General features: G+C 38.8%; 1 protein-coding gene across 3 annotated transcripts; it reads right to left on the bottom strand.

Moving 5' to 3' along the window:
* Window positions 1–804: 804 nt before the first annotated feature.
* Window positions 805–80247, bottom strand: SEC22A (SEC22 homolog A, vesicle trafficking protein). 3 transcript variants are annotated; one of them, XM_030942104.1, is made up of 10 exons: window positions 80202–80247; window positions 77364–77461; window positions 72821–73021; window positions 58470–58633; window positions 56918–57112; window positions 40539–40564; window positions 39675–39771; window positions 35677–35792; window positions 21980–22045; window positions 805–3512 (listed from the first exon to the last, which is right to left on the bottom strand). In XM_030942104.1, exons 3-10 carry the CDS (start codon window positions 73000–73002, stop codon window positions 3312–3314), a joined length of 1047 nt encoding a protein of 348 aa, XP_030797964.1. In that variant the 5' UTR covers window positions 73003–73021; window positions 77364–77461; window positions 80202–80247; the 3' UTR covers window positions 805–3311. The 3 variants fall into 3 exon arrangements, with proteins under 3 accessions (XP_030797964.1, XP_030797968.1, XP_010369086.1); XM_030942108.1 differs by lacking the exon at window positions 80202–80247 and adding an exon at window positions 79920–79941; XM_010370784.2 differs by lacking the exons at window positions 39675–39771; window positions 40539–40564.
* Window positions 80248–103290: the final 23043 nt, after the last annotated feature.

Below are 103290 nucleotides of genomic sequence, written 5' to 3'. Positions count from 1 at the left end.
ATTAAAATGCACCTCTTAGGATAAAATATCCCAGCAGCAGGCCTGTACTCACCAATTTCAGAACCCCTCAATTCCTTGCCTTTACCAAGAACAGTCATATTCCCTGAATATAACACTGGTCACCTTCATTAGTTCCATGCTAGTGCAAAGAGCCCTGCACTAGATAGATCAGGGTTGTGTGTGCTTAGCTATGTGAACTGGGTAAGTCATTACCATCTCATCACCTCTGTGTCCTCTCCCTTAGAATGAGGGCAGCTACTACTGTAGCTCCTATGCTACAAAACTCACTATGAGGAGGTAAACTCAGGCTTGTTCTTAGAAGTAAAAGTGCAATATAAAACATAAGATCATACACCGTGGAGGCCTAATGTGATTCTTTCTAAAGAGCCTAAGGACTTTTTTTTGAGACAGTCTCACTCCGTCACCCAGGCTGGAGTACAATGGTGCGATCTCAGCTCACTGCAACCTCTGCCTCCCGGATTCAAGCGATTCTCCTACCACAGCCTCCCAAGTAGCTGGTACTACAGGTGCCCGCCACCACACCCAGCTTATTTTTTTGGTATTTTTAGTAGAGATGGGGTTTCACTATGTTGGCCAGACTGGTCTCGAACTCCTAACCTCATGATCCACCCACCTCGAGCTCCCAAAGTGCTGGGATTACAGGCACGAGCCACCGTGCCTGGCCAGGACTTCTTTACACCAATTTCTTTTTCTAAATTCAGTTCTTTTTTGGCAACATGATCCAGGTGGGGAAATGATAGAAACATGGAGATACAGCCACCAAATAATGAAAGAAAACATTTCTATACATAAAACATTTATACCTGTTTTCATTTTTTTACATTAAGATGTAAACATCCTCTTATTCAAAATAGCCAGTGAAAAAATAAAAACAAAAACAAAGTAAGCCTTTAAAAATAGTTGGTGAGTAGTTTTCAAGTGTGCTTGCTGAATGTATCTGAATACCAAACATTGTAACTGGTCAATTCAATGACAAGGAGGTAGCTCCTGAACCAAACCAGTGTGAGCTGTGTCAATACAGAGCCAAATCTCAACCAGAATCTCCAACTTCCCTATTTACAAGAAAACTCTGTTTTAACCTCAGTTTAGAAAACCTTTTTTTTTTTTTTTGAGACAAAGTCTCGCTCTGTTGGCCAGGCTGGAGTGCAGTGGTATGATCTTGGCTCACTGCAACTTCTACCTCCTGGGTTCAAGCGATTCTCCTGCCTCAGCCTCCCAAGTAGCTGGGACTAAAGGGACGCGCCACTGTGCCCAGTTAATTTTTGTATTTTTAGTAGAGATGAGGTTTCACCATGTTGGCCGGGCTGGTTCTCAAACTCCCAGACTCAAGTGATCTGCCTGCCTAAGCCTCCCAACGTGCTGGGATTACAGGCGTGAGCCACCGTGCCTGGCTTGAAAACCTTTCTAAATTGAACCACTTCACTTTCCTGGCTACAAAATGCCCAACACAATTCAATGGTGTTCTGATGATTCAGGATATTGTGATGCCTTGGGGTATCTCTCAGAATATGCATAGTTTTGCTAGAGCAGAAAACTGGAGCAAACTATAGTTTCCTGTTTTACATGAATCCCTGATATCATAAGCTTACTGTCTTCTTTTACCTCATTCTCCTAAAAGGAGGGTGCAGACTAAGGTTCTAGTTAAGCAAGATTTTACAGTTCTAGACATATTCACAAATACTGGTTCACGCAAACAAGACAGTTCACTAACTTTACCCTCTGGACTATTTCTTCTACTTAATAAATATGCCCAGTAACAACAATTACAATGTAATGGGATCTGTTTTTCTGGATGATATCCAATTTCAGCATCCTTTAAATTCCTTGTTTGAAATATTTTCTTTAAAAAACAAAGGAAAATCACTCATGAAGATGACTTCCAAAACCATGAGAGTTATAGATTTTGCTAATGGAATCAAACTGTGCTTCCTATATTATTAATTCATAACTGCTTAAACAATCTTTAAAACGTTATCAAAACGCAAGTAAGTTATCTCAGATACTAGGGGCTTAATTCCTCAAAGCCATAAAATAATAGGTTGCTAGGAAAGCTACCTTCTGATTCTTAGTACAGTTAAGCATTTCCATAGTGCAGGACCCACGCTACCGGTGGCACACAAGATGTCTTTAAGTGGTGCACAACACAGAATAATGCTGAATCACAGTGAGAATGTCATTCCCTTTACAGTTTCCTTTCATCCTCTGACTATTCCAGAGACAGTGCCTCATGCTGGTGCTGGTAACATCTCCCTCACTGCCACAAAGAAAGAGCCTAAGATTCGGAGCCTTTCTAGGCATTAGTTTCTAGCTAGAACTGAAAAACATTCTTTGTGTTCGTCTTATTTATTTTGTGGTTACCTTTTATTTACGGCAAACTGATACTGGTTTTCCACTTGTAGCAGGATTCGTTTTTTAAAAAAACTTTAAAATTTAAAAGATAAATATTAAGAAAATAATACAAGTAGTACTCAAGAGACTGAAGTTTGGGAAACAACGGCTATAGTCTAATGAGTCATAGTTTTTAGACGTGATTTCAAAAGAAACAATAAATGTGGATTAGAAAGGAAACATCCATTACTGTATTTTCAATACTTGTGATGTTCCAGAGACGAGCTCATCACAGCCTTCTTCTACATCAGGTGATTTCCAGAGTTAAGATTCAAGCAAAAATATAAAAGTAAAAAGAACCAATTTCACACCATCTTGGACTTTATAAACTCTTAGTATCATAAATGTGCAAATCTGATGTCTATATTGATACCAGATAAATATCAAAATATTTCAAAGCAAAGAAAATATTTGCACATTGCAACAATGTAAAATCTGATATTTATCACAGTCATTTATTTAAAACATAAACTTTCCAATTTCTGCAGTTTTTTATTTGGTCTATACTAATGCCTCACAAAGGCAAACTCAGATTGTAGAGTTCCTCCTGCCTGGTCCTCAGAGCAATACCACATCTATTTTCTGAACTCTTCAGGAAGGATTCAGGACGGCTGGCCAAGTCTTCCAATGGCATACGACTGTTCTTCCACTGTTACGGCCTTGAAGAGAGAAATCTTCTCCTCTGAATGATAATCTCATGGCCAACATTCTTCTGAGAGGACTTTTCCTAGAAGGTCTTCCATGCTCACAGGCACGCCATGCTGATTTTAAAAAAGGAAAGCTGGAGAGAAAGAAAGCAGAGCTTCTCCTCTGTGGGGAACAGCTTCTTCATCACAGTGGCAGTTATGATATGTTCCCTCCTTTTCCCCCTGAAGCCAAGGCAATAGATCTGAAGGATGGTGTCAGACATCATAATCGGGAGCCTTGCCCTGGGCTTGCCTTAGCCAGATCTGTAGTGTAACAAATGCTCCCACAGTCACATGAAAGAAAAGCTGCCAGAGGTTGCGCAGTTCATAGAGATACATGTTGCATAGACAGATTAAGCCAAAAGTCAAAAAAGATTTGACATTCCTCCAGCCGGTGTAGTAGACAAGTAAATAACACTGTTCAAAATATAAAAATGAAAGATGATTAGGGTTACAGGAAAAGAAACAGGTATTTCTAATATAAAATTGTAACAGTCCAGAGAGTAAAATATAAGAATGGATGGGGGGCGGAGCAAGATGGCCGAATAGGAACAGCTCCAGTCTCCAACTCCCAGCGCGAGCAACACAGAAGACCGGTGATTTCTGCATTTTCAACTGAGGTACTGGGGACATCTCACTAGGGAGTGCCAGACAATTGGTGCTGGTCAGCTGCTGCAGCCTGACCAGCGAGAGCTGAAGCAGGGCGAGGCATTGCCTCACCTGGGAAGTGCAAGGGGGAAGGGAATCCCTTTTCCTAGCCAGGGGAACTGAGACACACAACACCTGGAAAATCGGGTAACTCCCACCCCAATACCGCGCTTTAAGCAACGGGCACACCAGAAGAATATATCCCTCACCTGGTCGGGAAGGTCCCACGCCCACGGAGCCTCCCTCATTGTTAACACAGCAGTCTGCGGCGATCTAACCGCGAGGCAGCAGCGAGGCTGGGGGAGGGGCGCCCGCCATTGCTGAGGCTTAAGTAGGTAAACAAAGCCACTGGGAAGCTCGAACTGGGTGGAGCTCACAGCAGCTCAAGGAAACCTGCCTGTCTCTATAGACTCCACCTCTGGGGGCAGGGCTCAGCTAAAAAACAACAGGGGAAACAGCAGAGGCCTTAGCAGACGCGAACGACTCTGTCTGACAGCTTTGAAGAGAGCAGTGGATCTCCCAACATGGAGGTTGAGACCTGAGAACGGACAGACTGCCTGCTCAAGTGGGTCACTGACCACTGAGTAGCCTAACTGGGAGACATCCCCCACTAGGGGCAGTCTGACACCCCACACCTCACAGGGTGGAGTACACCCCTGAGAGGAAGCTTCCAAAGTAAGAATCAGACAGGTACACTTGCTGTTCAGCAATATTCTATCTTCTGCAACCTCTGCTGCTGATACCCAGGCAAACAGGGTCTGGAGTGGACCTCAAGCAATCTCCAACAGACCTATAGCTGAGGGTCCTGACTGTCAGAAGGAAAACTATCAAACAGGAAGGACACCTATACCAAATCCCCATCAGTACGTCACCATCATCAAAGACCAGAGACAGATAAAACCACAAAGATGGGGAAAAAGCAGGGCAGAAAAGCTGGAAATTCAAAAAATAAGAGCGCATCTCCCCATGCAAAGGAGCGCAGCCCATCGCCAGCAACGGATCGAAGCTGGTCAGAGAATGACTTTGACGAGATGAGAGAAGAAGGCTTCAGTCCATCAAACTTCTCAGAGCTAAAGGAGGAATTACGTACCCAGCGCAAAGAAACTAAAAATCTTGAAAAAAGAGTGGAAGAATTGACAGCTAGACTAATTAATGCAGAGAAGGTCATAAACGAAATGACAGAGATGAAAACCATGACACGAGAAATACGTGACAAATGCACAAGCTTCAGTAACCGACTCGATCAACTGGAAGAAAGAGTATCAGCGATTGAGGATCAAATGAATGAAATGAAGCGAGAAGAGAAACCAAAAGAAAAAAGAAGAAAAAGAAATGAACAAAGCCTGCAAGAAGTATGGGATTATGTAAAAATACCAAATCTACGTCTGATTGGGGTGCCTGAAAGTGAGGGGGAAAATGGAACCAAGTTGGAAAACACTCTTCAGGATATCATCCAGGAGAACTTCCCCAACCTAGTAGGGCAGGCCAACATTCAAATTCAGGAAATACAGAGAACACCACAAAGATACTCCTCAAGAAGAGCAACTCCAAGACACATAATTGCCAGATTCACCAAAGTTGAAATGAAGGAAAAAATCTTAAGGGCAGCCAGAGAGAAAGGTCGGGTTACCCACAAAGGGAAGCCCATCAGACTAACAGCAGATCTCTCGGCAGAAACTCTACAAGCCAGAAGAGAGTGGGGGCCAATATTCAACGTTCTTAAAGAAAAGAATTTTCAACCCAGAATTTCATATCCAGCCAAACTAAGTTTCATAAGTGAAGGAGAAATAAAATCCTTTACAGATAAGCAAATGCTTAGAGATTTTGTCACCACCAGGCCTGCCTTACAAGAGACCCTGAAGGAAGCCCTAAACATGGAAAGGAACAACCGGTACCAGCCATTGCAAAAACATGCCAAAATGTAAAGACCATCGAGGCTAGGAGGAAACTGGATCAACCAACGAGCAAAATAACCAGTTAATATCATAATGGCAGGATCAAGTTCACACATAACAATATTAACCTTAAATGTTAATGGACTAAATGCTCCAATTAAAAGACACAGACTGGCAAACTGGATAAAGAGTCAAGACCCATCAGTCTGCTGTATTCAGGAGACCCATCTCACATGCAGAGACATACATAGGCTCAAAATAAAGGGATGGAGGAAGATCTACCAAGCAAATGGAGAACAAAAAAAAGCAGGGGTTGCAATCCTAGTCTCTGATAAAACAGACTTTAAACCATCAAAGATCAAAAGAGACAAAGAAGGCCATTACATAATGGTAAAGGGATCAATTCAACAGGAAGAGCTAACTATTCCAAATATATATGCACCCAATACAGGAGCACCCAGATTCATAAAGCAAGTCCTTAGAGACTTACAAAGAGACTTAGACTCCCATACAATAATAATGGGAGACTTCAACACTCCACTGTCAAACATTAGACAGATCAACGAGACAGAAAGTTAACAAGGATATCCAGGAATTGAACTCATCTCTGCACCAAGCGGACCTAATAGACATCTATAGAACTCTCCACCCCAAATCAACAGAATATACATTCTTCTCAGCACCACATCCCACTTATTCCAAAATTGACCACATAATTGGAAGTAAAGCACTCCTTAGCAAATGTAAAAGAACAGAAATTATAACAAACTGTCTCTCAGACCACAGTGCAATCAAACTAGAACTCAGGACTAAGAAACTCAATCAAAACCACTCAACTACATGGAAACTGAACAACCTGCTCCTGAATGACTACTGGGTACATAACGAAATGAAGGCAGAAATAAAGATGTTCTTTGAAACCAATGAGAACAAAGATACAACATACCAGAATCTCTGGGACACATTTAAAGCAGTGTGTAGAGGGAAATTTATAGCACTAAATGCCCACAAGAGAAAGCAGGAAAGATCTAAAATTGACACTCTAACATCACAATTAAAAGAACTAGAGAGGCAAGAGCAAACACATTCAAAAGCTAGCAGAAGGCAAGAAATAACTAAGATCAGAGCAGAACTGAAGGAGATAGAGACACAAGCCTCCAAAAAATCAATGAATCCAGGAGTTGGTTTTTTGAAAAGATCAACAAAATTGACAGACTGCTAGCAAGACTAATAAAGAAGAAAAGAGAGAGGAATCAAATAGATGCAATAAAAAATGATAAAGGGGATATCACCACCGACCCCACAGAAATACAAACTACCATCAGAGAATACTATAAACACCTCTACGCAAATCAACTAGAAAATCTAGAAGAAATGGATAATTTCCTGGACACTTACACTCTCCCAAGACTAAACCAGGAAGAAGTTGAATCACTGAATAGACCAATAGCAGGCTCTGAAATTGAGGCAACAATTAATAGCCTACCCACCAAAAAAAGTCCAGGACCAGATGGATTCACAGCTGAATTCTACCAGAGGTACAAGGAGGAGCTGGTACCATTCCTTCTGAAACTATTCCAATCAATAGAAAAAGAGGGAATCCTCCCTAACTCATTTTATGAGGCCAACATCATCCTGATACCAAAGCCTCGCAGAGACACAACAAAAAAAGAGAATTTTAGACCAATATCCCTGATGAACATCGATGCAAAAATCCTCAATAAAATACTGGCAAACCGGATTCAGCAGCACATCAAAAAGCTTATCCACCATGATCAAGTGGGCTTCATCCCTGGGATGCAAGGCTGGTTCAACATTCGCAAATCAATAAACATAATCCAGCATATAAACAGAACCAAAGTCAAGAACCACATGATTATCTCAATAGATGCAGAAAAGGCTTTTGACAAAATTCAACAGCCCTTCATGCTAAAAACGCTCAAGAAATTCGGTATTGATGGAACGTACCTCAAAATAATAAGAGCTATTTATGACAAACCCACAGCTAATATCATACTGAATGGGCAAAAACTGGAAAAATTCCCTTTGAAAACTGGTACAAGACAGGGATGCCCTCTCTCACCACTCCTATTCAACATAGTGTTGGAAGTTCTGGCTAGGGCAATCAGGCAAGAGAAAGAAATCAAGGGTATTCAGTTAGGAAAAGAAGAAGTCAAATTGTCCCTGTTTGCAGATGACATGATTGTATATTTAGAAAACCCCATTGTCTCAGCCCAAAATCTCCTTAAGCTGATAAGCAACTTCAGCAAAGTCTCAGGATACAAAATTAATGTGCAAAAATCACAAGCATTCTTATACACCAGTAACAGATAAGCAGAGAGCCAATTCAGGAATGAACTTCCATTCACAATTGCTTCAAAAAGAATAAAATACCTAGGAATCCAACTTACAAGGGATGTAAAGGACCTCTTCAAGGAGAACTACAAACCACTGCTCAGTGAAATCAAAGAGGACACAAACAAATGGAAGAACATACCATGCTCATGGATAGGAAGAATCAATATCGTGAAAATGGCCATACTGTCCAAGGTTATTTATAGATTCAATGCCATCCCCATCAAGCTACCAATGAGTTTCTTCACAGAATTGGAAAAAACTGCTTTAAAGTTCATATGGAACCAAAAAAGAGCCCGCATTGCCAAGACAATCCTAAGTCAAAAGGACAAAGCTGGAGGCGTCACGCTACCTGACTTCAAACTATACTACAAGGCTACAGTAACCAAAACAGCATGGTACTGGTACCAAAACAGAGCTATAGACCAATGGAACAGAACAGAGTCCTCAGAAATAATACCACACATCTACAGCCATCTGATCTTTGACAAACCTGAGAGAAACAAGAAATGGGGAAAGGATTCCCTATTTAATAAATGGTGCTGGGAAAATTGGCTAGCCATAAGTAGAAAGCTGAAACTGGATCCTTTCCTTACTCCTTATACGAAGATTAATTCAAGATGGATTAGAGACTTAAATGTTAGACCTAATACCATAAAAACCCTAGAAGAAAATCTAGGTAGTACCATTCAGGACATAGGCATGGGCAAGTACTTCATGTCTAAAACACCAAAAGCAACGGCAGCAAAAGCCAAAATTGACAAATGGGATCTCATTAAACTAAAGAGCTTCTGCACAGCAAAAGAAACTACCATCAGAGTGAACAGGCAACCTACAGAATGGGAGAACATTTTTGCAATCTACTCATCTGACAAAGGGCTAATATCCAGAATCTACAAAGAACTCAAACAAGTATACAAGAAAAAAACAAACAACCCCATCCAAAAGTGGGCAAAGGATATGAACAGACATTTCTCAAAAGAAGACATTCATACAGCCAACAGACACATGAAAAAATGCTCATCATCACTTGCCATCAGAGAAATGCAAATCAAAACCACAATGAGATACCATCTCACACCAGTTAGAATGGCAATCATTAAAAAATCAGGAAACAACAGTTGTTGGAGAGGATGTGGAGAAATAGGAACACTTTTACACTGTTGGTGGGATTGTAAACTAGTTCAACCATTATGGAAAACAGTATGGCAATTCCTCAAGGATCTAGAACTAGATGTACCATATGACCCAGCCATCCCACTACTGGGTATATACCCAAAGGATTATAAATTATTCTACTACAAAGACACATGCACACGTATGTTTATTGCGGCACTATTCACAATAGCAAAGACTTGGAATCAACCCAAATGTCCATCTGTGACAGACTGGATTAAGAAAATGTGGCACATATACACCATGGAATACTATGCAGCCATAAAAAAGGATGAGTTTGCATCCTTTGTAGGGACATGGATGCAGCTGGAAACCATCATTCTTAGCAAACTATCACAAGAAGAGAAAACCAAACACCGCATGTTCTCACTCATAGGTGGGAACTGAACAATGAGATCACTTGGACGCGGGAAGGGGAACATCACACACTGGGGCCTATCATGGGGAGTGGGGAGGGGGGAGGAGGGAGGGATTGCATTGGGGGAGTTATACATGATATAAATGATGAATTGATGGGTGCTGACGAGTTGATGGGTGCAGCACACCAACATGGCACAAATATACATATGTAACAAACCTGCACGTTATGCACATGTACCCTAGAACTTAAAGTATAATTTAAAAAAATGAAAAAAAAAAAAAAAAAAAAGAATGGATAAGGTTATTTTTTTATCTAGGGATAAGATAATGTAGCATATATCTAAGACATTCAGCTATGAAAGTTCCACAGTTTGAAAGGGACATAGACTTTTCCTCTTATGTTTTTCATTTTCCAGAAGAAAAGCATTTTGTATCATATTTTAAATGGAAGTGCAATGGAATGACTCCCTTGTAAACAGGCTGGGCAAATTTCCCATGGTGACAGGCAACTAAGAAGCATTCCCAGGGTCTGCAGCGGTTCCATTCTTACCCAGGAAAATACAGAAAGTTATTTACATACAAGCTATTCTACAAAATGGACTCTTATATAACCCGAGTCTGAGTATTAATGAAATCCACATTTTACTAGTACCCCAGTGAATACAAGGAACTATGCTAGGTACAGCATCTGACTGAACATTTGAGGGAGAATTCACTCAACAAGTATTTACTGAGGGCCTGCTACAAGTCAGGCATTGTTCTTCAGTTGTGAGTAAAACAAAGCCCTTGCTCATATAGATATTAAATTTTAATGGAGAAAAATTATACATGTATTTTAAATATGTAATATCAAATAGTTATGTCTTGAAAAAGAGATAGCAGGAAAAAGGGATAGAGAATGATAAGAATGATAGTGGGTGCTATTTTAGATGAAACAGTAAAGTACTCCCTCTCACCGCCCCTGCTTATCCTCACATTCACCCTCTACTGCTTTATTTTTCTCCACAACATACTATAAACATACTTGAGAAATGTGCTTATTTTGTTTGTCATCCACAGGCTTTCAATAGAATCTATGTTTCACGAGGGGTGAGATTTTTTACTGTTATTTCCTCATTTATCTCCAGTGCCCAGAACAGTGCCTGGGACACAGTAAGTGCTCAATGTGTTGAGTGAATAAACTGTTTTCTAGAAGATGTCTAAAACTCACAACCTGGTAAGTGTAGGAATCACAAAGTCTAAGGAGAGAGGCCCAGGTCTCTCTGGGGAACTGTATCCAGGCTTCAGAATGGGAAGGACATTCCAGTGTCTGTTATAATGCAGAAAGAATGTGGAAATGTTCTGTTAAATATGTTTAGTTCTTATATAAATTTGGACTGTTTACTTAAGAAGAAGACTGCTATCCAAGCAAAATGAATTGGAAGTACTTATCAGTGATTTTCATCATATAAGATTGAAGAAATAGAAAAAAATAGCTTTTTCTTTTGAAATAATTTTAGACTTATAGATGCAAAAATAGTTTCTGTATACTCTTCACCCTGTTCCCAGTTATTCTCTTATTTAATCATAGTATAATCATCATGTAATCATGTAATTATCATGTAATCATAGTATCCTCATCAAACCAGAAAATGAACATTGATTCAATACTCTTAGCTAATCTACAGACTTTATTCAGATTTTGCCAACTGTCCCACTAGATTTCTGGTCCAGAATCTAATCTGGGATTCTGTATTGCATTAGTTGTCATGTCTATTCCAATCTGTAACAGCTCCTCCATCTTTTTTAAACAAAAAAAATTTCATGTCCTTGACAGTCTTGAAGAGTAGTCATCAGTTATGTTGTAGGAATGTCCCTCAACTTGGGTGTGTCTGATGTTTTGTCAAGATTGAAATGAGGTTATACAATACTGGCAAGAATACCGCAGAGGTGATATGCAATACATGTTACTACATGTTAAATTAGATCACTTCATAAGGTGGTATCTATTCCCTTTGCAATTATTGTCTTTGGGGCAGGGAGTTGAGATTATGTGAATATCTTATCTCATCATACTTTTGCCCACTAATTTTAGTATCCATTAATGATTCTTGCCTGCAACAATGATTACTGTGGTGTTCGCTTAATGGTGATTTTATGTTTCCAGTTTTTACCTATACTTATTGCTTGGAATGCTACTGTAAAAATGAGCTAGCTTTTCCAGTAATTAAAAAAAAAATATGTGTGTGTGTGTGTGTGTTTATATATATATATATATATATATATATTTTTTTTTTTTAATTCATGGTTTTCCAGGGCTTTTTAAAATAATGGGTCTCTACCCCACATATTACTTATTACAAAGAAGAAAAAGATGTATTTGCAATGGGGATCTGGTAGACACCATCTTAACCAAATGATTAAACTTATCACGTTTCCTGACTGAAGCAACAAGAGATATTCAACCCATATAGCACTGTTGCCAGAATATTTCACCTTAATCTAATCACGAGGAACAGAGACTAATCCAGATTGTGGGTCATTCTATATGGTACTTGCCTGAACTCTTAGAAAAGTCAGTGTTATGAAAGACAAAACCAAAATAAAACAGAACAACAACAAAAAGGCTGGGAGACTATCACAGACCAAAAACTACACGACAATCAAATGAAATGCATAATCCTGGATCGGGGAAATACAACCACAGAAAACATTTTGGAGACAACTGAAATAATCTGAATAGGAATCCTATATTAGATAACATTGTATCAATGTTAAATTCTTAGATGTGATATGAAGTCCTGGCTATGTAGAAAGATGTCTGTGTTCTCAGAAGATACATCATGAAGTATTTTAAGGTAAAAAATATCATGTCTGTATCTTACTTTAAAAACAACTGCTCAGGGACTTCTGTTTCTGGGAAGATGGAGCAGACACACTTTTCCCTATTTCTCCCACTAAGTACAAATAAAAACACTGGACATTATATGTAAAACAAGCATAACAAGACTGTACTGTGGAGGAAAAGCAGACAAATAAAGGATCTTGAGATCCAAGAATGACACAGTGGTAGGTCCTCTGAGTTTTCTTTTTTGCTTCATATATCCCAGACTTGGAGCTGAAGAAGCTGGCAACTAGAAACGCCAATGCATGCATATCAAAACAACCAACCAACAACAACAAAAAACCCTCAGTAACTCAGTAAGATCTTGCTCTCTCTGGTAAAATACTAGGAAAGAGGCACCTTAGCAAGACAGAAAACTTTTAAACGGTAACTATTATACTCTAGCCAAACATCACACAAAAAAACCCGTGACCAACCCATACCCACACCATCAAATGCTGAGAGCCTAGAACATTGTAAGCAGATGCTCTAACCCTTCAGCGTGGCTTCAGAGAAGGCAGGTAGAAGTCAGGACTTTCATTCTCACTAGATGGCAATGAATCCCTCCTCTACCCACTTATTGTGGTATCAGTGGAGAACACGTGGGACTCTGGACATCTATCTTCACTTGACAGTCATAAGATAATTCATTTCTCATCAGTAACAAGACGGTGGGATTCTCATCAGAAACCACAGAGGCCAGAAAAAAAGTAGAACATTTCTCAAGGGCTGAAAGAAAAAAATGCTGCCAAATTCAGAATTCTGTATTCAACAAAAATATCCTTCAGGAATAAAAGGAAAGTAAAAACATTTATCAGATGAAAGATTAAGATAATTTGTTGCTAGCAGATCTACCATAAAAGAATGGTTAGAGGAAGCTCTCTAAATAGAAAGAAAACTATAAGATGGAATCTTGAAATGTGGGGAAAGAAAAAAGGACATGGTATGCAAAAACATGGGTAAATACAATAGGCTTTCATTTTCCTCGAGTTTTCCAAATTATGTTTGATGGTTAAAACAAAAATCATTATAACACTGGCTACATGTGGTTCTAAATATATGTGGAGGAAATATCTGAGCCAATTATAAATAGGGGAGAGCAAAAACACATCTAGGGAGATAAGGTGTCTTGAACTAGTAAAATGTTGACACCAGAAGACCATAAAGAGTTAAGTATGTATTACATGATGCCTAGAGCAATCATTTAAAAAGATACACAAATAGATATACTAAAAAATACCACAGATAAACTGAAATGGAATTCTTTTAAAATGTTAAAGTAATCCACAGGAAAATAAAGAAAAAAAAAGAAAAATGAAAAAAACAAAACAAAAAATAAGCCCTAACATATCCATAATTACATTAACTATAAATGACTTAAGTACAGCAATGAAAAGACACAGATTGGCAGGGTGGATTAAAAAACATGAATCAACTCTGTGCTGTCTGTCAGAAACTCTCTTTAAATAACATAGGAAAGTAAAGGATGGAAAAGGATATATCACATAAACAGTAATCAAAAGAAAGCAAAAGTGTCTATATTGATACCAGATAAATATCAAAATATTTCCAAGCAAAGAAAATAACCAGGGACAGAGAGGAACATATATAATGATAAATGGGCCCATCCACCAAGAAGACACAGCAATCCTAAATGTGTACGAACAAAACAACATAGCTACAAAATACATGAAGCAATAGAACTGAAGTACAAAATGGAAAAATCTATAATCCAATACTCCTTTCTAGCCAACTGGTATAACACTAGACAGAAAATCAGCAAGAATATAGAACTTGACAATACCAAGCAACACGATCTAAACATTTACAGAACACACTCACCCAATAACAGCAGAATACACATTCTGTTCAAGTGGCTATGGAACATATTAACAAGACAGACTATACTTTGGGGCCATAAAAGAAACCTCAACAAATTTAAAAGAAGTGAAATCACACAATGTGTGTTCTCTGATCACAATGGAATCAAACTAGAAATCAGTAATGGTAAGATAACAAGAAAATCTTCAAACATTTAGAAGTGAAACGATGCAATTCTAAATAATCCACAGGTCAAAGAGGAAGTCTTAAGGAAATTTTAAAAATTATTAAGAGAAAATGAAAATAAAACATACCAAATTTATGGAATACAGCTAAAGAAGTGCTAAGATGGAAATCTTTAGGAATTAGTGCATACATTATAAAAAAGAAAATTCTCAAACCAATCATGTAAGCGCCTACTTCAAGAACCTAGAAAAAGAACAAAATAAATGCAAAGCAGGCATATGGAAGAAAATAGTAAAGATAAAAGCAGAAATCAATAAAATTGAAACCAGAAAAACAGCAAGAAAAAACAAAGAAACAAAGATCTGGCTCATGAAAAGATCAATAAAACTAACAAGACTGACAAAGAAAAAGAGAGAACATGCAAATTACCATTATCAGGAATGAAACAGGGGGTATCACTACAGACCCTGAAGACATCAAAAGGCCAATAAGAGAATACTGCAACCAACTCTAAACACATAAATTTGATAACTTAGATAACATGGACCATTTCCTCAAAAAACACAAACTACCATAAATTCACTCAACATGAAACATAATTTGAATAGTTCTATAACTACTAAGAAAATTTATGACGAGTTATACTGCTACAGTAATCAACACTATGTTGTGGTACTGGTGGAAGGATAGACCAAAAAATCAATGCAACAAAATACAGAACCCGGAAATAATCTCACACAAGTATGTCCAGCTGATTTTTTACGAAGGTGCAAAAGCAATTTAATGGAGGAAAAAAAATTGCCTTTGCCATAGATGGTGCTGGAACAATATAGACAAAGGAACCTTGGTTTAAGCTATCTAACTCTCACATCTCATACAAAAATTAACTCAAAATGGATCACAAATGTAAAATATAAAACTGTATTAAAGGTCTAGAAAAAACATAGTAGAGAAACTAAGGGTAGGCAAAGAGCTCTTAGACTTGACCACCACAAGCATGACCAATAAAAGGAAAAATTGATCAACTGAACTTTATCAAAATTAAAAACTTTTGTTCTGTGAAGAACCCTGTTAAGAGGATGAAAAGACAAGATACAGACTGATCTGAAACTATTTTTTTTTAAACATAGACTGGGAAAGGATATCTGCACACTTCCTTTCTGACAAAGGATTAGTATCTAGAATATACAGCTGTCCCTCAGTATCCATAGGTTTCAGGACCTCCCTCAGATATCAACATTTGTGGATGTTCAAGTCTCTGATATAAAATGGCACAATATTTGCATTTAACCCTTATGCACATCCTATTGTATACTTTAAATAATCTCTAGATTACTTATAATACCTAATACAATGTAAATGCTATTATACTATATTCTTTAGGGAATGACAAAAAATAAAAGTCTGTACATGTTTAGTATGGATGCAATATTTTTCCAAGTATTTTCAATTCATGGTTGGTTTAATCCACGAACGCAGAACCCACAAATATAAAGGGTCAATTGTATGAAAAACTCTAAGAAAAACAGTGAAAAAACAAATAATCCAATTAGAAAACAAGCAAGGCCAGGCACGGTGGCTCACGCCTATAATCCTAGCACTTTGGGAGGCCGAGGTGGGTGGATCACCTGAGGTTAGGAGTTCAAGACCAGCCTGGTCAACATGGTGAAATCCCATCTCTACAAAAAAAAAAACCAAAAAACAAAAAACAAAAATTAGCTGGGCATGATGGTGGGTGCCTGTAATCCTAGCTATTCAGGAAGCTAAGGCAGAAGAATCGCTTAAACCCGGGAGGCAGAGGTTGCAGTGAGCCAAGAGCATGCCATTGCACTTCAGCCTGGGTGACAGAGCGAGACTGTCTCAAAAAAAAAAAAAAAAAAAAAAAATCAAAACATGTAGACATTTCAACTGAAGATAGTATACAAATGAAAAACACATGAAACAATGTTTAGCATCATTAGCTAATGATGTTAAACAATGCAAGTTAAAACCACAATGAGCTATCTCCACACAAGAGTGGCTAAAATAAAAAATAGCGACAATACCAAATGTTGGTGAGGATGCAGAGAAACTAGATCACTCACACATTGCTGGAGGGAATGTAAAATGGTACAGTTACTCTGGAAAACAGTTTTTCAGTTTCTTAATAAAACTACCACATAACCTGGCAATTGTACTCCTAGGCATTTATCCCAAAGAAGTGAAGACTTATGTCCGCACAAAAACCTGCACATAAATGTCTATAGCAGCTTTATAATAGCCAACATTTTAAAACAACTCAGATATCCTTCAATAAGTAAATGAAGCTGGATGTTGTGGCTCACACCTGTAACCCTAGAGCTTTGTGGGGGCCGAGGTGGGAGGATTGCTTAAGGCCAGGAGTCCAAGACCAGCCTGGGCAACATCGCAAGACCCCATCTCTACAAAAATAAATTAGAGAATTAGCTGGGTGTGGTGGCACACACCTATAGTCCTATCTACTCAGGAGTTTGAGCCCAGTTCAAAGCTGCAGTAAGGCTATGATTACACTACTGCACTCTAGCCTAGGTGACAGAGCAAGACCCTGTCTTTAAAAAAACAAAAAGGAACAAATCATTGATACATATCATGGAATACTACTCAGCAATAAAAAGCAACAAATAATTGATTATGCAACAACTTGGCTCAATCTCCAGAGAATTATGCTGAGTAAAAAAAATGCCTATCTGGCTCATGTCTGTAATCCCAGCACTTTGGGAGGCTGAGGTGGGTGGATCACAAGGTCAGAAGTTCAAGACCAGCCTGACCAACATGGTGAAACCCCATCGCTACTAAAAATACAAAAATTAGCCAAGCATAGTGGCACATGCCTGTAATCCCAGCTACTCAGGATGCTGAGGCAGGAGAACTGCTTGAACCCAGGAGGCGGAGGTTGCAGTGAGCCAAGATTGTGCCACTGCACTCCAGCTTGGGTGACAGAGCAAGACTCCATCCCCCAAACAAATAAACAAATAAACAAACAACAACAACAACAAAATGCCTATCACAAAAGGTTACTGTTACGGACTAAATGTTTGTGTCTTCTCTAAATTCAAATGTTGAAGCCCTTAATCCTTAATGTGATGGTATTAGGAGCTGGGGCCTTTGGGAGGTAATTAGGTTTAGACAAAGTCATGAGGGCAGAGCCCCCATAATGGAATCAATGACCATGTAAAAGGAGGAAGAGCTTTCAGCACTTTCTCTGTGTGAGGATATACTAAGAAGGCAGCCTTCTGCAAGCCAGGAAAAGGGCCCTCAGCAAGAACGTGATCTGCCAGCATCTGGAATTTGGACTTCCCAGATTCCAGAACCATGAGAAAGAAACGTCTGTTGTTTAAGCCACCCAATCTATGGTATTTTCTTATAGCATTCTGAACTATGCCAGTTATATACTATATAATTCCAATTATATAATGTCCTTAAAATGAGAAAATTCTAGAAATGGAGAACTCGTTAGTAATTGCCAGAGATTAAGGAGGAGTTAGATTAAGGAAGTGGATATGGCTATAAAAAGGCACCATGAGGGATCCCTGTGGGGAAAGGAATGTTCTGTATCTTGACTATATCAGTATCAATACTCTGGTTGTGATACTGTTTTACATAGTTTTGCAAGATGGTAACATTGGGGGAAACCAGGTAAACAGTACATAAGATCTCTCTTGCAACGCCATGTAAATCTGCAATCATCCCAAAATAAAAAGTTTAATTAGAAAAACTTTACCCATACATATATGTCTGAAACTTACTTTATAAATAACAACAGAAGCTCCTTGGCTTATGATAGGGTCACATCCTGATATAGTCATTATAAGCTGAAAATATCCTAAGTTAAAAATGTATTTAATACAATTAACCTACCAAACATCATAGCTTAGCCTAGCTTACCTTAAACACGCTCAAAACTTTGGCCTACAGTTGAGCAAAATCATCTAATACAAAGTCTGTTTTATTAAAATATGTTCATTGTCTCCTATAATTTATTGAATAGTGTGCTGAAACCAGTATGGTCATGTGAGTACCTGAAACATAGCTTCTACTGAATGCATATCACTTTTGCATCATTATAAAGTTAAAAAAGTTCCAAGTCGGGCATGGTCTGTTTATACACGCCATGCGCACACACATATAAAGAGGGAGTGAGATGAAGGTGTTGCAAGATGTTAACAACTGATGACTCTAAGTATACTGGTTTTTCAACTTTTCGGTAAGTTTCAAGTTTTCAAAGTAAAACACTGAGGGAACAGGAATAGTCTCTAGTTTCTTCACTGATCCTTTGCTCTATGTGAAATGTTCCATATCAAGATTAATCCTATCAGGCTGAGCTTCGGGCTTCCATAAGCACCTGCATCCTGATGAAAAAGGTGACAAACAATGTAGGCTTTTCAGATCTGATCTAAAGAGGATTTAAAAATATCCTGACAACTGAAGACAGAGCATGTTATATGGTAAAACATAATTACTTAAGTCTTACTGTGGGGGGGAAAAACAGCATTATTATCACCCTGCTCATATTTAGAAAGCAGCAAGTTTCATGCCTTTCAATGTGAAGGAAATTAGTTTTCTTCTTTTCTTTTTCAAAACATGAATTTATTTAATTTTCTCAAGTAAAAGAACACCTGAGTGATACCACTCTACCATGAGGCAACTCTCAGAACTACGTGAGGCTGTTCTGGCAAATGTAACAGAGGTGTGCATATCTATAGCCTGGTAGTCAAGTGCTCTGAAGTCACAGAGATCTGGGTTCAAGTCACTAACAAGCTATAAGAACTGTCTATACCTCAGTGAGGAGGATATAATGGTATATCCTCCTTTTTGTGAGGATTTAATGGTACAATGAATATAAAATGCTTAACACAAAATAAGAGCTCAATACATTCTGCCATTATTACTAAGAATTTACAATTACTTAAGACAAAGCAACCAAAACTTGTATTTTATAAGAATGATTATTCATAAAATTATATTAAAGCTAATACCTCAGTTTTAGATAAAAATCAAATGAGATCATGTGTATAGTTATAAAATTGAGTTTATTACATTATAAAAATTATGCAAATTAGGAATTTTGCCTAGAGACAGTATGATATAGTAGACAGAACACAATACTCAAAATCAGAGACCCAGAGTTAAGTCCTGACTCTACTGCTTTCTGACTATGTGATCTCAGAACAGTACTAAAACTGCCTCAGTTTTCTCACTTTAAAAAATGAGATATTAGCCAGGCGCAGTGGCTCACGCCTGTAATCCCAGCAGTTTTTGGGAGGTGGAGGCGGGCAAATCATGAGGTCAGGAGACCGAGACCATCTTGGCTAACATGGTGAAACTCCATCTCTACTAAAAATATAAAATATTAGCTGGGCATGGTGGCGGGCACCTGTAGTCCCAGCTACTCGCGAGGCTAAGGCAGGAGAATGGTGTGAACCCGGGAGGCAGAGCTTGCAGTGAGCCAAGATTGCGGCACTGCACTCCAGCCTGGGCAACACAGCAAGACTCTGTCTCAAAAAAAAAAAAAAAAAAGAAAAGAAAAGAGATACTATTTTTTTGTGACAGGATAGAAATTAAAATAGAAAATACAAGAGGCCGGGCATGGTGGCTCACGCCTGTAATCCCAGCACTTTGGGAGGCCGAGGCGGGTGGATCTTGAGGTCAGGAGATCAAGACCATCCTGGCTAACACGGTGAAACCCCGTCTCTACTAAAAATACAAAAAAAAAAAAAAAAATAGCTGGGCGTGGTGATGGGCGCCTGTAGTCCCAGCTACTTGGGAGGCCGATGCAGGAGAATGGCCTGAACCCGGGAGGTGGAGCTTGCAGTGAGCCGAGATTGCACCACTGCACTCCAGCCTGGGTGACATAGCAAGACTCCGTCTCAGAAAAAAAAAAAAAGAAAAGAAAAAATATATACAAGAATATTTCATAAAATTAAAGCACTATGTGACATTAACAAATGTAAGTTTTCACATTTCCTGCATGAAATGTCATTCATCATTATTAAATGTCAGATTTGACAGAAAATTTCTGAAGATAATATAAGTGGTTAAGAAAATCAAGCAATTTTTTGACTGGGCGCGGTGGCTCATGCCTATAATCCTAGCACTTTGGGAGGCCAAGGAGGGCAGATCATGAGGTCAGGATATCGAGACCATCCTGGCTAACATGGTGAAATCCCATCTCTACTAAAAATCGAAAAAACTAGCTGGGCGTGGTGGCAGGTGCCTGTAGTCCTGGCTACTCGGGAGGGTGAGGCAGGAGAATGGTGTGAACCCGGGAGGCAGAGCTTGCAGTGAGCCAAGACTGCGCCACTGCACTCCAGATTTCGTTTCAAAAAAAAAAACAAGCAGTTTTAAAAAATGGGGCCACTGGAACTAAAATGTCTACCGTCTTTACGTAAAAGTCAAATACATATATTCAAAATATGTCCCTAAAGACGTCCACTGAACTTTAGGTAGTCTTATATTTGCAGTTCTGACTCTTAACATTAATTTTTTTTTTATTCAAGCTACAAAAATGTGTAATTTATAAAAAAAGTTAGGTCAAAATGCCTTGCTTGCTGTAACATGTTTTAACAAAGACATTCTTGCATTTGGGTAACCGGTAACTTCCTTTCCTACAAATGTGTGCCTCCTCTGGCCTTGGAAATGTGACTATCAGTCTCCACGTCACTCAGGTGCAAAATCTCTTCCCTCCTTAAGTTTCATAGTCTTCAAGTCCCAGTGAGTCTTCCTTCTCAATGTCTATTTTTTTCTATCCTCACTGCCATTACGATATGTTAGCTTGCATTACTTTCTACCTGTAGTAATAATTTCAAACCATTTCCTTGCTTCCAGTCTCTCTGCTCTTATAGTCCATTCTATTCATTACTGCTAAATTGAATCCGAAAATCCTGCTTTTGCTGTGCCACTCTCTATTCAAAAACTTCCCCCCAAATACAAAATCCTCAGCCTAGAGTATAAGCAGAACCTGGAAGCTGAATGATCAAACACCAGAAAATCTGGTAGTCTTCCTTTTTTTTTTTTTTGAGATGTAGTCTTGCCCCGTTGCCCAGACTGGAGTGCAGTGGCGTGATCTCGGCTCACTGCAACCTCTACCTCCTGGGTTCAAGCAATTCTCCTGTCTCAGCCTCCCAAGTAGCTGGGACTACAGGCATCCATCACCACGCCTGGCTAATTTTTGTACTTTTAGTAGAGGCAAGGTTTTACCATGTCGGCCAGCTGGCCTTGAACTCCTGACCTCAAGTGATCCGCCCAGCTCAGCCTCCCAAACTACTGGGATTACAGGCATGAGTCACCACACCCAGCCTAGGAGTGGTCTTTACTACCACAGGCAGATGACATACCACCACTGAAGCCTCAGCACACAAAAAAGGTTAACATCAGGTTCACTGGGATCTATGTCCACTCAAAATGGAGATGTAAGTCACAAAGTTAAAACAGGCTCAAATTAAAAGAGAAGCAAAGAACTCAGAGTTTTAATAATTTATTTAAAATGCACAATCAATTGTTAGAATTGATACCTGAAATAAACAATAATGGAAAGTGTTTCTTTAAAATGGAAGAAAACCTACCTGGTAAAGGCAGGCTGCTGTTCCAAGGAAAAATGCAATGATGTAATTAAAATCATCACCATCACTCTGCAAAAGCAAAATAAAAGATTATTTTTGTTTCTGGTGGGAGCCCATTTCCAGAAACAATCCATCAAGATAGGCTATAACAATGTTTACACACAGTCAAAATTGTTACACACTGGTATATAAAAATTCTCAAGAGTCCTAAAATGAAAACATAAAGCACATTCTAAGGCCTAAAGAGTGTGAGGTAGAGGTACAAGTGTTCCTCTACATTTTGGCCACCCCCATCAATTCCATTCCACTCAAAAAAGGAAAACCACTGGGGAAAAGTTCTGACATACTATTAAAAGCCTCTCATCCTACTACTAAAAAAATCACGTACAAATGTACAACGCCCCAGTGGCTGACAAAGTTACTCTGGCTCACTAGGGTCATGACTTGACTCAAATACTGACAAACTTTACTACTAGTAAGTATATCACCGAATTGTCCAATAAAGTAATTTGATACGATTTTCTAAAAAACTTTGAAAACTGAAAAGCTACTATCCACTAGAGTGTGCTAAATCCCAATGAGAAAAATTAAGACTAATCAGTCTTGCATGCTATGCTTGAAAAACAGCCACCCAGAGGAAAAACAGATACCTCATGCAGACAATGTCTCTGAAAACTAATGGAGACAGGTAACAACTCATGCTTTCCTATTCCTTTCTGGTTCTTCTTAAATATCTACATTATCAACTTCTTTCAATGTTTTTATACAGCAAAACATAAAGTCCGGACAGGAGCATCACATTTTTTTTTTTCTTCCAGGCAGGAGCATTAATTTGGCCCTTTTCTTATATTAGAGAGAAAAAAATCTCTTTATACAATGAAAATTTCTACAAGACACAGAAGAGTATCTCATTATCATTTCTTCATAAAATAGTATAAAGGGAAAATTCCTTTTGCACTGGTTATTGGGCAACAGAACTGACTGTAAGGCAGAGGAAAGCTGGCTTATCCTAGTGAGAAGATCTTAAAATAGGAACCACTCATCTGTCTGGGATGCTCAGGCCTGCTGCACCCCAGAGACAAGGAAGGTCAACACGAAACCTTTCCAGTGTAATAATTCTAAAACCTTACATAAGTTCTGCTTATTTTTTCTTTAGTCCTTTAGTTTTTAAATGACCTTTTTTCTGATTATAAAAGTTCATGTTCATTGTAAAGAATCTGGAAAATACAGCCTATACAAAAAAGAAATTAATATAACCTATAAATGCTACAACTCTGGGAAAATTACTTCTAACCTTTTCATGTATTTCCTTCCAGTCTTTTCTGTGTATGTAGACACACTTTAAAAAAATAGATGGATACTTTCTTATACTACTTTTTAGTACTTCACATTACATCATAAACACTTTCCCAAGACAGTAAATATTCCTCAACCACACAATTTGTAATGATTATATAACCTTTAATTGTGGGGATATACCATAATTTATTGTCCTACAATTGGATATTGTATTTTTTCTCTAAATTTAGACTTTCTAACTCTCTTAATCACCCCTTTTCTCTTTCTCCTTTCCTTCATTTTTTTTTTTTTTTTTAATTTATGAGATGGAGTATTGCTCTGTCACCCAGGCTGGAGTGCAGTGGCGTGATCTTGGCTCACTGCAACCTCCGCCTCCCAGGTTCAAGTGATTCTCCTGCCTCAGACTCCCAAGTAGTTGGGACTACAGGGGCGTGCCACCATGCTTGGCTAAGTTTTTTTTGTATTTTTAGTAGAGATGGGGTTTCACTGTGTTAGCCAGGATGGTCTCGATCTCCTGACCTTGTGATCTGCCTGCCTCAGCCTCCGAAAGTGCTGAGACTACAGGCGTGAACCAACACGCCCAGCCTTTGTTTATTTTGAGACTGAGTCTCGTTCTATCACCCAGGCTAGAGTGCAGTGGCACGATCTCGGCTCACTGCAACCTCTGCTTCCCACATTCACACAATTCTCCTGCTTCAGCCTCCCAAGTATCTGGGATTACAGGCACCCACCACTATGCCTGGCCAATTTTTGTATTTTTTAGTAGAGTGCAGGGTTTCACCATGTTGACCAGGCTGGTCTTGAACTCCTGACCTCAAGTGATCTGCCTGCCTCGGCCCCCGAAAATGTTGGGATTACAGGCGTGAGCCACTGCATCTAGCCTTAAATGCCTTTAAAACACTTAGGAGCATATTTCTACAGTCAGTCAGACTTGGGTTCGAATCTTTACTTACAATCTGGGGCAGCTACTTAACTTTAATTTCTTCTTTTGAAAACTAAAGGTTGTAGAGATTAAGTGAAATAACATTTGCAAATACAAAATACAAAGAAAAGTAACTGGTACACAGTAAATACTCAGAAACATTCACTAACTCCTCTCTCCCTGGGGTTACTGTCTGCGTCATTTGAAAAATCTTTAATTGATAAAGAGAAGACTGCCTATTAGCATATTCTTCCATTTAATAAATATTTATTAAGCATTTACAAGCCAGGTACTTTGTTACTATCCCTAGTACAGAAAAGAGTTAAGTCCGGCCAGCACAGTGGCTCAAGCCTGTAATCCCAGCACTTTGGGAGGCTGAGGCGGGCGGATCACGAGGTCAGGAGATGGAAACCATCCTGGCTAACACGGTGAAACCCCATCTCTACTAAAAATACAAAAAAATTAGCTGGGCATGGTGGCAGGTGCCTGTAGTCCCAGCTACTCAGGGAGGCTGAGGCAGGAGAATGACATGAACCCGGGAGATGGAGCTTGCAGTGAGCCAAGGTTGCGCCACTGCACTCCAGCCTGGGTGACAGAGCGAGACTCTGTCTCAAAAAAAAAAAAAGAAAAGAGTTAAGTCCACATCAACTTAAGGAGGTCACTCTAATTAAGAAGGCAGATACATAAATCAATAATTACCATCCAAAGTAATAACTGATGGCACAGGTGTGTGTAGAGGATACTTAAGGGAGCCCAATGGAGACACATCTAATTCTGCATAGAGAAAAAAGAAAGGCCAGGGAAGGCTTCCTAAAGGGAGTAAAGCTTAAAGGCTGGGTCTTAAAGGCTGGTCTTAAAGGCTGAACCAGGTAGACAAGGTAGGAAGAGAATCAAAGGCAAAGGAATTAACGTGTACTGTGTCAAAGAGGGAGGAGATTAAGATGACTCAGAGGCTTCTGGTTTAGGCAACGCTTGAATGATACCATGCACTAAGTTGAGCGTATAGGAAGAAAAGTAATTCAAGAGCAGAAAATATTGAGCTCACTGTGGACATGCTATTCTGGAGTTGCTAGTGGGACATCCAAATAATTATATTTAGCAGATATTTCAGTCTGCTTCAGGAAAGAGTTTGATCCAGAGATCTAACTTGGCAGTCTTCTATTTTAATAGTAGTTAGTTAAATGAAAGGCCTATGATAATCAAGTAAAAATCTCAATTCTTGATTAGCTCCTAGATTAGAGAGAGGAACAAAACACTATATAGAACATTCTGGGGGCAACTGTGGAAATCTGAATACAGATTTTCTATTAGGTAATACTATACCAATGTTAAATTTCTTTGGTGTGATTAAGAGGATTATGATTACGTAAAAGAATATCTTAGCCCTTAAGACATACATATTGAATTCAATTTTGGAATAAACTGAGATGATACCTACAATGTTAACTTTCAAATGACTCAGTAAAAAAAAAAAAAAAAAAGAAAGGAGGAAAATGGTAGGTAGGTATATGGGGTGGATGTTAATTCTACTGTTCTTTAAACTTTTCTATAAGTTTGAATTATTTCAAAATAAGATGTTATGTGGTGCAGGGAAAGGAAAACACAAATATTTAATACAAAGTCAAGCAGCCACTAAAAAGAATAGAATAGGTCTCTGTGTACTGTGAAATAATCTCCTATATATTTTTAGACTTAAAAAGACGCAAGTTAGTATTGAGTATGCTATCATTTCTATAAAAACTTTTTAAAGAATTGCATAAGTAAATACATAAATACCTATATACTAGCATATGCACATAATCTCCCTAGAAGGATGACTCTGAGGAAGAAAATTGGGAGAGAATTACTTTTCCGTAAAAATATCAACTCTTACAGGCTTTGAAATTTTTCAAGTGCATATTTTACTGCATGTGTGTGTGTGTTTATGTATATATATGTGTATTTTTTCAAAAAGGCCATTATGAAAGTAACCAAGAAGAAGGCATGGAGTTGGAAGAATACAAAGCCAACGACAGAATACTGGAGAATGCCACTATATAAAGGACAGGTGGAGGAAGAAAGTCTATCAAATAAACTGAGGAATAGGAAGAGAAACAAGGAAACAAAACAAAACAAAATGGGAGAAAAGGGTTTCATAAAAATGAACGGATAAGAGATTTGTCAAGAAGAAAAATGTAAACACATTAAACTATTAACAGTGATTTGTGTCTATGTTTCCTGAAATAAAATTTACTTTTTGAAATTAAACAAGGAAATGTTTAAAAGGAAGAACATAATGATAGATGAGGCAGAGAGGGTACATAAGATAAGACTCTAAAGAGTAGCTGCTGTATTTGGCAATTGAAAGGACACTGGTGAGCTTAATGGTGGATATCTAAGAGAATTACAGGAGTAGAAAAGTCATCATAGTAGACTAAGAAATAGAGGGCAAAGGAACAAGACAACAAACATATTCTACTCTCTCAAAAAATTAGAAGAGAGCATATGTAAAGAGGCTTTTTTGGTTTTGTTATTTTTTTTTGTTTTTTAAAGAACAGCAGGGCTGAGGGAAACAAGCCAGTAGGGAAGTGCAGATGAAACATAGGTGAAGGAATAGCCAGAGGTTGGAAGGTGGGCAGAGGACAGGAACAGGGACAAAAGTGGGAGTGGATAGTGGTGGGGAAACAGAGACAGGGAGGAAGGCAGAGGACGGGAAGAAGAGGGCAGAGGTAAGGAGTTCCAATACAAATCTTTATGAATGTCACTATTCACCTTTAGGGGATACTAGAGTACCAATGTATTGCTCTGAAAAGAAATAAAGTAAATTTTCTTTTATAAAGATGAGGATGGGGCCAGGGGCAGTGGCTCATGCTATAATCTTAGCACTTTGGGAGGCCAAGATGGGAGAACTGTTTGAGGCCAGGAGTTTAAGACCAACCTGGCGAATATAGCGAGACCCTGTCTCTTTAAGAAAAAAAAAGATGAGGATGAAGGTCAACAAAAGCCTCATATAGTAGCCACACAATGTATTAGGAGGATACTATTAAAATGTTTATAATAATTAGGGAACATTTACTTTTTAATAGTAAGTGAAAAAAAGGACATAATGGATATATGTACCTATATGAAAATTTGGGGATAATTTTTATTTTATTCTTTATACATTTCACCCAATTCTTTTTTATGTTATTTTTATTTTATTTACTTATAACTTTTTTATTTTCTTTCTCCATTTTTTAATGTTATTTAATCTTTATTATCTTCTATTTCACGGCACTGTCCTGTATGATCCCCTAATTCTTTAACAATGAATTAGCATATAATCAGAAAAAATACTTTTATTTCTTTTGAATGAAAGTAGACACCACATCTTAGCAGAGACATGTCACTAAATAAATGAAAAAGTTCTGTTAAGTATTAGCAGGGACATAATTTGTTTTCTTTTTTTTTGAGATGGAGTCTTGCTCTGTCGCCCAAGCTGGAGTGCAATGGCGTGATCTTCGGCTCACTACAACCTCCGCCTCTCGGGTTCAAGCAATTCTCCTGGCTCAGCCTCCCAAGTAACTGGGATTACAGGCCCCTGCCACCGCGCCCAGTTAATTTTTATATTTTTAGTAGAGATGGGGTTTCACCATATTGGCCAGGCTGGTCTCGAACTCCTGACCTCGCGATCCACCTGCCTCGGCCTCCCAAAGTGCTGGGATTACAAGCGTGAGCCACCGTGCCTGGCCAGCAGGGACATAATTTCTTTAAAAGGTATTAACAAGTCTATAGGAAAGAAGATAATAAATAAAAGCAAGTTGATGACTTCTGCTTTGTAGAAGCTTTTACAAAGAATTTTAGAATCCGAGAAATCTTAGACTGTCTTCCTAAGACCTAAGAAATGGTCCCTGGGCTTATGTAGTCTAAAACTTTCATTTTGCAGAATTGCAAGATGAGATACAAGAAGGTAAAATAACCTATGTAGGGTCACAAAGTTAGTTACTGGCAGATGGGACCCAGGTATTTTAACTTCCAGGCCAGAATTTCTACTGAGATATCAGAAGATTCCATTTGTTTTCTAATGTACCATATGCAAATTACTTTCAGGTTGGTATTAGCCTAATTAATGTAATCATTTCAAGGTTGATCCTTAAAGAAATACATGTAATATAAGCCAATATCATAAAAGTTTATGCTTTCATAAGGTATCAATTCACAAGAAACTTATTACCATCTCTAAACTCAGCAAAGTTAGGAAGTGAAAATACTCTAATTTATATATTACTGTGGACACCAAAATAAACTTATGAACTTAAAAATACTGTATCTGCCCAGGCGCGGTGGCCCAAGCCTGTAATCCCAGCACTTTGGGAGGCCGAGACGGGTGGATCACGAGGTCAGGAGATCGAGACCATCCTGGCTAACACGGTGAAACCCCGTCTCTACTAAAAAATACAAAAAACTAGCCGGGCGAGGTGGCGGGCGCCTGTAGTCCCAGCTACTCGGGAGGCTGAGGCAGAATAGCGTAAACCCGGGAGGCGGAGCTTGCAGTGAGCTGAGATCCGGCCCCTGCACTCCAGCCTGGGAGACAGAGCGAGACTCCGTCTCAAAAAAACAAACAAACAAACAAACAAAAAAACAACAAAAAAAAACTATATCCATCCTAAGCCTCCCCAGTCTAAACTTAGATACTAAGAAGAACTTCAGTGCTACATATTTGAATAAATCCCTTGCTATCACCCTATGAGGCAGTTAATAATCTGGAAGAAACAAACTTGTGCTGAATCTTCAAACACCACTAATAATATATAAGAATGTTGATTCATGTGGGTCCTCAAATTTAAATGAGCCTCAAGATACTAGAGATAAATGTAGCAGCCATTTCTAGCATTCAAAAAGAGTGTTTAGAATTCATGGCTTTAAAAAAGTAAGCTTTAATGTCTATATATTACTCACACTCAGGAAATACATGACATATTTTCAGTCAGATCTAAAATTATAATTCCCAAATAAGTCCTTTGCTCTTAAATCAAGTATCAGAGAAGCAGTAAGCCCACTCAATCTCGGGTACTGCCCTTCCCCCTCCCCTATCACCATTGTGATACGAGTAACACCACTGTAGGTAACTTCAAAATAGATAAAACTTTAAGTCCTGAGTCCTGGGATTTACACTCAAGTCTTCAGAGCAGACCACCTCAGAAAGTTCTACCTTTACTAACCAAAAATTATCTAGAGTGACATTTGAGATTATTCCTAATGAAAACGTAATGATCAACCAGAAAGAAGGCTAAGAGTATGTCTTAAGACTAATGGCTTTAGTGAAGATAAAAAGGATCTTTTATCCAATATAAGTTGTGAACAAGGATAAAACAGACTTCAATAAGGGAAAATTAAAAGTAAGAGACCTCTGGTTCCCAATTTTGTATGTATTTTCTTTCAGGTTAAGTCGCGCTAAGGATGTACTTGGAAAATTACTCTAGTTTGCACTCCTGAACCTATCCGGTTTAAAGCTCTTAAGTTTATCATTGTATCCATTTACATTCTGACATTTCATTTTCTCCTTTTGTTCACTTATCATCCATTCCATCTTTTAGGACACAGAATCTTTACAAGGCAGATAATTCTAACACTAATATAGTGCTCCTTCATTTATCTTCACAGCGGGAAAAGGAAAGGAAAAATATTTCCAAACACCCGTCACTTACCACAACATCGTACTCAATGCAGATATAAAGTCTTCAATAACTGGAACAATGGGAGTTTCTACTTTTGGTCAAGTGGATTTGCAAAGGTACTGATTTTCATTTAGGTGAGAGGATCAGAATTTGCTTGAAAATCTTTTAAAACTACCTATGAGTGACAAACTACTTGTGGACTACACTATCCCCAACTTTGTATTCTGTTGTTTCCTTGCTCCTCTGAGAATCACTCTCAGGAACCTCAACTACTAAATGAGCGTATGTGGAATACTTCAGGTGGGTTATGGCTGAACAGACTTTAAATGCTAAGGGAACACAGAGGCAGGTACCAATGTCCTCATTTTCCAGATAGCTAAGAATCCCATATGAACCAATTCACAGTTCCCTGAATCAGGTAAGTAAGAAATGTTAGAGTAATTTAGTCTAACACAAAAGAAAGGATTCTGTATCCACCATCAGAAACATACAAGCCTATACACAGAGTTCCCAAATTATAAACGACCTACTAATAAAGACCACTCTAACCTTTTCCCCATTCATAATTTATACCCCATGCTTCTTTCACACTCCACCACCATAGTTGTGACGAACTGTTTTAAATAAAAAACAACAACAACAAAAATCTCTTTAAGTTTCTAGGGAAACTGAAATCTAACATGGGGCAGGAAGAAGTTGCAATGCCCTGCAAAATGTTCAGGCTCCCCCACAAACATATTTACCTTTACTTTGCTTGAAATGTTTGTTGCTTAAAAATCTACTAATTAAGTTAACAAGAGTTGTCTTTTTTTTCTGCTTACATAACAGGTGCTAATAAATATTATTTAAAATGTGAAATATTCATGATTCAAAAATTAAAAATAATATATAAAAGATACATATAAATATATACCAGCAAAAGTCTCATTCCCACCAATTTTCCATCTGTCCAGTTCCCAACATGTTTATTAGTCTCTTATCTTTCTCCAGTTTCCTTATGCAAACTAAAATATATTGTTGTTCCACCAAGCTATCCTAGGTGAGGAGACTTGGGCTGAGCTGGCAGGGACTGGTCGGTGCTAGGCCAGAGGACCTGGTATGGCTGTCTCTCACTGGCTTTCTCAAAATGGCCATTGTTCTGAGAGGGCATAAATTTGTACATGTAACCTTGAAACATGAATTCCTGATTTCAGGCTCCATTATGGTGGGAACTCTAATATCCTCACCTGGCCTGTGTGCAGGGGAAGGCTCAGTCCCTCCACAGGAAGAGAAGGCCCAATCCACTGCTTCCTAAGAATGGGCTGGGCAAAACAGGTTCTACTGTAACTGCCAAGTGGAGCAACACCTAACTAAAGAATATCAAAGCCCAGAGGGAGAACATTCCTCCCTTTCCAGTTTTCCTCCAATTTCTTCTTCTTTTTTTTTTTCTTTTTAATTGAGACAGAGTCTCACTTTGTCATCAGGCTGAGTGCAGTGGCGTGATCTCAGCTCACTGCAACTTCGCCTTCCACGTTCAAGCAATTCTCCTGCCTCAGCCTCCCAAATAGCTGGGACTATAGGCGCGCGCCACCAGACCCAGCTAATTTTTGTATTTTCAGTAGAGATGGGGTTTCACCATGTTGGCCAGGATGGTTTCAATCTCTTGACCTTGTGATCCACCTGCCTCAGCCTCCCAAAGTGCTGGGATTATAGGGGTGAGCCACTGCGCCCGGCCCCTCCAACTTCTTATTATGGAGAAAGTCTATGCTTTAATGATAGATTTTTAAAATAGACTTTTTAAGAGCAGTTTTAGGTCTACAGAAAATTAAGCAGAGAGTTCCACATATTTTTCTTCTCTCCTCTGCCCCTGATTTCTGACAAAGAGCTCCTAAAACCCTTGTAAATAAAGATGCTAGGAGACTCGTTTCCATATCTGATCTTTTTTGTTTTGTTTCTTATATTTGGTCATTGACCCTGGTGTTGACACAGGGTCCTTTGTAATTTCTTGAGTGATAAGAACATGTGAGGCTGGACAAGGTGGCTCACACCTGTAATCCCAGCACTTTGGGAGGTCAAGGCAGGTGGATCACTGGAGGTCAGGAGTTCGAGACCAGCCTGACCAACATGGTGAAACCCCATCTCTACTAAAAATACAAAATCAGCCGGGCATGGTGCTGCACATCTGTAATCCCAGTTACTCAGGAGGCTGAGGCAGGAGAATCGCTTGAACCTGGGAGGCAGAGGCTGCAGTGAGCCGAGATCGTGCCATTGCCCTCCAGCCTGGGCAACAGGACTAGACTCCATCTCCATTCATTCATTCATTCATATATATTATACACACACACACACAAACACACACACACACACACACACACACACACACACACAGCATCTGACACAGAACTCCTAAATTCCTTGGAATTTCCCAGGTAATAGGAACATCTTTTATTCTAATCAGGTAATTCTTGGTGGGATCCTAGATGGGGGCTGGTTACCACAAAGACCAAGCCATGATTAGAAGCTAATAACTTTAAGTCCTACCCCCACCCTCTGGGGAGGGGAGAGAAACTAGAGATTGAATTAATAATCAATCATGCCTACATGAAGAACCCTCCATAAAAATCCCAAAAGATGGGGTTCACAGAACTTCTGGGTGGGTACCATGTGCCAGGAAGGTGACAAGCCCCAACTCCATGAGGATAGAAGTTCCTGTGCTCAGGACTCTTTCAGACCTTCCCCTATGTACCTCTTCATGGCTATTCACCTTTATTCTTTGTAATTTCCTTTATAATAAACCAGTAAACATATTTCCCTGAGTTCTGTGAACCACTCTAGTAGATTACTGAATCCAAGGAGGGGGTTGTGGGAACTTCCAATTGGTGACAACCTGAACTTGCAACTAGCATCTGAGGTGGGAGCATTCTCGTGGGACTGAACTCTTTACCTGTGATGTCTGGGTTAACTCCAGGCAGATAGTATCAAAAGTGATGCGAATTAAGGGACACCTAGCGGGTACTGGGGAATTTGTTGATATGAGAAAACCTCCCACACATCTCGTGTCAAAAATGAAGTTCTGGAAGTATTGAGATTCATGAGAGTACAGAAGCAAACAGTCTGTTTTTCCCTATACACCAGGTGCTTGCTTTTCCACATGAACTTTAGAATCACTATTAATATCCATAAAATAACTTGTTGAAATTTTGATTGGGATTGTACTGAATCCACAGGCCAAGTTGGGAAGAAATGACACCTAAACAATATTGAGTCTCCCTGTTTATAAATATGGAATATCTCTCCATTTATTTAGATCTTTGATTTATTTGATCAGAGTTTTATCATTTTTCTCATAAAGATCTTGTACATACATTGTTAGATTTATTCTGAAGTGTCTCTTTTTGTTTGGTGTCACTATACATGGTATTGTATTTTTAATTTCAAATTTTAATTCTTTGTAGGTACATAGGAAAGCAATTGAGTTTTGTCTATTAACTTCATATCCTGCAGTCTTGCTATAATTACTTATTAATTCCAGGCTTTGGTTATTGTTGTTGATTTAGGGCATATTCTACATAGAAAAAGAATCAACAATATTCTACATAGTCATGTCATCTGTGAACAAAGACAGCTTTATTTTTCCCTTCCTAATCTTTATATCTTTTATTTCCTATTTTCATCTTATTGCATCAACTAGAACTTCCAGTATGACATTGGACAGAGTGGTAAGTAGGGACATCCTTGCCCTATTCCTAGTCTTAGGGGGAAGCATCAGTTTGTCACCATTAAAGATGATGTTAGCTGTAGGTTCTTTCAATAGATGCTGTTTACCAAATTGAGGATGTTTCCCTCTATTCCTAGTTTGCTCCAAGATTTTATGATGTATGGGGTTTGGATTTTGTCAAATGCTTTTTCTGTACCTACTGATATGATCAGGTGATTTTTCTTCTTTAGCCTGTTGATGTGATGGATTAATTGGCTTCTAAGAGTGACTAGCCCTGCATACCTGGGATAAATTCTACTTGGTTGTGGTGTTATTTTTGCACATTGTTGGATACAATTTGATAGTATTTTGTTGGGGATTTTCTATCTATATTCATGGTCTGTAAAGTCGTCTTTTTAAAATGTATAATAGGCTGAGAAATCTCAGAGCTGTCAGTCAGTTACACTTAAGTGGTAATTAATCAGATTATTGTTCTTCCGAAACCTAAAACTCTATCAATTGCAATGGGCCAGAGACATTACTGATCAGAGGGAAGACAAGGAACAATAAAGAAACAAGGTAGGCTTTAGTCCGTTGCAGTATCTCAAAAGCATAAAAGCTGTAATTTATACTACTTTCCTCAGTTTTTAAGTTTTAAATCAGAGGAGAAAAAAAGAAATCAGCCCAAGAGAAGGGATATAATATCTGAGTGGCTGAAATAAATTATTGTTCCCTTAAACTGGTTTTGTGAAATACAATAGCCTTGTCTGAATTTTAACTTAAAGGTAATGTAGTCTAAGCCCCAGGTTCCATAACTTGTATACTGTTTTATAAGTCAAAGATAGTGAGGCTCTGCGGTGGTCAATATTTTCTCTACCCAAGCCCAAGCCTGCTTCGCCAACAACTCTTCACACCCCTATACTACTGTTATTTCTACTATGTTGAGTACAAAAAGAAAAAAAAAGAGTATCTTATTTATAAGCTTTTTCTATCAGCAATCTCCAAATTGCCTTTGTTTCTTCTTTTTGTTAGGTAATCTAAACAGCTGAAAACCAAACTCCTTCTGCTGGAATAAATCTGATCTGGCATGTGGATAGGAAATAGGCCAAGGGAAGGCAGCCGGCTGTCCTGTGCCTAAAAGGGGAGAGGAGCTTTAACCTGCGGGCAAAGGGTGTTTGGAAGAGGAATGAGGAAGTCATAACATATCCTTTAGGAACAAGCTCTGCTGCTGAAACCTGTGATGTCATCTGCTGTTGGCTTTACATGGCTAAATAGATGCAGAAAGATACCCTCTGAGGGTTCCCCAAAGTAACAGCAATTTAAAAACAGAATATAAAGTATGCTGAGTGGATTTTTACAAATGGTATTCTGTACTTAATGCTGAGCAACGAAAGAGGACTGATTCATAATGTGGGAGTGTCAAGAGTCCTTCAGAGTAAGTGAATAGAAATACAGGAAAGGAAAGCTGTGCAGTCTCAAATGTGCTAAACTTGAAGAAAATTTCAAAAAGTTTACAAAAAGTGTAAGAGAAAAAATTAGTATATTCTGATAGCTATAGTTTCTGAAAAGAACTCCACTTGAAAATGAAATAGCTAGAAATATCTGAATAAATTTGTGGTTTTCCAGGAAGCTCAAGTTTTAAGAAACCACTAACAAAAAAAGAAAAAGGAGCAGATGAACTAAGTAGTGAATACGCAGAAGTGGAACAAACACAGCCCACGTGTGCTCTCTTCATTCTTCCACTGCTGTCTGTCTGGTCAGATCTTCCAGGGCCTGCTCAACTCTCCTCCACAAAACCTTCCTTCTCTAATCCTGATTATACTGACCTCTCCCCCTTCCCAACTCTGTGTATTTGGCAATTACTTCCTTGCCTCCCCAGTTCAACTTTCAGTTATGAGACTGCAAGGCCTATGTCACACACATCTTGGGGTCCCCAGAGTGCCTATAGTGCCTGCTAAAGAGCAGATGATAAATAAACATGTGACGATGGAATCAAAGAAGCCAACAGTGCTTTTAGAAGAAAGGAGGCTAAAGCAGCTATAAAAAAAAACACAGATTTTGAGCTTGCACTGTAAATTATACTAATACCCAATCCAATTCAAATCAATTATGTAACAAGTAGAATGAACAGGGACAGTCACCTGAAATTGCAAAAATAGCACAGTACCTGCAGGAGACTTTCTATAGCATGAAAGCCTCGAATTAAATTCAGAGCTCCACATAAAAGACTAAGGATGAATCCTACAATCCCTGACAGAGTTGCTGGTTCCAGTCGCTGGTGAGCTGGAAAATAAAATAAATAGTTAGAAAGGAACACCAATACCTCACAAAGATGAACTTAGGTAAAACAGAAATTCACTGCTCAACTTAAATGGGTCAAACAGATACTTCACAGAATTATTTAACAACATATATTCACAATTAAATACTGTTATAAAATGAAAAATGCTTGACAACATAAAAGCTTCATTTCCCTAAAAAGTTAACTTTTCTTTTTTTTTTTTTTTTGAGACAGGGTCACGATCACAGCCCCTTACAAGCCTCAAACTCCAGGACTCACACGACCCTCGTGCCTCAGATTCCTGACTCTCTATGATTACAGACATGTGCCTCCGTGCCTGGCTAATTTTTTCTTTTTTTTATTATTATACTTTAAGTTCTAGGTTACATGTGCACAACATGCAGGTTACATATGCATACATGTGCCATGTTGGTATGCTGCACCCATTAACTTGTCATTTACATTAGGTATATCTCCTAACGCTATCCCTCCCCCCTCCCCACAATAGGACCCGGTGTGTGATGTTCCCCTTCCTGTGTCCAAGTGATCTCATTGTTCAATTCCCACCTATGAGTGAGAACATGCGGTATTTGGTTTTCTGTTCTTGTGATAGTTTGCTGAGAATGATGGTTTCCAGCTGCATCCATGTCCCTAAAAAGGACACAAAGTCATCCTTTTTTTATGACTGCATAGTATTCCATGGTGTATATGTGCCACATTTTCTTAATCCAGTCTGTCACTGATGGACATTTGGGTTGATTCCAAGTCTTTGCTATTGTGAATAGTGCCACAATAAACATACGTGTGCATGTGTCTATTTTTGTAGAGACAGGGCCTCACTATGTTGCCCAGACTGGTCTTCAACTCCCAGCCTCACGTGATCCTCTGGCCTTGGCCTCCCAAAGTGCTGGTATTACAGGCATGAGACACTGCATCTGGCCTTTCTCTACATTTTTAACAAAGACACGTAACTTGCATTTGGGATAGACAGTGCTAAGGAATGCTCACAACTGGCAGCAAATCATTTAGAAAAAACTTTACTGCATAAATATGTCTACTATTTGCAAGTAGGTGCAACTATTTGTAAAGGTGACTTTGCTTGGAAATTCATTGAATAATCCTACTTTTGCTGAAAATGCTTAGGAAACATTTTTAAGTACAAACATAGCTTACTTTTAAAGAAAACTTTCCCTTATCTGGGTTCTAGGGCTATATCACTGGATATGTGTGAAAGCTCATATATAATCAGCAATCTGAACTCCAAAACAGAATAAAGTCTTATAGCTATGAAGTTCCTGGTCCTCTGAATAACACTGGAAGGTAAAAATGATAAAACACCAGCTGAAGAAGTGACCATTTTATTTTCATAAATACATTCCGTTATCTTCCAGGGCTTCTGCAGCATAAGAGTTATACAATAGCTTCCCTTCGTCATCATCTTACGCCTAATAGAATTAACAATAGGGTCTACATGAAAACACAAAACTAAATACATAATCATCTAGACCTCAAACGGGAGACAGAGGGAAAGAGAAGACAACAGAATCACATTTAGAGTATTTTATTTAAATCACTGAAGTGTAAACGCCCTAACAATTAAGTTAATGAGGTGGAACATTAATATAAGGGCGGGCTTAAATCTCTGCAACTTATATTCAGCCATTACAGCAGAACATCTTCCCTAAACGGTTACAAAAACACAAGAATCCACATATCACAAAAAAGTATTTATTCCCCAAGTTCAGCAGAAAGTCCTTATATAACATTTTCTTAAACTTCTTTGGTGCCCAAGCTGCCTGCTCTCAATTTCCTTGAGATTTTACTATGACAATAGAAAATTAAATGTCTCTATTCAACATTGCTTCCAAGTGTTATATCAGTAAAGAAAAAAAAAATTTCACAATTTAAAAATCTATCTAATTGATCTATACATTAATTATGTTTTGCAGCCTCCCTCCCTACCCCTTTTCAGTAGTGAGTAAGGGAGAACTGGCCTGTACTAAAAAAGGAAATTCTTAATATAGGTCTCAAGAATAAAACCACCTGGCAACTGAATAGGTTATATAAATCATACTCCAAAGTATATAAAACAAGTTTACCTTACCAAAAACCTCAAATAATATTCTGTATTATAACTAAAAAACCTTAGCTTTTTCAGTCAAGTAAGGTGTAGCCATTACTCAATGGAAAAATACTACCATTTTAGTGCATTGATGAATACCTATTTAAGAAATAAAAAATACATATATGTAAATTAAATATTTCTTAAATTTCTAACATTTGCCTCTTAGCCTTAGAACACTCTTTATAATGATAGTATACCACTTATAAATTATTTCAAAATGACCAAAAATATTTAAAGGCATAAAAGCCTTTAAAAATCATAAGCCTCCTTTAACAAGAACACAGTACACCTTTGATGAAGGACAGGCTGGCGCTGTGCCAAATCACTGCGGGAAAGAAATTCTAGAGATTCCCCCACTTCCACCCCCACCCACTTCCCAGGTTCTGTGGCTTGTACCTTGAGAAGTTATCAAGAGAATACTTCATCTGCCCACAATATAAGAAGGTGACACTCCTTAAGAATAATTTCTCATTTTAACAAACTGAACTAGATATTAACCACATTTTAATGTATTAGCTATTTATGCTATTTTTTTTTACTTCAGTAAAACAGATTTTAGATCCACTATTATCCAAAAATGCTTAATTTGACACTATTCTAGGTACTATAATATTTGGTGTACAGTATTTGTAACAATAACAAATGACAGCCAGTGTAGAAAAACAATAATTTTGCTGAATCCAAAGCAGTGTCACCTGGTCAGTTTTTGTTTTGTTTTGCTTTTGTTATTATTGCCTTCTGCTACAATGTCTTTTCTTTAGTCTTCTTGAACCCAAGGATGGCATGTTGATAACAAAATTAAATGTTTCTGAAAATGTACCAATGGTTTATGGAGACTCTGCAAAAGTTCCTAAAGAAGTAAGAATAAATCCCTTGGAAACAAAGGGCTATTGGTTTCAGTAAATTAATATATTTATTCAGTAAATACTTTCTGGCCTGGTTCTGTGTAAGATGCTATGCTTTAGAAGATACAAAAATTGAATTACATGTTCCGCCCTCAAGGCACTTCTAGTCTTTTATAAAAGAGATAAAACAGAAAAGTATATGAAAGTAATAAGCATTCTAAGCTAAAAGAGGCAAGGAATGATGAAGTCGAAAGACAAAGTAAGGGGAGGGTGGTGACTAGAACCAGGAAAGATCTTTGAAGATAGATAAAATGTAGTCAGGTACAAAGGAGAAGAAATGCATTCCATGCAGAGAAAAGAACGTGAATGTGATGGAGATGAAAATGGGAGAAACAAATAACAAAAGCATCAACTACTACTACTACTACTACCAACAGTGACTGCTCTCAACACGCCAGGCACCAAGTGCTTTATATACTTGGTCTCACTTTATCCTTTCAACAACCCAATGCAGTAGGCACTATAATTATCCTGCTCCCCTCCCCCAGAATAGGAAAGGTTTAGGGACATTAAATAATTTGCTCAAGGGCACAAAGTAAGTACGTGAACTGGATTTAGATGCTTCTGGAATTCATGTTCTCAGCCATTCTGCTATAGGACATTGCTAGTGGTTTGGTTTGGTTTGGCTCAAAGCGATGTTTGTGAAAAGTGGGGAGAAATAAAGTCAGAAAGGGAGGTGGACACAAAATGATACATAGTATACAATTCTAGGCTAAGGTTATACTTAAAGAAAATTAATCTATTAATGGGTTGTAAAGAGATCAAAAGTAATCAATCAATTAATCAAAAGTAAGGGAGGGAGAAATAATATTTTTCTGAGTACCTTCTCACTAAGCATACATTGTCCCACTTACCCTTCAGAACTGCATACTTCATTGATGAGGTAGAAATGACTAACTTCTCTGTGACTGAACTGGAATGACTAATTTTTCTGTGCCTAAACTTCCTCATCTGTAAAGTAAGATTAAATAAGTTTCTGTAAGTCAGACAGCCAGAAGGACCATCTTCACAATTAGCACTTAGGTCTATCTGACTGCAGAGCCCATGCTCTTTCTACAATTCTACATTAGGAAGTTTGTGGGAGAGTCACTGCAAAAGACTGACTGAAATCAGGGCCTGAATCAGAATAGTCACAGTAGAAATGGGAATCTGAGCGCTTCGGAGTTCATTAAATAATAAAGCTAAAATTAAATAATAAAAAAAAGAAATGGGGGAAAAAGAAAGAAGTGAGATGTCATGGCGGTTAAAATTATTAGACTTGGCAACTAATTAGATATGGCAAACAGAAGGGGAAAAAATTCAAAGAAATGTTGAGGTTTTACCTCTAGGTGATCGGAGAGATGAGGGTACTTAGCAACAGATCTACAGGAAGAAACTTAAGTTCGATAAAAAATGGGGACATTTTAAACATCATATTTGAGGTGATGGTGGGCCACGTTTAACAAGCAACTGAAGAATGGAATAGCAGTAGAGCTGGAAAAGCAGAAGAGGTCTGCAGCTGAAGGGAAAGGTTTAAATGAGGATCAAGGAAAGAAGCAGGCCAAGGGAAATCCTTGGTAAACACTGTCAGAAGGGATGGAAGAAGAGTCAGGGAAGGCAGATGCAGGAGAATCAAGAGAAACCTAGGAAGGAGAGACATCAAGAAGAAACACGTGGCTAACAGTGCCTATAGATAGGCCACAAAAATCTGACCTTAAAGTAAAAAGTCTTAGACTTACTGACCAGGAGATGCTCGTTGATTCTCCTTAAAAAAAAAAAAAAAAAAAAAAAAAAAAAAAAAAATTCAGAAAAGTGGTTGTGGGCTTTTTAGAGCTCACAAATAAGTGACAACATGCAATGTTTGTCTTTCTGTGCCTGGCTTATTTCACTTAAAGATCTCCAGTTCCCTCTATGCTGTTGCAAATGACTGGATCTCATCTTTTTTACGGCTGAGTAGTACTCCATTGTGTATATGAACCACATTTTCCTTACCAAATTCAGATTGCAAGAGATTGAACAACTGGTGATGTTAAGAGGTGGAAGCATTAAGTAAATACTACTTAAAGGAGTATATACTAGTTAAAGGAGATACTAGTTAAAGGAGAGAAAAACAGGATGAAAGCTTAACAGAGATAACAGGATTGAGAAAATAATTCTTTTTTCCCCTACAATGTCAGAGGGAGGGAGGCAGACTTGAATACATACATAGGTGGAATGAAAGAATTTAGTGAAGATGAAATAGAAGAATCAAGAAAAAGGAAAAATAATTGATGAAGCAAAGTCCCAGAATAGTCCTACGAGGATTCAAAGAGATAGTACCTTTAGAAATCTCAAAGATGCCCAAAATGCCTAGGGAAACAGTCTGTGGAAGATAAGAGAGAAATTTCAGGTCAGTTCCATCTAAATGAGCCTAATTTATTACTGAAGTATGACTGAATGAGACTAACAGTCTGGCACAAAAACACACTATTCTTTTCATCAGTGAAGCCCTTCTTTATCATCACCATCTATAAAAATCATGCATATCCTTCAAGGCTCCAAGATCTGAAAGTGTCTTCCTTCTTACCTCTTTTGGAGCATGTATCACATTCTACTATGTGTTTTACTTATTGGATTGTATTTCCCTTTCCCATTCTGAGTACAGTTAATGGGTTTACTATATTTCTAAAAAATGCTTCCACAAAATTTAGCATAATACTTTAGAGAAAAAAAATGATAAATACCTGTTGGATTATGAGGGGTGGGTGTGTGTGTGTGTGTAAGAAAGAGAGATTAGTAAATCTATTTGGCTTGTGGGCACTAGTCAAAATAGAGCAGCATTTTCAGGCAACTGACAAATTATCTAGAAAATGATAAAAGAGATTAAAAATATACAAGTGTCAGAGAAACTGACAGAAGTGTTTCTATCAGTTTAAGCCCTAAATTTAGGGTTTTATGAAGTTTTCTTTTTTAAAGCACAACATAAAAGTAAAAAGACTAACAACACTAAATATTGGTGAAGATGTGGAGTAATCAAAATGCTTATAAATTGCTTGTTGGGAATAAAATGGTACAACTACTTCAGAAAACTGGCAGTTTCTTAAGAGTTAAACAGGCAACCTTTTGACCTATCAATTCCACTCCTAATATTTACTCAAGGGAAATGAAAATACATGTCAACAAAAGGATGAATGCTCATAGTAGCTTTATGTACAATAATAAAAACTGAAGTTTATGTCCATCAGCAAGAGAATAAACAAATTGTGGTACATTCATACAATGGAATACTGCTCAGGAATAAAAAGGAACAAATTACTGAGACAGGCAACATGTATGTATAACATTTTGCTGTGCAAAAGAAGCTGAACACAATGGTCACATAATGTAGTCTTTTTTTACATAAAGTTCTGGAACAAAACAAAGTTCCAGTGAAAAAAACAAAAACAGTGGTTGTCTAGAGGATGGTGGAAATTGACTGTAAAGGGACACAAAGAAACTTTATGGGGGAGATGGAAATGTCCTTTATTGTGATAAGGGCGTTTATTAATCATGCCTTTTTATTCTGTATTTTTGATGCTTTGACCTCTTGTGCCTTGCTAGCCCTGGAAGAACTGCCTCTCCCAAGGATAGCTAATTCCTAGGGATGGCAAACAACTCGCCTGAGTCCGCCTTTCATATGCATTCCAATCAATCCAGACTCACGCTACCAACCAACTCTTCTACAAGGCTCTCATCACACTCAGGGCCATTTCCCTATCCCAATCATCCCAGGGCCAGGTATCAGACAATTAGAGATAGAACCTATGCCCCAGAGTCCATTGAAATTATTCAAACTAGCCAATCTTAAAACCTCCTTACCCTGCCTCACCCATTCCTTACCACCAAAGCCACAATAAAAGTTCTTGCCCACATTTTCCTCCTGACCCACATTGGTACAACCTTGTGTGCTCCCTTCTCTAGGGATCAGTGAGTATAACAAACTATCTTTTTTATGACAGTCATCTCTTCCTCACCATACCTGAGTAATAATGAAACATATACTTTAAAATGGGGTGGACATAGCAAAGATTTGTGCATTTTAATATATGTGAATCTCCCTTAAAAAAATGTAGAAATAAATTCCTGAGTGGATGAGTGGGGAGTAGGTAGAAGTACAGATGAAAGAAGAATGGCAAAATGTTGATATAGTTGGTATAGTTGGGTACATGAGAGTTAATCATACCATTCCATTTATTTATACTATTCTGTTTACTTTGAAATTTTCCATAATAAACAGTTTTAAAAGAAGTAAAAGCAGAACACAGTACCCTTCATTTCACATTTTAAAACCATGAACATCTGTAGACTTCAGAACAGGATAAGTATGGCAAGATAAAAACACTCATGCCAGACTGTAGGGAGAGGATCAAAAGACCGGAAAGAGAAAAAGTCAAGAAATACAAAAAAGATATTGAGAGTAAGGTACTGTAACAGAGGGAGGAAAAACCTGAAAAATGATGTTTATCAAGTAACTATTAACCAGATTCTAAAATAAACTGAATAGTTTTATTTAGAAATTCCAAAACATAAACATATATTTTAACTTGGGGACTATAAAAAATATTATGTAGGCTTGGTCTGAATTAAAAGTAAATTTAAAGTTATATTAAAAAAAGTTCTAGGCTGGGCGCGGTGGTGCACGCCTGCAATCCTAGCACTTTGAGAGGCCAAGGTTGGCAGATCATGAGGTCAGGAGTTAGAGACCAGACGTGGCCAACATGGTGAAACCCTGTCTCTACTAAAAATACAAAAATTAGCCAGGCATGGTGGCATGCTCCTGTAATCCCAGCTACTCGGGAGGCTGAGGCAGAAGAACTGCTTGAACCTGGGAGGTGGAGGTTGCAGCGGGCCAAGATTGTGCCACTGCACTCAAGCCTGCTGGGCAACAGAGCATGACTCCATCTCAAAAATAAAACTAAAGTAAGTTCTACTTGTGAGTTTCTTTTAAAACTTTTTTTTTTTTGAGACAAGGTCTCACTCTGTCACCCAGGCTGGAGTATAGTGGCTTGATCAAGGCTCACTGCAGCCTCAACCTCTCAGGCTCAAGCAATCCTCCTGCCTTAGCCTTTCTAGTAGCTGGGACTACAGTCATGTGCCACCACACCTAGCTAATCTTTTAATTTTTTGTAGAAACAGGGTCTTGCTTTGTTATCCAGGCTGGTCTCAAACTCTTAAGTTCAAGCCATCCTCCCACCCTGACCTCCTCAAGTGCTGGGATTACAGGCATGAACTACTGCACCTGGCCCCTCTTCCTTAAAACAGTAACAAATACCGACTCTCCCCATTTTCCAAGTGTCTAATGTTTGGTGATCCAGGATGTCACTGCAGGTCAGGGTGGGGACTTACGGAAGTCAGGTGATACATGGAGTTTCTAACAAGAGTCCACGTCCTGGTGAGTCAGGTTGGACCCCCACCCCTAATTTAGGTTATATTCCTGAATCCTTAGTGTATATTAATGAACAGATACTTTTGCAATACTGACTCCCAGACCCATGGAATTAGAGAAGGAAGGGCCAATGGAAGTTTTGGAGTTCCCCCAACCCAAATATCAACAAGGTAATTACAGCGATCAGTGCCACCATCCAAGGCTTAAAAGACATATAGGTAGTAATTCCTATTATATTCCCATTTAACTCTCCAGTATGTCTCCCAAATGGATGTGTCTTGGAGGACGACTGTAGGTTTCAACTGCATGTGCTTTTCCAAATGCAGTCTTCTTACAGAACAAAACAATTCATTCTCTGATCTGTAGGTACTCATTTGGTAACATATTTTTCTCTATCCTGATAAACAGAGAAAAATCAGAAGCATTTTACTTTTATCTGATAAAGATATCAGTATATTTACCATACTGTCACAAGGTTATGTCAACTCTGTGCCAGAGATTAGCAGACAGCACAGGTTGGCAAATTATGACCCACAGACTAAATTTAGCTCACCACCTATTTTTGTAAATAAAGTTTTATTGCCTCACAGCCTCACTCATTCTTTTATATAACACCTATGGCTACTCATGTCTTACACCAGCAGAGACCATATGACCAGCAAAACCTAGAGACTGAATGTTTTCGCTGCTAATATCAGGATCAGGAAAAATACACAGATATCTATTCTTGCCACTGCATTCTTTGAGGATTATTTTTGTAAAGCACAGAATTCTACATTTGCAGTTACTTTCTTTCATCCTTTCAAAGTTATTAAGTTGTCTTCTGGCTTCCATTGTTTCTATCAGACCGTGCGTGTGTGCGTGTGTGTGTGTGCGCGTGTGTGTGTGTGTGCGTGTGCGCGTGTGCGCATTTCTGATGATCTTTGTTCATGTAGTGTAGTCTCTTAAGGTGCTTAATTATCTATGATTGTTTGCCAAACATTTTATTTTCAAAATCTTGTTGTAGACATAATTTGAAGCTTATGACACTATCTTCTTCCAAGAAAGATATTTGATTGCTTCTGCCAGGACCTTGGGAGAATTAGCACAGTGGAATCACCTCACTCCAATTTTAGAGAAGAGTATGATTCAAAACTAAGCTCACCCATATTCCTAGGGTGCAAAAAATCTGAGGTCATAAACCAAAGCTGGAGAGATGCTCATAAGGTTCACCATCTTGGCAGACCCTGTTCTCTAATCTGTCAACTGCTCTCTCCAAAATGGGTAAAAGCACCAAAGGAAAAAGTAGCTCCGAACACTGAGCTCATCTCCCTGGGCCTCCATCCTACTCTGCATCCCACTAATTCTCAGAAATCTTGTTGGATCTCCAGAGATATCAGGAAGATTATATAGGATTAAATTCTATATTAGATTAAACACATATTCTATAGAATATATACATTTCATTGAACTTTTCTACATGTACTCAGTGGGACTGGTGATCTGAATTACCTACTCCATCACTACTAGAACTGGAAGTCTTCAAAGTAATAAATGAATTTATTAGTGATTTTAAAAATTGAAATATAATCCACATTCAATAAAATTCATACTTTTAAAACACACAATTCAGGAGTTTTTCGTATACTCACAGAGTTTACAACAATCATAAATACCTAATTCCATATTTTCGTCACCCCCAAAAGAAACCTTGTACCTATTAGTAGTAGTCACTGTCTATTTCCCTCCATTCCTCTAGCTCCTGTCAATCATTAATCTACTTCCTGTCTCTCTGGATTTGCCTATTCTGGACATTTCATATAAACAGAATGATTAATATGTGACCTTTTTATGATTGACTTCTTTCATTTAGCATAATGTTTTTAAGGTTCACAGACGTTGTTTTATATATATCTGTACTTTATTCCCTTTTATGGCTGAATAATAATACACTATATGGATATACCACATTTTATTTATCCACTCATCAGTTGATGGACAGTTGGGTGTCCACACTTTTTGGCTTTGAATAATGCTGCTATTCATGAATTATTTTGCATAATGCTATATTCATACACACATTTTTGTGAGGACATATGTTTGCATTTCTCTGGGGTATAACTAAGAGTAGAATTGCTGGACTATACGGTAACTCTTTTTAACTTTTTGAGGAACTTCCAAACTGTTTTCCAAAGTGACTGCATAATTTTACAACCCCACTGGCAAAGTATGGGGGTTCCAATTTCTCTATATCCTCTTCCACGCTTGTTACTGTCTATCTTTTTAATTTTAGCTATCCTAATAGGTATGAAGTGGCATCTCCTTGTAACGTGGCTTTGTATTTCCCTAATGACTATGACGTAACAATTTCATGTGTTAATTGTCCAGTTGTACAAATTCTTCACAAAAATGCCTAGTCCAATCCTTTCTCCATTTTTAAACTGGACTATGTCTTTTTATTGTTTAGTTGTAAGAGGTACTTACATATTTTAGACACTAGTTCCTCCTCAGACATATGATTTACAAGTATTTTCTCCCATTCTGTGGGCTGCCTTTTCACTTTCTTAATAGTGTTGTTTGAAGAACAAAGTTTTTAATTTTGAATTGGGTGAAGTAGTACACACCTGTAATCCAGACTACTCTAGAGGCTGAGGTGGGAGGACTGTTTGGAGCCCACAAGCGATAGACCAGCCTGGGCAACACTGTAAGAACTTATCTCCAAAAAAGTTTTTAGTTTTGATGATGTCCACCTTACCCTTTTTTTCTTTTCTTTTGTTTTTTGAGACAAAGTCTGGCTGTTGCCCAGGCTGGACTGCATTGGTGCGATCTCAGCTCACTGCAACTTCCACCTCCTAGGCTCAAGCCGTCCTCCGACCTCAGCCTCCTAAGTAGCTGGGACTACAGGCGTGCACCACCATGCCTGGATAATTTTTGTATTTTTTGTAGAGACGAGGTTTCGCCATGTTGCCCATGCTGGTCTTGAACTCATGGGCCCAACTGATCTGCCCACCTTGGCCTCCCAAAGTGCTGGAATTACAGGTGTGAGCCACTGTGCCTGGTGTATTTTTTCTTTTTTCATTGTGATTTTGGTGTCAAGTCTTAAAAACCTAATACAAGATTATACAAAGATTTATATGTATGTTTTCTCCTAAGAGTTGTATAGTTTTGTTGTTAATTTTAAGGATACATTTTATTTATATATTTTTTTGAGGTAGGGCTCCAACTTCATTCTTTTGCATGTGGCTACCTAGTTGTCCTAAGACCATTTGTCTAAAAGACTATTATTTCACCACTGTCCTGGCATCACTGTTGAAAATTAAATAACCATAATGCGTTTACTTCTGTACTCTCAATTCTACTCCATTGATCTATGTATCTATCCTTAAACTAGAACCACACAGTCATGATAATTGCAGATTGGTAGTATGTTTGAAAGTGTGAGTCCTCCAACTTTGTACTTTTCCAAGATTTTCCAAGATTATTTTGGCTATGCTCCACCCTTTGCATTTCCATATGAATTCTAGGATCATCTTGTCAATTTCTACAAAAAAAAAGCTGGGATTTTTATAAAGAATGTGCTGAATCTCTCTATCAATTTGGAAAGTACAACCATTTAAACAATACTGTTTTTCAATCCATGAACATGAGACTACTTGTCATTAATTTAGGTTTTGTTTAATTTCTTTCAATGATGTTTTATAGTTTTCAGTATATAGGATTTTCTTAATTTCATTTTCAGATTGTTCATTGCTAGTATATAGAATACAATTGTTTTGGCCGGGCGCGGTGGCTCAAGCCTGTAATCCCAGCACTTTGGGAGGCTGAGGCGGGTGGATGACGAGGTCAGGAGATCGAGACCATCCTGGCTAACACGGTGAAACCCCGTCTCTACTAAAAAAGACAAAAAACTAGCCGGGCGAGGTGGCGGGTGCCTGTAGTCCCAGCTACTCGGGAGGCTGAGGCAGGAGAATGGCGTAAACCCGGGAGGCGGAGCTTGCAGTGAGCTGAGAACCGGCCACTGCACTCCAGCCCGGGCGACAGAGCGAGACTCCGTCTAAAAAAAAAAAAAAAAGAATACAATTGTTTTTATATTAATCTTGTATCCCACAACCTCACTGAACTCATTTATTAGTTCTCATAGTTTTTCAATGGATTCCTTAGAATGTTCTATATGAAAGATTATGTCATATGTGAATAGAGTTATTTTATTTCTTCCTTTGCAATCTACATGCCTTTTCATTTATTGTCCTTGTCCAACGGCTAGCTGTGGCTTGAACTTCCAGTATAATGTTGAGTAGAAGTAGTGTAAGCAGATATCTTTGTCTTCTCCCTGGATCTTAGGAAAAAGCATCCTGTGTTTCACCATCAGATACAATGTTAGTTGTGGGTTTTCCATAAGTGACCTTTATCAAGTTGAGGAAGTTCCCTTCTATTCTTTTTTTTTTTTTTTTTGCCATGAAAGGCTGTTGAATTTTGTCAAATGCTTTCTCTGCATGTATTGAGATAATCACGTTTTTTTATTTCTTATCAATATATTACATTAACTGATTTTTGGATGTTAAAGCAAACTTGCACACCTGGGATAAATCCCACTTGGTCAGGGTGTACAGTCATGCATCCTTAAACAATGGGGATACATTTGGAACAATGTGTCATTAGGTGATATTGCTGTGCAAACATCATAGAATGTACTTACACAAACCTAGATAGTACACCCTAATACATACCTAGGCTATATGGTATAGCCTACTGCTCCTGGGTTACAAACCTGTGCATGTTATTGTAGTGACTACTGTAGACTACTGTAACACAATGGTATTTGTGTATCTAAACATAGAAAAGGTGCAGTAAAAATATGCTATTATAATCTTTTGAAATCACCACCATATATTCAGTCTATCATTAACAAAATGTTTTTATGTAGCACATAACTATAATTTTTTCTTTTAGAGACAGGGTCTTGCTCTGTCACCCAGGCTGGAGTGCAGTGGTGTCATCATCACTCACTGTAGCCTCAAACTCCTGGGCTCAAGTGATTCTCCCACCTCAGCCTCCTAGTTGCTGGGACTACACATGCATACCACCAGGCTAATTTTTAAAACTTTTTTGTAGAGATGGGGTCTGCCTATGTTATCCAGGCTGGTCTCAAACTCCTGGGCACAAGTGATCCTCCTGCCTCAGTTTCCCAAAGTGCTGGGATTATAGGCATGAACCACAGTGCCTGTTCTAATTTTTAAAATACATTGCTGGATTGGGTTTGCTTGTATTTTGTTGAGGACTTTTGTGTCTATATTCGTAAGATATGTTGGTCTGCATTTTACTTTCTTTGTGATGACTTCGCCTGGTTTTGGTATTAGGATGATACTGGCGTCACAGAATACGGAAGTATTTTTTGTAGAGACAGTGTTGCACCACATTGCCCAGGCTGGTCTTGAACTCCTGAGCTCAAGCCATCTGCCTGCCTTGGCCTCCCAAAGTGGCGGGATTACACGTGTGAGCCACAGCACCTGGCCCTTTACTAATTTTTTGGAACTGTTTGTAAATAATTGTTTATTAACTTTTCATTAACTGGTAAAAATCACTAGTAAATGTATCTGGGTCTGGAGTTTTCTTTGTGGGTAGTTTTTATTACTAATTGAATCTTTTTGCTTTTATAGATCTATTCAGATTATCTTCTTGCATCATTACTAGTAGTTTGTGTTTTTCTAGGAATTTGTCCATTTCATCAAAGTTATTGAATTTAATGGGATACAGTTGTTTATAGTATTTCTTTACAATCCTTTTTATTTCTAGAAGGTCAGGAGAAATGCCCTCCTTTTCATTTCTTTTTTCTTTTAGACAGAGTCTCGCTCTATTGCCCAGGGTGGAGTGCAGTGGTGTGATCTCAGCTCACTGCAACCTCCACCTCCCAGGTTTTAAGCAATTCTCATGCCTCAGCTTCCTGAGCAGCTGGGATTACGGGCATGTGCCACCATGCGCCCAGCTAATTTTTTGTATTTTTAGGAGAAATGGGGTTTTGCTATGTTGGCCAGAGTGGTCTTGAACTCCTGGCCTCAAGTGATGCACCCACCTCAGCCTTCCAAAGCGTTGGGGTTGCAGGCGTGAGCCACTGTGCCTGGCCCCTTCGTTTCTAATTTGAGTAATTATTTTCTGGGTCAATCTAGCTAAGGGTTTGTCAGTTTTTTCAAAGAACCAACTTTTGGTTTTGTTGATTTTTCTCTGTTTTCCTATCCTCTATTTCATTTGTTTCAGTTCTAATCGTTATTTCCTTCCTTCTGTTTGCTTTAGGTTTAATTTGCTTTTCTTTGTCCATTATCTTTAAGTGGAAAGTTGTCTTCAAATCTATTTTTTTAAACATAGGCATTTACAGCTATAAATTTTCCTCTAAATATAGCTTTTGCTACATTCTGTAAGTTTTGGTATGCTGAGTCTTCATTTTCATTCATCTCAAAGTACACATTTCCCTTTTGATTTATTCTCTGACCCATTCACTATTTAGGAATGTACTTTCTAACTTCCACGTATTTGTGAGTTTCCCAAATTTCTGTTTTCACTTCTAATTTCATTCTAATGTGGCTGAAGAACATACTTCATACTATTTCTACCCTTTTAAATTCATGAAGGTTTTGTTTTTCTTTTTGTTCTGTTTAGCTTAGCATAAAGTCTATCCTGGAGAATAGTTCACATGCACTTGAGAAGAACATAAATTCTGTTGTTAAATGGAGTATCCTAATAGATGCCTGTTATGTCTCACTGGCATATGGTGGTGCAGGTGTTCAAGTTTTGTATTTTCTTATTTTCTGCCTAATTGTTCTATCCATTATTGAAAATTGTGTATTTAAGTTTTCAACTATTATTGTTCAATTGTCTGTTTCTGTATTCACTTCTGGCAGGTTTTACTTAATGTACTTTGGGGCTCTGTTGTTAAATGCATATACATTTATAGCTCTATCTTAATTGATTCATCCTTTTATCATTATAAAATGTCATGCTTTACCTCTCATAACAATGTTTGTCATAAAGTCCATTTTGTCTAATATTAGTATTGCTACTCCAGCTCTCTTTTGCTCTTTATGTATCTTTTTTTATCCTTTGCCTGTCAATCTATTTATATATTTGAATCTAAGGAAGACAGCATATAGTTGCATCTTGCTTTTTAATTTTTACTCCAATCTTACAATCTCCATCTTTTGACTGGATTATTTAATATATTAACACTTTTAAAATCCAGTCACATATAATATTATTATTGATACAGATTTACATCTGCCATTTTTTCCTTTTGTCTTATCCATCTGATGCTTTTTTTGGCTTTATCCCTCCTTCACTTTTTTTTTTTTTTTGTAAATTTGCATTCAGTGAATATTTGGTAGTACGGTATTTTACTTTAATAATTTTTTACTACTTTTTATTTGCTTTGTGGTTGCTCTAAGCTTACCATATGCATCTTAACTGCAAGAATTTTTACTAAATTCTAATGAGCCACAGAAACATTACTCCTATTTAGCTCTATTCCCTTTATCTCCTTTTTGTGGTATTGCTGTTATACATATCAATAAACATCACAAACTCCAAAATACATTGTTATAAATGATAACTTTATAGAATTTTATGTCTTCTAAAAAGGCTAACAAAGGATAGTAATTTTATGTTTGTAGCTCTTGTTAGTATTTATCTTATCTTTCTGGCTTTCTTCATTAGTTCCTGTTGATTTGAATTACCATCTGGAGTAATCTCTTTAGCCCAGTACAACTTAACTACCGCCCATGTCCTTTTTGCTGTATTGGAAAATATATTACATTTCTTTATGTTATAGGCCCAAATGATATTATATATGCACTGTTTTATATGATCACTTTTTAAATCAGTTAAGAGAGCAGAAGAAAAATGCATTAACGTATTTTTACGAGTCAGAGTCTTGCTCTATTGCCCAGGCTGGAGGGCAGCCTAGCTCACTGCAATCTCAAACTCCTGGGCTCATGGGATCTTCCCACTTTGGCCTCCCAAAGTACTAGGATTACAGGCATGAGCCACCACACCTGGCCTTTACTGTCTTTTTAAATTATTTAATTACCTTTACCCTTGTTCTTCGTTTTTTTTCAAATGGATTCAAATCATTTTCTAGGGTCACTTGTTTTCATCCTAAAGAATTTCCATTATTATTATTATTATTATTATTATTATTATTACTACTATTATTATTTTTGAGATGAAGTCTTGCTCTGTTGCCCAGGCTGGAGCATAGTGGTGCAATCTCAGCTCACTGCAACTTCCACCTCCCAGGTTCAAGCAATTCTCCTGCCTCAGCCTCCTGAGTAGCTGGGATTACAGGCGTATGGCACCACACCCAGTTAATTTTTGTATTTTTAGTATAGACGGGGAGTTCATCATGTTGGCAGGGCTGGTCTCAAACTCCTGACCTTGTGATCTGTCGGCCTCGGCCTCCCAAAGTGCTGGGATTACAGGCATAAGCCACCATGCCCAGCCAAGAATTTCCTCTATTATTTCTTATAAGGTGATTCTGCTAGCAACAAATGTCTTAAAAGAACTTTTGCCTTCATTTCAAAAGATAACTTTGCTGGATATAAGATAATTGGTTACTAATAGTTTTTATTTTTTTCTTTCAGCACTTTGTATGTCATTTCATTGCCTACTAGTCTCTATTGGTTCTGCTAAAAAGTCAGCTGTTAATCTTATTGAGGTTCACTGTAAGTGATGAGTTTTGGTTTTCTTTTAACTTATATTTTAGGTTCAGGGATAGATGTGTGCGGGTTTGTTATACAGGTAAACTCATTAAGTGACAAGTTCTTCTTTTCTTGCTAATTTCAAGATTTTCTTCTTGTCTTTGGATTTCAGCATTTTACTATGATTCATCTATTTGTGGATCTCCTGTGTGTATCCCATTTGGAGTTCACTGAGCTTCCTGGAAGAGCAGATTAATGTTCTTCAATAAATCTGGGAACTTTTCAGCCATTATTTCCTCAAATATTTTTTCTGCTTTTTCTCTCCCTTCTTCTTCAGTATCCTGTCACACCTATGGTGGCATGCCCCCTATTTTTCTGAGGTTCTGTTCATTTTTCTTCATTCTTTTTTTCTGTTTTTCGGATTAAATAATCTCTATCAATCTATCTTCAAATTGCTAACTCTTCTGCCAGTTCAAATCTGTTGTTAAGCCCTTCTAATGAATTTTTCATTTTAGTAATTTTACTTAATTCCAGAATTTCCACTTTTTAAAAAATAATTTCTCTTTATTGGTATTGTCTATTTGATGCACATTATCATACCTCCCCCTTTACTCCTTTAATAGTTTCCTTTAGTTTTTGAATACAATTATAATGGCTTCTTTCAAGTCTTTGTTAAATCTGACACCTGACTGCTCTGAGAGGCAGTTTCTGTTACCTATATTCTATCCCCCTCCCCGGCCCACAGCGCATGGGTCATATTTTCCTGTTTCCTTTTTTTTTTTTTTTTTTTTTGAGATGGAGTTTCGCTCTCATTGCCCAGACTAGAGTGCAATGGTATAATCTCGGCTCACCGCAACCTCCGCCTCCTGGGTTCAAGCAATTCCCCCGCTTCAGCCTCTCCTGTAGCTGGGATTACAGACATGTGCCACCATCCCTGGCTAATTTTTTTTTTTTTTTTTTCCAGTAGAGATGTGTTTCTCCACGTTGGTCAGGCTGGTCTTGAACTTCCAACCCCAGGTGATCCACCCACCTAGGCCTCCCAAAGTGCTGGAATTATAGGTGTGAGCCACCATGCCTGGCCACATTTTCCTCTTTCTTTGCATGTCTTATAATTTATTGGAAATTGGACATTTTAGGTAACATATTATAACAATATGGGTACTGGTCCACCCTCCCCCTACCACCCCTGACCAACTGGGCTTGTTATTGTTATCTGCTTGTTTACTAACTGACTGGATTATTTTTATAAAATTTGTTACCCTCTTCTCCCACATTTGTATGTGAAGTATTGTATTCAGTCCAAATTTAAAGAACATTAACAAACTAAAGCATGTCTAGAGGAAGCTTTTAGGATAGGGAGAATTTTAAATGTCATAAATGAAAAGGCTAAGTTAACTGGAGGTTTTTTGTTTTGTTTTGTTTTTGAGACGGAGTCTCGCTCTGTCACCCAGGCTGGAGTACAGTGGTGCGATCTCAGCTCACTGCAACCTCCACCTCCTGGATTCAAGCAATTCTCTGCCTTAGTCTCCCAAGTAACTGGGATTACAGGCACCTGCCACCACACCCAGCTAACTTTTGTATTTTTAGTAGACAGGGTTTCACCATCTTGGCCAGGCTGGTCTTGAACTCCTGACCTCGTGATTCAAAATGGTGCACATTTGTTACAGTTTAATTGAAAATTTCACCCTTTGTCAATACACAATGATAAATGTGTTTGTTTTGTATTCTAATATTGCCTTGCATTTTTATTTCTTTTTTTATTATACTTTAAGTTCTGGAATACATGTGCAGAACATGCAGGTTTGTTACATAGGTATACAAGTGCCATGGTGGTTTGCTGCACCCATCAACCCATCATCTACATTAGGTATTTCTCCTAATGCTACCCCTCCCCTTGCTCCTCACCCCTTGACAGGCCCCCGTGTGTGATGTTCCCCTCCCTGTGTCCATGTGTTCTCACTGGTGAACTGGCGATATTTATATGAAGTAGACTAGACTAAGAGGATGGAAAGGACACACAGTTGCTGACTTAACTGCTACTCTGGTTCTGCTGAAGGAAGGGAGAAAGAGATCACAAAACAAACTGGTAGACATAGGGAAGCCGACTTTAGCTCAATTATATAAGGAAGATTTTTTTTTTCCCCTAAAGGCTTAGGTTGGAATAATTTTTTTAAACAAATAGTCTGACAATGTCATATGCTACCTTATAAAACAATGAGGTGTTCATTTTAAGCAAAAGTTTATATCCTTTCACAATTGTTGAAGATAGTATTCCTTCTTTGGGATGCAAGATTTGAGACAGATGATCACTAAAGTATTTACACCAGTGACAGTCAAGCACTCTGGCCTTAAATGTAGCCATTTTGACAAAATGTAAAGCACTTTACATGCCTATAAATAGGCAGTACAAATAACCTATTTTTCATTTCTAGAAAAATGTTTACAAAGAAACCTTAAATGTTTTCCTAGTCATATATGAAGATCAAATCAAATGGATTAGACTTAAATCTTAGACCTCAAACTATGAAGCTACTAAAGATAACATTGGGGAAATGCTCCAGGACATCTCTTGAGTAATACTCCACAAGCACAGACCTCCAAGGCAAAAGTGGACAAATTGCATTATATTGAGTTAAAAAGTTTCTGCACAGCAAAAGAAACAACAAAGTGAAGAGACAACCCACAGAATGATAGAAAATATTTGCAAACTGACAAGGGAATGTGAATCCCTATATCCATCTGACAAGGGGTTAATAACCAGAATATATGATGAGCTCAAACAACTCTATATGAAAAAATCTAATAAGCCTATTAAAAAATGGGCAAAAGAGCTGAACAGACATTTTTAAAAAGAGACATACAAATGGTAAACAGGTATATGAAAAGGTGGTCAACATCACCAATCATCAGAGAAATGCAAAACAAAACTACAATAAGACATCATCTCATCCCAGTTAAAATGGCTTTTATCCAAAAGACAGGCAATAATGAATGCTGGTGAGGATGTGGAAAAAAGCGAACACTGTTGGTGGGGATGTAAATCAGTACAACCACTAGGGAAAACAGTAGTAGTTTTGAGGTTCCTCAAAAACTAAAAAGAGAACTATCATATAATCCAGCAATCCCACTACTAGGTACATACCCAAAAGAAAGGAAATCAGCATATCAAAGAGACATCTGTGTTCTCACGTTTACTGCAGTCTATTCACAACAGGTAAGACTTGGAAGCAACCTAAGTGCCCATCACCAGACAAATGCATAAAATGTGGCACACATACACAACAGAATATTATTCAGCCATAAAAAAAGAATGAGATCCTACCATTTGCAACAGCATGGATGAACTGGGGGACATTTTATTAAGTTAAATAAACTAGGCACAGAAAGGAAAAGTTTACATATTTCTCATTCATTTGTGGGAGCTAAAGTTTAAAACAACTGAACTCATGGAGACAGAGAGTAGAATTTTGGTTACCGGAGGATGGGAAGGGTAGTGGGGGTGGGAGAAAGGGGGATGATTAATGGGTACATAATACAGTTAGCTAAGATGAATAAGATTTAGTACTTGATACTACAATAGGGTGACTACAGTCAACAATAATTTTAATTTATTGTACATTTTAAAATAACAGAGTACAACTGACATGTTTATAACACAAATAAATAATAAATGCTTGAGGTGATGAATACCCCATTTATCCTAATGTGATTATTACGCATTGCATGCCTGTATCAAAATATCTCATGTACCCCATAAATACATTACACATCGAATATGTACCCATGAAAATTAACTTTAAAAAATTTTAAATTTAAAAAAGTGTTTTTCTAGCAAAGAGATCCTCTGAGGTTGCTATTTGAAAGTATTTTCCTGACTAGTCACATATCTGGTAGCTTACTTTATAAATCACTGAAAAAGGATTGCTTTGAACTTCTATATTCTCTCATGTACTTGATTTAAAATATTAGAATGAAGTAATTCATTTTCAAGAGCTACTCAGTTCTTCCCAAGGATTTTTTAAAAATAAAATAACTGAGATCCAGAACTCACCAGAAGAAATCTTACCGGCACCTTTATAGTCAACAGAAAATGCTGATGTGACTCCATTGGCTGACCCCAGTTCACACATGGAAATTTGATAAGGAGGTCTCAGCTTGATTTCCGTCTGCATGTCAGAAAGATTTATCTTTGTTGAAAGAGACCTGGGATTATTATATCGCTGCTTGGTCCTCTGAATGAAGTTATCTATGTAAAATAAAACATAAATTTCCTTGCAGTCACTTGTCAATTAATCGTTTCAGAGTATGATGCTTAGGGATAGTAAATATTATAGGTAGTTTATTATTCAAAATTGTTCAATTTGTCATGAAGCATTCCAATATTACTTGTGTTTAATGATTAATATATCATGGAGTCATCAGTTTTGTCCTCTAGAAATCAGTAATTTTAAATAAACTAAGGATTTAACACTACCTAAGTGTATTACATCCACTTCAAGAAATTGCAAAAACAAAAAACAGCTTTAACTTTAAACCAAAGTCTTGATTTTTTTTTTTTTTTTGAGACAGGGTCTTGCTCTGTCACCTAGACTGGGGTGCAGTGGTCCAATCATAGCTCACTGTAACCTTGAATTCCTGTGCTCAAGTGAGTCTCCTGCCTCAGTCTCCCAAGCAGCTGGGGCTGCCACCATGCCCAGCTTATTTTTTTTTTTTTGTACAGAGTCTCTCTATGTTGCCCAGGGTGGTCTCGAACTCCTGGCCTTAAGTGATCCTACTGCCTCGGCCTCCCAAAGTGCTGGGATAAAAGGCATGAACTACCACACCTGGCCCAAAGTCTTGATTTTTATAGATTCCTATCTCATGAAATATTAAATCTGTTAGATTTACCAGCTGCAATTACGTAAGAACACACACTAGAAGTTGCATGTTTTTATAAATCTGTTTTCTTTTTATTGCTTATACCATTAGAATCCAGGTTTTAAAGAATAAATTGAATAAAACTAATATAAGACATTTCCTAAATATTTTCCAGGTGGAATTTTATTTTTACTATTTACAACTTTTTCCTTCTACATCAGAAGTTGAGCAAACTACTGACCACAGGCCAAATCTAGCCTGCTATTCTGTAAAGTTTTATTAGAATATAACTGCACTCATTTATGTACTGCCTATGGCTGCTTTTGAGCTACAATGGCAGGGCTGAATAGTTTTGACAGGGACTATATGATCCTCAAAGCCTAAAATACGTACTATCTGGTCCTTTCCAGCAAATGTTTGCCATCCCCTATTCTACATGAAGCAAACTATAAAAGATTGTTACAGAAACACAAAAGTCTGAGTCTCTGGCTTATAAATTTCTCATTGAGAAGTTATCCTCTGGCATTAATTCTTTGGACCAATACTCAAAATCCCCTTCACAGCTCAAACACAATTTTTTTTCTAATAAGCATCTAAGTAAAAAGTTACCATAATTTATAGATCATTTACCAAATTACTCTATCAAAAGCAAGATAGCTGAAGTCCCCCCTCCACCCAATATTAGATTTAAAATTGCTTATGATTGGATGGAGATGAATAAAAAGGAAAAAAAATCAGGCCCTTACCAAATTCAATGAAACAGTATGGTCTGACAGCAGTATTTGTCTTCATCATGTTATAAGTAGTAATGAACTCCTTCTGAAGCTCATCCAGGAAAGAGAAGGCGAGAACATTTGGGTAATTGTCAGTGCACAACATCATGTAGCTCACTCCCAGAGAGCTAATAAAACTATAGTGTAAAAAACATTGGTTTTAAAATTTCAAATTAAATCAAGGTAATTCACTGCTTCACAAGACTGGTTCCATACACCATAAACTGCTACTACGGTGGCAATGAAGATCTTAACATTTATTATATATTCTAGGAAAAAATTTAAAGGAACCAAAATATAGTACTATTTTAAGTTGTGGTTTAAAAACAGATGACAAAAAATAGAATGTACTACAGAGGGACATACAATATGGTTCTAACATTTCAGTTATCACTAGGGGTAAAATGCAGGGGAACGGATATACAAATGTATTATAAGTATTACAAACAGCTTAAAGTCTAGCCCTTCAACATGTTCCCCACTTTTGAGTCCAGAACCCTTTCAAGATTCTGATGAAAGGAACACTCTCTCTAGAAAGATGCCAGAACACAGAAGACTGCACACAATTTCAAGGTGATCACTGACCTCTTGAAGTCATCAATGATGTGCCCCAGAATCAAATCCTCTGCTTTACACAGTAATTAATTATGAACCATGGGAGGGGGGAATTTATGAGTTTATATAAAAACACAAAAGGAGAAATGAGGGCTATGGCTTAAAACAGAATGCTGAGTGTTGACTGGTAAATGTAGAGGTAGTGCTAGCAATGGAAAAATCAGCATTTGCGACCAACATGGTAAAGATTGGATCAGGCAAGGACAATCATGGATGTTAAATCTAGGGGGAAATTTTTATGGATTAGTATATTTGCATGGCTTTAAAATGTCTTTCATGGATTATTTCTTAGTTGCAAGGGGAAAATATTATACAGTAGAAACTACACAACTCCTTCACCAAGTACTCTCTAACATCATTACTGTTAGATGGATATTGTGTCTCCAGATGTTATATCCTGAGAAAGACACATCAGCTATATAATATTCTGAGAATGCATAATTTGAATTTCATCATAAGAAAACACCAAAATGATCAACATTCTATTTTTAAAAAGGAAAAAGTATATTCTTTAAAAATTCCAGGGTTGTAAAACAGAAATAAAGGAAGTGGAAATGTTGCCAATCAAAAGAAGCTAAAGAGGCTGGGCGCGGTGGGGGCCCGTAATCCCAGCACTTTGGGAGGCCGAGGTGGGCGGATCACCTGAGGTCAAGAGCTTGAGACCAGCCTGGTCAACATGGTGAAATCCCATCTCTACTAAAAATATAAAAATTAACCGGGTATGGTGGTGCATGCCTGTAATCCCAGCTATTCAGGAGGCTGAGGCAGGAGAATCGTTTGAAGCCAGAAAGTGGAGGTTGAAGAGAGCCGAGATTGCGCCACTGCACTCCAGCCTGGGTGACAAGAGAGAGACTCTGTCCCCAAAAAAAAAAAAAGCAGCTAAAGAGATATGACAACTAAATGCAATTCCTAATGCTAGTCCAAATCCTGTGCCAAAAAGCAATAAAAAACTGCTATAAAGCATATTCCTGGGTCAACTGACAAAAAAGGAAAGTTAGCAGTACAGTAAAGTATGGTATGAACATGAAATTTACTGAGGCTGATATGTGTACTGTGGTTAAGTTAATAACCCTAATTTTAGAAAATACACTCTGAAGCAGTTATGAAGAAAGGGTTCAGGAAAAAAAATAAATCAGATAGTTAAGTAGGTAGGTAGATAATATGAGAAGACAAATGTGGTAAAATGTTGACCAAAGGTGACTATGGGAACAGGTGTTATTTGAAGTTTTCTTATTCATATAACTTTTCTGTAAGTTTGAAATTACTTCTAAATAACAAATTTAGAAATTAAAAATAAAAAAATAAGCACTGAAACATTAAAATTAACCATATTCTATTGGAAAAAGAGCTTTCCAGAATCTAGTATATACCCCACTATAATAAATAAGCAGAGCACAAAACACAAAGTAACCCTTTTTAATGAGTTGCCTAAACATCATTGCATAGCACTGTCAATATAGCTGGTCTACATCAAGGGCAGTAAACAGTATGCAGGATGTAATTCCCCACTCCTATGCTGGACTCTGCTAATCTACACAGTAACTTCTTTTTTTTTGAGATGGAATCTTGCTCTGTAGCCCAGGCTTGAGTGCAGTGGCACAATCTCAGCTCACTGCAACCTCTGCCTCCTGGGTTCAAGTGATTCTCTTGTCTCAGCCTCCTGAGTAGCAGGGATTACAGGCACACACGACCACACCTGGCTAATTTTTGTATTTTTAGTAGACACGAGATTTCACCATGTTGGCCAGGGTGGTCTCAAACTCCTGACCTCAAGTGATCTGCCCGCCCTGCCTCCCAAAGTGGTGGGATTACAGGTGTAAGTCACCACGCCCAGCCAACACAGTAATCTTTACGGTAAAACTCTGATCCATACTGGTCACCTTACTGTTTTCTTTCTCGAATAACATAGAAGCAGAATTTATTAATGTTTAGAATAAATATGTTCACAGGATTCAAATTTAACAAGAATGAAAAATAAAAGGGTATACGGCACTTAAAGTGTCTTATCACTCTTGCCCAGATACCCAGTTCTCCTTCCCTTGGGCAATCCACGTTAGTAATAATTTCTTATGTATCCTTCCTGTGAGAGCTTGTGTGTAAGCAAGTAAATATGTGTGTGAATATATACATGTGACATATATATATATATGAATCCCTTTTAAAGGACCATCCCAGGTTGCCAAATGGGCTTGGCACCTACTAATCATCTATTACTAGTGGTATGGGATATACTAGTGGTGAAATAGTTCTGATCTTATGGTTCTAGAGTAGCCTGGTTGTTCCTTTCTGAAGCATCACTTAATACACACTCATTTAGGGCAATGTTTTTCAAAGTGCAAGTTGTAAACCACTATGTCATAAAACTAGTTTAGTGAACTACAGCATTTTCCAGAAATTGAAATAAAATATAACAGAAAGTATTGGAATACATAGTTTCATAAAACTTTTGTTTTAGTTTTCTATATGTGTATATATAGTGTTCACAAAGTAAAATGTATCTTCTTAAGGATCATAGTCAAATTAATTTAGCCATAGCATATTGCCTTTTTCTACAAATTAATATCTAAATCAAAGGCCAAAATATGCTTTCTCAAATGATTTTCTCTTTCCAAAAAAAATCTTCACTGTCATTATCAAAATTATTTGACATGTCATTAGCATTCGAATATACCCCATAATAACCTCAATAACCTGAAGACAATTGGTAATTGGCTTCCACACCCTAAGAACTCCCAACTGGCTAGCTAGGAGTTATTTGATTATCCTCCATTAATACGACTGAAGGTTTTAGAATCCATTTTTTGTATTGTGTCAGAGTCTTACTGTATTTCCATATTAATAACAGAGTCAGCCACAGACACCTACATGACAGTTTATCCCAAATGGTTTATCTTACTTGTGCTAAATGTAACTAGACAATTGTATGTAAGATAAAGGAAACCCTATGTCTTTAACATGGCATGTGAGCATTTTCAGGAAGTCTTTATTTTACTACAGTTGCAAGATTCTCTCTGAAAAGGCTATAGTGTGTTCTATAACATTATGGCTTTTCACAGCAAATTTAGCTTTGTAATGCTTTATTTGAAATGCAAAGCTAGTTTTCCCAAAGTACATACAGTTCCATTTATGTTTGTGATGGAAAAAATTCTGCTTTTTCAACAATCATGGGACAGATCGAAATACTCCCACCACTTCACTGAGGACTGCCCATAAAATAGTCTAAAGTCATTACAGGCACGCCAGTTTGTGCATGCTTTTGCTGTGTTCATCAGGTTCACCTAGTGAATATTTTACAAATAATGTGGCAGATGTCTATCTGCCTTGAGGAGAAAGAAGAGAAATAGTAGTAAGAGTAATAGCACCACGTAGTTTACTGACCACTTAGTATGAGCTAGGCCTTTTGCCAAGTATTTTACGTATTTAGTTTCATTCTCACAATAAAGGGGCACTATTATCTCCACTTTACAAATGAAAGAAAAGAAACTCAGAGAGGCTTAGTAACTTATCCAAGGTCACACACCATTAAGAAGCGAAGATGGGATGAAGTTAGTTGATTCCAAGGCCCACATTTTTTCCACAATACAATAGCAACTTCCATGTAGTATAGATTAACCAATTATTCCTTGAATTCACCAATGTTTTTTCACTTTTTCCAAGCCACAAATCAATCTCTATTTTATTCCCTAAATTAAGAGTAATGAAATTGAGAGTTTTGGAACCTGTATTACAGTTATCTTCTGGAAGCCCTCCCAAACACTCCACTTCATTTTGTACAACTCTACTCCTCCCTCTCTACATTCCGGCCACCCACTGGCCTTATTTCAGATCCCCAAGGATGCCAACCCACTTCCAGCCCTCCCACTCCCAAATTGAGAAACTTCATGATTTTGTCTTCCCCAGTACTCCAATTCTGACCTGGCTAATTCCTACATATCCTTCAGTTCTTAGACTGAAAGTCCTTCCCAGAACACTCAATCTAAACTGATCCCACTTCTACAGCATATCATAGCAGCTGCTAGTTTTCTTCACAAACTAACCCAATTTGTAATTGTATATTAATATATTTTTGTTGCAATGTCTCTCTCACTAATATACACACCCCACGAGAGCAGGGATGATTTCTGTATAGCTCACCATTATATTCTTAGCACTTAGAATATTTTGTGTCTAGTAAACAAGAAGTGCTCAGTAAATAAATGACTGCAAAGGTGGCATCATTCTTTCACTAATTTATACACTAATTTGTTGAGTATATCATGCACCAGTAATTGCACAGCTTAGTGGTATCTACACAAAGCAGCAGCTCAATAAATACTTAACTAAATGACAGAAGAGAGTAGAACTTCACTTGTCTTCTAGTAACTGTTCTCCAGAAGGCTTTATTTAGGGTTCAGGTCAGTGAATCTTCGACATGTCCTTAAGAGAGGGATGTTCTCAAGAGCCATGTAGAAACTCACCTTCACAGTGAGTACCTCGAGAACGGCTATGCAGGTCTCAAAGACTTGTCTGCTCTCCCTTTATCACTGTCATTACTCACACACAGACAGACACACATACAAACACACACTCTCTCCTCTTTTCTCTACCTTGGGCACAATTTTTAAATTGCCAAGGTTTTTCCTACTTTGCTCTAATTTCCTTTATATTGTCTAGCTCCATTCCATTTCCAGGCTTTGGTGCCAATGGGGTTTGGTCTTTATTGCTACTGCTTTTCTTTTACCTGAGGAATTTATCCAATTTCATTACACGTTTGGTTCTCCTCCCTGGCACACCCACTAGGAACTTCTTTAGGGTCAAGTATAACCTAACAGGTAAGACTGGCAGAAGTCCAAATACCAGATACAGGAAATTTACCCCTTCTAATCGCTTTGCTATAAAGCTAATTCTATAATGTGTCCAAGCCATTCCACAAGTGATTCCTACATCCAACAAAATGAATAAATGGTTTTACACATTAAACTTCTTTTCTGGTATCTAATTTTATTTACAAACTGTCAAAGAAATTTTACATATCACCAATTAAACACTGACATTATTAGGACAATTCTGGCCTGTTGCACCAAACTAAATAACTAGTAATAGCAAAGATCTTCCTCTCAGCAGAGAGAACACCTAGCACAGGCCCAGCATTCTACTTCACAGGCTCTGATGTCAAAGATAAAGTCCCTGCCTGCCAGGAGCTTACCATACAATTACTGGGGATGTGCTTATCACAGTGATTTACAAACCAAGATATATACATAAAATGTAGCATGCTAAATGACAAGGTACACAGATAGCAAAGGATGTAGTATTACAAACTGATTTATGAACTGATATATTATTTGTATTACATATAACATGTAATTTTCATGCTATAATTGTACCACTATACATAGAAACTCTGCTTATCCTTTGTAGTCACGTTTGCCCAGTGAACAGCTTTCCTTGGTGCAGAAAAGTTATTTAATAGGACATACCATCTCTAATCTACTGTTAAATTTGCCAAATATAAAAAATGTTTTGGGCTGGGCGCGGTGGCTCACGCCTGTAATCCCAGCACTTTGGGAGGCCGAGGCAGGTGGATAATGAGGTCAGGAGATCGAGACTATCCTGGCTAACACAGTGAAACCCCGTCTCTACTAAAAAAAAAAAAACACACACACACAAAAAATTAGCCGGGCGTGGTGGCGGGCGCCTGTAGTCCCAGCTACTCAGGAGGCTGAGGCAGGGGAATGGCCTGAACCTAGCTAGGCTCAGGTGGAGCTTGCAGTGAGCCAAGATCTTGCCACTGTACTCTAGCCTGAGTGACAGACCGAGACTCCATCTCAAAAAAAAAAAAAAAAAAAGTGTTGGAATAGAGCCTTCTACATTGAATTCTATTCTCTAAAATAAAGTGTTGAAACTTTAAAATATTAAATAGGGCCAGGCATAGTGGCTCACACCATAATCCCAATGTTTTGGGAGGCTGAGGCAGGAGGACTACTTGAGCCCAGGAGTTTGAGACCAGCATAGACAACAAAGTGAGATGCCATCTCTACAAAAAATTGTTTTAAATCAGCCAGGTGTGGTGACACACACCCATAGTCACAGCTATTCAGGAGGCTGAGGCAGGAGGATCACGTGGGCCCAGGAGTTCAAGGATGCTATGAGCTGATTGTGCCACTGCACTCCTGCCTAGGCAACAGAGCAAAACCCCATCTCTAAAAACGAAAAAAAAATATTAAGAGAGGCTCAACATTAACAAAGTGAGCATATCTTATGAATTGTATTATCATCAAATATGTCTCATAGAAAACAAGATGAAAACAAAAGATTTTGCCACTAGTGGGACAGTAAGGAGATAAGAATGAAGGCTCAGTAACACTGAGTGTCCACCACATGTAGCATTTTACCAGGAACTTCCTATTTTCTCACTTACTCCTTTCTCACATGGCTAACTTTCAATTACCCTCCAATGGTGAAGCACCAAATCATGAATAAATCATCCTATGAATAAAAGACCCATTTTATCCACAAATTTTAACATCATTAAAAAGGAAAATATTTACTAATATGAAATATGCCAGGTGACGGTAACTTACAACAGTAACCTAAAGAAGAATCTGAGATCATTTTAAGAAGCCAATGGTAACTACACCATGAGTGACTTGGATAAAACACAGAGCAAGCAAAGTTTGCCTTTGACATCTTTATTCCCTTTTCTTCAGAGTTAATCTCCCAATTCACCCTTTCTCACTTCCCTAACACAGCCACACTCCAGAGGATGAAGATCCTGACTTTTTTAGATAACTGATCAGATAATCCATAACTTATGTATTGGGTATATTTCCCAAAGCTTATTGCACCTAGATCTCATTTTCCCACAGAAACTGTACAATAACAGTAATTAGGTTCCTAGGCCAGTTTACAAGAGCCTATTTAACATATATGGTGCTGAAAAGCTGTACATTTTGCCATAATAAGCAGGAGAAAAGGAATGTGATGCTAGTAATGAGACAAAATAGGAAAATTGAATACCCAGGTTATCTCCTTCCCCCAACTGGTTTAGTAGCTACAGGTTGGTTGCATTTCCCTGCCACACCCTCTCCCTTTCAAACACCTAGCCTCCAATGAGACAATGCTGTCCCATCAATTCTAGGATTCACATATACTCTGTTCCTCATCATTATCAACCAATAAAAGAGAGGTGTGGTATTTCCCTTCATTCTCTTCCCTGGTTCATTTCTCTCTCCACAAAAAGTGAAAATAATTAGGAGAATTAGGAACACATGCTGCCAAGAAAGGGGTTAAGGGTAAAGAGCAGCAGTCATTTTTTACCAGATAATAATGCAACTCCTGAATCCAAGATTGTGGTTCGGATACATCATTTACTATTTTTGTGATGTTGAAGGATCTGCTTTACATTCCTAAGTCTCAATTACCTTATCTGTAAAATAGGGTAATGATAGCACTACCCAGCATCCCTTCCCTCTTTCCCTTTGGGGAACTACCTTCAGCTCCATTCTGTCTGGCTATGGTAAAGCTCAAAGGGGTAAGGACATGTGATGCAGTCTTGGCCAAATAAGAGTACCTCATCCCCTCTGACAACAATGTTTAATTAGTCTAGAAATGGTCAATTACACAAGCAAAGACAATGTCTTGTTATTGAGAAACGGAGAGGAGTTGCTCAGTTGGACTGAAGTAAGCCTAAAGCTGTCTGTGTAGTGTTTTCAAGTCTGTAGACAGTATCTATCTGCAAAAGGTAAGAGACTGTAGAAATGAGACAGATTTCTGACAACATCTGTGAGGCCGGCTCCACCACTACCCTTCAAAATACCCATTTTTCCTTAAGCTAATGTGAGTTGTGTGTCTGCCCCTGGCAATGGAAAACAGCGTTATTTAATAGCCCTTCACAGAGCTGTTAGAAAGCTTAATGATAATGTCAGTAAAGTACCTGGCAATTACAAGTACTCAATAATTGGGTTATAGCTTAAGTTGTTACTCTAGTAATCAGAAAATATCCCGAAAGAGTGAAAGGGAAAGACTGCTAGACACTAAAGCCAAAACGCAGGTAAGCCTAAAATAGTATTCCTGGCTGGAGGTAGCAACGTAGGGAGAAAGTGAACCCTAAGGCAAGGAAAGAACATTAGGAGGCTCACAGCCATTATCTGGATTCAAATGAATTCACAGTGAAAGAACTAAAAAATTTTACTTCTTGCACTAAAATTCACAATAGGATATGACTGGCTTCCCAAAAGGTATTTGTCTTTTCAGCGTCTTACTGTTTAAATAAAGAGATTTCAAAATGTACAACTATGATTTTTAAATCTCTAAAGCCAATTGCAAAGTTTTAAAGATCTCAGATGACCCAATCTAATTTTCATATGGTTCATACTTACTTTAGCCATTTTTTTCTTAAGTGGTAACATAAGTTTGTTCACTAAAAATTCATTACAGTCTAAGGAAAAAAACCTTCGACTTATAAAACAGATGAATTCCTTAAAATTTTATAGAGAGAGAATTGGAATATCACTACAGAATGTGAGAAGAAATCACAAAACTGAATACCCCACACTTCACACTATCCTGCCCAATCAACAAGGTTTCTCTGTCACTCTGAATGCTGTCATACTCCCAAAACAACCATCCCTCATTTAGTAGCTACTATGACACGCACAAGGAACTGTGCTAGCACAAGCCATGCTCCACAGAATGTCCTTTACTGGCGAAAAAGAAGTATCCAGCCACTACACTCATTTGAAATTCATCATTTTCCCAATATAGAGGAGGAGAAAACTAAAGGAATCTTCTCAATTTTATTTTTAAATTTTATTTATTTATTTATTTTGAGGCAGAGTCTCACTCTGTCGCCAGGCTGGAATGCAGTGGCACGATCTCAGCTGGGTTCAAGTGATTCTCTTGCCTCAGCCTCCTCAGTAGCTCGGATCACAGCCTCTGCCTCCTGGGTTCAAGTGATTCTCTTGCCTCAGCCTCCTGAGTAGCTCGGATCACAGATGTCCGTCACCACACCCGGCCTTTTTTTTTTTTTTGTATTTTTAGTAGAGACAGGGTTTCACCATGTTGTCCAGGACGGTCTCAAACTCCTGACCTCAGGTGATCTGCCAGCCTTGGCCTCCCAAAGTGCTGGGATTACAGGTGTGAGCCACCAGACCCGGCCTAATTATCTCAATTTTAAATGTTACTCCCCTGATTTTTTTTTTCTTTCAAACTCTGGTCTTCCCTTGCCTATTCAACCAGAATTTAATGTGAGGTATCAACTGATTTGGCACATAATTATACGCTTAGTGATTTTGAGATTCTGTGAAGAAAGAGTACCTCAATTTCCATACAAATTTGAAAACCACAATGCCAAGAGTTGAGGAATCAAAAATAGTATAAGCCATGGCAGATCAATTCCCTCAATGAATTACAACCCTGTTATAGAGAGGATAGAGAAATAAAATTAAAAATAAGAAATTTTAATAAGTGATGAAAAAGGCAGTCAACCGAGTTCTACAGGCGATCTGTGAAAGCAGTGAGATCATTAGAGACATGAAATAGTAATGAGAAAGAAGGTGATTCAAAACAAGTAGGGTTTGAAGGAAAGAAGCATTTAATATGGCTAGGAGAAAAGAGGGACAGCATGGTGGCAGTTTCAGGCTGTGCTATGATGTTGCTATGGCAGACCTGTGAGTTTTATCTCGCAAACTCATAGTCATTAGAAAAAGAGTTGTGATGTGAGAATTTTAAGTCAGGTAACACACAAATTCTCAATTTTATGCATTTCAGTCTAAGCTCAATGTCATATAAGGTAAAAACATCAATAAACATAAACTAAACCACCAGATCTCTTATTAGCGATAGAAAATATATGAAATCCAGGTCCTTGTCAGGAACTCGAACTAGAACTTCTGTTTTCCAATCCTTATTGAAGGTTTGGTACAAAAAAACATGCATAGACATTTTTCTATGCATGGCTCTGAAAGCCAGGTAATCTTTGCCTTTTAACTTATCTGAATTGTATTCTTGAACTAGACCAGATTAGACTTCTGCTGATTTATCCCACTCCTAAACTCTCATAATTATGGTTGCTGGAAGAATGTTATCCAAATGCTGTCCTTTTTATGTACTTCAGGTCTCAGTAACAGGAAAAACAATGTTTTTGTCCAATGGATGCTAAAACAATGTACTTCAGGTCTCAGTAACAGGAAAAACAATGTTTTTGTCCAATGGATGCTAAAGGGATTATCCCCCTTTGCTTTGGCCACAAGGAAACTCAACGGTAATATGTGCAACCTTTCTCTAACAAATGGATGGACTATCTAGTTTGTATCTCCAGAAGGAAATGTTACCTCAGTTTATTATTCTCCTGTATCTATTTTCCTTCTTCTGACTCCCTTAGTTGGCCCCTTCAATTTTTTTTTTTCCTAAATTGCCTCAAATCCTTTGTGTGGAATAAGCTGGAGTAAATAAAACTAAATAATACAAAATCTAGAATTTTCAGTTAAATAGAATGAAGGGATGTTAAAATGTTATATTTTACTTTTAAGAACAGTCAAAATAAATTTTTTTAATTTTAAAAAAGAGAGTCAAAAGAAAAAAATTGCAGAAGTGTTTAAGTCCAGCACACCTACCAGAATTAATATACATTCAAGCCAATCTCCTATAACTTTGATATTTGTTTATACCACTATACATTCACAAATAAAACTCAGAATAATGACCCAGGGCACTAACAGAGCCTATTAAATAAAATATTAAAATATTTCAAGTTTTTCCTCTAAAAAATAGAAGTAGGTTGAGACATCATTTTACATATATTTTAATCACCATAATCACAATATTTTCTAATTAAGCCCTCAGAAATCCCAATTAAATATAACATCTTACCATTATCTTACCATTACCCAGATGATCCAAGAAATTGTGGACATTCTCTGAGGTTCTATCCTGGGCCTCTCTCTAAACCCAGTAGGCATTTTTCCCCTCACAATATCAACCACATCTACGTGAATGTTTCCGAAATCTCTATCCCATCTCCACTGAATTACCTTGTCAAAACCTCAATTTATTTATTTTATTTATACATATATTTTTTGAGACAGGGTCTTGCTCTGTCACCCTGGAATGTAGGGGTGAGATCATGGCTCACTGCAGCCTCAACCTCCTAGGCTCAAGTGATCCTACCACCTATGTCCCCAGAGTAGCTGGGACTATGTCATGCCTGGCTAATTTTTTAATTTTTTGTAGAGACGGGGTCTCTCCATGTTGCCCATGCTGACCTCAAACTCCTGGGCTCAAGTGATCTGTCTGCCTCAGCCTCTCAAAGTGCTGAGATTATAGGTGTGAGCCACTGTGTCTGGCCTAAAACCTCAACTTAAATAATTAAAGTGGGCCAGGTGCAGCGGCTCATGTCTGTAATCCCAGTACTTTGGGAAGCCAAGCAGGAGGATCACGTGAGCCCAGGAGTTTGCGGTCAACCTGGGCAACATGGTGAGACCTCATCTACTAAAAATAAAATTAGCTGGGTGTGGTGGTGTGCCCCTGTCGTCCCAGCTACTTCAGAGGCTGAAGTGGGAGGACTGCTTGAGCCCAAGAGGTTGAGGCTCAGTGAGCTGTCATCATGCCACTGCATTCCAGCCTAGGTAACAGAGCAAGCCCCAGTGTCTTAAAAAAATGATCAAAATGGAGCTTCATTATCTTTCTCTTCTGCCTCACACCTCATAAACAGTCTGTTCCAAAGATCTCATTTCTGGCAATGACACCATCATTCTGTACAATTCCAAGGCTTCAGTCATCTTTGCCCCTTCCTTCTTTTCATCTCTGGTATTCCATCCTATCCAGCTTGGTCACTTCTTTTGAAGTGATCTAACTTCAAAGTGATCCCCAATCAAACTATTTCTCTTCATTATCATTCTAGTTCTTTTGGCATTCTAATTTTCATTTGCACATTTATTTTCTTACTTCAGGACCTAATAATAAGTTGGCCTCTCCGCCTTATCTCTCTCCTCTTGGACTGTCCATCTCACCCTAAGTTCCACTGTCTCAGGATTGTTTTTTATCAAGTCACTTCCCTTGAATCTGCAGCAGAGCTTCCTATAACATATTACATCAAAGTGACACCCTTCAATCTGAACTTTCAGGGCAATCCAAGATCTGGCCCCATAGTGATTATCACACGTGTCTCACAACTATCCCTAAATCACCATCCACTGACCCAGGATAAGCATGTTAATACACCTACCATGCTAAGTCATGTTCTTTGCTTATTCTGCCTCTCCTCCGTACACCTGGAATGTCCTCCTCCCTACCTTAGCCAACTCTTACTAATTCTTTAGGACATGGCTCATGTCTCATCTCAACAATGAAGTCCTCTGTTTATTATATCCTATATGGACTGTGTTTTTACCTTATTTCCTTCTGTATGCGTCATCAATATCAAGCTGCTCAGACGTTAATCGTTCCGTAATTGTTTCACGTCTAAGCTTTCCAAGGTGGTCTCATCCATTCCCATGGTTTTAATCACAAACTGTAGGCTGACTTCCAAATCTAAATGTCTATACTTGTCCTCTTCACTAAGTTTCAGACTCATATCTCCAGTTGCTTACCTAGCAGTGCCCCCTGGATGTCTAATGGGCATCTCAGATTTAACATGTCCAAACAAAACTCTTACTTTTTACCAATGAGACACACTTATCCTCTCCTTTCTTGCTCATTTCAGCTTCATTATTCATCCAGTTCCTCAGGCCAAAAAACTACAGGTGATTATTCTTCTTTTTCCCTCACATCCCATTTCAATCCAGTAGGAAGATTTGCTGGTATTAATCCCAAAATATAGCCCCAATCTATTTCTATTCATTACAACCCTAGCTCGTTACAATCAGCACCTCCACCTGAACTTCTCTAAGCGTCTTCCATCTGACCTCTCTACTTCCACTTTCTCCTTTATTCTTTACAGTGCAGCCAGAATGACCTACTCTAAGCCAAATGAAATCATGTAACTCTCCAGCTTAAAACTACCCAGTATCTTCCTACTGCACTAAACTAAACAGACTAATAGACTCCAAACTCACTACATAACCTGCCCCATTCCTACCTTTCTGGCCTCACTTTCTGCAACTCTATTAATTGTCCATAATGCTTCAGGATCACTGGTTTCCTTTCTGTCTCTTGGTATGTAAAAACGGGCTTCTCCACTGGCTGCTACCTTTGCCTTGCTCTTCATACACAGCATCCTTCATATAACTACCTCCTCTCTCATCTTTTAGGTCTCTGCTCAAATGTCACACTCTCAGAGAGTCCCTTGACCACCATAAATAGTCACTCTCTAACCCATTTGCCCAGTTTTACTTGATTTATATATGATACAGTGATAAGTGCTACCCCCTCCCACTAGATATAAGCTGCTTCAGTTCTTTGAGGGCAGATATTAGGTAAAAAATTTTATTTCCAATTATAGTTTGCCTACTACATCCCTAGGTAAGAATGCAAATAAATACTTAGTGATGAACTTATAAGAGGAATAGCTATGATCTGTGCAACTATAAAATTTCCTAGAGCCAGATATAAACACAAAGAAACTACAAAAAGGCTGCTGCTGACATGATGACTATTTAGTATAAGTTCAGAATATGATTCTTGACTTGAACAGGTTTTCCTAATCACTCTTTTCTATTGCAACCACTTAAACTTCATTAAAATGACAACTACTGGGCAAGCAAGTCAAATGAAGCAAACTGAAGTCTTACTTAATGTTATAATGTCCAGTTTTCAGTGTACATCTATCAGGAAGTTGAGCAAGCTTCCTCGAGAGCATTTTAAAATACTTTCTGCACTCCTGCATTCCTGTGCTTTGTTCATAATCAGTAGAAGCAGAAAGTGGCAGTCCATCTCTGACACGAATGACTGAGGCAGATAAAATCATAGACATTTCAACCAACAGAGAAGACCTAAAACAAAATGAACAATTTGGGATAAATAAAAATTAAAGCCAAACTTGATAAGCATGTGTAAAAATGTTCAACTTACTAATAATATAAGAATACTAATTAAAATGGCCAGGCACAGTGGCTCACACCTGTAATCCCAGCACTTTGGGTGGCTAAGGCAGGCAGATCACAAGATCAGGAGTTGGAGACCAACCTGGCCAACAAGATGAAACTCCTTCTCTACTAAAAATACAAAAATTAGCCGGGCATGGTGGTGCACACCTGTAATCCCAGCTACTTAGGAGGCTGAGGCAGGAGAATTGCTTGAACCTGGGAGGCAGAAGTTGCAGTGAGCTGAGGTCGTGTCACTGAGCTCCAGCCTAGGCAACAGAGTGAGACTGTCTCAGGAAAAAAACAAAACAAAACTAATTAAAATAACATATTATGCTTCACTTAACATATTAGCTTTTTTTTTTTTTTTTTTTTTTTTTTTTTTTTTTTGAGACAGCATCTTGCTCTGTCACCCAGGCTGGAGTGCAGTGGCGCCATCTTGGCTGACTATAATATCCCCCATCCAGGGTTCAAGCAATTCTCCTTCCTCAGCCTGGGATCCCATGCCACAGGATAGGATGTGTCTGGGACCACCGGCACCCACCACAGTACTGGGATTACAGGCGTGAGCCACCGCACCCAGCCACATTAGCTTTTTAAAAAATAATACTTCTGTCTGGCATTCTCATAAGTACAGATGGAAGTAAAAACTGGTACAAACAGTTCTCAAAATGATTTGGCAATTTGAACAGGAGTTTAAAGGCATATCTTTTGACCTCAATAAATTTAAATATATACTTGTCTTAAGAAAAATAATCAGAAATCCAGACAAAACTTTAAACAGAAAGACATTCTTCCACTCAAATAACTGAAAACAATCTAAATATCCTATAACATGGTGATGGTTAAGTAAATTATAGTATATTCATATAACAGAATATAATGCAGCAACTAAAAGTTATGTTTGTGGAAAAAGTTTAATAATGTGGCAAAATGCTTATATGTTAAAGAGAAAAAAGCAGGATAACAATTGCAAATGTTGTTTTACACAAACATAAGGATAAAGAGACAAAGATAAAGAGAAGGAAAAAGGGATTGAAAAATGGATGCAGAAAAAGACGCCAAATTAAGAATATGCTCACCTCTACGAAATGGTATTATGGGTAATTATTATTTTATAATCTCCTAAATGTTCTCAATATTCACAGTAGACATATACTACTTTTATAATCAGAAAAAAAATTATTTAAAGTAAATCCTAAAGCTAAAGGATATTAGTTTTAATGTTGTTCTCAATCTTAATGGCCTATTTTATTGGATTCTCTTCTTGCTTTACAAAAACAGATGAAAGGACTTCACAGGCCTGAGTCTGAAGGAGCTCAGGTCAACAGTCACTCAACCTTTCATAAAATATACAGTGGCTCTCAAACTTTAGCTTGTATAAGAAGTTGAAAGTTTAGTTAAAAATGCAGATTTCTGGGCTCTGCCCTCAAAATTCTGAACCACTGACTGTGAGATAGGGCTTGACAATCTGCTTATTGTCTCAGGCCCATACTTTTTAAAACATTAAATTAAAACACGTTCACTATCTAAGATTAAGTGATAACTCTTCTCTGTCAGGCACAATGTCACTAAGGGCTTCCTCACTAGTGGTGAGGCAACTGGTGAAAATTCAAAAATTTGATTAAAATCTCATAGGCATTTTCCCAAAAATATTGTATCTTAGAGACTAAATTAATCCTTACCTGACCACTTCATCTAGGTCAATATTATCTCATTCCAAAAAGGAAAAAATGAGTTAGTAATATATATTAAAAAAAAAAACCCATAAAACCAATTGTTACAAAGCTTGTAAATCAGGAGTTGATAATTTTCACTGCTGTGTGAAGTCAAAATCCGACTTCCCATTCATGGTGATCACTGATCTGACAATAAAAATTAACCCAACTAATAAAGCTAATACATTAAGTTCACTATCCCTTTTTCCTCTTTTCATGAGGAAAAAGGAGAAATCTCTAGGTGTTACTATGTCGTTACCCTTTAATATTTTTCTCCTTTATTTAGAGACAGGGTCTCTCTGTGTCACCCAGGTGGGTGCAGTGGTGCGATCTCAGCTCACTGCAACCTTCACCTCCCAGATTTGAGCAATTCTTGTGCCTCAGCCTCCCGAGTAGCTAGGATTACAGGCACATGCCACAACGCCCAGCTAATTTTTGTATTTTTAGTAGAGACAGAGTTTCGCCATGTTGGCCAGGCTGGTGTCAAACTCCTGGCCTGAAGTGATCTGTCCACCTCAGCCTCCCAAAGTGCTGGGATTACAGGCGTGAGCCACCACACCCAGCCCTCCATTCATTTAAAGAGAAAAATATCCAGAAGCAAATTAGTCTTTTTACTACAGTGGAATCTCCAAACTAAAGTCCCAGTGTGACATATCCCAATCGGTGTTTTTTTCCATTCATCCAGTTTTTTTCTCTTCTAAAAGCAGTAGCATGAAAAAGCTGGGATCTCTGAAAAGATATCTATACTATAAACTCCTCTTTAAATTTTTTTTTACCATGTTTTATTTATTAAATCAAAATTGTAACATTTAGCCTAAGTGTAAGAAAGTAAAAAAAGTCTTACTTTATACTCTTAAGCATTTATTATTTAACTATAAAACTGTTGTCTTTCCAGAAGGACACTGCAACACAATAACCATTCTGGCAATTAATTTGAGGGCGAGTTGTAACTTAAAGTTCTAAATACCCATATTTTAGTATTTAAATGTAGATTGGGTTGGGTGCCATGGCTTATACCTATAATCCCAACACTGCTTGAGGCCAGGAGTTCAAGACCAACCTAGACAACATGGTGAGACTCTGTATCCACAAAAAAATTTTAAAAATCAGCCGGGCACGGTGGCACATGCCTATAGTCCTTGCTTTGGGGAGGCTGAAGCAAGTGGGTCGCTTGAGACCAGGAGTTCGAGGCAACAGTGAGCTATGATTGTGCCACTGCACTCCAACCTGGGTGATGAGCGAGATCCTGTCTCAAAAAGTAAAATAAAAGTAGACTGCATTACTTTATGTCTGGCCTCTCTAGGATCCTAATAGAAATATTAGGAATAGTCTTTATTAATAGGTTGCCAAATTTCATGTAGTCTTCAAAGTTATTCTTTAACGACTTGGAGGACAGATCAATAAATATATGATCCATACTTTCTAAAACACGTACTGTAAAAAGAATACAATTTTCGAGTTCCATTCGTTGAACACACATTTACTGAATATCTACTGTGTGCCATGAATTTTGCCAGATAGTAGGAATGAAGAGTCCTACCATCAAGAAACACCCCCAAATTAGAGAAAATCAGATGAAAAGAGCAAACAACACAGGTGTGTTGCCCACCACTTCAGTAACTGGAAAACTAAAGTTGGACAAACTTACATTTCAAATTTTTTTTTTTTTTTGAGACAGGGTCTCACTCTGTCACCCAGGCTGGAGTACAATGGCTCACTGCAACCTCTGCCTCCTGGGTTCAAGCAATTCCCCTGCCTCATCCTCCCAAGCAGCTGGGATTACAGGTGCCCCCCACCAAGCCTGGCTAATTTTTGTATTTTTAGTAGAGATGGGATTTAATCGTGTTGGCCAAGCTGGTCTCAAACTTCTGATCTCAAGTGATCTGCCCGCCTCGGCCTCCCAAAGTGCTGGGATTATAGGTGTGAGCCATCGCGCCCAGCCTCAAATTTTCCTAATACATACTTTAGCCTTTAACCAAAAGCAGAACACAGCAGTTACATTCCCTGTCAAAATTATTACAAGGTTGTCAGAGAATTGTTTCTACGTACCTATAGGTAAGACTTTTCTTAGGGAAAAAATTAAACCTCTTCCTACCAGAGTAATTTGATTCAGCATCCAAACCACTTGAATTTAAGCCTGACAAACTGGGATGAATGTCCAATGATCAACGTCAGGCTTAACTAATTTGCAGACAGACTCCAATCACCTTAGGCTAAGCTGTCTCTCCAGCAATTCAATAAACATACCCCTACTTTTTTTCTTTTTACCATGGATTCATAATATAGTTTGTTGTTTTTTAAACTAATCTTATCTAGACTGCACTAGCAGAAAAGGAAATCTATCCATGTCAGGCCTAAACTAGGTTAAAGTATCTTTACGGTCTAAGGAGGGTTGTGGTTGGGAAAATCCCAAGGAAGAATCAGTGGAACTGTGGAAAGCAAGAGGTTACAACAATTGCATGGGAGGATTTAGGAGTTTTTAGCTTATCAGGGTCATAGATAAATGTTTAGGGCACTGGGCCATTTCTCCTCACCTTTAATACACAGAAAATATTACACCTGCCTTTGGACAGCAGCAGTTAACTCATAAGGAACCGGAATAGTGGCTATTTTTTCCTCTCCCCATCAGCAACTGTTGGAGGAAAAAGCACAAGTTAGAATCTAGGCAAATCTGGGTAAACTTTTATGTAAAGGCTGAGGAAAATAAATTCCCACAATGCCAAACTACTATGGTAATGGTTAGCAAGTTCTCAGACCCAAGATAACAAGACATCCCTCTTCTTCAGAACCTTGTGGGGGTAATGACTATGGGCTCAATGTCTCAGGAAGGTATCTCTCAAAAGGTAATAAATAAAGCCCAACATATAAGTGGATTTTGTGTATACGTTCTAACCAAATGCTTTCACAAATGCCACTTTAAAGATAAAAACATTTTATACTGGGGGCAAAAGCACTCATATTTATTTTAGTTCATAATTTCCCAGTCTTCAGTCATCCAAGTACCACTTTCAGAATTATCTTCATCCATCTGTACTATTTACCTAATATTGGTCTTTGAATTGACTTACTTTTCTTGTCCTTTATTTTTTAATACTATCTGTGAAATCAGTTTTGAGATATTAAGTTTTTCTCCTAATTTAAATTAAAAGAACTTGTTTCAAATATGTATGTGTGTGAAAATTTTGGGAGAACTTTAATGTTCATTTGCTTATCAAATTATCTTGCATATGTGACAGTAACAATATGGTACCTATTATTTTATTAAAAGTGCTAGCTGAGATCTGTGAGAATGGGAAAGGGTGGTAGTTAATTTGGACAGAAAGCTATACTACTTGTGAAACACAGGGAGGGTGGGGGATAGATTGGGTGATAAAGAGGATGGAATTTCTGTCATTTTGCCTATGCCCTCTACCTCACTAGCAGTGTGTGACACTCCTATTATGGGTGCTTACACTGCGCGATATGTATAAGACCTCAGGCTTCACAACAGATTTTACCCACATCTAGGACAGGGGCCCCAATACATGCTCAAATGTGTCAATTCCAACACTTGTATAGTGCCGCATAGTTCACAGTTGGGTAGGTAGAACTGACAATTTACAGATGAGGAAACTGAGGCTCACTTTCTCAATGTCACACTGCTAGTATATAGCAGAACTGGTACTTCAGTCTAAGTTTCTAGTATCTCCACACCACTATGTTTCATCAGTCTCCCAAAACCAACAAGAGGTAAGAAACCAGGGATATAGAAACTAGCTATTCACTTGCTGCCTGGGTTCTAATCCTGGCTCCACCATGTAGCAGACATGCAAATTTGGGCAAGCTTTGCCTTTCTACATCTCAATTTCCACATCTATACATTATGGCTACTAACAGTATCTATCTCATAGGCTTATTTTAACGATGACAATAGTATCTATCTCATAGGATCATGTAAAGCGCCTGAAACACTGCCTTGTAACATACTAAAAGCACTATATTAAATATTTGCTATATTATTTATTGATTACTCCCCATGGACCACGCACTTTATACACATTACCTCATTTAAGCCTTCCAAAAACCTGTGAAGTAGGTATTATTAGTTCCATTTTACCTTTGAGGAAATTCAAGCCCAGAAAGCTTAAGGAATTTTTTTAATCCCTAAACTAGTAGGTGACAAAGTAGGGATTTAAACTCAGACCCAACTCTAACAACTCTGTGAGACACTCAAAGAAGGTCACAGGCACCCCTGTGATACCTGGGCCTCTTTCATAGACCAACATAAAATATACTTCCATTTGAACCAGTTGCATGCACACATACACAAAAAAGCACTAAACAGATGTGATGGTTTTCAACATAGGAAATACCCGAATGTCCCATTACTTTAGGATACGGTCACAGGTGTCAGAATCAAATACTGGAGGAACCTTAATATACCAGAAATTGTAGGTACCGTTTAAGGCACTGCCTGATTCCTTACGATCTTAGCATATAAGCAAGTATCAATAACATGGAGTGATTCAGAGTTCGAAAAGTGGCTGTTCCCCTGACTGAAGTTCCCAACATCTCCAGTCTGGTGGCTGACACTTTTGCTCTGGGCTAGGCTTTGCCTTGGCTGAATAGGCAGAGGAGGGACTGGTTCTCAAGCTCGCCCCCTGCCCCAGGTGGATGACCCAGGAAACTAAGCAGCAGGAGAAAAATTATCTTAAGCTGTCTTCACTGGCAGAGAGATTCAAGACAGCTGGGGCTTGTCCTTTTCTTTCGGAAGCCTCCTCCACTTGAGCCAATTGCTCAGGTCTCCCTTCTGCCACATCGTTCCCAAAGTGACTCTTGAGGCAGGGTCTCAAGAGGTTTCCGTGAGCCAACACGGGCAAATATCTGGGTTCAGTGCTCACTCCATCCCAAGACGTAAAGTAAGACACTGGTTCAAGTCCCATTCTGCCTAACAGAAATAGGAAATACCACTTCAAGCTCCCGCGGGCCAACTACACAGGTAGATCACCGTGTTTCTGACAACTGGGCGCCAGGGAATCCCCACCAACCTGCTGACAGCCAAGTGCGACTGTCCCTCCCCTTTAGACACTCCTTCCCTGGCTGCCCAATACCCGAGGCGGCTCAGACGAGGCGCAACGGCCGCCCGCGTGGCCCCAGAGAACCCTCAAGTCGAAGGGGACGGGGTACCCGCTTGTCCGTCCCTCCAGAGCTCCGCGGCCCCGGCTCCCACCCCAAAGGCACGGACTCGGCTCCTGCCCGTCGGGTAGGTCTTCAGTCCCGAGGGCGAAGGCCGAGACTGTGGCGGGAGGCAGGGAGAGGGAGGGGAGAGACCGGCAGGGGTTCGAATGACCCCTAAGAAGGGAAGAAGAGGACTGGGAGGGGCCGGGTACTACCTGTCGACACGGGACCCGCCGCTCCGAGTGACGCACCCCGCAGTGCATTGTGGGGCCTGGGAGGGGCCTTTCGGCGGGGCTGCGGCGCGTCCAACGTGGCTCGCGCCCGCGGAATCAAACCACGCCCCCGTTCCCTCGGCTCGCCCAGGCCAATCGGGTTCTGCAGGAAGGACACAACAACCCGCCCGATCCCAGGACCCGCCTTAGTCCAGGAGAGATTGGCAGCGTCTCTCGCACCTGCGCCAGAAAAGTACAGAGTCCTCTGATGAAGGAACTACGTTGACTTTAGAAATAGGGCCAATCCCCTCCCCTCGCCGCCCTGTATCTGCAGGCATTTTGTCTTTCACACGCGGCCCTACAGCCGACACTTATAAAGGGAACAGGGAGAAAAGCCCCCTCTGGGTGAGCAAGGAGAGGACCTGGCCCCGTCTATACCCACACACAAGAAGGAAACACACTATGGCAGAGAAGTGCCAGATGCCGACCCCGCGACCCCTTCCAGCCTTCGCATCGGTCATGCGTTATTAAACAGGCATTTACTGACTGTTTACCATGTGCCAAGCACCGTGTTAAACACGGGGTTACAGGAGTGGACATAACATTTAATGGAATTTAAGACGTAATTGGAGCAAAAGACATTAAAGCATAAATAGTTACAGAATTATAAATTGTGATCAGTACTGGGAGGGAAAATTAGTGGGTGCAATGATGAATTAATTTGGGACTGTCAGGAAAGAGACCTCTGAATAAGTGCCTTTTAAGCTGCAGGCATATTAAAGAACCTTAGAGAATGTTCCCTGCCAAGGAAATATTATGCGTGACGTTGTTGGGGCATGAAAGAACTTCGTGTGCTCTAGGAACTAAAAGGAAGTCAATGTGGATGGAGTGTAGGGAGCAAGGAGAAACTTCCAAAATACAGCCTGAAATCTGTAATGTGGCCAATAAGAGCCAGCATGGTCTGGCCCTTGTCTCATCTCAGCCCAAGGTCAATGGGCAACTAATAAAGACTATTAAGTAGGATCCTATTTGCATATTTAAGAATCACTCAGGCTGTTTGTGGAGAATAGTTTGGAAAAGGGCAAGAAAGGCTGCTGGAAGGCCATTTGGAGGCAGTTGCATCAGGCAAAGCCAGAAATGATGGCTTGAACTAGTATAATGGGAGTTAGAGACAGAAAGAGGTAGATAATTTCAAGATATGTATAAATTAGAGATGGTATCCAAGAGACTTAATAACAGATTGGTTTGCTGGGAAGGGTCAAGAAAGAGGAATATTAAGGATGACTCCTTAAATAACTAGATGGATTAAGAAGCCATTTACTGATTCACGGAACACAGGAGGAGGAGCAAATGGCTTGGAATATGTTAAATTTGCAATGTCTATAAATGGAGATGTCAAGTAGATTTGGACATGTAGGTCTAAAGTTCAGAAGAAAGGCCTGAACTAACATAGATTTGCTCCTAGATATATACTCAACATAAATGTATTCATATATTCACCGGAAAACATATGTATAAAAATGTTCATGAAATGAATAAATTTTAGAATATTCTCACCCGGCACGATGGCTCACGCCTGTAATCCCAGCACTGTGGGAGGTCGAGGGGGGCGGATCACTTGAGGTCGGGAGTTCAAGACCAGCCTAGTCAACATGGTGAAACCCTGTCTCAACTAAAATACAAAACAATTAGCCAGGCGTGGTGGTGGGCATCTGTAATCCCAGCTACTTGGGAGGCTGAGGTAGGAGAACTGCTTAAACTGGGAGGCAGAGGTTGCAGTGAGCCAAGATCACGCCACTGAACTCCAGCCTAGGCAACAGAGCGAGACTCCGTCTCAAAAAAAAAAAAAAAAAAAAGAACATTCACATAATAGAATACTATACAGGAAGGACAATAATCTACAACTATATGCAAAGCATGCATGAATTTTACAATCACAAAAATTGAGTGAAATAAGTCAGACAAAAAATGATTACTATATTACTCCATTTACATAATGTTCAAAATAAGAAATCATATAAGGTAATAGAAGTAAAATATTGGTTACCCTTAGGTAACCAATTAGTTACAATTATTAGTGTTAATAATTAGAAAGGAGCAATAAGGGATTACTGGAGTTCTAGTAATGTTCTTATTGATCCAGGTGTTGATTACATGGTGTTTTCAATTAATGAAAATTCACTGGACTAGATATGGTGGCTCACACCTGTAATCCCAGCACAGCACTTTGGGAGGCTGAGGAGGCTGAGGCAGGCAGATTGCTTGAGCTCAGGAGTTCAAGACCAACCTGGGCAACATGGCCAAACCCTCTCTGAAAAAAAAAAAAATACAAAAATTAGCCAAGCGTGGTGGTGCACACCTGTAGTCCCAGCTACTTGGGGGGCTGAGGTAGGTGGATTGCTTGAGTCCTGGAGGTCGAAATTGCAGTGAGCCATGTTTGTGCCACTGCACTCCACCTGGGCAATGAAGTGAGACCCTGTCTCAAAAAAAAAAAAAAAAAAGAAAATTCATCAAGCTGTACACTATACTTATCCAATTTTTCAGTATGTATTTTACTATTGAATAGAAAGTTTATGTTTTTTCCAAAGGTTAGGGGCAATCCAGCCATGAATAAATAAGTGATACTAGACTAGACCTCCCACTACAGTAATAGAAAACTGGACCAAATCTATGAAACAAGTGTTTTCAGGCATTGGACAATTGGCATAGTAAAATTGTGATCTTAGAAGAAAGGAAAACAAAACAGATGAGCCCCCAGAATATCCACAGATTTCTTTCTGGAGGTATTTACCTAAGCACAGGATAGAAGAAAGCCAGGCAGGGTTTGTTGAGGACACAGACATTGGAATTAATAGAAATTGAGACAAATGGTATTTGTGGGGCAGAGTGCCAGAGAAAGAGCTCCAGAAATATACATAAGGATTCCTGTGAATCTTTGGTATAACTTTAAGGGTAGACCATATGAGACTGGTAAATAAAATTACTGGGGAAATTTAAGCTGAACAGCTACAAGAACTTGTATAGAGTTTGGAAACATTCAGGCTCTGACTGATTAGAATGGGAAATCTTATTAAAAACCTGCAGCATTTGGTAAAGAGACCCTAAAAAGGCCACACTTTAAAGCTAAATTAGCCCAATAGTAAAGACTATTCTAGACCACTCAAACAAAGCTGAAAAAACTGTTCTGCAAGTAAATTAAATGCTTTCTTGAACGAAACTTAACAGTCTTTCAAGAAAGATAACAAAATTCAGGTACTTAACTATGTAATATATGCAATGCCTAGGATCCAATAAAAAAATTACTACACATGTGAAGAAGCGTTAAAACATGAGCCATAAATGGGAGAAGAATCAATCAATAGAAACAGACCCAGAAATCACCAGGATGATGAAATTAGTTTTTGTTTGTTTGGTTGGTTTGTTTTTTTGAGATGGAGTTTCACTCTGTCACCCAGGCTGGAGTGCAGTGGGGCACAATCTCTGCTTACTGCAAGCTCCGCCTCCTGGATTCACGCCATTCTCCTGCCTCAGCCTCCAGAGTAGCTGGCACTACAGGCACCCGCCAACACGCCTGGCTAATTTTTTGTATTTTTAATAGAGACGGGGTTTCACCTGTTAGCCAGGATGGTCTTGATCTCCTGACCTTGTGATCCACCCATCTCGGCCTCCCAAAGTGCTGGGATTACTGGTGTGAGCCACTGCGCCAGGCTGAAATTAGTTTTTAAAGCAGATAAGAACTTCACTTTTCTTCTTTAAATTTTTTTTTTTTTTTTTTTTTTTTTTTTTTTTTTTTTTTTTTTTTTTTAAGTTTTAGAGGGCATCAGCGCACTGGGGTTACAGGCAGGTAAGATAAGAACTTTAAAGAAGCTATTATAAATATGGCCAAGAACTTAAAGAAACATAAATAATGTGAGAAATGAAAACCACAAAAAGAACCAAATCAAACTTCTAGAGCAGAAAACTACAATATCTGAATGGTAATTTTGCTCCATAGGCTTAACAGCAGATTATACATTGCTGAAGAAAAGATCAGTAAACAAAGTAACAGTGAAAAATAATTATCTACATTAAAGTGCAGAGAGAAAAAAAGTTCAAAATAAAATGAACAGAGCCTTGGTGACCTATGGGTTAATACAAAGTTATCTAACATGTATAATCAGAGACTCAGAAAGAAAGGAGAGGTAATGCAAAATATTTGAAGTATTAATGGCCAAAATTTGATTAAAAAAATATATAAACCCATAGATTCAAGAAAATAAACTAGGCCAGGTACAGTGGCTCACACCTGTATTCCCAGCACTTTGGAAGACCAAGGTGGGTGGGTCACCTGAGGCCAGGAGTTCAAGACCAGCTTGGGCAACATGGTGAAACTTCATCTCTACCAAAAAGTTAAAAATTAGCTGGGCATGGTGGTGCATGCCTGTAATCCCAGCTACTTGGGAGGCTGAGAGAGAAGAATCTCTTGAACTTGGGAGGCAAGATTGCAGTGAGCAGAGATCACGCCATTGCACTCCAGCCTGGGTGACAGGGCGAGATTTCGTCTTTAAAAAAAAGTGTATATACACAAAAATTGGCCAGGCATGATGGCGCATGCCTGTAATCCCAGCTACTCAGGAGGCTGAGGCAGGAGAATCACCTAAACCCAAGAAGCGGAGGTAGCAGTGAGCTGAGATCACACCACCGCACTACAGCCTGAGTGACAGAGCAAGATGCTGTCAAAGAAAGAAACTAACCGCAAACAGGATAAACACCAAAAAAAGCTACACCAAGGCCTGTTACACTTAAACTACTGAAAACCAATGATCAAAAGAAAATATTAGAAACAACCAGAGAGACATCGAAGCCACCTTGCATATATAGAACAAAGATAAGAGATACTACTGACTTCGCACTTCACATCAGAAAGAAAGAAAGCCAAAATATAATGAAATTAAAAGTTTAAAGTCCTAAAAGTAAAAGCTCTGTCAACTTTGAATTCCATATCCAGGAAAAATTCTTTCAAAAAACAAAAGTGCGGCCAGGCTTGGTGGCTCATGCCTATAATCTCAGAACTTTGGGAGGCCAAGATGGGAGGATTGCTTGAGTCCAGGAGTTCAAGACCAGCATAGGGAACATAGCGGGACTTCGTCTCTACAAAAAGTTAAAAAAAAAAAAAAAAAAATCAGCCAAGCATGATGGCACATGCTTGTAGTACCAGCTACTCAGGAGGCTGAGGTGGAAAGATTGCTTGAGCCTGGGAGGTTGAGTCTGAAGTGTGCCAGGATTGTGCCACTACATGCCAGCCTGGGTGACAGAGCAAACTCTGTGTGAGAAGAAAAAAAAAAAGAAAAGAAGTGAAATTAAGATATTTTCAGGTAAACAAAAGATGAGAGAATTTGTTGCTAGCATACCTGAATTATGATAAATGTTGAAGAAAGTTCTTCAGATTGAATGAAAATGAGTCCAGATAGAAACCCAAATTCACTTTGTGAGGCCGAGGCCGGCCGGTCATGAGGTCAGGAGATCGAGATCATCCTGGCTAACACGGTGAAACCCTGTCTCTACTAAAAATACAGAAAATTAGCCAGGCGTGGTGGCAGGCACCTGTAGCCCCAGGTACTCGGGAGGCTGAGTCAGGAGAATGGCGTGAACCCAGGAAGCGGAGCTTCCACCACTGCACTCCAGCCTGGGCGACAGAATGAGACTCTGTCTCAAAAAAAAAAAAAAAAAAAAAAAAAAAAGAAAAGAAAAAGAAAAGAAAGAAAAAAAGAAAAAACTCAAACTCACACAAAAGGAACAGAAAGCACCAGAAAATATGAATATATGAATTAATATAAACATTTTCCTCTTTTGAAAATGTATATAATTAACCACTTAAAGCAAAAGTGGTAACAAATTGTTGTTAAATAAAAATGTTTGTAACAAATTAAGAAGTAAAACATATGTTAATGATATTGTAAGGGAAAGGGGAATGAATATATACTGTTACAAGGTTTTTGGCACCATACATGAAGTGGTGTAACTGTATTTGAAGGTAGAACATAATAAGTTAAAGATACATATTAGGGCCAGTGCAGTGGCTCACACCTGTAATTCCAGCACTTTGGGAGGCTGAGGCAGGTGGATCACCTGAGCTCAGGAGTTCGAGACCAGCCTGGCCAATATGGTGAAACCCCGTCTCTATAAAAATACAAAAAAATTAGCTGGGCATGGTGGGCGCCTGTAAGCCCAGCTACTTGGGAGGCTGAAGCTGGAGAATTGATTGAACCCGGGAGGTGGAGGCTAAAGTGAGCCTAGATGGTGCCACTGTACTCCAGTGTGGGCAACAGAGTGAGACTGTGTCTCAAAGAAAAAAAAAATAGCCATCTCTACATTATCCTCTACCTACTCTTTTCTCCATATATCATAAATGTCTGATACCTTTGGTCCCATGTCGGATCAGAACGGTCAGGCTTTTATATCCTTGCTTCATAAAGTCACCAGATGTGGATTCCCCCAAGATGGGCATGATATCAAACAAGGTAGCTCTCCAAAGGTGAAGCACATACAAAAAACTATCAGCTGGAGGCTACCTCCTGACTCTCCCTGCAGCTGGGTGACAGGTCCTCCCTTGAAGGAGGACCCAGACAGGGAATTTTCATGTCTACCACAGACATACACTGTTTCTATAGGATTCCCACCAGAAATGCAAAACCGGAAAATAATCACATGGAAACATTAAAGTAACCCAAACTGAAAGACATTTTTCATAACAAATTGCCCCATACCCTTCAAAAATGTCAATGTTAAAAAGATAAAGACTGAGGGTATTTTCCAGATTAAAGGAGACTAAAGAGACACAACAACAAAATGAGATGTAGGATCCTGAATGAGATCCTGGACTAGAGGAAGAAATGGCCATAAAGAACATTATTTGGACAACTGATGATATTTGAACATGGACAGTAAATTAGTAGTACTGTATCAATACTAAATTTATTAATTTTGATCATTTTAATTTTATGTTAGTTAAAATTAAGTTTTAAAATTGAAGCAATGTAGAACTTTAAAAATATTGATTGTATGTGTTGAAATGCTAATATCTTGATATGTGGTTTAAAATATATTATGGTCAATGTTATCTGTTTCCTTTTACTTTTTTAAGGTGGTTACCAGAAAAAAATCACATACGTAGCTTACATTCTACTTTTATTGGACAACACTGTTTTATACCATTACTTTTTCATAATATATAATCACGATTGTTTCTAGCACTCCCTCATCCCGTGGTTTTTTGTTTTTTTTGTTTGTTTGTTTGTTTGTTTTTTGCACTTTGAGATTTCTCTATTGGTATGTGAGCCAGTTTTGTGGAAGGCCTGGGCTTTTAAACTGTGACGTGAGATAAACGGTTAAGACTATGAAGTCACCTTTGTGCAGCCAGTCTGAGGGAGCCCCTTATACTGCCAGGCTCCAGGTGGAGTTGCTAGGGGAGGGAGGTGCAGATGTGTATTTGGGCAGAATTATCTCTGAGTCTTGGGACAGGTTGCTACAGAACCAGGGGAAAAGAGTTGCCAGCAGGAGGGGCTGGAGAGACTGGGGCTGGGATGGAAGCAGGGATTTCTCAACGTTGCATTTGCATCAATAATTTTGCCAATGTGGCATTGTTTCCTTGTCTCTAACACTGCATGTCTAGCGCTGTCCTTAACACATAGGTTATAAATATGATTTTAAAAATTTAAAACACATAGGTTATAAATATAATATAAATAACATATTTATATTATGTTATTTTTCTTTCAGATTGGCACCATCTTTGACAGCAATATTTCTAAAACAAAAAAAAAGAAAGAAAAGTTTCTTATCTGTATCTTGGAAATTCTGAAATAACATTTCCACCATGGTATAAACGGTTTATTATTCAACGTTGTGTTTTAATTAATGCTTCACATACTCAACAAACATTGTGCATTCTCTCTGTGCTGGGCAGTGACAATGGTAAATATGATATGGTCCCTCCTTTAAGGCACTCACAGGATGGGGAGAGAAACATGTATAAAGACAATGACATCTGCCATGGTCTGAATGTGTCTTCCAAAATTCATATGTTGAAACTAAATTGCCAATGTAATAGCATTAAGAGGTGGGGCCTGTAGGAGGTAATCAAATCATGAAGGCCCTCATAAAAGGGATTGAGGGAGTGGGTTTGTGCTCCTCCATGTGAGACACGGCATTTGTCCCCTCTAGAGGATGCAGCAACATGGTGCCATCTTGGAAGCAGAGATCAGGCCCTTCCCAGATACCAAACCTGCTGGTGCCTTGATCTCAGACTTCCCAGTTTCCAGAACTGTGAGAACTAAGTTTCTGTTGTTATAAATTACCCAGTCTGAGATACTTTGCAATAGCTGCACAAATAGACTAAGACAGCAGCCAAACGAGACAGATGCCAATAAAACTTGACCAAATGGCTCTGGGAGGATTCCAAAGGGACGGAGCTAGAGAGAAACATGGAACACTTTTTACAAAAAGAGGTGATATTTGAGAATTACAGGAAGAATAATCACTTATCAGGTAGACTGTGGCAAGTCATGGAGAAGAGAATCCATAGTGGTAAAGCACAAGCACTATTTAGGGAACTGCAAGTGGTCTGCTATTGCTAGAAGTGTAGATAGGAAATGAAGCCAAAAGAAAGGCCAGGCTCCAAAGAGCTGATATGCCAAATTGCCACGTTTGATTTTCTCCTGCACACAATGGGAAGACACCAATGGATTTTCAGCAGAGGAATAAGAAGACTGGGTTGGGGCCGGGCGCGGTGGCTCAAGCCTGTAATCCTAGCACTTTGGGAGGCCAAGGCCGGCGGATCACGAGGTCAGGAGATCGAGACCATCCTAGCTAACATGGTGAAACCCCGTCTCTACTAAAAAATACAAAAAACTAGCCGGGCGAGGTGGCGGGCGCCTGTAGTCCCAGCTACTCGGGAGGCTGAGGCAGGAGAATGGCGTAAACCCGGGAGGCGGAGCTTGCAGTGAGCTGAGATCCGGCCACTGCACTCCAGCCTGGGCAACAGAGCGAGACTCCGTCTCAAAAAAAAAAAAAAAAAAAAAGAAGACTGGGTTAGTATTTCTAAAATAAGCAATTCTATAATTGTTAAAAAATTAGCCATAAAACAGTTATAAGATAGCTATAAGAAAATAAAGATGGATTTGGCTTTGGGAGAAAGAAGAGTTTCTAAGCATGAAAGCAATGAAGAAACCACAAATAAAAAGATAATAGACCAGACTGACAAGTATAAAACATCTGTACATAAAAAAATGAGTGAAATTAATATTCCAACCAAAAATTGAGAGAAATATATGCTATATATGACAAAGAATGCCCATATATAATAAGAAAATGAGGAACACTCCCATTGCAAATAGGCAATAAGCCTAAGAAAACAATTTGCAAAACAAACATTTAAATTATAATTAAAGGGGAAAAGTGAAATATCCTGCCTTTCTAGTATTAATGGAAGTTGTATTTCATTTTGGAGTAAGCAAGTAGTTCCAGTTGAGAAAGGAAAGCTCTACTTAAAAGACTAATGGGAAATAAATACAAGAGAAGGAGTGATAGAATTAGAAAATAGGCCGGGCGCGGTGGCTCAAGCCTGTAATCCCAGCACTTTGGGAGGCCGAGACGGGTGGATCACGAGGTCAGGAGATCGAGACCATCCTGGCTAACATGGTGAAACCCCGTCTCTACTAAAAATACAAAAAACTAGCCGGGCGAGGTGGCGGGCGCCTGTAGTCCCAGCTACTCGGGAGGCTGAGGCAGGAGAATGGCGTGAACCCGGGAGGCAGAGCTTGCAGTGAGCCGAGATTGCGCCACTGCACTCCAGTCTGGGCGACAGAGCGAGACTCCGCCTAAAAAAAAAAAAAAAAAAAAGAATTAGAAAATAATCATTTTCGACCCCAAATGAAAATAGTGATTTAGACAGAAATTAAGTATTGGTGGTAAAGTCATTAGGTGAATAGTAGATGAAAAGTGACCCCTCAACTTTTCTTCAGTCTTTCTTTTAGTTAGTGAATAGTTTTTTATACACAGCTTTTTTAAAAAATGAGATCATATTCTACATATTGTTCTATAACTTGTTTTTAATGACTTAACAAAATTTTACGGAACGTCCCCCCTTTTTGTCCATCAGAATACGTGGGTTTACTTCATTCTTTTTAACAATGGGAGACGGTAATGAGGATGTACCACAAGTTATTGAGTCATTTTCTATTAGCAGATGTTTAGGTGTCCTTTTCATGCCATTACAAACAGCACTGTCACCAACACCGTCATATATGCATCTTTACTTAGTGTGTTTAGGTAGAACAGATTCTTTGGAGTGGGATTTCTCTGTCAAAGGTTTAAACTTTTTCTCCCCAAATTCCTATACTATATTAACTTGTACTCTCACCAATAATGTGCTTGTTTCCTCACACCCACACCAAAACTAGACTTGTATCATCGGACTGTTTTTAATTTTTTTTTTTTCTTTTGAGACAGAGTCTCGCTGTGTTGCCTGGGCTGGAGTGCAATGGTGCAATCTCGGCTCACTGCAACTTCCACCTCCCAGGTTCAAGCTATTCTCCCAAGTAGCTGGGATTACAGGCGCCCGCCTCATGCCTGGCTAATTTTTGCTTTTTTTTTTTTTTTTTTTTTTTTTGAGATGGAGTCTTGCTCTGTCGCCCAGGCTGAAATGCAGTGGCCGGATCTCAGCTCACTGCAAGCTCCGCCTCCCGGGTTTAGGCCATTCTCCTGCCTCAGCCTCCCGAGTAGCTGGGACTACAGGCGCCCGCCACCTCGCCTGGCTAGTTTTTTATATTTTTTAGTAGAGACGGGGTTTCACCGTATTAGCCAGGATGGTCTCCATCTCCTGACCTCGTGATCCGCCCATCTCGGCCTCCCAAAGTGCTAGGATTACAGGCTTGAGCCACCGCGCCCGGCCAATTTTTGCATTTTTAATAGAGACGAGGTTTCACCATATTGGCCAGGCTGGTCTCAAACTCCTGACCTCAAGTGATCTGCCCACCTCGGCCTCCAAAGTGCTGAGATTACAAGCGTGAACCACCATGCCCGGCCTTGCTTGCAATTTTTATGTTACTAATGAGATTGACATTTTTAATTGTTTCTTGACCAAATGTGTGGAATCTTTTGTAAATTACCTATTAATCTGTCCCTTTGCCTAAACAATATATGAATGCTATTATTAATTTGATAGAATCTTAGATTTAAAGTGGCTTCCTAAAATATTACAAATTCTGTTAACTAAGGATAAAATGTTTCAGGCTTCACCTGAAACAAAGATTATCATTTCTTAGACTCTTGTTTTGAATGTTTGCTTATTTGGATCCCAAAGTCCAAAAACCTGGTTGATGTTCTCCTCTTTTTAAAAAATAGAATCTCGTGTCATACTTTCCAGATAGTTATATTATCATAATTTTCCAGATGGAGAATCAGAGCACGAAGTATTGTACTTAGAGTCACAGAATGATTCACTAGCAGACATGCATCCAAAATCCATTGCTCCATCTTATTTTTCAATTATGTGCCCCACACTTTCCTCCAATTCACTCCTCACCACAGTCTCATTTACTGGAATAAAGAGCCAGTTAGTATTCATAGGTTTTATTCAAACACATAAATATGTAAGTTCATGAAAAAGTGAAATGATTGCACCTAGGCTATAAATTATTTCTTGTTCATGTTTACAAATGAGGTTTTAATTACTATATACTTCTTGGCCATAGGAAAAATGACTTAGGAATAATTTTCCTGCAACCAAAATTTAGTAAGAAATATGTTTTAGTACAGTGGTGTTTGTACAGAGAGAGAAACCTCAATGTGACATTCCAGCTGTAGTTTAAGAAAAAAAAAAAAAGGTAAGCTGCAAGGAAAGGACTTTAAACTTTTATTATGGGAGAGGGTTTTAAGTGGGGGATGTTCTTCCGATCCAAAATATGGTTTCCCTAACTGCTATAAATATATAGAAGTTAGGGTGAAGAAGCAGTCACTTTTTCACCGCCTCCATATGGCAGTGACCTTGTAGGACAGATGGAGTGGACAGAAAAGCCTATTTCTCAGAAATGAGGAGTTGGCTGTGTGGTACAGTAATACTTTCTCTTTCACTATTTTCCGGGGACTACGAGATGTTGTTATTAATACTGACAAAAATCATTTTAAAATAACTGCTCCTGTTTGTTCATTGTGTGCTAATTACTTTGTACTTGTTGAGTTCTCCTAGCAGACTTATGTTTTCAGTATCTTTTATTTTATTTATTTTACAGGACTAAGCCCCAAAAAACTTGGGCAATTTCCCACAGCAAGTAAAAGTAAGAGTCAACATTCCCACCAAGACCTGCCCGCTCACATGCAGCTCTGTTCTCCAAGATGCTTTGCTGCCACATCCATTTGGGAGTTCTGGGATGGTGAAGGCAGAGGGAGGTGCCCTTGGGGCACCTCATATGTCTTAGAGATCCAGCCCAGGTCAAGTCTGTCTCTTGGCTTCGCAAGTTCAGAAAGCCAATGTTCTGAGCTGGTCCATCCAGAAATGGGGTAAAGCACTGGGCTAGGGGCATGGAAAATGTGGGTACAGACAAAATCCCCAGGACTGTGGAGGGGCGAGGAGTCAGAGGCCAGGGAAGCCACAGAGGTGGGGAGATGGGAAATACAAAGAGCACGCCACAGCAGATGTCTGGTCCATTCCAGCCATCACAGCAGTAGGCTGGAAGCCACATCATGGAATGGTCAGGGTTCCCCAGAAGCCAGCCAAATGGTAACCAGGAATCTTGAGGAACTAAAGCAGCAGAAAGGCCTCTGGGAGCCTTGCCTCCTCTCACTGTGCGAGACCAACCTGTGTGCGTCTGGAGGCTCACTGGAAGATCAGGGCAGACCTTGGGCTAGGGATGCAGGAGCACAGGGCAGGCACAGCTGTTGGACATGCATTGACTGACCCAGCCAAGCAACCCTACTAGAAATGAAGCTGCAGGTTACTTCGCCACCACAACCAATTAACCCTTTGGGTTTAAGTTTTTGGTTCACATTCCTGAAAGGATCAGTCTATTAATTACGTGCCAACTCATTCCCATTTAGCCACAGTGGATTGGAACATGTGACCAAAAGAGTCAGCCAGCAACCTACTAGATTCTCTCCTGAGTTTTACCTAAGAAACAGAGAATGAGTGAGTCAGATGGTATGGGCATGGAGCTGCAAGCTCATGTGGAGAGCTGGCCGGAGAGCCGGTGAAGTGCCATTTGTGGCCCAAATTACAGGGGAGTGGACATTTAGAACACAGCAAAGGAAGCCAAAGAGAAATAAATAAAATTATATATCTCTGGGGAGAGAGAGAGAGAAAAAAAGAGAGAGAGAAATCTCATTTTATGGTTTTCAATGAAGACAGGCTATTTCCCATAATTAACTCTCTGCGAAATTCCCCCCAGTGTTGATAACAAACCCTCTTTTTATTTGAGTTTCTGAGAGTGGATTGCTTTTCTTACCAACAATTTCTGATCCAGAAATTCATAAATTTCTGATTTATGAATAAGAATGCCATTATATTCATGAACAATGGGATGCTCCTTTCCGAGGAGAATTTTGCCCACACACATGGAAAATGTAATGAGTAATCCAAATGTCACTTTGTGAGCAGAGTTGTCAGAACCCAGGATGTTGGATCATCTCATAAGTTTGGTTCAGACTGAGGCAGCAACTGGAGAATACTGTTTCCTGAGGAAGCAGAGAGAAAGGAACAATTATTGAATATCTACAGAGAGACCCTTAGATGTTGCATATGGGTTATATCATTTACATCTCACAACTCTTCAGGCATGGTAGCTCACTCCTGTAATCCCAGGACTCTGGGAGCCGAGGCGGGCAGATCGCTTGAGCCCAAGAGTTTGAGACCAGCTTAAGCAAGATGGTGAGACTCTGCCTCTACAAAAAAATACAAAACACAAAAAATTAGCCAGGCGTGGTAGCGTGCGCCTGTGTTCTGTTACCCAGGAGGCCGAAGTGGGAGGATCACCTGAGGCCAGTAAGTCAAGACTGCAGTGAGCTATGATCGTGCCACTGCACTCCAGCCTCAGCGACAGAGTGAGACCCTGTCTCTAAAAACATAATAATAATAATAATAATCCTATTATTTTATTGTAGAAGAATCTGAGGCTATAAGAAGTTAACAAAACTGCCCAAGGACACAAAACTAGGAAGCCTCACAGCTGGAAATCAAAGTCTTCCTCTTCCTCTCAGGTACTCTGTCTCCTAGGGACTAAATGCTAACAGCAACTCACCACAGCCTTTATCCCACTGAGTAGTGATGGTCAATTTTTGTATCAGCGTGGATGGGCCACTGAGCACAGTGGCTTACGCCTATAATCCCAGCACTTTGAGAGGCTGAGATGGGAGGGTCACTTGAGTCCAGGAAGAGACCAGCCTAAGCAACATAAGGAGACCCCTGTCTCTACAAAAAAAAACTTAAAAAAAAAAAAGTCATCTAGCTACTCTGGAGGCTGAGAGGCAGGAGGATCACTTGGGCCCAGGAGTTCAAGGCTGCAGTGAGCTGATTGCACCACTGTACTCCACCCTGGGTGACAAAGCCAGAACTGGTCTCTAAAAAGGCAAAACAGTGGGATCTCAAAATCAAAACGATTGAACTCATGGATATAGAGAGTAGAAGGATGGTTAACAGAGGCTGGGAAGGGTAGTGGGGGGCTGAGGGGAACGTGGAGATGATTAATGGGTACAAAAAATAGAAAGAATGAATAAGACCTACTATTTGATAGCACAACGGGTTAGTAATAACTTAGTTGTATATTTTACAATAAACAGTGTAATTGAATTGTTCGTAAAAGATAAATGCTTGAGGGTATGGGTATCCCATTCTTCATAATATGCTTATTTCACATTGCATGCCTGTATCAAAATATCTTATGTACTCCCAAAATACATATACCTACTATGTACCCACAAAAATAAAAAATAAAATAAAGCAAAACAAAATAAAACAAAAACATGGCTGGACTACGGTGCCCAGATATTTGCTTAAACATTATACTGGATGTTTCGTGAGGGTGACATTAACATTTTGGGTGACATTAATATTTAACATTAGTCATCTGCTTGGAGTCAAGCAGACTGCCCTCCATAATGTGGGTGGGCCTCATCCAATCAGTTGAAAGCTGGAATAGAGCAAAGTCTGGCCTTCCCCATGCAAAAAGGAATTCTGCTGGCAGACGGCCTTCAGACTCGAGCTGCAGCACCCATGCTCTCCACTCTCCTGGTTTCCTAGCCAGGGGTCACCAACCTCCCGGCCATGGACCGGTACCAGTCCGTGGCCTGTTAGAAACTGGGCCACACAGCAGGAGGTGAGCAAGAGCATTCCTGCCTGAGCTCCGCCTCCTATTAGGTCAGTGGTGGCATCAGATTCTCATAGGCGCGCATGTGAACCGCGCATGCGAACTGCGCATGTGAGGGATCTAGGTCGCTGCAGTCCTTATGAGAATCGTGCCCGCCACCCCATCCATGGAAAAACTGTGTTCCATGAAACCAGTTCCTGGTGCCAAAAAGGTTGGGGACCGATGTACTAGCCCATGCTGCAGATTTCTGATTGACCAGCCTCTATAACCTCATGAGCCGATTCCTTAAAGTAAATCTCTCTATAAATACACACAGGCTATTGGTTCCATTTGTGGGGTGAACCCTGACTAATACAGGCAGTGATGAATAACTACTACTGGCGCTTTTTTTTTAAGTCTGTATAAGTTAGGGCCATTACTTCTGACACCTCAGGCTTATAGAAAAGAACATTCAGAACCACAAAATAGAATACATCTGTTGCAAAAACTCCCCTCCCTTGTCTATTAAATTAATTAATTAATTTATTTATTTTTTGAGATGGAGTTTCGCCCTTGTCACTCAGGCTGGAGTGCAGTGGAGTGATCTCGGTTCACGGCAACCTCCACCTCCTGGGTTCAAGCAATTCTCCTGCCTCAGCCTCCCAAGTAGCTGGAATTACAGGCATGCACTGCCAAGCCCAGGTAATTTTTTTTTTTTTTTTTTTGAGACAGAGTCTCGCTCTGTTGCCAGGTTGGGTGCAGTGGCGGGATCTCGGGTCACTGTAACCTCCACCTCCCAGGTTCAAGCAATTCTCAGGCTTCAGCCTCCCAAGTAGCTGGGACCATAGGTGTGCGCCACCACCCCCAACTAATTTTTTTGTATTTTAGTAGAGATGGGGTTTCACCATGGTGGCCAGGATGGTCTCGATCTCCTGATCTGGTGATCCACCCACCTTGGCCTCCCAAAGTGTTGGAATTACAGGCATGACCCACCACACTCAGCCGAATTTTTGTATTTTCAATAGAGACGGGGTTTTGCCATGTCAGCCAGGCTGGTCTCACCTCGGCCTCCCAAAGTGCTGGGATTACAGGCATGAGCCACCGGGCCCAGCATATTAAATTTCATTAGATTGCATTTTCGAGTAACTTTCTTGACCTTGTCTTCAGATTCCAGCTTAGCTCAGTGTTTCAAGTAGTGGGAATATATAAATTAACTAGGATATTACTCATCATACTTTAACACCAGCAATAATAAGTACTGATTCTGGGCCTACATTCTTCAGCACAATCACAAATCTCCATAACCTCCATCCGCACACAAGTGTCATTGATACCTGCAAGTGCCAGAGAGGAGATGCTAATTTGAAAACTTTTATTGGCTGTAATTTGTTTGAAGGTGGTGAACTGAATCACAAATCAAGCTGAAGTTGTGCTTTAATATTCTTCATTAGTATACAGAGTTATTGGAAAGATGTAGGGAGGGTGAGTCAAGGATGAAATCTCAGATTATTCAGTCAATTATGCATATTCTGTTTTGGAACACTTTTCTCATTTCAGGCAACCAGTAATTCTTTTGGAGGGAAGGGGAAGAGCAAATAGACAGTATTTACTAAAGTTGCATTTTGAACCTTGTGCCAATGACAAGGATACTGTTTAGATAAATACTCATATTTTAATAAAATAAAATTAGGAATAATAATAAAAAAATACAAGTTCCATACATTTAGAAATGAAAAGGGGCCAGGCACAGTGGCTCATGAGTGTAATCACAGTACTTTGGGAGGCCAAGGTGGGAGAGTCGCTTATGCCCAGGAATTCTAGACCAGCCTGAGCAACATAGTGAGACCCCATCTTGAAAGGAAGGAAGGAAGAAAGGAAGGAAGGAAGGACGGAAGGAAGGAAGGAAGGAAGGAAGGAAGGAAGGAAGGAAGGAAGGAAGGAAGGAAGGAAGGAAGAAAAGAAAGAGAAAGAGAGAGAGAGAGAAAGACCAAAAGAGAAAGAAAAGGAAAGGAAGGAAAGAAAAAGGAAAGGAAAGGAAGGAAGGAAGGAAGGAAGGAAGGAAGGAAGGAAGGAAGGAAGGAAGGAAGGAAGGAAGGAAGGAAGGAAAAGGCATACTAACAAATAATCTGTGAGTTGAAGAAATAGAACCCTTAAAATTATACAGTGAAAGCACTGCATACTAAAACTTAAGTGATGCAAATAGAAGTAGAAAAAATAGCTACATTCTTGTGACTGTCTATATTAGACACGAGATAGCAAATTAATGAGCAAAGTATTCAATTCAAGAACTTAGAAAAAGAGTAATAGAATGAATTAAAAATAATAGAAGGGGCCGGGCACAGTGGCTCAAGCCTGTAATCCCAGTGCTTTGGGAGGCTGAGGCGGGTGGATCACCTGAGGTCAGGAGTTCGAGACCAGCCTGACCAACATGGAGAAACCCGTCTCTACTAAAAATACAAAATTAGCTGGGCACAGTGGCACATGCCTGTAATCCCAGCTTCTCCAGCTGAGGCAGGAGAATCACTTGAACCTGGGAGGCAGAGGTTGCGGTGAGCCGAGATTGTGCCATTGCACTCCAGCCTGGGCAACAAGAGCAAAACTCCGCCTCAAAAATAAATAAATAAATAAATAAATAAATAAATAAATAAATAAATAATAATAGAAGGAAGAAAAAATGAAGATGAAACCAGAAATTACTGAAAGTAGAAAGTAAATAATGGGATGATTACCAAAACCAAAACAGATTATTTGAAAGGTAAAAGGACAAAGCTCTTTTCGCTCTTAACGAAAGGAGAAAACAGAGTAAGAGATCCACAAATAAATAAAGCTAGTTAGTTATAAAAAGGTTGATGATATAACTATAAACCTAGCAGAGAATTCAAAACCTATTGGGGGATTATATAAATGAATGTCATGCCAAATTCTGAAAACATAGTTGAAATGGAAAACTTTTGAGAAAAAATATACATTACTAAAACTTTCAGAGAAGGGATAGAAAATTTAAGTAGACCAATAACTATTTAAACATTGAATCAGTCATCAAAAATTGACTCCCCAAAAAGGCATCAGGCCTAGATTAAAAAAAAAACAAAACTTTTTATTTTGAAATAATCTTAGACTTAGAGAAAAGTTGCAAAAATAGCATGGAGAGTTCCTGTGTGATCTTCACCCGGCTTCCCCTACTGTTAACAGCTTACACAACTATAGTACAGTTATCAAAACCTGGAAACTAACATTGGTACTGTAACAAAAAGACTAAAAACTTACATAATTTTGCTAGTTTGCCCATGAATGTCCTCTTTCTGTTTTGGTATTCAATCCAGTATCTTGGGTTGCATTTAGTTATATGTCTCCTTAGATTCTTCCAATCTGTGACATTTCCTTGCTCTTTTCTTGTTTTTCATGACTCTCATACTTCTGAAAAGCACTGCTAACTTATTTTGTAAAATGTCCCTCATTCGGGTTTCTCTGGTGTTTTCTTATGATTGGATTAAGCTTATGCATTTGTGGCAAGAATATTATGTTTGGTCATTCTCAATGCATCCTACATGAAGAGGGTACATGATGGTAGATTCTCATAACCGATAACATTATTTATTACTGCTGGAAACAAATCTGGCCCTTAAAGCCTTCTTGATGGCTGCAGGAAGGGGCACTCATCATGTCCTTTTGCTGTAAGAAGAAGAGAACCTTAACCTTAAGGTCAAGGGATCCAGTTTTTTGTTTTTTAACCTTAAGTGCGGAGAGTTCATCATAATCATTTCAAGAGTTCCTGAATTCATAGCAAATTATCATGATCAGTCCATTAAATCCCCTCTCTTGCTTTATATCATTTTTAAGCCCAATGCTATTCATATTACTTGAAATGCATCAGTATACACAATGACATCACATATTCATAAGGACATTCATATACTTACGGACACATCTCACACATTGGTAAGGGAGATGCACATGGGGAATGTAAATTAAAAAAAAAAAAATAAGCCAAGAGAGGGGCTTACCTGCCCTGGCAGTGCTAATCACGTCCCCAGGTTGGAAGGATGATGAGAGCAGCTCTCTGGAGAGGTGGTCCACGGAGGTGGGAGCCAGGCAAAAATGATAGGCAGAAACCACGGAGGGTCTATCCAGACCTACAAACAACACCATGAGGCCACAGGGAATTTGCTGGACATGCAGAGAACTTTCCAGGTCTGTCTGCCCTTCTGTCCACTTTAAGTGTCCAGTGTTAACACACTCAGACCCTGGTACCTGGGTAGCTTCACGTGGAGTCACCTGGCAATTCCTTAGGTTCCTAGAAATATGAACAGCCAGAGTCTGACTGAATTTTGTCACTGATTTATTTCAGGATTGATATAAAAAGTAAATTGTTCTCCTTAGAATGGTGTTCTCCTAACATATCCCATCGGGAAAATGTTCTCTTTTCCTGTGGCCAAACACTATGAAGATTGTAGATTTCACAGAAGGACGAGAACTGAGGGCCATGTCCTGGGCAGTCCTGGCCACATGCTTAAGTGATGGGGCTTGTCTGTGGATTGTCCTTGTTAGAAAGATGGATGCAACTGCAGTGCTGGTCACCAATGCTGGTGACACACAGCCTTATCCAAAGAGATACATTAAGAACTTAGTGCTTGCATTCCCCCAAAGCGATCCCAACCTCTTTCTGGAGGAACTGGTTAATTATGATATAATCAGACAATGTAGTATTTTGCACCCATGGAAAATCCTGCTTTTGAAGCATTCTTATTGACACAGGAAAATGTTAATGTCACTTCCAGTCAAATAATATTTAGGGGGTGTCTTTGCACAGAACGTGAACTGATTAGAGCTGAGCAGAAGGACAAACAAGTCACATAAGAACCTACTGAAAATAAAAGGACGCTGGTAATAAGAACTATTTTCCATACCATAGCTGATTGGTTTGCTTTTCAGACCTCCTGAGCCACAAGAGATCACCTTTGAACCACGGAGCGCAAGAGCCTGGGTCCTCACAAAATGCTAGGTGATTGCAGTAGCAGAGGAGATCATGAGGGTATTTGCTAGCCAGACATTGTGCAGGGGCTAAGCCTTCCCATCTCCTCATGGCCCCTAGTCCCAAGGTCATCGTGGAAGCACAGTCCCTAGACCCTCATCTACGGATTGAAGAGTAGTAGGAAAACTAGATTTGGGGGTATTTGGACATTTAGAGCACAATAAATCCATACAGCCTGTGCGGTCCTCATTTTTACCCCAAGGGAGGGATGCAGGGACTTGGATGCTGTGCTATCCCTGAGGCCAAAAGGCACCCCCCCTCCACAGTAGGAGCAGTCTCCTGTGTGCAGCTGGACCCACAGACCCTCCACCAGTTCCTATTTCAGGACACCCTCATCCAATAGGGATATGATTTTTTTTAATATTCATAAATCCTCTTAATCCTGAGAAGGGTTTGACTGTGCATTGAGCTCCTGAGAACAAGATTGCAAAATACCTATTTTTATTTTTATTCTTTTAGTGACAGAGTCTGGCCTGTCACCCAGGCTGGAGAGCAGTGGCACGATCATAGTTCACTGCAACCTCGAACTCCTTGGTGCAAGTGATCTTCCTGCCTTGGCCTCCAAAGTAGCTGGGACTACAGGCACACACCACCATGCCTGGCTAATGTATTGTTTATTCAATTTTTTTTTTTTTTTTTTTTTTTGGTAGAGACAGGGTCTTGCTATGTTGACTGAGCTGGTTTTGAACTTCTGGTCTCAAGTGATCCTCCTGCCTCAGCTTCCCAAATTGTTGGGATTACAAGGGCAATCCACTATGCCCAGCCAGGATTGGAAAATATCTATAAAGCATGAGTCCAATAATTTTTATATCTAAGCATCCAGATACACCTGGAAGAATCATAGAAGAAAGTAGGCCAACAGCTCTCCCTGCCCCCCATACCATATGTGATGGTTTTAAGGAAAGTGAAAATGTTTCCTTAATAGCTTTATTGAGATATAATTGATATTGAACTTTGTTTTAAGCAAACCAAAAATGAACTTAGGAGTTACTTTTTTAAACTTAGGGGCGTGAGAAAATGAAATAAAAGGCATCCATATTGGAATGGAAAAAGAAAAACTATCTCTATTTGCAAATGACATGATCTTATGTATAGAAAATCCTAAGAAATCCACTAAAAAAACTACTAGAACTAATAACCAAGTTCAGCAAGGTTGCAGGATATAAGCACAATATACAGAAATCAATAATATTTCTATATAGTAGCTAAGAACAATCCAAAAATAAAAATTTTGAAATTCCATTTACAATATAATCAAAAAGAATAAAATATTTAGGAGTAAATCTAATAAAAGCAATGGAAAATTCATACTCTGTAAACTACAAAATACTGTTGAAAAATGTTACAAGTTTTTTTTTTTTTTTTTTTTTTTTTTAGATGGAGTCACCCTGTCACCCAGGCTGCAGTGCAGTGGTGCAACCTTGGCTCACTGCAAACTCCACCTCCTGGGTTCAAGCAATTCTCCTGCCTCAGCCTCCTGAGTAGCTGAGATTACAGGCCTGCACCACCATGCCTGACTAATTTTTGTATTTTTTTTCAGTAAAGACGGGTTTTCGCCATGTTGGCTAGACTAGTCTTGAACTCCTGACCTCAGGTGATCCACCTGCTTTGGCCTCCCAAAGTGCTGGGATTACAGGTGTGAACCATTGTGCCTGGCCAGAAGATTTAAATAAATGGACAAATATTTCATGTTCATGGATCAGAAGACTAAACATTGTTAAGATGGCAATACTCACCAAATTGACCTATAGATTTAACACAATCTGTGTCAATGTACTCTTCCCCCTACCAGCTGAACTTATTTGCAGAAATGGGCAAGATAGTTCTAATATTCACTTGGAAACTCAAGGGACCTAGAACAGCTAAAACAAAATTGAAAAAGAACAAAGTTGTAGGACTCAAACTTGTGATTTCAAAACCTACGAATCTATAGTAATCAAGATGTGAGGTACTAGCATTAAAATAGACATATAGATCAATGCAATAGAACTGAGAATCCAGAAATCTTCTTATTTACAGTCAATTGATTTTCAACAAGAGTGTCAAAACAATTTAAAAAGTGGAAGAATCATCTTTTCAACAAATGGTGCTGGGACAACTAGACATTCACATGCCAAAGAATGAACTTGGACTCCCAATTTGTTAAAAATTGATCAAAGACCTAAATTTAAGAGCTAAAACTAGAAAATTCTTAGAATAAAATAAAGAAGTAAATCTCCATGACTTTGAATTTGGCAATGTTTTTTGAGATATGACACCAAAATCATGAACAACGAAAGAAAAAATAAATAGGACTTTATCAAAATGTAAAACCTTTTTTACTTCAAAGGACACTATCCAGAAAGTGAAACAACAACACAGAGAATGGAAGAAAATAGTTGCAAATCATATATTTGATAAGAGACGTCTATCTAGAACATAAAAAGGACTCTTACATATCGACAAATAATCCAATTAAAAAGTGGGCAAAGAATCTCAATTGACATTTGTTCAAAGAAGATATACAAATATACTAGTACATGAAAAGATGCTCAACATAACCAACCATCAGGGAAATGCAAGTCAAAACTACAATGAGATGCTATTTCACACCCACTATAATAGCTTTAATTAAAAAGCCAGCTAATAACAAGTATTAGAATATGGAGAAAGCAAAACACCTGTATATCATGCTGCATAGATGGTGGGAATGTAGAATGGTGTATCTACTTTAGACGCCTGTAATCCCAGCACTTTGGGAGGCCGA

The sequence above is a fragment of the Rhinopithecus roxellana genome, chromosome 1 (assembly GCF_007565055.1).
Source record: "Rhinopithecus roxellana isolate Shanxi Qingling chromosome 1, ASM756505v1, whole genome shotgun sequence".
Classification (NCBI taxonomy): Eukaryota; Metazoa; Chordata; class Mammalia; order Primates; family Cercopithecidae; genus Rhinopithecus; species Rhinopithecus roxellana.
Note: the sequence above shows the minus strand (reverse complement) of the source record. Positions and strands in the feature narration are given on the sequence as shown.

Coding starts and splice junctions, on each gene's coding strand:
- SEC22A (XM_030942104.1), bottom strand. CDS start 73,002: ATGTCTATGATTTTATCTGCCTCAGTCATTCGTGTCAGAGATGGACTG. Junction 58,634..72,820: donor ACTGGACATTATAACATTAA/GTAAGACTTCAG, acceptor TTTACACTATAG/TTTTATTAGCTCTCTGGGAG. Junction 39,772..40,538: donor CAACGAGCATCTCCTGGTCA/GTAAGTCTAAGA, acceptor CTTACTTTACAG/ATGAGGAAGTTTAGGCACAG.